Here is a 144,179-nt window from a genome sequence, read left to right as displayed (position 1 = left end):
ACAATTTTTTGTCAAAGTTCTTCTGTGAAGTATTATTAAAAATAGCCCACTTCACTTTAATGGAAGTTGTCTCCATTCATGAGTCTTCAAAGAACACTATTTGCTACCAAAGTAAATCAGTATTTTGAATGTGCTTCTCTTGTTTTTTTTTTCTAGTTCCCATAAGCATTTCCACCAGAACTTGAGGCAGATCATAAACAAGCTGTTTCTTTTAAAATAAAACCCCCACCAAAAATATAAATGTACAGACTGCTTTACATATTTGGCTGGTTTTAATTTTTTAAAAGGTTTAAATGCCAAAAAAAGCCTAACATTGTATGAAGACAGATAAGGCAGTGCACTCTGTGACTTTTGAAGCATTTAAGTTACAAATGTATTAGATCAGATTTTAATTGAACTCACAGATTAATTTGTACAACTCCATGCTTATTTTAAATATATACATGCTGACCAGTGATTTCAAAAGCACACTTTAATGGCAGAAAATGCTTCTTCAAACACATTTTCATTATGAAATCTCACCACATATACTCTTAGAGTTGTGTATTGCAGGGTGTTTGTTTTATATTTTTGTATTGTATATGGGCTTTTTTAATGTGACAGTTAATGCATCTTTAATAGTCACAGACAAAAGAAATAAGATTTACTTGAAAATTACAATGTTAAATTTGGAGGCAGCTTTGGTGAGTTTCATTGGTGGTAATTATTCACTAGGCATTTTTAACATAATAACTTCCAAGAAGCAGCCTTCAGATATTCCTAACACTTTGTTCACTACATTTAGGTTTACTAATAAGCCCCAAGTAAAACAATGGAAATGTATATAGCACTGTTAGTTCTTACATGATTTAAATATATCAAGATACAGAAATTTAACTTTTATGTAGGCAAACTGTTCATTTGTCCATTTTACTTGTTGAAATAACATCACTCCTACATATTCTTTACTTGACTCAAATGACATATTAACTTGAGGTCAAGATGAGGAGAGAGAGAGAGACGACTGAGCTGAATGCCTTTACTAAAATTACAATAAATTTTGTCAAACTTGAAAAAAACTAGGTGTCCATAGGTGTGTGTATTTACATCTGTGTCTTCTCCTTGACTATATTGATGCATCTGTCTGTTTTTATGATGATATCAAGCTGTTTTTGTTACTAAAACTCTGTAGCAGAGCTTGAAATCAGGAACGATGATACTCCAGAAGTTCTTTTATTGTATGGGATTGTTTTAGCTATGTTGGGTTTTTGTTTTTCCATATAAAGTTGAGTGTTGTTCTTTCAAGGTCTGTGAAGAATTGTGTTGGGATTTTGATGGGTGTTGCATTGAATCTGTAGATTGCTTTTGGTAAGATTGCCATTTTTACTATGTTAATTCTACCAATCCATGAGCATGGGAGATATTTTCATCTTCTTATATCTTCTCCAATTTCTTTCTTTCAAGACTTGATGGTCTTGTCATACAGGTCTTTTACTTGCTTGGTTAGAGTCACCCCAAGGTATTTTATATTATTTGTAGCTAATATGAAGGGAGTTGTTTCTTTCTCATCCCATTTATCATTTGTATATATGAGGGTTACTATTTTTTTTTTAGTTAATCTTCTATCCACTTCACTAAAGGTGTTTGTCAGCTGGTGTTTACCCTGCTAGAATTTTTGATATCCTTATGTATATTATCATATCATTTGCAGTTAGTGATAGTTTGACTTCTTCTTTTCCAATTTGTATCCCCTTGATCTCCTTTTGTTGTCTTATTGCTCTAGCTAGAACTTCAAGTACCATATTGAAGAGATATATAGAGAGTGGACAGCCTTGTCTTGTTCCTGATTTTAGTGGAGTCACTTTGTGTTTCTCTCCATTTAATTTGATGCTGGCTTTTGTCTTTCTGTTTATGGCATTTATTATGTTTTGATATGTTCCTTGTTTCCCTGATCTCTCCAAGACCTTTGTCGTGAATGAGTGTTGGATTTGTCAAAGTTTTTTCAGCATCTAATGAGATGATGATGTATTTTTTTCCTTTCAGCTTGTTTTATATGGTAGATTACATTAATGGATATTCATATGCTGTACCACCCCTGCATCTCTGGGATGAAGCATATGTAGTCATGGTTTAGGATCTTTTGATGTGTTCTTGAATTTGATTTGCAAGTATTTTATTGAGTATTTTTGCATTAATGTACATGAGGGAAATTGGTGTGTAATTCTCTATGTTTGGGATGCCAGGCTCATTTTGGCCTCATAAAAAACAATTTGACACAGTTTATTCCTATTTTGTGGAATAATTTGAGTATGGTTATTAAGTCTTATTTGAAATTCTGGTAGAGTTTTATGCTGAAGCTATCTGGCCTTGGGCTTTTTCTGGTTGGGAGACTTTTTTCAAAAAAATTATTTTAGAAGCACTCTTATTTACATATCATTCTCCCCATTCCCTCACCCTTCCATCCTACCATGCTCCCCACTGACCCCCTAAACCCACCCTCACCCACTCCCCAAAGATAGTTAGGCCCTCTATGAGGGACCATCAAAGTCCATCACATCATTTGGGAGAGGGCCCAGGCGCTCCTTCACGTATCTGGGCTGCAGTAGTGTCCCTCCATAGGGAATGGGCTCCCAAAGTCAATTTGTGTTCTAGGGATAAACACTGGCTCCACTTTTAGAGGTCCCATAGACTGCCCTGGCCTCCTAGCTGGCACCCACATTCAGAGGGCTTGGTTCAGTCCAATGCTGGTTCCCCAGCTTTACGACTAGGGTCTCTATGCTCTCACTAGGTCAGGTAAACTATTTCTGCGGTTTTCTCCTGCACCATCTTGGCTTCTTTGCTCATCCCTCCTCCCTCTCTGCAACTGGATTCCAGGAGTATGGCTCAGTGTTTAGCTGTGGGTGCCTGTTTCTGCTTCGATCAGCTACTGGATGAAGGCTCTAGGAATGGCAACCAAGGTAGTCATCAATCTTATTATAGGGGAAGGGCATCAAAGGCAGCCTCTCCACCACTGTTTAGATTCTTAGTTGGGGTCATCCCTGTGGATACCCTAACATTTCCCCTGTGCCAGACTTCTCTCCAAACCTATACTGGCTCCCTCTATCAAGGCATCTCCTTTCTTGCCCTCCCCTATTCCTCCCTTGTCTCAGTCCTCCTGTTCTCCCCAATCCTCTTCTCCTCCTCTCCCTTTCCCACCTCCCTTTTCTCTCCCCCCCCCCAGGCTCCCAATTTGCTCAGGAATTCTTGTTCCCCTCCTTCTTTGGGGAATCATACATTCTTCTCTTGGGGTCCTCCTTGTTTCCTAGTTTCTCTGGTAGTGCGGATTGTAGGCTGGTAGTCCTTTGCTCTATGTCTAAACTCCATATATGAGTGAGTACATACCATGTTTGTCTTTCTGTGATTGGGTTACCTTACTCAGGATGTTTTGTTCCAGTTCCATCCATTTTCCTACGAATTTCAAGATTTCATTGTTTTTTTCCACTGAGTAATACTCCATTGTGTAAATGTAACACATTTTCTCTATCCAGTCTTCAGTTGAAGGGCATCTAGGTTGCTTCCAGGTTCTGGCTATTACAAACAATGCTGCTATGAACATAGCTAAACAGATGTCCTTGTTGTACGAATGTGCATTCTTTGGGTATATGCCCAAGAGAGGAATTGCTGGATCTTGTGGTAGACTGATCCCTATTTTCCTGAGAAACTGCCATACTGATTTCCAAAGTGGTCGTGCAAGTTTGCACTCCCACCAGCAATGGAGGACTGTTCCTCTTTCTCCACATCCTCTCCAGTGACTGCTTCTTTTTCATAAGGGGTTTTAGGCCTATTTAAATTGTTTGTCTGGTCTTTATTTAATTATGGTATGTGGTATCTATCAAGAAATTTGTCCATTTCTTTTAGATTTTCAATTTTAGTGATTTTCTGGATTTCCTTTCTGTTGTTAAGTCCACCTTTTTATTTCTGATTTTGTTAATTTGGATATTATCCCTCTGCCTTTTAGTTAGTTTTGTTAATGGTTTGTCTATCTTGTTGATTTTCCCAAAGAACCAACTTTCTTTCATTGATTCTCTGTATTGTTTTCTTTGTTATATTACTGACTTCAGCTCTTAATTTGATCTCTTGGGTGTGTTTACTTCTTCTTGTTCTAGAGCTTTCAGATGTGCTGTTAGGGGGATAGTGTGATATTTCCCCATGTTCTTTATGCAGGCACATTTTGCTATAAACTTTCCTTTTAGCACTGCTTTCATAATATCCCATATGTTTGGGTATGTTTTGCATTCTTTTCATTTAATACTAGGAAGTTCTTAATTTCTTTATTTCTTCCTTAAACCAGTAGTAATTCAAATGAGTTTGTAGGCTTTCTATAGTTTGTAGTATTGTTGAACTCCAGCTTTAATCCATGATGATCTAATAAGATACAGGGGGTTATTCCAATTTTTTGTTATCTGTTGAGCTTTGTGACTGAGTCTGTGGTCAATTTTGGTGAAGGTTCCATGTGGTGCTGAGAAGAAGGTATATTCTTTTGTGTTTGAGTGAAATGTTCTGTTGATATTATGTTAAGCCTACTTGAGTCACAACATCTGTTAGTTTCATTATTTCTCTGTTTAGTTTTTGTCTGGTAGTCCAATGGTGAGAGTGGGTTGTTGAAGTCTCCCACTATTTATATGTGGGGCTTAATAGTAATGTTTCTTTTACAGATGTGGGTGCCCTTTTATTTGGGGCATAAATGTTCAGAATTGAGACATCATCTTGGTATGTTTTTCCTTTGATGAGTATAAAATGTCCTCCATCTGTTTTGATTAATTTGAAGTCCATTTTGTTAGATATTAGAATAGCTACACCATCTTGCTTCTTAGGTCCATTTGATTGGAAAATCTTTTTCTGACCCTTTACTCTGAGGTAATGTTTATCTTTGATGTTGAGATGTGTTTCTTGTATGTAGCAGAAGGATGGATCTTGTTTTCATATCCATTCTGTTAGCCTGTGTCTTTTTATTGGCTAATTGAGTCCATTGATATTGAGAGCTATTAATGACCAGTGGTTGTTAATTCCTGTTATATTTTTGTTTGTGGTAGTGTGTGTTTGTGTGTGTGTGTGTGTGTGTGTGTGTGTGTGTGTGTGTGTGTGTGTGTGTGTGTGATTCCTTTTGAGTTTTGCTGGTGTGAAATTATCTCTTTCCTGTGTTTTTGTAGGTGTAGCCAACTTCCTTGAGTTGGAGTTTTCCTTCTAATACCTTCTGTAGGGCTGGATTTGTGGATAGACATTGTTTAAATTTTACTTTGTCATGAAATACCTTGTTTTCTCCATCTACGGTGATTGACAGTTTTGCCAGGTATTGCAGTCTGTGCTGGCACCTATTGTTTCTTAGAGTCGGCAAGATGTCTGTCCAGGCTCTTCTGGCATTGAGTCTCCATTGAGAAGTTGGGTTTACTTCTGATATGCCTGTCTTTATCTGTTAGTTGGCCCTTTTCCTTTGCAACTTTTAGTTAGGGGAAAGCGTGCAGTCTATGGTTTGGGGCAGGCTTTTAAGGAGTTTTAGATTGCAATTGGTGGTGTCTTACCTGGATTCCCTAGGAACAGCCTGGCCTCCTGTAAAGCTTCCCGGGCTGTGGATGAAGGGGAGGACCCCAGAATGTGCCCTGGGGATCAGGGTCTGGTCAGTGAGGCAGCTCAGCTGGGATGCAGGTCACTCACCTGTTCTTCCAACTTACCAGGACTATACCTGGACCTTTGCACTTTTCCAGAGTTGTGAGAAAGGTATGGCCTCAGAGAGGATGATGAGGTGAGAGGAGTTGGGTGGCAGGGTGAGTCTTGAGGGAACAGAATCCATGGAGTGGGAGTCCAGCTGGCAGGCAGGACACTTACCTGCTTGTCAACTGGTCTACTTCCTTTTTATGAGTGGAGAAATATTTATCTGAAACAGATAAAGAGAACATGCAAATCATTCAATACTTGTACTACACAAACAAAGGATGAAGAATTTTATTTCTTGGGAAACTAGAAATATTCATACAGGAAAGCAATTTTAATGAGACCATCTGTTTAAAGCATTTGCACAGGACCTAGCTCACAGAAAGCACATGCTAAGTATATACTGGGATTGTGTACTGTGTACCACTATCTTTCTTTTGCTACAGCCAAATGCTTTTTAGATATTGTTGCTTGTTTTTCCAGCGATCTTACTGGTCTCTTGTCCTTTGTAGACAGAAATGCAATTTACACCAGCTCTGTCTGAGGGACAGAAAGTTAATGACATAGGCAGAATTTGCACCCAATTCTCTGATGTCCATTTCCAACATACAGATGGCTTTGAATCTCAAATGCCTTTCTAATTGTGTCAAAATAACTTCTATGAGGCACTTATATTATCTTCCAAATAAATGGATACTGTATCTCCTTATCATTCTAATATTAGACTGGGATAAATTTTATCTGAGAGCTTTATAGTGGTAAATCTTCATTACCTGGAGTAGTTTAATCATTTAAATGTCCTATTCACATTGTGTATTATAAATCTTGATTTCCCACAATAGGTCCCAAATTCTGTGTTTCTTGATCAAGGTACACAATAGAATATTCAAAATAGTGCTGCTGTGGTCTGAATATCTGTGTCCTTCCAAAATTCATGTGTTGAAATAGTTCCCCTTGAGTCCCAGAACTGACAGGATGAAGTGGACGAAGGCTCCCACTCTAAGGTGGGAAGGTTTCGCCAATTGACAGCACTTGCAAAGGAAAAATTAGTTTTCTCCAATGGGGTCTCACTTGACACATAAATCACACTTAATGTAGGCCCCATATCTAGCAGTAGATTGCCAACACAAAACAAACCCTAAAGTAATTTTGTAGACTTTGTCTCATATTTGTTTGGACCTTTCTTATTTTACTGGTAATTTGCTTGTATATTATGATTTCTGGTTTTTAAAGATGTAAATCCGTTAGCCTGAAGACAAAGAAAAGGAATGATTTCTTTATATCACAGTTAACCAGAGCAATTTCCTGGGTATATGAGCCGTACATTTACACAGGGCTCCAAACTTAGAAATGCCTCATGTTGATTCAAAGCTTTATTGTTGGAGGTCTTCACATTATCAATGATTTTAAAGAAGGGATCTCCAAGTTTTCATTTTGATCTAGGTCTTCAGAATTTACAGGTGCTTTTTCATAATGAAGAAATCATTAGTCCCATTACATGTTGATACTACAGTTTAAAAAAATAAAGTTTAGAAACATGTAGATCCACCTCCCCTCAAATTAAAATACAGATCATCCCTGACTTAATGTGGTTAAACTTTCGATTCTTCTACTTTGTAATTGGTGAAAAGTGATATGAATTCAGCAGATTCTTTTGGTCAGAAAAGAGAAGGAAGGAAAAGAAAGAGAGAGAAGAAGAACTACAAATGCTACATGACATTTTAAAATAGTATAAAGCCCTTAAAATTGAAGCCATATACTAGTTAAGAAAATAAAATCTTGTGTTGTAAGCACTTGACGAAAAGCAAACCATAAAGAATAGCAAGTTCAGAGAAATATGCAAGCATATATAAAAATTTAGTGTACACACAAACCATTTCAAGTTACTCGTGCAAAACTGTTTTAGTAAATGATGTTCAGACTGAATGGAGGCGGGGGTGGACAAAGATAGATCCATTTTCCACACCATACAGGATTGACCTAGTATTATGTTTTGTTTTAATGTCATCTTACCACAAATTAGCATCACCTGATTAGGGAGCCACACCTGAAGAATTGTCCTGATTATGTGGGAAGGCCCACCTGGATTAAGGCCAGCACCTTCTTCTAGGAGGTCAGATAAAAAGATTATAGTCATAAGGAAGTTTATGTTCACCTTTTGCTCATTTGGCCTTCTATCTTCCTCTGAGTTGATGTGTCTAGTTGCTGCCACTGCTGATTCCTTCAATGACAGCAGAATCAATTCCAAGCTTTCATCCTGGAATAGGGACCAACAGCTTCCCACGTTCCTGGCGACATATTGGTACTACTGTGGCTTCCCACCTTGTGAACTGGTGACTACCCTAAGTCATCACCTCTCCAACCCCCAGTTGCTGGGTGATACTCGATTACACTGTGAACCCTGAGTTTGCATTTGCATTAATTAAATAAAATTAACCTTGTGTCAGAGGGCATCTGGAAGAGATAGACAGATGCACCGGAAGGGAGGGACTTGGAGTGGTGAGGATTTCTTTTGTTTGGTGGACTGGAAGATGCTGTCTTGGGAAGATGCCAGCAAGGAAAGAAGGTTAGCTAGGTGTTACTCAGCCTCTCTGAGCTAGCAAGTTTTCACCCCAGCCTTTGAATCTCAAGTTTTATTCATAAATAGAATGATAGGGATTTGGTGAAAGCTACCTTTAGTGGCAGCAGCAAAGCCAGTGCCTACAGGAACAGAAAGCAGTAGACTAAGGTGCAGCCCCTATGCCAAACTTAAAACAACATCCAGTGAGAGATAGCTGTTCAGTTATGCCCACAGAATAATCTGATGGAGGTGATTCCTCAATTGAGATTCTCTCTTCTCAGTTGACTCTAGTTTGTGTCAAGTGGAAAACTAACTGGAACAAGGGTAAATCCCAAAGAGATTGAAGTGTGAATAGAAACCACATGTCTTGGGCTGGTGAGATGGCACAATGGGTAATGCCTGGCACTGAGTTTGATGACATGGGTTTGATCCCCAGGACTCACATGATAGAAGTAGAGAACTGATTTCCATAGTTTCCCTTCTTCTAACAGGCCCTGAGACTTTAGCACATTTGATGTGTCATTGGAGGCCACATTCTGACCTTAGAATCCAGCACATAGACCACAACACCTTCTGAAACAGGAGCAAAGACCAAACCCATCAAAGACCTGGTACATAGTTCCAGTTTCCGGGAAAGTCCCTAAATGTAATAACATTACATTGCTTTATAACTTCTGTACATTTGCTTCTTGCTAGCTGTTCTTGCTAACTGAAGTGTGTCAACCATAATGTGGATTTTGTGCATAAAAGACAATGAAGCATCCAGGCAATGGTGGAGAGGATAACCTAAAAACCCTCCCCCTAAAATGAGATTGATGACTTCTCTTTATGCCATCCTAGAGCCCTCACCCAGTGGCTGATGGAAACAGAGACAGACATCCACAGATATACAATGAGCCGAAATCGGGAATTTAGTTGAAGAGAGGGAGGAATGAAGAACGAAGGGGTCTGTACTAGGATGGAGAAACCCACAGGAACTGTTGGCCTGAACAAAGGAGAGCACATCGACCCCAGATGCTGTCCAGGAGGCCTGTACAAGACTGATCCAGACCCCTGAACATGGATGTCAATAAGGAGGCCTCTGTACTTCAGGGAGCCTCTGGTAGTGGATTAGTATTTTTCCCTGGTGCAAGAAGGGACTTTGAGAGCCCATCCCACGTGAAGGGTTACACTCTGGCCCTGGACACATGGGGAAGGGCCCAGGACCAGCACAGGAAGATTTGGTGGACTTTGCAGAGCCCCCGTTGAGGGCCCTACCCTGCCTGGGGAGTGGTTGGGTGGATGGGGTGGGAGGTAGGTTGGGGGTGGGGGAGGAGGGAAAGGGGTGAGGGGAGGGAGAGGGAGAAGGGACTTGAAATAAGCTTGTTCCCTAACTAGAACTAATAAAATAAAATAAAATTTAAACAACAACAACAAAAAAGACAATGAAGCTCAGGGCTGCATGATTTCAGCAAGTTCCTCATGCAGCTGCTGGTCAGCAATACAGACTTTCTATTAGGCTTTAAGAGTGTCCAGCGGAATTACCTCAAAACATTTGCCATACTTGTGCCATGGTGTGTGTGTGTGTGTGTGTGTGTGTGTGTGTGTGTGTGTGTGTGTGTGTGTGTGCCAGGTCTCTTGGCTCTTTCTTCCTTCTGCCCGGGGATCCTGATGTAGAACTCTCAACTACTCAACTATTGCTTCAGGGACTGCCTGTGTGACACTATGCTTCTGCCAGGATGACAATGGATTAAACCTGTGAAACTATAAGCCAGCCCCAATAAAATGCTTTCTTTTTTAAGAGTTGCCTTGGTCATGATGTCTCTTCACAGCAATAGAACATTGACTAAGACACACACACACACACACACACACACACACACACACACACACACACACACACACACACACACACACACACACACGAAAGAGAGGGGAGAGGAGGGGAGGGAGGATTGTGTTAGTTTTCTGGTATCTCATTTTGTTAGGCCTGTGATTGTATTAAATGGAGACCCTCTTATGATAGAATTTACATGAGGCTTCCTTTGTTGGGGGACACAAACAATTTTCATTTGATTATGCAAATAGATTCAAGTTCTGCTGCAGTATCACATAAGAAATGCTGTGTTCTCAGTGCATTTTCAAAAGGAACACTTTTGTCCCACTAGTAACTTAAATTGCTTTGTTAATGTATCTGCTTGCTTCCTCCATTCTAAGCTGCAATTTTCAACATTGTAAGTATCTTTTGGGAAGTTGTTTGAATATATAAAATCTTGTTGCTCATCAACTTTTTTCTTGTTTTTTGTTTGTTTGTTTGTTTTTTGTTTTGTTTTTCGAGACAGGGTTTCTCTGTGATTTTGAAGGCTTTCCTGGAACTAGCTCTTGTAGACCAGGCTGGTCTCGAACTCACAGAGATCCACCTGCCTCTGCCTCCCAAGTGCTGGGATTAAAGGCATGCACCACCAATGCCTGGATTTTCTTGCTTTTTTTAGGTTTTTTTTTTGAGACAGGATTTATCTGTGTAACGGCCCTGGCTGTCCTGGAATTCCCTCAGTAAACCACACTGGCCTTGAACTCTTGCCTCTGCTTCCAGAGTGCTGGGATTAAAGGTGTGTGTCACCACTGTCGGAAGTTCAACTTTTCATCTACTCATTTTAGTATCCACTGATAATCCATAAGATCCTGATGGGTTACAAACAGTGATTTTAGAATTTCACTATTAGTCTACATTTATCAATCAACAGTTTACTAAAGCAAAAAAAGGTTTCCCTTAGCCTGTATTTATTTACTCACTTGTTTAGCTTATCAGCATAGGTTCATAGATTTTCATTTTGTTTTATACTTCTACCTTTCACTTAATTCCCTGGCATATGTATGCATTCACGTTTGTAACTATGACTCTTATCTGGAAACACATGAGTTTATAACAATATATCTGTCCTGGGCTGAATATTTGTGTCCCCTAAAATTTCTATGTTAGAATCCTAATTCCCAACATGCCAATTTAGGTGAAGTCTTTGGGAGGTGATTAGCTCATAAGCATGGGGCCTTCATGAATGGGATTTGCTCCCTTATAAACAATACACAAAGAAATTCTCCTTGCCCTTTTTACAGTGTAAGGATACAGCAAAAAGATGGCCAGCTACAAACCAGTAAGCATGTCGTTACTAGATACCCAATTTTCCAGTACCTTCCTATCAGGATTTCCAGTCACTGGAATTGTGAAAAGCACATTCCTGTTATTTACAAGCTTTGTCTCATTTTATTATAATATCAAAGTAGTTTCAAAATTTAGCAGAATTATTTATGTCTAGTAAGAGAACAGTGTGGCCTTAGAGCCAGAACAGTTTCTGGATGTCAGTAGCTGCTCTCTTCCTTCTGGCTTGCTGCCACTTTCATTGAAGGACAAAGTCAGACCATAGGACATTAATCTAAGGTATCCATATTTTAGCATTTCTAAGATTTGGCTAATTACAATCAGAAAGATATCCCCTGAATGTCACCTGTAGTTGATTCAAGGTTAGTCTTTCCTGTTCCTGCTATTCAGGATCATTTGTTGGCTACTCTGACATGACAGTGGATGTGTGTGTGTAGCATTTAAGACTTTGGACAAGGGTAAGTCATCCAACTGCAGCACAGGTAATTATTAGAAATAAATTTATTTTTAAATTATTGTTTGTATGGATTAGTATACAAAACAATCAGTTTTATTATGACAATTTTATACCTGCTTTGGGTTTTGATTGTTTGTTTTGTCCTCCTCTCTCAGTCCCCTGACCTCTCCTTAGTGGCAATCTTTCTGCATTTGCTTTGTCTGAATGATAGTGTCTTTTGCCATGCAGAAGCTTTTAAGTATCTTTACGTCCCATTTATTAATTGCTGATTAGTGCCAGTGCCAATGGTGTTCTATACAGAAGCCTTTTCCAGTGCCAATGAGTTCAAGGCTATTCCTCACTTCCTCTTCTATTAGATTCAGTTTACCTGGTTTTATGATTGGGTTTTCATCCAACAAGAATGGAGTTGTGTGCAAGGTGATACCTATGAGTATATTTGTATTATTCTACATGTAGCCATCCAGTTTGACCAGCACAAGTTGTTGAAGATACTGTCTTTTCCCATTGTCTATTTCTTGTCTCTTTATATAAAAAAATCAGGTGCCCATTGATGAGTGGATGTATGTCTATATCTTCAATTTGATTCAATTTATAAACCTGTCTATTTTATGTCAGTACAATACTGTTTTAATTACAGTAGCTCTGTAGTTCAACTTGAAATCAGATAGTGATATCTCCAGCAATTCTTTTATTATTAAGGAATGTTTTAGTTATCCTAGGTTTTTTTTTTTCTGTTTCTACATGAAGTTAAGAATTGCCCTTTTCCTGGGCCCTCCCCCAAAGGATATGACAGACTTTGAAGGTCCCTGGTGGAGGGCTTCAATGTCCCTGGGGAGGAGTTGGGGATGGCCTGGGGGGGTTGGTGGGGAAAATGGGATGATGGGAAGGCAAGGGAATGGGGGGTGGATATGTAAATAGGAGTGGTAATTAAAGAACTTAAATAAAAAGAATTGACCTTTTAAGATTTGTGAAGAATTCTGTTGAGATTTTGATAGGGATTGTGTTGAGTCTATACATTGCTTTTGCTAGGATGGCCATCTTTGGTTTAACTTTGGCAAGTGGTATACATTGAGAAAATCATCCAGATGGTCTAATTTGGTGGAGTACAGGCTTCTAAAGTATGTAATTATAATTTTCTGGAATTACTTTTTGCTATTTTTGTTATGTTACCCCTTTTCATTTCTAATTTTGTTAATTTGGATATTCTCTCTCCACCCGTTAGTTGATGTGGACAAGGGTTTATCAATCTTACTGATTTTCTCTTTTGTTGTTTTTTTGTATTTTATTGATTTTCAGTCCTGAGTTTGATTATTTCTCGCCAACTACTCCTTTTGGATGTAGTTTCTTCTTTTTGTTCTAGAGCATTCAGGTGTGGTGTTAAGTTGCCAGTATGCGATCTCTCAAATTATTTTCTATTTTTTATTTAAATTAGAAACAATCTTGTTTTACGTGTCAATCCCAGTTCCCTCTCCCTCCCCTCCTCCCCCCCACTAGGCCCCAATCCCATCCCCTTTCTACTTCCTAGGGAGGGTGAGGCCTTCCATGGGGATCTTTAAAGTCTGTCATATCATTTATGTCAGGGCCTAAGCCCTCGCCCTTGTGTCTAGGTAGAAAGAGTATCCCTCTGTGTGGAATGGGCTCCTAAAGTCCATTCATATGCTAGGGATAAATACTGATCTACTAACAGAGGCCCTATAAATTGCCAAGGCCTCCTCACTGACACCCATGTTCAGGGCGTCTGGATCAGTCCTATGCTGGTTTCCCAGCTATCAATCTGTGGTCTATGAGCTCTCCTTGTTCAGATCAGCTGTTTCTGTGGGGATCTCTTGACCCCTTTGCTCATCATTCCTCCCTCTCTGCAACTGGATTCCAGCTCAGTTCAGTGTTTAGCTGTGGGCATCTGCTTCTACTTCCATCAGCTGCTGGATGAAGGTTCTAGGATGGCATATAAGGTAGTCATCAATCTTATTATCAGGGAAGGGCATTTAAGGTAGCCTCTCCAACATTGCTTAGGTTGTTAGATGGTGTCATCCTTGTAGATCTCTGGACATTTCCCTAGTGCCAGATTTCTCTTTAAACCTATAATGGCTCCCTCTATCATGGTATCTCTTATCTTGCTCTCTTCTATTCTTCCCCCAACTCAACCTTCCTACTGCCTCCAGTCCTCCTCTCCCCTTCTCTTTCTCCTAACTCCCTCTCCCCTCCCCCAATGCTTCCAATTTGCTCAGGAGATCCTGTCCCTTTCCCCTTCTCTAAGGGACCATGTATGTCTCTCTTAGGGTCCTCCTTGTTTCCTAGCTTCTCTGGTGGTGTGTATTGTAGACTGCTAATCCTTTGCTCTATGTCGAAACTCCATATATGAGTGAGTACATACCATGTTTGTCTTTTTGTGACTGCATTTCCTCACTCAGGATGGTTTCTTCTAGTTCCATCCATTTGCCTGCGAATTTCAAGATTCCATTGTTTTTTTTTTTTTCTGCCGAGTAGTACTCCACTGTGTAAATGTACCACATTTTCTCTATCCATTCTTCAGTTGAGGGACATCTAGGTTGCTTCCAGGTTCTGGATATTACAAACAATGTTGCTATGAACATCGTTGAACAGATTACTTGTTGTACGAATGTGCATCTTTTGGGCATATGCCCAAGAGTGGAATTGCTGGATCTTGTGGTAGACTGATTCCCATTTTCCTGAGGAATCTCCATACTGATTTCCAAAGTGGCTGTCCGAGTTTGCACTCCCACCAGCAGTGGAAGAGTATTCCCCTTTCTGCAATCCTCTCCAGCATAAATTGTAGGCAGTGTTATGAACTTGCCTCCTCTAACATCCTTCATTGTGTCCCATAAGTTTGAGTACATTGTCTATTCATTTCCACTTAATTCTAGAAAGTCTTTAATTTCTGTCTTGACCCATTTTCCATTCAGTAGAGTTGCTTAGTTTCCATGAGTTGTATAAGTTTATAAGTTCTGTTGTTGATGTTCAGTTTTAATCTCTGTTGGTCTGATTGGATGCAGGTAGTTATTTCAGTTTTCTTATATCTTTTGAGACTTGTTTTGTGACAGAGTATGTGGTCAGTTTTGGAGAAAGTTCCATGAAGTGGTGAGTAGAAGGTAAATTCTTTTGCGTTTGGTTGAAATATTCTGTAAATATCTGTTAGGACCATTTGGTTTATAACAGCATTTTGCTTCAGCATTTCTCCATTTAGTTTTTGTCTGTGTGGCCTGTCCATTGGCAATAGCAGGGTATTAAATCTCCCATTATCATTGCGTGAGGGTCAATATGTGATTTAAGCTATAGTAGTTTCTTTTATAAATTTGGCTGCCCTTATGGACATAGATGTTAAGAATTGCAGTGTCTTCTCGGTGAATTTTTCCTTTGATGAGTATGTAGTGTTCTTCTCGGTCTCTTCTGATTAGTTTTGGTTTGAAGTCTGTTTTGTCAGATAATAAAATGGCTCCACCATCTTGTTCCCCAGGTCTATTTGTTTGAAATACTTTTTTCAATCCTTGACACTGAGGTGATGTCTATCCTTGAGGTTAAGGTGTCTTTCTTGGATTCAACAGAATTATGGATCCTGTTTTCCCATCCATTCTGTTAATCTGTGTCTTTTTATTGGAAAATTGAGATGATTGATATCAATGAACATTGTTCTTTTGATTTCTGTTATTTTGGTGATGGTGGTATTGCTAGTGGTGGTGGTGGTTTGTGTGTGTGTGTATTCTCTTTTAATTTGCTGGTCTGGAGTTACTTATTCCTTGTGTTTTCTTGGATGTGGTTATATTCTTAAGATTGGATTTTTCTTCTATTGCCTTCTGTAGGGCTGGATTTTGTAGATAAATATTGTTTAAAGTTGTTTTTTTCCATCTACTGTAATTGAAATGTTTTCTGGACATAGTAGTCTTGGCTGGCATCTGTGGTCTCTTAGAGTATGGAACAGGTCCTGCTGCCTTTCAGATTCTCCACTGAGAAGTCAGGTGTAATCTAATAGGTCAGCCTTTATGTGTTGGTCTTTTTCCTTTGCAAATTTCAATATTCTTTCTTTGTTATGTCCATTTCATGCTTTGATTATTATGTGCTGAGGGAACTTTTTGTTACCTCCTTCTTTAAGTTAGGAAAATTTTCTTTTATGATTTTGTTGAAAATTTTTTCTGGGCCTTTAACCTGGGTTTCTTCTCCTTCTACCATTCCTATTATTCTTAAATTTGGTCTTTTCATAGAATCCCAGATTTCCTGGATGTTTCCCCCCAATTTTTCTATAAAGAATATTTTCTTTAACTAAAGTATCCATATCTTCTATCATGTCTTCAGTGCCTGAGATTCTCTCTGCCATCTCTTGTATTCTGCTGGTGAAGCTTACCTCTGTGGTTCCTCCTGTTCAATTTCCTAATTTTTTCATTTCCAGATTTCCATCAGTTTAGATTTTATTTGTTGGGTCTATTTCCACTTTCAGATCTTGAACAGTTTTATTCATTTTCTCCCAGTGTTTGTTTGTATTTTTATAGATTTATTTAAGGGGTTCATTCATTTCATCTTTAAGGACCTCTATAATATTCATAAAGAGTATTTTATTTTTTTGAAGTTCTCAATTTTTATCATTTTTTATTTGAATTAGAAACAAGATTGAATTACTGACAATACCAGTTCTCTTCTCCCTCCCATCCTCCCAACCAAAACCCCACCTATCACATACCCTTTCTTCTATTCTTCACCTGACTCAACCTTTCTGCTCCCTCATGACCTCTGCATCCTTCCTCTTCTTCCCTTCTCATTTTCGTGGCTCCCTCCCTCCTCTTCCCATGCTCTCAATTTGTTCAGGGGATCGTGACCCTTTCCCTTTCTCCAGGGGACAGTGTTCGTCTTTTTTGGGGTCCTCCTTGTTTACTAGTTGCTCTGGCAGTGTGGATTGTAGGCTGGTAACCCTTTACTGTATGTCTAAAAAACCACATTTGAGTGAGTACATATCATGTTTGCCTTTTTGTGATTGGGTTACCTCTCTCAGAATGGTTTCTTCGAGTTCCATCCATTTTCCTGCAAATTTCAAGGTTCCATTGTTTTTTTTTTCTTCTGCTGAGTAGTACACCACTGTGTAAATGTTCCACATTTTCTCTATCCATTCTTCGGTTAAGGGGCATCTAGGCTGCTTCCAGTTTCTGGCTATTACAAATAGTGCTGTTATGAACATTGTTGAACAGATGTCCTTGTTGTATGAATGTGCTTCATAAAGAGTATTTTAATGTCTTTGTCTCATGCTTCAGCTATGTTGGAATACTCAGAGACTGCTGAGGTAGGGTTTCTAGGCTCTAGTAGAGACATTGTCCCCAAATGGTATTGATTGTGCTTATATATCAGCATCTAGGAATCTGGGTTTGGGAAGATTGTGATTCTAGGTGCTGATATCTGGTCTTGTATTTATTAGGTGGATGTTTTGTTCCTTGGTTTATGTTTCCTCTCTTGTTCTTAGGAGTGTGTGGTGGCTGTGTGTTTCCTGGCAGGGAATTCATCTGGGATCCTGATAGGCATGGCTACTGGGGGTTCCTGGTAAAATGTGTTTCTAGGTTTTAAGAACTGACACTTAGAAATGGGGATAGGCTTTGAGGGGATGGTTGAGGGAGTCCATAGGAAGGAGTAAAGCAGGGTGCTCCACCAGTATCTGCTTCGTCCCCTGGTAATGGGAACAGACTCTGAGGAGAAGGAACAACAGGTAGTCTGCTGCAGAACTTGGGATAATTCTGGAGGGTTGGGTATGGAGGAGAGGAGGAAAAATGGAGATCTGAAGCTTGTCTATCTACTTCACTGGCCTACTTGCTTCTCTGGCAGGCTTGGCTGGAGGGTTCCTAGAGAATGCCCGGTGGAGATGTAAGGATAAAGCAATAAGTGGGGCAAAGTATATTGGGAAGGAAAGATCTATATTATTCACTGGAGGTGGAGGCAGGGGAGGGAAGAGAGGATACTCTAGGTTTTCTGCTACAAAGCTGGGGATAGGATTGGGGGATTGTATTTGGAGGAGCAGAAGGAGAGGTGAAGATCTGCAATTAGCCTACCTTACCTACTTCCCTGGCTGGAGTGGCCTATGGGTTCCCAGGGAGTGCCATGCCTATATCTTGAAGTGTTTCCCTGTATAACTTGTTTTAATCTAGCAGTTTCAGTGTTTGGGTTTTTATTTTAAGGTCTTTGATTCCATTTTAGCAGGCTGAGCAAGCCATGATAAGTAAGCCAGTAAATAGCAACCCTCCATGGCTTCTTCATTGGCTCCTACCTCCAGGTTCCTGCCCTGTTTGGGTTTCTGTCTTGACTTCCTTTGAAGATGAATTGTGATGTGAAAACATAAGCTGAATTAACCACCCCCATTTTCTTTAGTCATGCTGTTTTATCACAGCAGTAGAATCCTAATTAAGACAACACCTTTATCAAAAATTAGAAAGCTGTAGTTGTGTCCATTTATTTCTAGGTCTTCTGTTTCTATTTAACCTGACTATGTATTCTTGTGCCAGTACCACGGTGTTGTTGTTTTTATGGATCTGTAGTTTAGTTTGAACTTAGATATTGTGATACCTCCGGCATTGTTCTTTCTGCTTAGGATTACTTTGGGTATTTGTGGTCTTTGGTGTTTACATATGAATTTAAAATATTTCTCTTATTCTGAAAGTATGTCACTGGAATTTTGTAAGGATTGTATCAAATCTGTAGGCTGCTATTATTGGTCTTTGTAATTGGTTTCTCAATTCTGTACCTAAATTAAAAAACATAGACAATGAAAATTGTTACAGAATTCATCTGTAATTTAGAGACCCCATTTTATTTTCATTTCACCTACTCACAGATTTCCTACTTTACTAGGAATTTTTATACACATATAATAAAAATTATTTGATACACACCAAATTCCTTTTTGGCTGCTTAAGTTAAATAAAGAGCTATATGACAATATACTTATGTTAGTTTGTTGAGCTTCAAAAGCAGACATAGTATTATTTATATATTACATTACAGTTAGAAGCAAGTGTTGAGCCCCCTCTTCTAGTTGTATTAGTTCAATGTTGTAATTACAGTTTGTACAGTATACAGTAGAGAATCAGTCATGAATCCTAGAAGTTCTCCTAAATAATATGTGCTAATTTTGCTCTGGAAGCTTTTAAACATCCTTTTGAAGATTATATAATCTACTAGACAGACGATGTGTTTAGATACTTAAAAGAATCTACACTCCTCTTAATATGGAAAGTAAGTTAGGGTTCATAGACAAGTATATGTTTGTATTCCTACATAATAAATAGTATCTCCATGTCTATGAAGATAAAAAGAAGTTTACAGAACACCAAATAGACTGGACCAGGAAAAAAGATCTCTCACTACATAATAGTCACAACACTAGACATACAGAAAGGATACTAAGAGCTTCAAAGGAAAAAGGCCAAGTAACATATAAAGACAGACCTCTCAGAATCGCACCCAACTTCTCAATGGAGATTATGAAATCCGGAAGGTCCTGGGCAGACATTTTGCAGACACTAAGAGATCATGGATGCCAGCCCAGACTACTATGTCCAGCAAAACTTTCAATCAGCATAGATGGAGAGAACAAGATATTTGATGATAAAACCAGATTTAAACAATACCTATCCACAAGAAGGAAAATTATAGCCCAAGGAAATTAGCTACACTCATGAAAACACGGGCAATAGATAATCCCACACCAGCAAATCCTAAAGAAGGGAAGTACACAAAAACTACTACCACCACCACCAAATTCAAAACAAACTAGAATCAAAAATCAATGGTCATTAATACCCCTCAGTATCAATGTCTTAACTTGTCAATAAAGACACAGGCTAACAGAATGGATAAGAAAACAGAATCCACCCTTCTTCTGCATACAAGAAACACACTTCAACTTCAAAGACAGACATTACCTCAGAGTAAAGGATTGGGAAAAGATATTCTAATTAAATGGACCTTAGAAACAAGCTGGTGTAGCTATCCTAATATCTAACAAAATAAACTTCAAACTAAAATCAATCAAAAGAGATGGAGGCCATTTCATATTCATCAAAGGAAAAACATACCAAGATGATGTCTCAATTCTGAACATTTATGCCCCAAATACAAGGGCACCCACATTTGCAAAAGAAACATCACTAAAATGTAAATCACATAAACCACACAGACCACTAATAGTGGGATACTTCAACACCCCACTCTCACCAATGGACATGTCTGCCAGACCAAAAAAAAAAAAAAAAAACCATAGAAATAATGGAACTAACAGATGCTATGACTCAATTGAATTTAACAAACCCAAACACAAAACAATATACCTTCTTTTCAGCAACTTTGGAACCTTCTATAAAACTGACCACATATTTGGTCACAAAGCAAATTTCAACGGATACAAAAAACAAAACAAAACAAACAACAACAACAACAACAACAACAAAAACAGACTAAACCCCTGTATGTTATCAGATCACCATAGCTTAAAGTTAGAATTCAACAACAGCACAAACTATAGAAAGTGTACAAACTCATGGAAACTGAACAATTCTCATTTGAATTACCACTGGTTCAAGGAAGAAAGAAAGAAAGAAAGAAAGAAAGAAAGAAAGAAAGAAAGAAAGAAAGAAACTAAATGAATTAAATGAAAATGAACACACAACATATCCAAACTTATGGGATGCTATGAAAGCAGTGCTAAGAGGAAAGTTCATAGCTCTAAGTAGCTACATAAGAACCTGGAGAAATCTCACGATAGCAACATAACAGCACACTTAGAAGCTCTAGAACAACAGCAACAACAAAAAAGAAAATTCATCCAGGAGGAGTAGATGGCAGGAAATAATCAAACTTGGGGCTGAAATCAATAAAATAGGGGTGAAAAGAACAATACAGAGAATCAATGAAACAAAGAGTTGGTTCTTTGAGAAAATCAACAAGATTGACAAACCTTTATCCAAACTAACCAAAAGGCAGAGAGATAATATCCAAGTTAACAAAATCAGAAATGAAAAGGGGGACATAACAACACACACTGAAGAAATCAAAGAATTATCAGGTCATACTTCAAAAACCTATACTCCACAAAATTGGAAAATCTAAAAAAAAATGGACAATCTTCTGGATAGGTACCACATACCAAAATTAAATTAAGACCAAATAAACAATCCAAATAGACCTATTACCCCTAAGGAAATAGAAGCAGTCATTAAAAGTCTCCCAACCAAAAACAGTCCAGGACCAGATGGCTTCAGCACAGAATACTACCATAATTTCAAAGATCTAACTCCAATACTCCTCAAATTCTTCCACACAATAGAAACAGAAGAAACATTACCAAACTCTTTTTATGAGGCTATAGTAACCTTTATACCCAAACCACACAAAGATGCAACAAGAAAAGAGAATTACAGACTAATTTCCCTCATGAACATTGATAGAAAAATACTGAATAAAATGCTGGCAAACCAAATCCAAGAACATGTAAAAGAAAATTATCCACCATGCTCAAGTAGGCTTCATCCCAGAGATGCAGGGTTAGTTCAGCATACGAAAATCTATGGATGTAATCCACCACATAAACAAATTGAAAGAAAAAACCCACATGATCATCTCATTACATGCTGAAAAAGCCTTTGACAAAATCCAACACCCCTTCATGATAAAGGTCTTGGAGAGATCAGGGATACAAGGAACATATCTAAACATAAAAAAGCAATATACAGCAAGTCGACAACCAACATCAAATTAAATGGAGAGAAACTCAAAGTGATTCCACTAAAATCAGGAACAAGACAAGGCTATCCACTCTCTCCATATCTATTCAATATAGTAGTCGAAGTTCTAGCTAGAATGATAAGACAACAAAAGGAGATGGGAGGGGGTACAAATTGGAAAGGAAGAAGTCAAACTTTCGCTATTTGCCTATGATATAATAGTATACATAAGTAACCCAAAAAATCTACCTGGGAACTCCTACAGCTTGTTAACACCTTCAGTAATGTGGCAAGATACAAGATTAACTTAAAATATTAGTAGCCCTCCTATATATAGAGGATAAATGGGCTCAGAAAGAAATCAGAGAAACAACACTCTTTACAATAGCTACAAATAATATAAAATACCTTGTGGTAACTCTAACTAAACAAGTGAAATACCTGCATGATAAGAACTTTAATTCTTTAAAGAAAGAAATTCAAGAAGATATGAAAGATGGAAAGATCTCCCATGCTCATGGATTGATTGGTAGGATTAACATAGTAAAAATGGCCATCTTACCAAAAGCAATCTACAGATTCATGGCAATCCTCATCAAAATTCCAAAACAATTCTTCACAGACTTTGAAAGAACATTACTCAACTTCATATCGAAAAACAAAAAACCCAGGATAGCTAAAACAATCCTGTACAATAAAGGATCTTCTGGAGGCATCACCATCCCTGACTTCAAGCTCTACTATTGAGCTATAGTGATAAAAACAGCTTGGTATTGGCATAAAAACAGACATGTGGATCAATGGAATTGAATCAAGGACCCTGGCATAAATCCACACACCTATGAACACCTGATTTTTGACAAAGAAGCCAAAATTATACAATGGGAAAATAGAAAGCATTTTCAACAAATGATGCTGAAATACCTGGATGTCTGTTGACATGTAAAATGCAAATTGACCCATATCTATCCCCATGCACAAAACTCAAGTCCAAGTGGATCAAATACCTCAACATAAATCCAGCTGCACTGATCCTGATAGAAGAGAGAGTGGAAAATAGCCTTGAACGAATTGGCACAAGAGACTACTTCCTAAATATAACAGCAGTAGCACAGACACTGAGATCGACAATTATAAATTGGACCTCCTGAAACTGTAATGTAAAGGACACAGTCAAGAAGACAAAATGACAGCCTACAGCATGAGAAAAGATCTTCACCAACCTCACATCTGACAGAGGGCTGATCTCCAAAATATATAAAGAACTCAAGAAAGTAAACATCAAAATACCAAATAATCCAATTTCAAAATGGGATATACACACATAAAGCAAAAGACACCCAGCCTACAATCCACAATCCCAGAGAAGCTAGAACCCTCTTCCTGAAACTGATGGAAGCAGATGCAGAAATCCACCAATGGGCCAGGCTCCTGGAGTACAGTTGAAGTAAGAGAGGAGTGATAATATGAACAAAGGAGTCAAGACCGTGAAACCCACAGAGGCAGCTGGCCTGAGCTAGTGAGAGGTCACTGACTCAGGTCTGACAAATGGGGAACCTGCATAAGACCAAACTAGACTCCCTTAATATAGGTGACAATGGTGTGACTGAGACAATATATGAGGCCACTGGCAATAGGTTCAAGATCTAACACTAATGCACAAACTGACTTAGTAGAGCCCATTTTATATGGAGAGATACCTTGCCCAGCCTAGACACAGGGGTGTGGGGGTGGAGAGGTGCCTTGGTCCTGCCTCAACAAGATAATGGGACAGACTTAGTAGACTTCCTAGGGGAGGCCTTACCCTTTCCATGGAGCAGATGGGAGATGGGGGGAAAGTGGGAGGAGCCGGAGGAGAGGAGGGAGGGGGCACTGGGATTGGAATGTAAAAGATAAATTAATAAAAAAGGAGAAAACAAAATGGTGTATAGATCCAAACAGCATTTACAATCTCAAATACCCAAAAGGCCCTTAAAGAATTGCACAACATCCTTAGTCCTCAGGGAAATACTAATTAAAATGACTCCGAGATGCTTGCTATCTTACACCTATTGGAATGGCTAAGATAAAAAAAAAAAAACACTTATGCTGGAGAGGATGTGGTGTAAAAGGAACACTCCTCCACTGCTCGTGGGAGTGCAAACTTGTTCAGCCACTTTGGAAATCAGTATGGCAGTTTCTCAGAAAACTGGGAATCAACCTACGTCAAGACCCAGTGATATTACTCTTGGGCATATACCCAAAGGATGCTTAATCATACCACAAGTACACTTGCTCAGCTATGTTCATAGCAGTATTATTTGTAATAACCAGAACCTGGAAACAAACTAGATGCCCCTCAACCAAAGAATGAATAAGGAAAATGTGGTACATTTATACAATGGCATACTACTCAGCTGTAAAAAGCAACAACCTCATGAAATGTGCAGGTAAATGGATGTAACCAGAAAAACAATCATTCCGAGTGAGGTAACTCAGACACAGATAGACAAACATGGTATGTACTCACTCATAGGTAGTTATTAGGAGTAAAGTATAGGATAACCAACCTACATTCCACAGCCCCAGAGAAGCTAGATAACAAGGAGGACTCAAAGAGGGATGCATGGATTTCCCTGGGAAGGGGAAGTAGAAAGATGTCCTGTGTAAACTGAGGGCGGGGGTTGGGGGAGTGGAAGGATGGGAAGTAGAGAGAGCTGGTTGTGTGCAGGCTGGTTGCGGGAGGTGAGTTGGAGGCAGGATGGAGGGGGAAGTAACAAAAGAGACATCCCAACAAGGAACTCCCAAGGATTACCCCAATTAAGACTCCTAGCAATAGTGGAGAGGGACCCTGAACTGGCCATCTACTGCAAGCAGATCGGTGACTTCCCCAATTGCCATCAGAGATACTTTACTCAGTAACTGATGGAAGCAGTGGCAGAGATCCACAGACAAGCACTGTGCTGAGCTCTGAGAGAGTATTGCAGAAGAAAGGGAGGAGGGACTGTACCCTCCAGGGGGGTCATGATGGGGGAACCCACAGAGACAGCTAACCAGAGCTCAGGGGATCTCATGGATGCTGGACCAACAGTCAGGAAGCCTTCATGGAGACTAACCTGGGCCTTCTGCATGTGAATGACATCGTGTAACTTTTCTCTTAGTAAGGCTCTTAGCAGTGCAATCAGGATCTGCCCCTGGTGCTTTGTTGGCTTTTGATAACTTGCTCCCCATGCTGGATTACCTGGCCCAGCCTCGACATAAGGGGAGGAGCTAGATCCTGCCTCAACTTGATGTTCCATGATTTGTGCAAGCCTATGGGAGGCCTGTCCCTTTCTGAATGGAGACTGAGGAGGGGTGGATGGGGAAGGGTGGTAGATGGGAAACAGTGGGGATCGGGAGCAGAGCAGGGAGTGGAAATTGGTTGTTATGTAAAATAAATGGAAAAAGTTATTTAAATAAAATTTTTAAAAAGAAATAAATTCAATGCCAAAAAGAATTCAATGATAATAAAGACTGAATAATAGAGATTAGAAAAAATAGTATTTCAGTGTAGCATAAATTGCATAGGGAATATAAGTATAACTCGTTATCATAGTCACAAGCCATCTATACATATAGATTACTTGATAAGAATTAAATAGTTCCTTGCAACAGTATAAATTCTCTGAAGAGACCGAAGTAACTATCATAGATCTGTAATTGGAAGATTTTATTTGAGAACCAAAACCAGAGGAAAAATATGTTCTTAAGCTATACTGTAAAAAAAACCTTACCAATCACTTTTGACAATTTCCTTAGCAATAAAAAGCAAAAATACATTGATTCTGGGATCCATGTTTACCACACCCTGAAGAAGAAAAAATTACATTAACTAAACTATCATGTCATTGGGAGTTATTATAGATTTTTAAATTAAAAATGTTATTTGCATTCATTTATATGCATATGTATATGTCTGTACATACATGTACACATGCATGGGCTACAGCACACATGTGGAGGGTAGAGGATCGTTCTTTGGAATTGGTTCTTTCCTTCCACCATGTGGTTTCTGGGGATCAAATTTGGATCTTGAGGCTTGGGCTTATAAGTGCCTTCACCCAATGAGAAATCTCACTGTCTCTATTGTAGATTTTAAAAACACACAGAATCAATATTAGATATTTTCCCATTTTTAACATTATAAAATACCATCAAACACTACAAAAGATCAATGTATAAGAAGAGAATCAGGGCTGGAGATATGGGATAAAGATATAACAACAACAAAGCTATAAGCAAATTTAATTTATGAACATGAATTCAACAAAAATCTCAATAAAATGCCAGCAAATCAAATTAACAGCACATCTAAAAGATTACCCTCTCCAGGTCAGAGACCACAACCCCACAAATCCCCAGCTTTCCAACCCAACCTCAGAGCAAGCACAGATCCTATGAAGTGCTACCCATTCTCTAGATCAGAGACTTCACAATTTCAGTGACACCTAGGACCAAGCAAAGCACTTGTCTGCTCCCCGGATCAGAACCACACCCTTGATGGCCCATGGCACTTCAATCTCTGTGACTATAAGCAAAATAACCCACTGGAACTCATGCCTACTTCTCAGGCCAGAAGCCACACTTCACTGACCCTGAACATCTCACATGGAATGTCCGCTAGTGAAGTCAGAGATTGTACACCCACTAGGTGAACAGGGACCAATGCAGTAACCCCACTCATAAATCAGTACTGAGTGTTTTCGTGACTAAACTTGAAGCATTTACCTAGCTGATCCAAAACTAGGCAAGCTGAGGTAACACATACCAAATAGTCAATGTAGGTGGGCCAGAAATATTCTAAGAAAGTTGTTATGCAAATGAGGACTAAGAAAATATCACACATTAAACAATCAACAATATGGCAGGAACAATATGACACACCTTTCTATAATAAGTATGAATATCAATGGTCTCAATTACCCTATCAAAACACACAGACTAGTTGATTGGATCAGATAACAGAATCCATTTCTTCCATGCCCTACAAGCCATAAACTTCAGCGCCAGCTTCAGGATACCTCTTTCTGAGTTCTAAGTCAGGAGCCCCAGTGGCTCCCAAAACAATACAGCTATGTAATCTGCTACGAGGGAAAATGCATCAATGGTTTGATCCAGATGAGAATCCTGTGGACTATAATACAGACCTACCAGGCAAGGTGTGCCCATTGGTGCAATAGTGACATGACTGTAAAGGAGACAATCAAGTACTCTCTGATTGGTTTTGAGGTTAAATTCACAAAAGGCCATTCCTGCATGGTATGGTAAACTTGACTAAAATCCCATGACTAGGAGGTCTTATGTCCTAGGAGGTACTTAAAATTATAATTTAGAGATAAATTGATAAACCAAGCTGTCTTCTATATACTTATGTTTAACATAGACAAATTGTGCTTTTATTCTTAATAAGAGAAACTTCCTTATGCAAGAAAAGCTGTGGCCAGGTGTTGGTGGCACACACTTTTAATCCCAGCATGCAGGAGGCAGACGCAGGCGGATCTCTGTGAGTTTGAGGCCAACCTGGTATCCAGAGAGAGTGCCAGGATAGGCTCCAAAGCTACACAAAGAAACCCTGTCTCAATAAACCAGAAGATAAAAAGAAAAAAGAAAAAAGGAAAAGCTGTGAATGCAGAGACAGATAGTGCTCAAGATACTGAGAATAACCCAGAACCAAGCTTGTCCTCACCATTCTCACATTCTCATCTACTTCTGATCACACAGTTCTTGCAATGGCCCAGCCTGGGGCAGTCTAGATTCTCACATGAAATGCATACCAAGGAAAAAAGTCCACATACCCAGATCACACTGCAAAAACACAAACATCATGAAAAAAACAAGGCAATATGCTGCTCCTGCCAACCAACTACTTCTATAGAAATATTCTCCAATGAGAATTACCTAGATGAACTCCAGGACACAGACTTTAAACAAACATAAACTTAACCAAAGAATTCAAGGAATTTAGAGAAGGCATGACCAATCATCTCAGTGAATATAGAGAGAATAAAAATAAATGCTTGTATGAGGGCCAAGAAAACTTTCCCTCTCTGTCTCTGTCTGTCTCTGTCTCTGTCTCTGTCTCTCTCTGTCTCTCTCTGTCTCTCTGTGTGTGAAGGAAATGACAAAAAATTGAGGATTTAAAACTGAATTCAATGAAGAGTTAAAATATTGGATAGAATTAAAGTTGAAATGAAGGTGGAACCCCCCCAAAAAAAACCAATAATCAAATTAGAAAACTCTGGGAAAATCCATGCCAGTAGAATGGATCAAGTAGATGCTAGAATACCAAGACTTGAAGATAAAGTAGAGGAATTGGACCACTCAAGAAAAGGATATGAAAAACAAATTAAACACATAAACTTGTAGAAACTATGGGATACCCTGAGAAGACCAAATCTTCAGATTGTATATGTGGAAGAAAAATAATAATCCCAAGTTAATGGTATAGACCAGATCTTCAACTGGGTTTATAACAGAAAACTTCCCCAAATTAAGGAAAGACTCATACATACTGATACAAGAAGCACACAGAACACTAAACAAACAGGAACAGAAAAAGAAACTCCCCATACTCAGTTTGTGGTGATGCATTATGATAAAAAAAAATCTCTTACATTCTAAGAGACTAGAATTTTGCTGGACCTCACAGCCAAAGTTAATAATACACCTTGAGGTCACCTAAGACTTAAGACTGCTGTCCTGTTGTGTACTCAAACTGTTTGTTTAACCTGCCTTTGAGAGAGCAATGTAACAACCAACCTTATTTGCCTTGGATTTCCTATGTAATCAACTTTTACAATCTAATGCAATATATAGCTCCAATCTTAAGTTATGTACTTACTTTTCCATGCCCCTGACCTAGATAATTCATGTGTATCATTTACTGAAAGCAGCAAATACAGAAGTTGAAAACAACTTCCTAAAATCTACCATAAAGGTTGAAAGTCACCATTTGTGGATGTTGGTTGATAAACAATGATGTTTGTTGTCTGGATCAGTTGGGATTAGTTGGAGCCAGTGATTTAATCCCTTGTTAAACTCTTAAAGACTTCTGTAAAGTATTCCATTCCTTCTCCCCATATGATACTTTCTGTGCTGTTCAATATAGACTGAAACCCCTTGTTAGGGACAGACACACATAAACAGAAGACACAGACTCAATTCACAAGACAGCCTTCTTCAGGCAGGCACAGACCCAGTCTCACAGACAGAAGATGGAAGGCAAAGAGCATGAAGTAGAGAATTCAAATCTGGTCTCACTCTTAAGGATTCCAAGGAGAAGTGCTTTCATTTCTTTCCTTAATCTGACACCAATACATTTTTCATAACTCGGAGTTAATCACTGATGTGTATAATCCATACAACGGTTAAAACACAAGATATTTATACAGTACATGGATTGTTTTGAGTAAAATCATGTTGTCTGCAAATAAACATAATATGAATTCATATTCTTTAATTATTTGGTGTAGATACTTGTCTTAGTTAGGGTTTCTATTACTGTGAAGAGATACCATGACCATGGAAACTTTTAATTGAAACTGGCTTACTGCTCCAAGATTTAGTTTATTATTATCATGACAGGAAGCATGGCAGCATGCAGGTAGACAGGGTGCTGGAGAGCTCACTGTGAGTTCTATATCCAGATTGGCAAGCAGAAGGAAGAGAGAGGGAGCCAGTGGGCCTGACTTGAGCTTCTGAAACTTCAAAGCCCACCCCCAGTGACACACTTCCTCCAACAAGGTCACACCTAACCCAACAAGGACATACTTCCTAATAGTGCCACTCCCTAATGACCAAGCATTCAAGTCTATGAGCTTCTGGGAACCATTTCTATTTGACCTACCACATTCCACTCCCTGGCCCACATAGGCTTTTAGACATCTCATAACGCAGAAATGCATTCATTCCAACTTCAGAAGTCCTCGTAGTCTGTAACAGTCTTTAAAAAATCCAAAGTTAAAAGTCTTGTCATAGACTATGACAGTGTCTTAACTGTAACCCTCTGTAAAATCAAAATGAAGCAGATCACATACTTCCAACATACAATAGTACAGAATATACATTACAATTCCAAAACATAGGAAAGCAAACACAGTGAGGAAATATTAGACCAAAGCAAGACTGAAAACCAGCTGGGCAAACTCCACACTCTGCATCTCCATGTCTGATATCAAAGCATTTTTAATATCTCTAACTCCTTTCAGCTTTGTTGGCTGTCCAGAAATTTACTTTGTAGATCAGAGAGAGAAGTTATGCTACTAGAGCTGTCAGTTCTCCCCACAAGAAACATACACTAACTAAAACTCCAGTACCCAGCATGAGAAACCTCCTTCAGAATAGTTTGTCAGGATACAAGTGACTCACAAACAATATAGACTGTGGCTGTTGCTTTTGGTTGTCTTTCAGAGGTAGACTCTAAGTCCCTGTTGCTGAAAATGCTTCACACTTAGGACACAGGACTCAGATTCGAGCTGGCTCTAATGTGAAAGCCTCCTCCCTGCTTCTAATGTCAAAACCTCATTCCTGAGGTCTGGCTTCCATGGTACCAGAAAGTACTATGCAAGCTGCCATGGGAGGGAGTCCATTAACAGTCTACCCAACTGTGACTCCTATGAACCACAACAATGAGCAGCATAGAAGATATCTAGCTATAAAGGTGCAACGGTGGTACTCACATGTTGGTGAGTACCAACTGCTGTCTAATTGGACTTAAGGCCCACTGAACAGGATGGAAACCATGCATGGTACTAGACCCTAACAATCTTCCCAGGGCTAGTGAGTTCATGGATCTTAGAAGAGAACCTACTACTTCCACTTTGCTAGATCAGCATATTTCTTATCCTTATACCCACTGATGAATGTAGCTACCACCCCTCTTCAAAGAAGCCTTTTATTTTATATTTTTACAGATAGTGGAGGCCATCATAGAAAATCCTAACTGGACAGGAGACACAGATGAATGAAATGTGGGAACCCCAAACCCAATAGATACATCTGAGCCCTAGCTCCTGCATACATGACTTAGAATATTGTGGAAAAGGGGGTAAAAGATTGAAAAGAAGTGGAATACCAGGAAGTCTGCTGTGAAACAGCCTCTCCTAGAAATGGCTACCCAAACAAGAAGAAACAATAGCCATATCAATAGACATGCTAACACTAAAGAGAAAAATCTTACTGAGTTCTACCCTAGACAAAGAAATACAGGCAACTAATGACGACTGAGAGAGGGAGCATTAGCCTCTCTTACGGATGGGCCCCCTAATTGGTTATCCAATACAAAGTGGTCATCCTGAAACATATACATACAAGCAACAACAGCAAAAAGATCAAACTCAGCAGGATGTGTTCATATATTTGTGGGTACTTATACATGTATGTTTTTATGAATTGTTACCAACATACATGTAATGATAAAGAAAAATAGGCTATGAATCTGAGAGTGAGGCAGGCGACATGGAAGGATTTGGAAGGAGGGACTTGGGAGGAGCTGCAAGGAGGAAAGGAAAGGAGGAAAGTGATGGAATTCTATTTTCAAGTTAGCTATAATTATATTTATAAGATAGCTATGAATGCTAATAATATTTAAATGTGTTGGTGAATTTATATGTCTGAATATACTGAGTAATTGACTTACAAACAATAAATGACATAACACCCCAAATACAATAAAATTCTAGCTATGACAGAGTAGACAAAGGTTATAAACTGATAATAATACTTCCATGTGGATCAGAAATGTTTTTGGTTCCTTTCATAAGAATATAGGAGATGAAAATAAATTATTGTTCTGAAAATCCCAAGCTCTTTCGCTTTTTGGAGAATGCTGATATTGCTACATTTATCTCTTCATATTGCAGAGCTTTTCTTATTCCTTTCAGCATGCCTTCATAATTTTACACTGAAAGCAAACTTAAGGTATCAGGTCAAAGGAAGTGTGGAAAACAGACTTTTTAATGTGAGGCTATGTCTATCTTTGGCTAGGAGTTGTAAGGGTCAAAAGCTAAAACTTATTTCAGTGTCCGTTGGTTTGCATCCACCTTTGATTTTGCCCTTCTCTAATGACAGATGCCTTTAAAACACTTTTTTATGTAATTGATGTGTACTTGTGTACGGATGTGTATGGGCATGTGTATGTGGGTGCAGCACCAGGAAAGAGTGCTGGATCTCCTGGAACTGGAAGAATGGACAGTTACGAGCTGCCCTACATGGATGTTGGGAACAGAACGCCAACCTTTTGCAAGGCCAGCAAGCACTCTGAACTATTCCGTCTTTCCAGCCCTAGGATTGTTTCTTAAATGAGGCCCAAAGACTAGAACTCTTTTAGCTAGTCACAGGAGCCCAGCTGTTGTGCTGTATCAGCTTGTGGTGACAGGAAGTAATTCTGTGGTTAGGGCTCAGCCTTTCAGGGACTTAGTAACCCTGAGATAAGAACTTCAGTAAGCTTCAGACCCCTAAACCTTCCAAGTAGGAAAAGGAGGGTGGAAAGGGTTTGAGTTGGGCATGTGCCTTCCTGTACTATGATACTTCCTTCCCAAGGCTTGGTTGAGTCTGCCAAGAAAAAAAAAACTCTGTATATCTCAAGGACTCTAGATCCCAAAATTTTAAGGTACCAAGGATCTATGTCTCAGGATACTTGAAATTTCTATCTAGGGATACAAGCATTATGGTTTGAAATGCCACTTCAGGAACACTACAAAAAGGAGGCATTAGAATGCAGTTTTCTTTGATCTGTGGTCTACTGTACTAACTCAATGGTGGCAGGTACAATAGCAAATATATGAAAATTTATGGTTTTTAGCACAATAATGGTAGCATAACAAACCATTAGATCTGGATATTAGAAAAAAATTAAAGACACCAAAACCCGTGACCTGAAGAAGAATCATAGTCTCCATGGCTAAGGTTGCGCTAGAGGAAAAACCTGTGATGGCAGGACATGGCATTCAAGCTTGGGTGATTTGTGAATTGAGGACATACTGACACTGGACCAAGATGGATGAGGTTCTGCACAGGGTCAGGCCTAGACATCACATTCCAGGATTTTAGGATACTGAACTATATGGTTCCTATCATGTAAAGTATCAGGCTTAAGACGGGAAACATAAAACTCAGGATGGGGAGAAAGGAGAATGTCAGGATCAGGGTATCATTGTCCTAGCCAGGTCTGTTTCTGAGCCCTCAAATGCATGAATTCAGAAACATGAACAAGATCCTCATCACCTGCATTAACATAGTTCTGAAAATGGAGTCACTCACATCTATAACAAACACCACATTCTCCTCCACTGGCTGGAGGCCTCTAAGGGCAAGGTAGTGAACAAAATAGCCCTATATTCAATCGCAGTTACACATAAACTGGGCATGGTTGTGCATACCTATCATTCCAGAATTTAGAATGTGCAGGCAAGAGGATCAAATTTCAATGTCATCCTCAGCTACATACTGACATTGAGGGCAGCCTGGGCTATTACACGAAACCTTGATTCCGAAAAAGAGCAGCAGGTGTTAAAAACAGAAGATGAATAACAACCGTTTTATGCTTTCAGAAGGAAAGACAGACACAGATTTCAGAGGCCACAGGAAAAGTCCTTGTTACCTGTTGCAATTTAGTTCCAAACATGGAGCCGCTCACAGCTATAACAAATACCACATTCTTCTCAACTGGCGGGAGGCCTCTGGGGGCAAAGTAGTGAATAAAATAGCCACCATAGATCTGGACAAAGAGAAGGGAGCCAAGAAGAAGGGTGAGAGCCAATAGGAATGAGGCCCCTCTCACTCTCCTGCATAACAGCCTGCTGCTCTTTCCCTCCCAGGCCAGCTCACTCTCCCTAGCCCTGTCAGCTGGCTCAGCCTTTGTCTGCACAGCAGAAGTGAAGCTCTGCTCTTGAGACCTTCATCGCAGGCCTTGCCCAGAGCAACAGAGGGGAGAAGACAAGCTTGGGGCCCAGGCCCACAAGGGTCAGCATCTCTGTACTGTATGAGTTCCTGTCCGTGAGACAGCCGGACTTGCACAGGCTTGAGGGTCCCCGGGGACGTTTGTCTGGGCTCCAGGAACGGAAAGTATTGTTTTAACCTCCCTCAACAGAGGGAGCCTGGGGCCCAGCTCATTGCTGCCAAGGGCTGGGAGCTTGCAGGGCCTCCTTCTCCTCCTAAACACTCCTTTCTGCTGTTGCTGGGCAGAGCAGGGAGGGGAGGAGGAAGCAGAGGCTCACAGAGCTGTCTGTGCAGAGGGGATTGGTTAGCACCAGGTACAGATGCCTTGGGCTGTCCTGATGCGATTGGCTGCCAGCCCCCTGCCCCCACACTCCATCTTTCCCTCTGCAGAGCCTGAGGGCTGGGTCAGTGGAGGGAAGGGAAGGAGATGGGCCTGGAGGCCCCTCAGGACCAGTGTCCTCTCCAGCCAGGGAGGCCTGGGCTGCCTAGGGGTCTGGGCTGTCCTGGAGCCCACAGCTTGAGGCCTAAGGCCCAAGGGCTGCCCAAGAAGAGCAGAATTGGATCCTGTCTGCCCTAGTCACCCCATGAGCTCCCTTCTTTTCCAGAGGAGAGGGGGGAGGGAAGAGGAAATGCTTTCCCCCTCCATCCCTGCCTCTGATTTAATTCACATGGAATGGGAGGGTTGTTCCACACAATCCTGGCTCTCTGTCCCACTTCTCCAAGGCTTCTATCACTCACCCATCCTGTCACTGTCCAACCATGGGCAGAATTACTGGGGATTCCCGAGTACCAGGCATACATGGTGGGGGAAAGCATGCCCACCAATCCTAGGCTGCATTCTAACCAGATCTCCTGTGGCTAGCTTACAGCCTGGTGCAAGAAAATGCCCAGCAACCTGCTGCAGCACTTTTATTTTTGGTTGTGAGCCTAGCCTTTAATGGCTGAGTCATCTCTCCAGCCCGCCACAGCCCTTTTAGTCAATCATGCCATGCTCTCAGCCCCTCAGCACCCTGAAGGGCACCAAGTCATATGCACTTGCACAGCCCACCTTGATTTGGGGAGGGGTTCACGGGCCTCCTGCTGAGGGCCATTCCTCTTGCCATTGACCCTGTATGAGGCCCAGCACCTTACTTCTGTGTCAAGTGCTCTCCCAGCATGCACCATGCTAGGTCTTCCTTAGAGGGTAGGCAAGTATGGGCTTTCCACCCACTGGCATGACCCCTTCCTCCCAGTTGCCCTCGGGCTCCCATGCAGCTTCTAAACCACTGGGAGCATCTCAAGCTAAAGACATGAGCAGCCCTGTGAGTGCCCTGAAATAGTTCATTCCTGGTGAACGCACAGCACATGCTACTCCCACCCCAGACTCATGCTTCTAGAGGCATGTAGGACAAGCTTCTTTCCAAAGCCAGTAGATGCCTTTGAACTCTCAGCAGACCCCACCTCACTGACGCCTTTCCCACTTGTAACCTCTGGTATTCTGAGACCCTGAGCTCTGCTTCTGCCACCAAAGGTCACCTCTTTAGAGCTCTTTCTCTGGGTCACTTTGCCCCCCCCCATCCCCAGCCAGCCAGACATCGTGTCCAAGGTTTTCCAGGTCATTGCCTGCACAGGGAAAGCTCAAGAGAATATCACTCAGTGAAGGAAGCTGGTGGGGATATGTGGCTCTGAGCAGACCCTTGGAACTTGGGTCCTACTACCCCAGGTCATATTTACAGTGTGATTCCCCATCTTATTGCAGTCCTTCCATCCCTGCCTCTTTGCAACAGCCATAACTGCCATTAGTCTCTATATGTGTCCCTGCCATAACTTTGCATAGGCTGTCATGCCCGCAACCCCTCACCAGCCTGCCATTTCCTTCATTCCAGCCAAGATCTACTAACTTTTGCCATAGGACCTTAACAGTTAGCTCTTTCAGGCACACTGCCCTGACACCTCCTTCCCTGGTAACACACACACAAACACACACACACACACACACACACACACACACACACACACACACGCATACACACACACACACACACACACACACACACACAAACACACACGCACGTACGCACACACGCACGCACGCACGCACACACACACACACCTTAGCACAGCACCCACAGTGTATTTGATCTGTGATATGAACATGATCTGTCTACATCACAACCCAATGGAGAGATTGGGCATTCAGTCCAATCCCTTCTGAGATTCCAGCATCAATGAGTTGAGTCCTAGGCTGGAATAGTTGTGCTTTGGGTGTGTATGTGTCAAGTTAGGGATAAAAGAGCAGGCTTGTCCCCAGCACTGTATGGTGGGGGGTAGATAGAGCAACTGTAGGTGGATGTGGAGGAGATGAGGATGGGTGAGATGTGGAGGGGATGTAGATGGTGAGATGTGGAGGGGATGTAGATGGTGAGGTGTGGAGGGGATGTAGATGGTGAGGTGTGGAGGGGATGTAGATGGTGAGGTGTGGAGGGGATGTAGATGGTGAGGTGTGGAGGGGATGTAGATGGTGAGGTGTGGAGGGGATGTAGATGGTGAGGTGTGGAGGGGATGTAGATGGTGAGGTGTGGAGGGGATGTAGATGGTGAGGTGTGGAGGGGATGTAGATGGTGAGATGTGTGGAGGGGATGTAGATGGTGAGATGTGGAGGGGATGTGATGGTGAGATGTAGATGGTGAGGTGTGGAGGGGATGTAGATGGTGAGGTGTGGAGGGGATGTAGATGGTGAGGTGGAGGGGATGTGGATGGTGAGGTGTGGAGGGGATGTAGATGGTGAGATGTGGAGGGGATGTGAGATGTGGAGGGGATGTAGATGGTGAGATGTGGAGGGGATGTAGATGGTGAGATGTGTGGAGGGGATGTAGATGGTGAGGTGTGGAGGGGATGTAGATGGTGAGATGTGGAGGGGATGTAGATGGTGAGATGTGGAGGGGATGTAGATGGTGAGGTGTGGAGGGGATGTAGATGGTGAGGTGTGGAGGGGATGTAGATGGTGAGATGTGGAGGGGATGTGGATGGTGAGATGTGGAGGGGATGTAGATGGTGAGATGTGGAGGGGATGTAGATGGTGAGGTGTGGAGGGGATGTAGATGGTGAGGTGTGGAGGGGATGTAGATGGTGAGGTGTGGAGGGGATGTAGATGGTGAGATGTGGAGGGGATGTGGATGGTGAGGTGTGGAGGGGATGTAGATGGTGAGATGTGGAGGGGATGTGGATGGTGAGATGTGGAGGGGATGTAGATGGTGAGGTGTGGAGGGGATGTAGATGGTGAGGTGTGGAGGGGATGTAGATGGTGAGGTGTGGAGGGGATGTAGATGGTGAGATGTGGAGGGGATGTAGATGGTGAGGTGTGGAGGGGATGTAGATGGTGAGATGTGGAGGGGATGTAGATGGTGAGATGTGGAGGGGATGTAGATGGTGAGATGTGGAGGGGATGTAGATGGTGAGGTGTGGAGGGGATGTAGATGGTGAGGTGTGGAGGGGATGTAGATGGTGAGGTGTGGAGGGGATGTGGATGGTGAGATGTGGAGGGGATGTAGATGGTGAGGTGTGGAGGGCCTACAAATAGGAAGGAATTCAGAAGGCATTCACAGTGGAGAGGTAGATGGTAAACAGTGGAGGAAGTGGAGGAGGACATACCCAGGGCAACAGTGAACCTGAGTAAATCATCGCTCCTGTGCTTAGTGGGACTGGCCCAGTTGGTGATGGATAAAGGTGCTCTGTGGCCTGAGGCCTTTCAGCAGGATGGCTTGTGTCCTAGGCAGCAGGGAGGAGGTGGGGAAAGCCTTCTGGGAAGTGACTTCCCAGTCTCTGGCCAACCTCACCAGCAAGCCCTGGGTGGGGGTGGGGGGTCAGGTCTCCCGGCTCAGCTGGAGCACAGGAGCTCCCCTCTCTCCAGGGGTGTTGAGGATCACAGTGGACACACTTCCTGTCCAGGAAAGGGCCTCATGATGGGGAACAAGTGTTCACAAGCCAACCCCAGCAAGACAGCCAAGGACAACAGGACAGTCAGAGCGCTGCAGAAACATTCGGCAATGCCTTGCCTTGCAAAAGGGCTGCTTCAGAGCTGGCTAGGCGCTGACACAACTAGGTGGGTCCATCCAGGCCCTGCTTCAAGTCCTCCGGTGTCTCTGTGAGGTGCGTACATGATTCCAAAGGAGGAAAGCCACTTACCTTGTCCCTGATGGCTAGCTCTCACACATCCCTGGAACACTCAGAGGGACAGCTCCTATAGCCTGGAGCATGGCCCGGGCCAGAGTGACCCTGTACCAAGAACTCTGCATCTGCGGGTCCAGGTACCTGCACGTCTCCAATGACGTCCTCCATGACCACATCATAGTGGACGGTGAAGTCGGCCATGATGCCCGAGCTGGAGAAGGCAGACTGGTCTTGCAGTGTTGGGGAGAAGGTGATGTGGACACAGGTCTCTCTCCCCTCTGTATCCTGGTGGATGGGGGCAAGTCACCCTCACCTGCAAGGGCATTGAGGTGGCAGGAGGGCTCAGCAGAGAGAAAAGCCATGGATGGGGACAGTGAGGGCGGCGATTGTGGGGAGGGTGAGAAGTGTCATCCCTCATCTCCCAGTTGCTCCTCTTGCCTGGCATAACCTTCCAGCTGCTCCATTGCCACTCTCTACAAGCCCCGTGGCCATCTCTGCCCTGCCCCACCCATCACACCCTGCCTGCCAGACCCAGCCCTCCCTCAACTCCCAGCCCTGGAGGTAGAGGGTCTGTCCTTCACTCATAACCTCCCCCTGCCTCACTTCCCACCCAACCCAGGGCCTGTCTCTGGAGGACTCTCATGCCCCCAGCTCCACCGGGAGTCTCACTGTCCTTCTCCAAGGGGTCAGTGTAGTGTGTGGTGAGGACAGAGACAGACACAGTGGCAGGGATGGACTCCTCTCCTGTCTTTCCTGCTGTGAGACAGGGCAGGCTAGCAGTGCTCCCCTCTGGCACACAACTGTGTGGCTCCTCTTCTCCCTCTTCCCCTTGTCACTCAGAGTCATGCCCGTGAAGGAGCCTTTTAGAGCCTTGTGAAGTCACTCATGCCTTTTGCTCCTGGACATTTGCTGAGCCGGCTGCAAGATCAAGTCCTCTGGAATGTCAGTTCAAGACCAGTGTCCATTTAGAAATGTCTTAGTGCCTCCTTTTCTCCAGAAAATGGAGACTTGGGAACTCTGCTCCCCCTCCTTCCTGCTACAGCTGTCAGGAAGCTTAGGGGCAAATCGAGCCCCCATGCTCTGAGGCGCCTGCTCACATACATTCCCTGGGCTTCCTTCCTTCCAGGGCTCTTTGTTTTGTTTTATCCCCACAGGACTACTTCTATCCTCTGTTTTAACCTTTAAGGAGAAGGGGGAGGGAGCTGCCATTTATAGCTTGGGGCTTAAGCATGCAGGCTGCTAGATTCAGCTGGCCTGTGGGCCCAGGTCCCTGATGGTATCCTGTGTGCCTGGGACACTTGTCCTTTGCTGTGACCTCCAGTCTCCATAGGAACAGCACAGGGGTGACAGCAGTTCCTGGATCATAGAAGTTTGTTTTAGGCGTCAAATGTGAGCTTATGGGAAAAGACATTTGGAAGCACACCTGTACCTCATCAAATGAAGGGAACTGATAGCATCGCCATTGGTATTCCTTATGATGTTTTAAGTCTCATGGAAGGAGGGGATGGCCTCCTTTGTTGCAGTGTGTCCTAGGGTGTATGTCTGTCAGAGAATGTTCATCTGACATGAACAAGGCCCTAGAAGCCATCATTAGCTCTGTAACTAATACCATAGCTCTTTTTTCCTCAATTTGAGAAATTAGCAAATGGAAACATTGTCCTGGGTTGACTCACTCATTATCACCCCACCATATGGTAAAGTCCTTCTGCCTTTGCAACCCAGCTTTTGGGTATGTGTCTTTCTAGACCCTGCACCATGCTGTCTTTCTTGGTGGCAGGTTCCCATCAACCAGACCCTCTAGTGCTGAAAATCTCTGCAAGTGTAGCCATTTGAGCTACGTAGTTTCCATGTTTCTGTCTATCAACTCTCATGAAAGTCTTTAAATTGGCTCATTGTTCCCCCTCTTTGGCTGGAAGCCAAGTTACTTGGAACTGATTAATCATGGAAATTCCTAAGAAAGGTGCCTCCATGGTGTTGTAAAAGCAGTTCATGATCATTGGTCTTTACAGTGCCAGCCACAGTGTTGGGATAGTCAATGCTGTCTCCTATATGCCTACTGCGAGACCAATTGCATGGTGCTCCAGGGCTGCCCATATCTGGCTATTTCTCAAGCTGCATCCCAGTTTCCACCCTTCCCTTACCTGATGACTTCCCATATCTTCACCACTCTGTCCTTTGCTCATGCCCACCTTATTGTATTCTTTGGTCCCTCTGTCAGCTGGAAACTGTCAAGTACATAGATATGTGACCTGAGGGTCTCAGCCTGAATCCCTCTTCTTCACAACTCAGTGTTGATGTTGTCCCCTACCCCATTTGAGAAATTACACTGTCTCCCCCCCACTGCCTCTTGGTCACTCCATTTCCTTCTAATACCTAGCTCCTGCTCCAAGATTTAGTCCTCCAGGAAGCCCTCCCTATTTGTTCCTTATCTCAGGGGTCCCTGACCTTTAGGGAGGAACATCTCTTCCTTTTCTGGTCTGTTTCTGATTCTCTTGTGTTATGAGTCTCTGTATCCCCCAACTCAGTTAGTAACTTGTAAATTTTAGGTACTAGTTTCATTCCTCAGCATCTGATCCTTTGCCTGGGCTTGTTAGCATACATATTGTGTGGAAAAAAACTCTGTGTGGCACAGGTTGGAAGTGACTTGCCGGAAAGGCATTTGTTGTCCTTACTTATTGTCTTTTATGAGACACCCATGCACAGCCACATGTGAGATCCCACTTGATTCACAATGGTTATGCGAACTGGGCATAACCATCAGTTTATGGATGAGAAAGCTGAGCCACAGAGGAGCAGAGAGCAGCCTCAGGTCACATGACCATGGCAACAGATTCAGGACTGAAAACCAAGCCTTGTTGCTTGATTACTTCTGTTGGACAGGTGGGAGATGTCTCAGACTTGGACTGCCCTCTGAAGTCCTGTCCATGCTAGCCTTCTGTGTCTTCCACACTGAAATTCTCTCCTGGAGTTATCCGCTAACATGATTCTCAGCTCTCCCACCCTCCAAAGCAGAGAAAGAAACCACTTGATGTATCAGCCTGCACCATGACACTGCCTTCCTCTCCCGTCTCTACACTGGAGCTGACTCTGCCCTGCCTATCCATGCAGCTCAGAACTCTATTTGATGGCTGGCCATGCCCATTTGAGTCTCTCCTGTACAAGCCAATATGTGTATGTATGTATACCCTAGACCTAAACCTTCACACTCCTCAACACAGAGTACCAGGCCTGTCCTGTGTGTGTGTGTGGGGTGTGTGTGTGTGTGTGTGTGTGTGTGTGTGTGTGTGTGTGTGTGTGTGTAATGTGCATACAGCTCTATTCATATGTGTGGGGGTGCATGTGTAGGGGCCAGAGGTTGATGCCAGGTGTAGTCCTCAATTGCTTTCCACTTCATTTACTGATCCAGGGTCTCGTTAAACCCAATGTTTATCGATTCAGCTAGATAGCCAGCTTGTCCAGAGGATCTTCTGTGTCTACCTCTTAAAGCATCAGGATTACAGATGGGTTATCATACCCATTAGGCGTTTTGTGTGGGTGTTAAGGATCGTCACTGCAGATCTCACACCTACACAGCAAGCATTTTATCCATACAGCCATCTCCACTGCCCCAGTTGCAAAGGCCTATCATCTTCATCTGTATAGCTCTCAGTTAAGCAGCACTGACTGTGTATCTATTACACAAAGCTGTGACTGTGTGTATTTATGTAGATGTACCCAGCAATGCCACCTTTGTTAAATAATACCCTGTACAAAAGAGAGCAGATCCCCCCTCCTTTGAGTTCCCACACTTCATGCTCTCTTCATCATATAAGTGTTCTTCTGTTTGAATTTAACTTGAAATTTACCTAACCAATTTAAATTACTGGATCCTAGTATATTTCAAATGCCTAATGCAGGAGCCCCCAAGTGACAATGCACTATAGAACACATACTAATTTTGTTCTCTACTGCACCAAACATAAATTTGCCAGGCAGTGACCATTAACAGAGAGTAGTGGTACATATGGGACTGGACTGGAGTAGGCCCAAACCGTGCTTGTGCATTACACTAGACTCATGCTCCCTGTAACACCTACCTGTACATTGCATTGTGTAGCTCGGCCCTAGGGACTAGCCCAGAACTCCTGATCACCAGCTTCTAGGAGAAAAGAAGCTTGGAACATGGTTTGTAGAAGAAATGTGATAGGGAGGAAGTAGCTGGAGGTTGAGCTGTTACAGCCCTGCTCAGAGATGACCCTACTAGGAAGCACAGAGGAGCGATCCCTCTGAGGGTCATGCATTGCTTGATCTCCTTATCTGGAAAGCACCCTGTCATCCCAGGTGGAGAGTGTCAGAGGCAAAAGCATCAGAATTTAAGGCCAGTTGAAGCTACATATAGGAGTGTTTGAGGCCGGCCTGTGCTATGTGAGACTGTCTCAAAAAACTAACACAAAACAAATAGAAAGCAACCTGGTCCAAAGCCCTAGTCAGTGTTAATTGAGTCATGCTAGAAGGCCAGGAAATAGGGAGAACACTGGAAGAACTGATTGTGATACCAATATTGGAATAAAATACTTCAAAGGCAGACATTATGTACCAGGCTCAGTTCTAATTGCTTTGCCTGTACCTGTTTTGAATAGTAAGTAAACACTTAACCAACAGATTTCTTCAGTCAACTCAGTGCTTGTTCAATGAACTGGTGTACAAGTTGCCCCAGTGCAGCAAAAGTTGTTTTGTATAATTTCTATATGGGTTGCCTTTCACATTTAACTTTTAGCTTAAAAAAATTTATCTAGTCATTATTAACCTTGTGGTGGCTGTTTTAAAAAAATGATGCTGGGGATTCAAGCAAGGACCTTGTGCATGATAGTTAAGCACTCTACCATGGAGCTACATTCTTTACTGTCTTTTTACTTCTCATTTAAGACAGGTTCCCCGTAATTTGCACAGGCTGGCCATGAACTCCCTCTGTAAATCAGGCAGTCCTTGAATTTACAGTCTTCCTACCTCAGCCTCCTAAGTAGCTGGGACTTCAGACCATGCTTACGTTTTCTTTATGCAGGAATCATAACTATGTCACACTATTACAGTCCATTTATGGAAAACAAATTTCAAGGGAACAATTAGGACCAAAAAACCCGTATGTACAGGCTTTTTAGAAGGTGAAATTGTTCAAAGGGCTCTTCCTACTCCTAGCTAAGGAGAAGATGTATGATCTAATGCAAAATTATTTGGATTAACTAATGATATCCTAAAGGAGGGACTAGAGTCTGCAGTGTTCATTTGTTCCAATAATGGCCTCTAGGCTGAAAAGGTGGCAGAAACAAGGTTTTCCATGATGTTCTCTGCCACACCCTCTTCCATGCTGTAACCTCACTTGCCAGGGATGACTTTTTCTCCCTATCCCACATGCCTGCAAGGCCTGACATTTGGAAAATAGCCAACCCCTAAGTTTCCTGAGAAGTGAGGACACACAGCAAGGGCAGAGTTCTTCATGACTGATTCATTCTTAACTCTATTGAGCACTTTAAACTCTAGTTTTATCAGGCCTACAGTCCTCGAGTTCTTCAGTACCCTCCATTATATCCTAGTCCCCATTTTTACATAGGCATCACCTGGCAATGAGGTAACCATTGACACAGTATTCACTGACTCCTTCCTAGGATGCCAAAGCTGACTCGTAACTGCATATCATAGATACCATCCAGCCTCCTGAGACCATGGCTTGTCCCCCAATAGAAGGACCTGCTTTTAGTGAAGACCTCCCCGGGAGTGAAATTAGATTTGAATCGATGGCCATAGTTAAGAGCGGTTCCTGTCTGGCTGGTGTTTTGTGGTCATTTTCCCCCAATTATTTTTCTTAAGAAAGAAATGTTGCTTTAATTGACTATAGAGTGAAAGAGGTGGACATTACAAGGGCCTCATTACCCACAAGATTTTCTCAGTGACTAGGAATCTATTAGCATAGGAATTAGAGATGGCAAGTCTCCCCACAAAGGAAAGGGCAAGACTCTTCCTGCATACACTCAAGTCAATCTCCAGTAGCCTTTAGTCCAATCTGCCACATCACTTAGTGAGCAATGGCAGAAACCGCCTTTAACCACTGGAGAGGACTTTGGGTTTTCTGGCTTATAGTGGTCCACTTCCATCCCCATTCTTGCTTCTGTACAAGTGAATTTGATGCTCATGTGGATAGCTCAACTAATGCCCTGACCTCCAAGCCATCATCTTCTTACATTCAAATACCCTACTGTGTGACTAAAACTTAAGTTCCCCTAGACACCTGGAACACCATCAGACATACAGCAGCCACCAACGATATTTAGCTTGGTGCCCCATTCTTGGACTTTAGACTCCTATTCAGATCCCCCCACACTGGTCCTTAATCTACCTCATATACTCATCTTTCTCCACATCTGTCTAGGTTCCATTGCCCAGTCTCTTCTGTCAGTCTTTGTAAGTACTGTTTTAAGTCAGGCACCAGACACTATAGCTAAGACCTAGATTCACACTCACTCCCCTTGATCCTGTGTTCTTATTCTAAACCCAAATGACAAAACCCAATCCTTGGAGTAAACCGATACTTGTTTTCTTGGTTGTTATACCTGGAATGCCAGTCACACTATCATGTCTCCACCCCTTCCCTGCCCTAATCATGAGCTCTATGCATTGTTAGGATCTTCCCACTACTTACATCTCCTCTCTAAGTCCTGTCTGGACAGTGCAATCTCCCAGGATTTCCCGAAATTCATACCTTTCATCTCCTCAGGGACTGGGACACATGGATCAGTGTTCAACTTCTCCCTCTCCACTGGCTTCTAACCCACTATATTATACTCTTCTTCCCTGAAAAGCATGTTCTTTTGTTTGGATCTTTCTAACCACCTTTCTCTACACTTTTCACTCACATTTCTCAAAAGGAGAGTCAGGCCTCTTTTTGAAACAGTGTCTTCTGAAACTACAATCCCCATGACTCTGCCCCCCCAGAAAGCCTACCTACTCTAGAGGACAGAGATGCCTGACCAATCCAGAGAGATGTGCTAATTGTCATTCTCAGGAATCCAACCAGTGTGATGGAAACTTTGTCAATTGTTTTTAGAATTGGTGACAGTCTACCAAAAAAGGCAATAAACTCAGAAATGGCAAATAGATTTAATATATAGTGTCAGCTTCAATTGATTGATAGTGGCTGCCTAGAGTGCTGTGTTGAGTACGTTTCCGAAAGCACACCCTGGCTTGAGAAGAAGATGCTGTGAATATAGCAATATCTGCAAACACAAGTACGGGAAAATCAGTCAGTATCTTGCAAACAGGACACAGGAAAATCACAGCAGAGTCTTTGCACATGCTTCATGCTTATCTCCAACCCAGGACTCAGCTCCCCATCCCAACCCCATGGGCCCTAGCTACCTCACTACCACCATGACAGATACCTGAATCTCACTTGTAGGAGAAACCACAGGCACCAGAGCTGCTGCTGGAACTGGCCCCAGCTCCACTAAGGCCAGCGAAGAGCCCAAAAGTGAGAGTGGCAGTCAGGTTGGAGCTGGTACTGAAGCCACCACTGGCACCAGCACTGGCACTGGCACTGGCACTAGCACCAGTACCAACACTGGTACCGGTACTGGCACCGGCACTGGCACCACCACTTTCTTGGGCTTTGGCTTTAGTTTCAGCTCCTGCCTGGATCCGGGCCTTTGCCCAGGGTCCAATATCAGCTTCGTCCCAGTTGCAGGGCCCAGCGGCATTCTCAGAGCCGAGCCCAATGCCCATCTGAGCTCTAATCTCAGCCCTCGCCTTGGCTTCAGCAGCAGCTTCAGCTGCAGCCTTCAAGTCTGCTTCCATCGCCTCTCGGTACTGAGCTGCCCATTCCTTGGGATCCTTCTTTTGCACCTGAAATGGAAATAATCACCCTTAGGAAACTCAAAATCAGAATTTAACATCTACTGTTGCCAAGGCACCATACTTTATACACTGTATGTCATTTAACAATACAATCATGACAAGTAATTCTGCACCAACCATTCCATCCCTTCATCGACACTTAACTGACTCTACGATTTGGATACATCACCCACCAACTTCTCTGAGGCTGTTTTCACATGTGCAATACAACAAACCTGTACCAGTTATAAGGATTAAATGATCTAGATACAGTGCTTGTCACAGAGTTTGATAACATAGAAGCTTTAAAATGTCCAGATATAAACATCAGGACACTCTGCATATAGAACGCCCCATCCCAGGGTTCCCCATTACCTTCATATGCCAAGTACAAATGGCTCTCCAATTACCTTACAAGCAAACTTGAGAACTTTCATCTTGCTGGTTTCATAGTAAGAGCGCAGGCCCCAGAAGAACTCATATTCAGGAGGATTGCTATTGGGTACTCTGGCATAGTCCAGGTACCTATGAAAGAGAGATTCAAAGTCTATTTCTAGGGTCAAATGTGGACCATGCATGAATGGACGAGATAGGTCATAGACGCAACTAGATACTTCAGTCCTTCCCCCAATATTGAGCCTTATCCTATAGGTAATGCCCAGAAACCATGTGGAAGAACTGGGGAGAAACATGTAGGGCACTTGCTCACAGGAGGACACAAGTATTGTGCTCCTTATTGCAGTGCCCCCAGATTACTGTTGGGTGTGTTGTAAACAGAGAGTCCATTCTTCAGGATCCCTGCTCTGAGCACACCACACTGCAAGGATTTGGAAGGAGAGCTGACCAAGACCTGGAAAGATACACTATTAAAAAAAAAGACTGGCCAGGCATGGTAGCACATGCCTTAAATTCCAGCTCTCGGGAGGCTGAAGCAGGATGATCAGGAATTAACCGTCATCCCTAACCATATAAGTTTGAGGCCAGAATGGAGTACGTGGCAGGGGAGACAGAGGAAGAGAGGAAGAGGAGAGAGAGAGAGAGAGAGAGAGAGAGAGAGAGAGAGAGAGAGAGAGAGAGATCATATTCCTAAACACAACTGTTTCTCTATGTGAGTGCATGCATATTCTTCTCTGACACCCAATAATACAAGGTAGACTCCTAGTTACAAAGTCAACAGGTTAGGATTCCAGACCCAACTGAGCCTTTTTTAAAATTACCTGTGGGCCATGCTCAAACATCCCCTCTTAGGGATCATATCATATCATATCATTTACCTAAATGAATGGTACACAGTTATATAAATGATACTAAATCCACAAGTCAGTACCCAGCAGCACTATCCTGGGTTGCCTAAGGGTACCACTTGAGGCCATCTTAATGGAAATTAAGTTTTTTAAAGTGCTACTTAGCCAAGTAAAAAGAGCCATGTTCTAAACACAATTTTTATTTGCTATCTGTGTAACCCTGAGCAAATGACTTAAATTCCTTAAGACTGTCTTCAACTCCCTCACAGAGTTGTTCTGAAGCTGTGACTGCTCCCAGAAATAACCTGCCAACAGCATACACACATGCACACCTTAGACCACAAACACACGCACATGAGACATAGGCACTTACTTCTGCTTCACAAACTCATCAGTAATGAGCTTCTTCACATCCCCAAAGAGTGAGTGATGTATCCTGAGAACACAGAAAGCTGAATAAGCAAATAAATATAATCAGATCTGTTACACTTCCCAAGTGCTGGCAGAGGCATTTCCATGACAAAACAGATTTACAGTATAGAGAAAGCTCCATGGAAGTTGAAGAGATGGTGAGAAGGTGAGCAGAGATGGGAGGCATTTCCCCATCCAGTAGGTCAGAACCCTGGGCCCACTACCCAGCCCAGTTTTCCCCACCCCCACCCCACACATGCTCCATCAGACCACCAGGCTGATGCAATCCTGGGACCATCCTCTCTTGCCAAAAGACAACATGGACAGCAAGCGCTGAGAGAGCCCAATCATACCCAGGGCGCAGCCCCAACTTGCGCAGCACCTCCCAGATGACAGCTGCAAGAGGAGGCAAGAAGGAGACAAAGACAGAAAATGAGCGCCTGGAATTCAGACAACAGCCACCTATTCAACTGCATGTCCAGCCACTCACCCTCACTGGATCGATTTCCATTCATGAAGATGATGCTAAGAAGCACCATGAGGAGACCCAGCTTAGGTGAGTCCTTGGTCCTAAGAGAATAACAGGACAGAGAGAAAATTTATGTTCATGAGCCACCATCTATACAGCACAGCTCAATAGACCAGCCTCACCTAGATTCCTCAGATACAGAAAATTTGGCCTACTCTATGGTCCCAGCTATCCATGACCTAAGGCAAGCTGCTTTCACTCTTGAGCCAAGGTCTCCAGTAAAATGGGAAACCACATACTATCTCTACCCAGGGTTAGCGGGACATGGAGGAATCCCTGTCCACCACATGGACACTCAGTCATTGGGAGGCTTTTCTTTATCTCCCGAAGTCCCCTGGCACTGAGAAGTACTAGATGGAACACTAGTGACACTCCTGCTCTCAAGCATCATGGTGCACAACAGAAATCCCTCCCTCTTTTAAAAGCCACCCTTCCACAGCCAGGCCAGGCACTCAGTAGAAGAGACAAGTGACAGCAATCCAATTTCCTGGGAGCTTGTTAGAACAAGCAAACCTGACAGCAGGAATGCCCCAGTCCAGGCTCTGAAACCCTTCTGTCAGTTATAATCTGGCACCCTATTGCTCATAGGGATCCAGCCATGTGTGGGAGCTGGGACACAGGTGTTTAGACCCTCTCTCCTGAGCTTCTAAGAGGAAGCAAGAAGCCCCTTCACACCCTAGCACTTCCCCAGCTTACGTTCCCAGTATGCCTGCATCAGTGGGCTCTAAGGTACTGAGAAGAATATATAAGTGGTCACTCTTGTCGATTTCTTTCAGCTGAATTCCAAATACCTGTGGATGAGGAGAATAGCTTATAAATTCATAAAATCCAGCTTCCCAGGCATCCTGTGGCTCCTCATAATAGCCAAAGGTTTTTTGTGTATGTGAGAGAGAAATTGATGGAATATTGTATATAAAGCACATAGCTAAGTGCGCATTATACATGTAACAAACAGGGTGGTCATCCATAGCATCTTTGTGATCAGTGGGAATTTAGGTAGATGGCGAGGTGAGCATCTGCAATACATAAGACAGTGTAGCCAGCAGCCGACAGAAGCTAGGACTAAGCTGTGCAGCTTTAGTACTCTCTGTGTTTCCGCCACTGACTTGCTGTGTGATCAGTGGCTGCCCCTCCCTACGCCCGTGTGTGCTCATCTGTAGGTGTTGGGAATGTATTCAGTCTCTGTACTTCCCACCAGGAGGGTGATCCTATATTTTTCTTCTATTTAAGGTTTCCCCAGTGCACCCATCCCCCAGGGCTGCCCCATCACCTTCTCCAAGGAATAGCCTGCTCGTTCTATGATTTCAGGGTATACATCAGTATATTCTTTTATGATGTCCTTCAGCATATCTGCAAAAGGAGAGTGTTGTAAACATTGGGGCTGTAGAGATACCAGGTGACCCTCATGTCCAACCTACAGACCCTTTGTTGTCCATGCCATGGGTGTCATAATCAGGTTTTGGGCTTATTGATAATGATGGCACTACTCCGAGAACTTTGGGAGAAGAGATAGGAACAGGAGAGGGAAGGATGTCCCCAGCACACTGGAGAGAAGGCAGACCTCAGGAGAGGGAACTTGTTTATAGGACTCTACCTGAGCGCCTGATGGGAATCTTCGTCTGATCTTTAGCCAACAGGTACTTCACCAATTCATTTGCCTAAGAGAGAAGGAAACAGTGAAAAGACTAAAAAGTCGGGCAAGGCCGTGGAAAAGGTGGGATGTACAGGATGAAGTTCATACCCTTCCTTGTAAAAGGGCCACATCTCTAGGTGGGGGTGCTTCAGGTTCTTGGGATGCAGACTGCAGCTTGGCAGCTCTTCTTCGGGCCTTGCCTCTCCGAGCTCTAGGTGACCTCAGAGAAAGCAAAGCTCTGCGAGCCCAAGCAGCCAACCGAGTCCTTGATGCCCTGCGGGCCCAAAAGGCTATGGGTCCCCTTGAAGCTCTGCGGGCCATGGAGGCCATTAGGGCCTTTGAGACCCTCCGACCACCTGTGGTTTCCGAAGCCTGACTCTGATCACTGTTGCCACTGTTGCCACTGTTGCCACTGTTGCCACTGTTGCCACTGTTGCCACTGTTGCCACTGTTGCCATCTTCTTCCCCATCCAAGTGTTTCACCTGCATCGACAGAGAAGAGGACCAACATCAGCAAGTGAAGCAGATGGTTCTTTCTCCTAACTCAGTCTCCTCTGGAAAGCACGCCCTAACCCTGTCTCTTCTTGGATGTACCCCTAACTCTGACCTTGTCGTAATAGTCTGCCTCACTGTACACTAGCCATCCTGAGTCATGGGCTTATCACTGAGTACCAGTTGGGAATTTCCTCCCTGAGTGGATCAGGAACAACTCAGAAATACGGCATGGGGATTCTCTTCTTCCTATGTCCACCACTGACTCTGCTTATGCCAACCTGGACTAGCCCTCTCTCTGGACATCATTTTCCTTCTCTACAGAACGAAACCATAGGAGTTACTTTCAGATAAGTGTACAGCTACTGCATAAATATAAAGTGCATCACAGATTGCAGCTATGTATATTCCTGTCATATCTCCCCACCAGCCTGTGAGCTCTGTGGATACAAGAACTGTAACACATTCCTCTGTGTCTTTCATGAGGACAAGAGATTTTTTAATGTTTGCAGAACAAACAAACCAAATGACATGATGAATGTGGAGGAGCAAGGGCAGCTGTGGCAGAGGTCTTACCTTTTGGGTATTCTTGGCTTTGACCTTGGGCCGAGTATCCTGATTCTCCTGGACCTGGACAGCTGCACCCTCAGGCTCTGGTTCATCTGCTCCAGCCTGAGAGTCAGCAGCCTCAGTCTCAGGGGCCTTTGTACTGACCTTCGGATCAGTAACACAGCTGACCTTTTTGGTCTGGGTTGCAGGCATTGTCATAGCCTGCAGGTCAGCCTTCTGCGTCTTGGTGTCAGCTGCTGGGCTCTTGTTTTCAGCTGCCAGAACCTGGGTATCAGTCAGCTGTGTGGTAGTTGAAGGCTGGGTGGCAGCTGCCTCAGAATCCTCTGGGGCCTTCGAGACCTCTGTGGCTTTCGGGTTCCCAGAGGCTTTGGGGACCTTTGCAGCCTCTGAGACCTCTGGTGCCTTTTCAGCCTTCGGTGTCTCTGAGACCTCCAAGTTCTGGGTCGCGGGCAACAGGTCCTGCATCATGGAGCCGCTGTCCTTTTCTGAAGCTTTGCCCTGCAAGGGGAAGCAGCGAAGTTCGCCGACCTTCTCCCCACCCTCAACTATAGAAATGGTCCCCAAATTCCGAGGCACCACTTCTCTGACCTGTAAAGACTTCTACCTGCAGTGTGCTCTGATCACCTCCCCATAAAAAGGTCTCCCCTTCCCCTTAGTAGAAAGTAGTGACAGTACAAGGGCCCTCCCACCCTCTCCCCCTTCCTCCTGGCCTCCCCTCTACTGGGGAGAGGGGATGCACCCCGGCAAAGAAGTGGGTGGAGAATGACAAGGATGGGAGGAGAAGCTCCAAAGATTTGGAGCAGCAAAGGGGGCTGGAAAGGCAAAGCAGTAAGAAAGAGAGGGCAAAAATTGGTCTTACCTGAAAGCGAGTTGGACCTGCACCACTCTCACTTGTTTCAGACATGTCTCAAGTTCACCCGACAAAGCTGAGTCTGAAGAGAAGGCCTGGGTCAAGTGGAGAACCCGCTGAATGTCGTATCCCTTCTTCTGCCTAGAAGCTGATCCTCACCTTTTCTAGGGCCCCACAGCCCAGCCCCTCCCCGAGCCCCAACCAGTAGGTTCTCAGATACAGAAATTCAGTCTTTAGGTCTCAGTTCTCTGCAGCCGCACCCTCCCCTCCTCCAGGAAGATGTGCCAGCGCGGCAGCTCTAAGGACCCCGCCCCCTTTTCCCAGCGCACCCCCCCCAGCCGCAGGCCTGGAATGCGCATGCGCTTATGCTGCAGCGCCCTTTCAACCCCGCCTGCTTTCCCAGTACAAACCCGTTCTTTGAAGTCCACCGTGCACATGCGCATTCAGCAGCTGGCCCTGTCTCCGTGCGAGCCCTTCTCTACACGCCCCTTTCTAGCTATACATAAAGCGCATGCGCAATGGCCACGGTCTCAGTCCAGCACCCAGCCCCTACACACGCCCCTTTCTAGGTCCGCAATGCTGTTCGGCCCCGCCCCCTCCCCACCAAGCCTTCCTTCCAAATTGTCGCAGTGTCTGGTGGTCCCAGCCCCTCCCCTACTCACATCCACCCTATCAATTTCACAGAGCCTCCAAGTCCCGCCCTTTATCCTAACACGCCCCCCTCCAAACGGCAAAACCCAAATTGGTTTGGCTCCTTCCCTGTAACACCCCCTCCTCAACTCAGGACTGAACTAGTGATTCCATCTTGGGCCCAGCCAAACGGGGTCCAGTCCCCTCCCTTCCTAGCTGGATGGATTCGGTAAGATTTGGCTTTTAAGGCAGGTTTTCTCCAAATCCCAGAGGGTGGGGCCGACCCCTAGCAGGCTCTCATCCAAAGCTGGGGCCCATGGCTCACCTCCTCCTCCTACAATTCCCGAATGCGTCCACTCTCTCCAAGCCCCTCCGAAACTCAAGATACTGCCCTCCCCACTAAAGGCCGGAAGTGGTCCCGCCCCTTTCCGCCTCCCTTGGGGGCCTCCGTCCCAGCCCGTCTGCCCTTCCCCCCTCATCACTCCTTATCCCCCCCCTCCTTATTCCCTCTGCCTGACTCCGGACTCCCTATTTCCCATCGCATATCCTATTTACCCTAAGAAATCTCTTCCCATTCCTTACATCCTCCTCTGTATTACCTATGCACAACCCCCCCAATGTTCCTTAACCCTTCTCTGCATACCCCTATTCTCCTCTCTGGATCTTGTCTCCCCCTCCACATCCCCCCCCGTATTCCTCCTTCTCCTCCCAACATGCACAGTTCCCCTTTTTCTCTCCTTCACCTCCGACAGTCTCAGCTGTCCAGTCCATATACAGCCTACTACTTTCTTGGTTGTTCTCTTTCCCACACCGCATTAAAAGCAGCACCTCTGCTCCAGCTACAGTAGTGAAATAAGAATTGTCCACCTGCCCAGCTGTAGGTTTCGGGAGTTAGAACCACTGTCTCGTCGCCAGGAAAGCCCAGTCTTGTCCTCTCACCTTGTCCTCTAGCGAGTCTGGGATGCGTGTGCCTGCTCTCAGTCCCTCTCGAAGTCTCAGCCTCCTGGACTAGAGCTGCAGACAGCCCAGCCCAGCCCAGCCCAGCCCCTTTCCGCAGCCCCCTGCCCTCCGCCCCCCTCCTCGGGGGTGGGGCAATGGGGCCCTGCTCAATGCTGTCTGACGCCAAAGCCCATGTTTATGCCACTGTACCAGGCTCGGTCTGAAGCCCTTCCAACCCAAACTGCCCCACGAAAACGGTTCATTCATTTAATTTATTTATTTTATATCATAATTTTCTCTTACTATAAAGGTAGTGTGTTGTCGTGTGAAAATCAGAAAATGCAGAAATATGTAACGGACAATGAAAGGCTATCTTTAATCTCATTCCCCCAAAATAGTCATGATTAACATTTTGATAGACATTCCTCCATATTTTTCTATTCATAGTCTGATTATTTGTGCTTTCTCTCCACACAGGCTATATAGTATACCTACTGTTCTGTAACTGCTTTTTTCAGTTATGTATTCAAACGTCTTTTCCTTAGTGGGTATTTTTCTTAGTAGCGCATAATGGTTTCTTGTATAGATGTCCTTTAATTTATTTGCTTGGTTTCAGCTTGCATGTACTTTTGGATTGTATCCCCTTTTTTTGAACTATTACAAAAAATGCTACAAGGAACATTCTGGTGTCTATATTGGACTCTTTTGTGTTTTAGAATGTTTTTCTGATTCAAATAGTTTGAAAAAGACTTCCATTTTCAGTGTATGTTAATTGTACAAAGTAATGAGTTTTATTATGGCATTTACAGACTCATCCACATTAACAAATCTCACTATTTTGAGATGGCACTTATGTCACCTAATGAATTCACATAAAGAATTGGGTCTCTTCAAGAGAACAAGATAAAATATAAAAACAAGGAGAAGTAGACAAAACCATTATTAGCAATAGAGCACATGAATGCAGACCCAGAAAAGTTTATTAGAAACTATAATGTACTACATAACAGTTACAGAAATAAAATTCAAGACCTTTCTTACACACGAATGATCACTAGTCTACTTCATGAAGTTACCTTTCCCTTTACTAAACAAATGAAATATACTGAATCCCTGTGCTCTGCAGACATTTGATCCACATACATTTCACACATCATCAAGGGGGGTTATATACTCCCGTTTCATCTTCTGTGAACTGTTACTTCTCCAAAGTTTGTAATGTCACACTAGCACTTTCTTACCTCCTAGACTTTCTGTGCTGATCACATTAGACCAGCCTCTCATTTTCTTCCAATTCTGGCACCCTGAATTCCTCTCCCTTCGAAGTTATAATAAACATTCGATAGCAAGATAATAAGTTCCCAAACCTGAGGGTACTGAAAGTCTATTAAAGAGCCCTACAGCTGGAGACAGCATGAATGTTGTAGGTGTGTATTTTATCGAAGAAGGACTTAGGTGTTGTGTGGAGATTGAGTGTCTTCTTGGAAATAGAGAGCATAACTGTGACCTTGGTAGCCATCCAAGCAAGCAGTGCTTGTCGTTTGTCCTAGAGTATTAGCTGCAGAGATAGTGAGGAGATGGGCGGGGGTGGGGTGGGGTGCACATTAGGACTTGAGTTATTGGACTGTGTGCGGATGAATTTGAAAGAGGAACATATTCAAATCTTGGGATCTTTATTTAACTGATAGTGTAGATGGTGACCCTTCCACTGAGACATGGAGGAATGGATTTAAGAGGAAATGAATGTTGGTTTTGAAGCACCTGTGGTTCATCCAGGTGGAAATACTGTATTGGCAGTTGAATGAGCATGTCTGAAACTCAAGAAAAAGGCCCAAGTAAAGACTGTCAATCTAGAAACTGTCATTATATAAATGGGTCTTTAATTCACAGGAAAGTGCACCCAGGAGGAAGGAATGCATCAAACTGGAAGATACTGAACCCAGAAATGAGCCCCAGAGGTCAGAAACATGTATGGATGGTATGGCTGAAATAAATGAAAAGAAGTCGTAAGGTGTGACCAAAGAAAAGACAGGATTTGAAAGGCATTTTTAAGAAGTGGTTCTCAAACTGTGGGTTGAGAGGGTCAAATGACTCTTTCCCAGGGATCACACATCAGATATCCTGCATAGCAGATATTTATATTACGATTAATAACAGTAGCAAAATTACAGTTATGAAGTCGCAACAAAAATAATTTTATGGTTTGGGATCCACTCAACACAACATGAGCCTGGGTTTGATCTCTGTCACTGGTTTTAAAAATACACATATTGCTGGTTTTTTTTTTTTCAGCTTTATGTGGTAGCATACAACGGCAATTCCCACATTTAGGAACCAAAGACATCAGGATTAACTAACCTGTGTTACATAGGGGGAGAGGAGCAGAAGGGGAGAAGGAGAGAGGGAGGGGAGGAATACATGTGTTTAAGATGTTAAATATTGGGGAAGTCTAGGAAAGCAAAGCATAAGAAAAAGTCCAGGCATATTTACAGGTAAATCTCTGGTGAGCTTGGAAAGAATATCTTCAGTGCAGACATTTGCAGAGTCAATTGCTAATTACTTAACCTGATATCCTCTCTCTTCATTTTCTCTAGTCATGGAAGATCTCATTTTTAGGATACAGAAGCTCTGCCCTGGATAAAGACAGAGAAGACTACAGTTACACTTAAGGACAGCATCGCAGTAAGTGAAAAGAACCCAATTCTAGACAACTCTGTGGGATAGATTGCCTACCCCTGGCTTTCTTTTAATAAGATAAATAAGTGTATGTCTCATTTAGCCATTATTTTGTATGTCTCATTTAGCCATTGTTGTTTCAGAGTCTATTCTGTGCAACACTTTACTGGTGGTTCTGAATGTCATATGTGGTATTCGTGACAGTGAGTAGATTTTCAAGAAATACCTGAGCTTGCCATCTGTGCCTATTTGCCAGCCATTTTTTCTGCTGTTTTTTCTTCTGAAAAGTATATGTAATTGTCTATATTCCAGTTAAGCAGAGCACTTCACTGTGAGCTGACACTTTCTCTTGCCTAGAAACTTCTTCTCATACATCAGCTTCCCCTGTCCTCTCTCGTTCCATTTCCAACATTTAGAGTTCCACATTGTCTTGCTAGTGGTCTCTCGGGAGGAACGGAATTAGAACCTTGAATATTATCGAATTTAATGAAGTAAACTAAATCTCAGTCCAAGTTCATCAGAGAGGTAATGCCCTTCCTTAATTTTACTGCCTTCCTAACACAATGCCATAAATATCCTTATCTTAGGACATAGAGATGGGGGGCTACGACCTTATCTAAAAAGGAAAAAACCAATTAGCTCAAAGTCTTTACCTTTTGACTAGAGAAATTTCCTTCCATTTTCTTCTTATGTTCTGTAGAGTCTTTTGATCATCAGCATTAATCTGCACAATCTGTAGAGCCTAAGTCGTTATGCTCAAGGCCTGTTTCCAATAACCATAGGCCATCAGAAAATACCTGAGATTGTGGTCAGCAGGCGCATGCACTTGCCCTAGAGCCTGATGGCCTGAGCTTGATCCCAGGGTCCCATATGGTGGAAAGAGAGAATTGACTCCAGCAAGTTGTTCTTTGACCTCCACATGAGCGCCATGGAACGCACGCACGCACGCACACACACACACACACACACACACACACACACACACACACACACACCATCAGGCTCTATGGCTGCTCTCTCTTTTGATCTACTGGTGGAATCCTGTTGTAAGGCAATTTAACTCACTCTCTGTTACTCTAAACTCCGAGGACTATCTATGCAAAAGGAGACAGACAGACAAACAGACAGACAGACAGACAGACAGACTACCTTTTGTTAAATAAAAGATAGATTCCCCATATATATGAAATCCTGATATTCTGGACTAATACCACTTCTCCCAGGTTCTTTGTACACAGAAGCCTCCTAAAAACAAACCTGTGAGAAAGGATTTCTCACATCGAAAAGAAAATGGGGACCAACTATCTACTAGGCACCATCACAAAGGTGACCCTTCCTCATAAAAGGTTTAGATTTGAGCAAGTCATTTTCAAGTCCTCTTCTGGCTACAGGAAGCTGTTCCTTTACTCCAATAAAATTTTCAAAAGCATAAAGGCTTACATTTCTACAGTGTGAGCGCCAGCCTTATTGGATAGAGGACAACATTAGGGGATAAGAAAGATAGCTTACCAGAGGCAAGCTTTCATCTAAATGGGTATGCAGCACAGAGGGGTTTTGAGCCCAACTCAATGGATATCAAATACCAGTGTTTTAACCATGATATTACATTGCTGGTGGTTTTAAGTCCCGTATGCTTTCCAAGTGCTGTGGTTTGGTTTGGATGTTGTTTCTCTCCCAAGGGTTCGTGTGCTGAAAGCTTGAGACTTGGTGGAATGATTTGAATTAGTGGAATCTTTCAGAAATGCAGCCTACTGAAAAGAGACGAGGTCACTGGGCTAATCACTGTTGGGAGAGGTTGATGTCATTCTCTTGGGACTCAGGTGAGTTTCTATAGTTGTGAATTATTATTAAAAGATTCATACACACCTCAGCATTTGAGCTCTCCTTGTATGTGCTTCCACCATGATGCTATTCATCTTGTTGAAATTCAGGCAGGGCTGCAGGAGATGGAACCAACTAATCTTGGACTTTGAACATGCAGCCTTGGGCACTTTACTATAGTAATAAAAAACAAAATAAAAATAAAAAACCAGCACTCTTCCTAAATATGTTAAGGGCATTACAGTATGATTTCCATCTGAAGAGTCAAGTCTAACTGGATATTTCCATTTAGAACATGTCATAAGACATACACATTTCGAGACAGGTTTGGTGGTGTAAACCTGTAATCACCTTGCTTGGGAGGAAGAGGCATGATTCTCCCACATTCCAGGCCAGCCTGTGTTACATAGTGAGTTCTAGACCAGCTAAGGGCTACAGTGCAAGACCCATATTCGTGGAGGGAAACATTTTATTACAGTTGTGAGGTCGACATAATATTTTAAATATTTTTATTAAATTCTGAAGTGTACATAGTAACAACTCAAACGAAATATTATAAAATATTATAAAAATGATCCCATGCAACCAGTATTTATCCCTAGTGCACCAATGGGCTTTGGGTGCCCATTCCCTATGGAGGGATACTCTCTCAGTCTAGATACACAGGGGAGGGCCTAGGCCCTGTCCCAAATGATGTGACAGACTTTTATGATCCCCCATGGAAGGCCTCACCCTCCCTGAGGAGTGCATGGGGGTAGGATGGGGAGGTCAGTGGGGGGGCAAAGGAGGGTAGGAGGGGGAGGGAACTGGGATTGATATGTAAAATAAAATTGTTTTTAGTTTGAATAAAAATTAATTAAAAAGAAGATAAGAAAAATTAATGTAAGTATATGCTAGTTTACATTAAATATTCATTGAAATGATCATCTTTCCCTTAATAAAAATACTTAAGAAAAAATGATCCTGTGTCTCAACTCTCCACGTCTCCATCCTACACTTGTGAAACCACCTTTTGAAATGTTTTTAAGTTGTCATGCAAGTGTATATTGTATTGTTGGCCATATTTCCCCCTCCCCTTTTTCTTCTCCTTCTTCCCCTTAGCCCTCTTTGTTCCCCTAGGCACTTTCACTTCTGCTTTCATATACATGATTTTATGTATCTATAGATGGTCTAAGAACCACAAATAAGAGAAAACATTTATGTCTTTCTGAGACAAGCTTAATTTGCTTAATAAAATTATCATCTCCAGTTGGATCTGTTTTTCAAGAAACAATGTAAGTTTGTTCTCAAAGCCCCTCTTTTTTTGGTTTTACATCCACCATTGGGTCTCTCTACAACACTTGATAATGCTACTTCTTAGCTTACAAAATTGAGACAATGTCACATTAAGTCCCCAAGATAAGGATGAAGATGCTCTTCATGCCCAGAGTTTCTGTGTTTTTCTCTCCACTCACCCCATCAGTACTTTTTTGTTATTGCTTAATTTGTAGCCTGAAAAAGAGAGACCTCTATTTCCTATTTTGTCTATTTTTAAAATGATTTCAACTGCCTGCTTTTTATTTTATTTTCAAGTATATTTTTATTTTTTTGAGATTGTAGTTACATCCCTCTCCTCTTCCCTTTCCTTCCTCCAATCCTTGTACCCCTCACTCACTTCCCTGTCAAATGCATTGACTCTTTTTTTAAAATTATGGCTACAGTTTTTCTATGAATATATATGTGTGCGTACATACATATCCCCAAATATATAAATACAACCTGTTTGGTCATATTTATATGTTTTCAGGGATGACCATTGGTATGGAATAATCAATCAGTGTGTTCTTCTTGGTCAAGACTATTTCTCCCACTCTCAGCATTGCTTAATTGTCTGTAGTTCTTTAGCTAGGGTTAAGGTCTCATGGCCTTTCCACCTTCTATGTTAGCATGTGTATTGGGATTTTCCTTGTTCAGATAGTGTTTAGTCAGCCATGTTGTTAAGAGACTTTATGGGTCTAGCTTCTCTGACATTTCAAGGAGACAAAATCTCACAACAAACTTCCTGCTTTTCTGGTTCTTACACTCTTTCTGCTCCCTCTTCTGCAATGATCCTTGAGACGTAGCTGAAGGAGTTGTGTTGTAGGTATGTCAGTTGGGATTGGGCTCCACATCTCTGCAGTTTGATTGGTTGTGATTTTCTGTAATGGTCTTTCAGTTGCAAGGAGAAGTTTCCTTGAGGAGGGGTGAGAACCATGCTTATCTAAGTATAAATAGCAGAAGGTACATTGCCAGCTTCAAAGGGAGGGAAGCAACTTCACAGCCATGATGTCTATGAACACAACAACTGGCATGGTGCTATAACGCTGAGGTTACAATAGTAGAATGAATACATGGGAAGAAACCATCATCTCTCTGGGGATATTATGCCTGGTACGGAAACCTAGCCAACTGCCAGGGTCTAGGGAATTCATAGATCTTGGAGGAGAATGTACAACCGCCATTTTACAAAGCCAGTATTATTCCTAACTGCCTGCTTTTAAAAACAAAGATATTAGCTGCACATTGCCCATCACTGTCCTACATTATCTCTTTGATCTTTCCTTTTACGTTATACATATTACTGACATTTATGTTCTGTTCTGCAGTATTAACGAGATCTTCCTCTCTTTGTCTTTCCAGGGTAGCTCTTAAACCTAAAAACCAATAAACAGTATTTACATTGTCTTGACTATGTAAATATTTTTTTCCAAAATCCAGCTAAGTAGTGAGCCAAGAATACACTTCCTTCTTTACAAGTCCAATGCCATTAACCTTGGAACTCTTAAAGGAGACTTTTTCTTTCTCAAATCAAGTTCTGTTTCATACTCCATTAGTTGCTTATAACCATATTTTATTTTGTTTTATATTTGAACCACTACTTTCTTGTATATATGTAGACTTTGTAACAGGTTTTATTCTTCCATAAATTATATGCTTTTATTATGTCAACTCATTAAACAAATATTTATTGTCTGCTAGGTATTAGATGCTGTTCTGGGAGCTGAAGACATAACTGTGGAGAAGACAGAAAGCAATGCCTGATTCCCATGGAGTTGATTCTAGTAAGGGGAAGAGAGGAAACAATTGGATAAAGAAGTAAGATCTGTAACAACTTAAATAAAGTGCTATGGAGAAAACAAAAGCCAGGTGTGATGGTGCATTCTTTACTCCCAGCACTCAGAAGCCTAGGGAAGGAGGATCTGGAGTATGAGACCAGTCTGAGTTACATAGTAAAGCTCTGTCTCATAGAATCAAGGGGCAGGGGGACAGGCAGAACTAATAAACTGGGTAAAAGAGAGAGAGAATAGCAATTAAGAAAGGAGGTTATTTCCGTTTTAAATATGCTGGTTAAATATCACCAAAGGAACTAGTAAACAAGGAGAAGCCCATGAGAAGAATGCATGGTACCCCAGAGAAGGGGAAGGGGACAGGATCTCCTGAGTGGATTGGGAGCATGGGGGTAGGGGAGAGGGAGATGGGAGAAAGAGAGGGGGAGAAGAGGAGGGGAGAGTAGGAAATGGGGGATCAGGAAGGTTGAGTTGGGGGAAGAAAGAAGGAGAGCAGGATGAGAGATACCATAATAGAGGGAGCCATTATAGGTCTGAGGAGAAATCTGGCACTAGGGAAATTGCCAGAGATCTACAAGGATGACACCAACTGGCAATCTAAGCAATAGTGGAGAGGCTACCCTAAATGCCCTTCCCCTATAATGAGACCATAGAGCCTTCATCCAGTGGCTGATGGAAGCAGTGGCAGAAGCCCACATCTGAACACTGAACTGAACTCGAACCCAGTTGTAGAGAGGGAAGAGTGATGAGCAATGAGGTCATCTGTGTAAGCCACAGAAACAGCTGACCTGAACAAGGGGGTCTCATGGACCCCAGACTGATGTCTGGGAGGCCAGCATGGGACTGATCCAGACCCCTGAATGTGGATGTCAGTGAGGAAACCTCAGCACTCTATGGGGCCTCTGGTAGTAGACCAGTATTTATCCCTGGCATAAGAAAGGACTTTGGGAACCCATCCCATGTGGAAGGATGCTCTGTCAACCTAGACACATGGGAGAGGGCCTAGGCCCTGACCATAATGATATGACAGACTCTGGGGATCTCCCATGGAGGGCCTCACCCTTCCTGGGGAGCAGAGGGGGCATGGGGAGGCTAGTAGGGGTGGGGAGGAGGGGAGGGAGAGGGAGAGGGAGCAGGGATTGACATGTGAAGCAGGCTTGTTTCTAATTTGAACTAATAAAAATAATTTGGGGGGAAAGCATGCTGGTTAAGAAGTAACTCACAGAAATGGTGGAATAAAATAAGGTGAGAGAGCTAAGTGGATATCTGAGAAAAGATTTTCCAAGTGGAAAGGTAAGAACCTACTCATAGCATTGTTCCCATCCCTGGCATTTTGGAAGAACATGGAAGTCCAGGGTTGCTAGAGCAGTAGAAGGAGAAGGGAGAGGAGTAATGGGCTGTGTGATGAGAATGGTAATGAAGGCTTGCCTCACTAGCTCCTCTCACATAAGGTTCAGTAAATGAACCTTGGTGGATTCCACCATTTGAACAGGGAGATGAAAGAATGTGGATTGGGTTTTAAAGGGACCTGGAAATATACTGATGGAAGACAGATGGTGTGGGAGCTTCGGCAGTGACTGAGGTGGTGGTCCCAGGCTTAATTTTGGGCTTTGGATACAGTTTTGGTTTTTGGATACAGTTTCTTGACACTCAGTATGTAGACCAGGCTGGCCTCTGGGTTGCAGCAATCCTCCTGCCCCAGCCTTGCCAGTACTCGGATGACAGGTATGCACCATCATGCCCAGCTCCTGATACACTCAAAAAACTTTTCTTTAAAACCTTTTCCCTTCCCTATTTCTCCTACTGAGTTGCCTCATCCAGCCTTAATATGAGGGAGGTGCCTAGTTTACTGCAACTTGATATGCCATGTTTGGTTGATATCCATGGGAGGCCTGCCCTTTGGGAGCAGAGAGGAAGCAGGGAGACTGGGAGGAGAGAAGGGAGGGGAAACAACGGTCAGGGCATAAAAATAATAATTAAAAAACATTTTCCATACAATATGTTTTGATCATATTCTTTTCCTTCCCCAAACTCCTCCCAGATCATCCCCATTCTGCTACCCACCCAATTTCATGCTCTCTCCCTCCTTCCCTCCCTCACAAAACTCTGAAAAAACAATTTTTTAAAAAACTCATTTTAAAAAGGGAAGTAACAATATGACAAATATACCGAGACAAAATGTTTCATTATTTTTCTTTTAGTCTGTAACTCATTTCTCTAAATGTTGTGTCTGCTATGTTGATCTGTATCTTTGGCATTTTTCTTTCATATTTCCTGTTTGGTTTTTTTTGTTTGTTTGTTTCACCTTACATTCCAAGAGATTTCCTCTATGTTATTTTCCAATCTTTCTGTTGACATTTTTATTTCCAGCAACTTCTTTTCCATTTCTGAGGTGTCTTTCTTTTCTCTGATTGTTCTTGTTTTGTAGCATCTAATTCTTGCTTCATGCATGTCACATTTTCTTGAATGATTGACAAGTATAATTTTCTCCTGAAGTTCTCTTTTGTTACTCAAATTTCCAACTTGCTCTGGGTTCGTTTGTTCTATTTGCTTGTTTTGGCTTCTTGCTTTCATAGTACAGGCTTTCTTAATTTCCCTTGGTTATCTGTTTGTCTTTAAGAGAGAGTGGGCACCTGCTGAAGTTTTCTCTGTTGCTATATAAACAAAGCTTCTCCGCAGCTAGGACTGTCTTCTATGAGGAAATTTCTTCCTCTTCTTTTTTAAAAACATGTTCTCACATATTCTAGGCTGTCCTTATACTCCCTGTGTGGCTGAGGATGACCTTGAACTTCTGATCCTCCAGCCTCTCCCTCCCTAGTGCTGAGATTACAGACAAGCTACACCACATCCCTTTTACACAGCGCTGAAGACCCAACCCAGCACTTCATGAATATCCCTAAAGGCCAGAATGAGACTTTGTTGTGCAGTGCTGAATGCCATAAAACAAATCCAGGTGTCTTTGTGATCTTCATGCCAATTTATAAAAAGTCTTCAGAGAGTTTTGATGTTGGAAATCTTGTGAATGTAATCTATGTTCATGTAAGTTCGTTAAAGGTTCTGATACATGCTAATGGCCCCTGTGCAGGCACAATCCTCAATTTATCTTCCACAGGACCTTCAGATACTGGGCTCAGAGCATCTCAACCCTGCATCTTTCTGCCCCTTTCATGTCTCCAGTAGGACAGGGGGCTCCCCATGCTCTTTTGTTGACGTTTTGAGGCAGGATCTCACTGCAGAGGCCAACTTGGCATAGTACTCACCATATAATGTAGGCTACCATCAAATTCATAGTTCTGCACCAGTCTTCCAAATGCTGGGATTATACATGTATAGCACTATGCTAGGCCACCATACTTTGATTTTTGCCATACCTCATCCCACCATGCATTTACTGAACATCTACCAGATATCAAGAATTTCAAAAGTACAGGCTCAGTGTTGACACTTTTAGGAAATATCACTGTTATCCCCATTTTACAGATGAGGGAACTGAGGCTGCAGAGTGGTAAGTTTTCTCGCTGAATACCATGCAGCCAGTAAGCAGCCGAACTGCAATTCCAACCCAGATGTTCTCAGTCCTGAGCCTGTGTTTTAAATGGCCAAATTATATACTCTTTCTCATCTCTACTGCAGCCCATCTTGTCCTCTGGCTATTCTTGAGATTGGAAACCTCATTTCTGTGGAACCTCTACACTGTTATAGTCCCTCCCATGTCAAGACTAAAGAGAGCAACAGAAAAGACCAATGCTGGGTATTTGCTTCTCCAACTCTCTTAAAGGCTGCTACCTTTTTAAGATGATCAGTGCTCAGTGACCTTTCTCTGGCTCCAGTTATTGAGCTCCAGTGGATGTTTATAGGAAAGAAAAACCCCACCCTGAGCCAACATAGCAAACAGACAGACCCAGCACTCTGGTATGTTTAGTTTCCATTCATCTTACAGCTGGATGAAGGGGAAAAAGGAGGCACAGAACTGGCCCTTCTCCAGGCAAGATGCCAGCCCCATTTCTTGGACAATCCTGGTTTGTGTAGGCCTCAATGCCACATTCAGAGACATCCCCACCCTTCAGCATGGTCCCTCCCTCTCAAGAGAAGGAATACCTGGAAGTTTAAAAGAGGAAGGCCTTGGAGATCAGGGCCAGACATTCTGGATGAGAACAGCAGGCCCAGGCCAGAAGTGGCACCATGTCTGAATGGAGGTGCCTCAGCTGTGTCAGTGTTTTGCTGACCATTCTCCTAGACCCAACACACCAGGGACCCCATGGCTCTGCTTCATCAAACAGCAAGGTCAGTTCTAGCATAAGAAGACAGTGCTCTGCAAGTGGTGAGAAAAGTAGCTTCTTGGGGTGGGAGGAGCAGAAGTTTCTCAGTCTGTTTCTCCTGGGCTGAGAAGCAAGGGCCAGAGAAAAGAGTTACTCATTGCTATGTTCAAGTCAGGTGATGTGCCAATAGTCTCCGTTATTGTTTAAGTTAGTCCTTACAGCATCCCTGTAAACCACACTCTCTTCTTATCCACATTAGAGAGAGGAGGAAACACAGGCTCAGAGGTTAAGACATAGGAAGCAGCAGAGCCAGAACTTAAACCTACGCCCAACTGATTCCAGATTCCCTCTATGACCCACTTCCCCATACTAAGAACCAACGAGATGTATGTGATCTGGGGGAGATGGAGGGATCATAACTTCAGGGAAGGTATGGAAGAAGATAGCTATCTTCTGCTGGGTGACCTCAGTGTCTGAGCGTCTGCTAACAAATCTTTAAGATGTGGGAGATACTAGAACTTAACTCCTCAGACTGTGAGAATTAAATAGGATCATGAGTGCTGAACACTTACCATCATTACAGTATATTACTGTACTTATCAGACTCAATCTTTATAGCTGAAATCATAAAAAACTAAGTATCATATTGCCTTGTAATAATGTAGGGCCTGATGAATACATCTATTCTGTTACATTCTAAAGCTTTGCTAAAATGTTACATTCATTCTAAAGTGAAATCTGTGGACCACCACCAGCAGTAGCAGCAGCTTCAGTGGATTCAGAAGCAAGGAGGACATCAGCCTCTTCCTGCCCAAGGATTGCTATATTAGAACCCATATTTGGCAAGATCTTGAGTTTCATTAAAATCAGAGAAGTGCTTGTCCAGAGGTACTTTGATTTGGGATTGTCTGGAAACCTTTAGTTCTGAGATTTGCTTACTGCACTCTCAGGCAGGTCCATGTATGACAGAGGTAATTTTTCCTTCAGGTGCTTCAGCTTCTCCTCCTCCATCCTGAAACCAGTTCAGGAACCTTGAGCTCAAAACCTTGAGCTCGCATCTTGGCCAATAAAGGACTCTCTCTAACCCACCTCTTTTGCATTCTCAGTTGTTGATGACGAGCTATTCCATACGTTCCACCGTGGTGTCTCGTTATGCACACACTTTGGTCACCTCTGTCCTCGCCAATCCACATGATGAAGCCCATGAAGCCATCTTTGACCTGGATCTACCTCGCCTCGCCTTTATCTCTAATTTCACAATGTAAGTCGGCTTCCAAACTCACTGCCCCATTCATCTGTGCATACATTCTTTCAGTCTGTTTGCTCCTTTACTAGTGTAAAGCAGTGAAGAGGGTGAATTTAAAAATCAGATTCCTTGAGTTTGAATCCTTCCTCTGGCAACTGTGGGACTCAGGACAGGCTACCTAACTTTTGAATAATTTTTGAATCTTATTTTACACATCTGTAAACTACAGATAAAATTAGAAACCACTTGCAAGGATTAAATGAATTAAAACATGTGGAAATCTAGGCTAACATTAGTGCCCAGTGTGTGACCAATACTTGATAAAATTAGCTTTTGCGGAGGGGGGGGGACCTTTTCCTAATACTGAAGGCATGGCTTACATGGTTCTGACTAGATATGATGGAAAGATGGACTGGAAATAGTCTCTAATCTCAGTCTACTGTCTAATGGAGGACACAAAAAAGAGGACGATCAGGACTTAAATAAGATACTCTAGGAGAAATCTGAATGAAAAATGGTGGGAACCCCAAGGCCCAGCATGAGACAGTGATCAGTTTTGAACTCCCATCAGTGGAAGAAAGTCTTGGATAAATGATGCTTAAATTATGAGATGTTCACTAGCCCAGCACTATGGAAGCAAGCCTGGAAAATTAAGACAAAGAACAAAGACTCAAATGTTCTCCCATTGAGGAGAAAGTGCATGTACTTCTATGTACTGAAGTGTAGATAGCAGGCAGAGGGTAGAAAAGTGGTCAGAAATGAGAACTGAGAGGTAGGAAAAGACTAGGCTTTTAGGGGCTTCCAATGTGAAGGCAAGAGCATGGAACCCACACATATTAAATACACTATAGAACAAATATATATTACAAGGGTTATACATATCAGTCATCAAAGAGTAATGGAAAGCTCCATAAATAGAGTATTAATATTCTTCCATTCCCCTTTATTTGTTCCCAGAATACCCAGGGACCTGTATATCCCATTTTAGAGATAGCTGGGCCCCTTAGAGAAGAGATATGGCAATTGTGGTAAGCAAGTATTGACAATATAGAAGCAAGACTAAGCTGGAAGAGCCAGCCAAGAAGCTTGGAAGCTGAGAAGAGCCCTGTAGTAGAACATGGAAGGAGAACATGATGGTGGAATTTGAGAGACCACTGGAGAGAGAAACAACCTGTTTATGGTGGGAGTATGAATGGTGATTGCCTATTTCTATGTTTTGTTGTGTTAGATGGAAGGCAGTGGGTGAGATGAAGCCCGAGGGAAGAGTAGATGAATGGAAAGCTTAGTGCGGTTGCCTCAGTCCACAGCCACCATAGCGTGAGTTGTGCAAAGGTTTCTGGAGTTGGGGATGTAGCTAGGTCAGATGTTTTCCTAGTATGCCCAAAACCTTGGATCCAGTTCCCATCACCAGATAAAACTGCCATGGTGGCACACACAGTCATACAAGCACTTGGGAGATGGAAGAAGGAAGATCTGAAGTTCGAGGTTATCATCCTCAGCTGTGTATAGTTTGTTCAAGTTCAGTGCCAGCCTTAGCTACGTGAGATCTTGCTTCAAAAGGACAAAAGGGAAGGGGACTCCTGTCTTTGAGTGGAGAATCTCTCAGAGTTAGTAGATTAGGAAGTCCAAGTCAAACAGAATTTCTGCCCTTGCTTGGTCACTCTCTCCCCATGAGTCAGGAGAAGGCTCTTGTGCTATCAACAATATTTATGGCCCTAAGCCCATGTTGTGCCATCAAGAACCTCCAGCTGCACGTTGGAGAGTGGCTAGGTTGGAAGAGATGATTGGTGTGAAGTCAGTATAGGGGAGAAGAACTGAAATAACGAGAGGGGACTTCCCTGTAGCAGGATTTCCAAGTGGGTAAGACTTGAAGCAACCGAGATCATTGCAAGTAGAGGACCAAATGAACCAAATACAAGAAGAAATGCAGTCCCCCCAAACAAACAAACAAACCACTGGCAAGTTATGAAGTGTGGGGGCCAACCTGAGAGTTTGCAAGTCAGTTGATGTAAAGACTGAGCATTAGGCAGAATGGGGGTTCGTTTCAATAGGGGAAAAAAAAAAACACCGAAAGGATTTTTAAAAAATTTAGCAAAGCAAGCTGGAGAAATAAATGTTCCTGGGCAGACTCTGTGGAAAGTATGCTGGCTGGAGGCAGCACACACACAGAGGCCCCAGTGTGCTACTGCCAGAGTCGCTCCACCCTACCACCCCAGCCCCCAGGAGACCTTGAGGCCCAGCCAGCTCTGTCCACCCCCACACTAGCCCAGCCTCAGCAATACTGTTTCAGCTGCCTTGAAACACTCCTTGCCTAAGTAGTCTCCTCTGCCAGCTGCATATCTTCCCTTAGCATTCCTGGAAGCTGCTACTATCTGTGCCCTAGTTACTCCATTTGTGAAATGGAGACAGCTGTTCTTGCCTCCCACAGAGGTATATTAATGTTCTCTAGGACACCAAATTGTCACAGCTCAAAGGTAGCTCTGACCCCATCCATTTCTTCCCAGTTTGAGACTGATCCAACACTTCACATTCCTTGCTGCAATATGAGCTCGTTGAGTCTTGAGTTCAAAGCCTTGGATTCTCTAGCCTTCTTTCTATAGCTCCCTTCTCTTTGATCCACTATTCCATGAAACACAGCCTGACTTTTCTTCCTGTCATCCTGGGATGCTTGTTATGAAATGATGGCATGATTACTGCAGGCCAGGCATAAGCAGAAAAGCAGGCAGACATTTTTTTGCCCTCAAGGAGCTTATAGTCTCCTAGAGAAGGTAAGACATGGAAAACATAAACTAATATGCATCAGTTTGTCTATGAGAAGGGCTACTAAAGAAGAGTAGCAAGTAGAGCAAGGGAGACAGACACTGAGTAAAGGTACCAGTCTAGAATGATCAAAGACCAAGTGACATTAAACAGAGACCTGAAGAGCGTAGTGTGAAGACTTACAAGGATCTGGAAGAGGAACATTCTAGGCAAAAGGAAGAATAATTACAAAGGTTCTGAGACAAGAATTGCTGACCAAGTTCAAAAAGGGGCCAAGGAACACACTATACACAACACCTAAAACTACAGACATCATAAGGGTCTAATTTGATGAGTGGATACCTAAATGCACCATAAAAAGAAATGACATCTGCTACTTGTGACAACATAATTGGGCTAGGCATGGTAATCTATGTCTCTAATCGCAGCATAGAAAAGGCTGTAGCTAGAATATTGGATGTTCAAAACAGCTTAGACCACATACCAAAACCCTGTTTCAAACAGTTGTTTCGTTTTCTGGTTTGTTTTTCTTCTGTTTGTTTGTTTTTAATCTCGTTTTGATCTTGATGTAGTTGCTCAAGACCAGCCTAAGGTAGAACAAAAACAACAACAAAACAGCCCCCTCAAATTTTGGTTAGAGAGATGACTTGGCAGCTAAGAGCACTGTCTGCTCTTTCAGAAGTCCTGGGTCCCATTGCCAGCACCCACATGGCAGATCACAAGAATCTGTAACTCTAGTTCCAGGGGATTCAACACCCTCCCTGGCTTCTTTAGGTACCAAGCCTGTACATAGTATGCAGTCATATACGCAAGCAAAACATCCATGCACATAAAATAAAATAATAAATTTATTTTTTGCAAACTCTCAAACCCTGTCAATTGGATGGAAGGGGAGGTCATTATGCTAAATGAGTTATGTCAGGCACAGAAAGGCAAATGCCCCATGATATCACTCACATATGGAATCTAGATGGTTAATTTCATAGAATTTGAGGATGGAATAATGATTTCTCAAGGCTGGTAGGAGTAAGGGGTCAGGAAAGGTGGGGAAATCTTATCACTGTTAGGCAGGGCCAGCAAGCTCTAAGGCACTGTTGTACAGTGTAGTTTAAAAGAAGGGTTTTGAAAGTTTCACCACAAGTGATAAATGTTTGAGGATATACAAATGATTTAAACATTACACAAGGTATATATGTATCATGGCTATCAAACATTAAATACAATGAGTATTTAATGCAACTTTTTTTAAAAGTACATGCAACTTTTATGGGATACTGGAGTCCAGTATCTGGAGTCCAGAGGTTAGCTTCAGGTGTCTCTAAGGCACCATCTACTGTTTTATGAGACAAGCTCTCCCACTGACCTGGAACCTACTAGTAAGCTAGGCTGGCTAGCCAGTGAGCCCCAAGAACCTGTTTCTCTTTATCTCCCCAATGCTGGTAATCCAAGAATGGCCCACTATACATACTCTATCTTTTTTGCCTGGGTTTTGGGGATTAAACTCAGGTTTTGTACTTACAAAGTAAGCATTTTATTGGCTAAGCTATCTCCTGGGCACCACCTTATATTCTTTTAAGTGTAAGTTAAAAATAATTTTAACTTTAATTTTTGAAATTATCAAGAAACAGATAAAAATATTAAGTTGAAGGCCTTTAGAGGTGCAGAGTGAGCCTTGTTCAAACAAAACAAAAAAGCAAAGAAAGTGAAGGATAAAAAGGCAGGATCATGCTGCATAGTGAGTTCAAGGCTAGCCTAAGCTACATGGTGAAGCACTGTCTCAAAAAGCTGATGACATAGTTTGGTCTCATAGAGCTTACCTAGCATGTGCAATGCCCTAAGTTCCACCCCCAGCTTTGCCAAAATAGAGGGGGGAGGGAGGAGGAGAAGAAGTAAGATGGAGAAAGGAAGAGAGGGAGAAGGAAGGAGAAGGAAGGGAGGGAGGGAGGGAGGGAGGGAGAAAGGGAATGAAGGAAGGAGGGAGGGAGGGAGGAAAAGAAACAGCATGACTAGAGCAGGATGAATGGCAGAAAGAATGGGAAGTCATGGGGTTTAAGGGATGATAGTCAGCCATAATGTGTAGACTACAAAGTGCCTAGTGAAGGGTTTTGCTTTTATTCTTAGTTGAGATGAAAGCTACAGAGAATTTGAGCAGTAGAAATGAAGTTACTTGATTTAAGATTAACGTGATATGCCTGGCATCATTGCAAATGCCTTTAATCTCAGCACTCTGGATGCAGACACTGGTGAATTTCTGTTGCTCTAGTTCAGGCCAGCCAGTAATATGTGTCAAATACACAAAAGATTAATAGATGTTTCTACTGCCTTGAGATCAATCTATAAAGAGCAAGGGTTTAAAAGGGAAACTAGTTAGTAGGTGTGATGAATAGTTTTTTTGTCAACTTGACATAAACTAGACTCATCTGGGAAGAGGGATGCCTCCATCAGATTGGCCTATAAGGAAGTATGTGGGTCATTTTCTTGATTCATGAGTGCTATGGAAGGACCTAGCCCTCTGTTGGATGGTCCCACCCCTAGGCTGGTGGTCCTGGGTTGTATTAAAGAAGCAGGCTGAGCAAGCCATGGTAGCAAGACAGTAAGTAGCACTCCTTCATTTTGTCTGAATCAGATCTTGCCTCCGCGTTTCTGCCTCGAGTTCCTGTCCTAACTTCCCTTCATAGCGAATTGTAAGGTTTAAGCTGAAAAAAAACCTTATTGTTCCTAAGTTGTTTTGGTCATAGTGTTTATCACAAAATCAGAAAGCAAACTAGAGCAGAAATTGGTACTACGTTCATGGAGTATTGCTGTGACAGACCTGCCATGTTGTTTTGGGGAGGACAGGGGAAGATTTCAAAACTTTGGGCTGGAAAAGCTGGTGTGTGATTAGATGGGCTGTTCTGTGCAGGCATGAAAGATATGAATGCTGAGAGTAATGTAGATGATAGATACCTGGACTGTCAAGTTTCCTAGGGAAGCAAAGACTGTATCAGGCTGTTCTTACAATATTTTGAATTGGAAATCTTCGATTTCTGGTCAGCTAGGGCTGAAAAATCAGTTGTGATTAACAAGAGGCCAATATCACTAAAATGAAAACTTTGCTTTCCTAGAACAATCAATGCTTGTTAGCCAGGGCTAAGGAATCAGCTGTGATTAATAGGAGACCAGAATCATTGAGATGAAATCTTGTGGGAAGTATTTCCTTGGGGTTAGCGCAGAAGCTGTGGTTCAGAACGCCAAGACTGCATCTCAAGCTGGCAGCTGAACTTGGTAATGTGTAAATGTCCCCGATAGAGTGCTGGTTTTGAAATTGTGAAAGGGTCGTGGAGAACAGCTAAGGTTTGGCACTGTGAGAGGTCAGGAGAGGCCATTGTTGAAGGTGCAACCTCAGTTGCAGTGCTCATCCAGCATTCGGGTGCCAGGACTATAGGATGACAACCAAAGACAGTGGCAAGTGGGCAAGTGTAGTGTAGAGATGGGCTGAGCCTCAGAGACCAGCTGTGTGTACTGTAGATGGCAGAGCTGGAGAAGGGGAGCTGCCCAAGCACTTTGGAGCCCAAGAGATTGTCAGTAAGTCCCCGACATTGGACTTTTACACTGTTGGAGTTTGGTTTTGCTTTGATTGTAGCTGTGCCCTGGTTCTTCCCTCTTGGGATAAGAAATATGTAACTTATTTTTTTTTTCATTTTACAAGAGCTCATAGTTAGGGGCTTTGGATTTTCAGAGAGATTTGGGATATCTTAAAGAGGCTAAGCTTTTTAAAGTCTTTGGGTTTTTTATTTTTAAGACTGAGACTTGTTTTATATAGTGATATTAATATGAGATCTTGGAGATAAACAAGAAAGGCTACAGTTTAATAGTGATGTATTTGTGCATCATGTTGACAAAGAATCACTTGTGCTGGTTAGTTTTTTGTTAACTTGACACAAGTCATAGTCATCTGGGAATAGGGAATCTCTATTGAGAAAATGCCCCCGTCAGATTGGCCTGTAGGCAAACCTATAAGGGCATTTTCTTAATTAGTGATTGACAAGGGAATGCCCAGTCCATGGTGGGTAGTGTCATTATGGGCTGGTGGTCCTGGGTTCTATAAGAAAGCAGATTGAACAGGCCATGAGGACCAAACCAGTAAGCAGCACCCTTCATGGCTTCTGCATCAGTTATTGCCTCCAGGATCCTGCCCTTCTTGAATTCCTGCCATGAGTTCACTCATTTGATAGAGTATGACCTGGGAGTTGTAAGTTGAAATAAACCCTTTACATTTCTTCCACTTTCAGCATTCCTTAGTTGTGTGTAGTTCTTTGTATATGGTTGAGGCTTTATGACCTTACCTCCCATGTTAAAATACCTACTGGTGTCTTCCTTGTTCAGGTCATGTTTAGGCAGCCATATTGTTGAGACTTCATGGGTGTATTCTCTCTGACATTCTAGAAGACACAGTCTTACAGCAAACTTTATGTCCCTCTGGTTCTTACAATCCTTCCATCTCCTTTTCTGTAGTGATCCCTGAGCTTTAGGCACAGGAGTTGTATTGTAGATGTACCAGCTGGGGATGGGCTACACAACTCTGCATTTTGATTCATATGGTTTTCTGTAATCTCTGTTACACAGAGAAGTTTCCTTGATTTAGGTGTTAGAACTACACTTATATGAGAGTATAAAAATAAATATTTAGAATGTAGCTAAGGATTACACTGGTTTAGTAAAGTGACATTGAAGGTTCTCCTCCTTCATTAGCCCTGGTAGTTGGCTAGGTCTCCAGTAGGATTTCTCTCTGGTTGAGAGGATCATAAGTCCAGCTAGAGAGATGTTAGTTAACAACAAGGTATATTCATGCCACTACTGCACCATTAGGGTTATTGTTCCATGCTGGTCATTGTTATGGCTCATAGGAATTATAGGTGGGTAGGGGTGTTAGTTGCTTCCCTACTTTGGAAGTTTGTAAGGTGCATTATGGTACTATGAACACTAATCCTCAGGTCAGATCCAGCTCAGGGCCTTTAGGGCCTGTATAACTGACAATTATTTTTACCACTTACACAATTCACAATATTATTTACCTAATGTGTTTTCTTTAAAAAGACACACTTTTTTATTTTGTCATTCCTATCCCAAGCAGCAGTGCCTGTGAGTTACTGAATTAAAACGTGTGTGTGTGTGTGTGTGTGTGTGTGTGTGTGTGTGTGTGTGTGTGTGTGTAAGAGAGAGAGACAGACAGACACAGAGACAGAGAGGGAGACAGACAGAGAGAAAGACAGAGACAGAGACAGAGACAGAGACAGAGACAGAGACAGACAGACAGACAGACAGACAGACAGACAGACAGACACTTGAGATGCAGCCTCACTAAATACCATCTTGTGGCCTTAAATTTGTGATTCTCCTGCCTCAGATTCCTGAATGCTGGGATTATAACTCTATACCACCATGTTCACCTTGATGTGTTTATTTAAAATAAATGTTTTAGCAAATATTCAACAATTATAATGAAAGTGTTCAGCTATGTTACACCTAAAAATATTATTGTGTGTTAAAAAGCAACCATTATTCAACACTTTGAGAAAACAAAACTCCAACAGGTTTATCATATGTTGTGTGCTCTCTTTCCCCAGTAGATAGATAGATTTCAAGAGAATATTTTCCTCTCCCTCTCTTTCTCTCTCATGTGTTCTTCCCACTCAATCTTGAGCTTAATGACAGTTTTGCTCTTTCTTTTTTCCCATCCCTTCTCCCTTTTATTTATATGTATGTTTTTGGCCATCTTTTTTTGTTTCTCTGTCTCTGCTATCCTTTCTATTTTTCTGCCCCACCAGGACCATCGACAATAAAGTCTATGTTGCAGAAATCAAGGAAAAACACCAGGCAAAGAAAATCTATGAGAAAGCCTTTCAGCAAGGAAACACAGCTGCTCATGTAGGCATGAGGTAAGGCTCCATCTGGTCTGAAATGTGCTTAAACCATCTTAACTGTGGAACCGGAAAGATTCCTTCTCTCTCAACCTCATTCTCTACTTCTGTAAAATGAAGACAATGATTTCTACTTCATATGATTACATTAAGATTATGTGAGTCAGTAAATATCAATGCCTATAATGGTAGATGTGTAATAAGTGGGAGTTTACTTCCCTAATTCCAGCTTTCTTCTCCTAGCAAGAAATAGCTTATTTAATAATTGGTACTTTGGGGGAAGATTATGTACAAGTGAGTTTTTCTCTCCTTTTATTATTTTTATTTTTAATGTAGTATTTTATTTATTCTTCAAAGATTTTATGTATGTAGACAATGTGTTTTGATAATATCCAGCTCTCATCCTCTATCCAAGTCCTCATATACCCCTTCTCCCCAACTTCATATACTCTTGTTCTGTTCTTTATAATGCTCTGAGTCCAGTTAGTGCTGCCCATATGCAAATGGGTGTGGACCATTCACTGGAGCATGGGCAACTACACCTTCCAAATAAGATGACTTTCCCTCCTTCACAGAAGCCACCAACTAACTTATGGGCTCTTCCCCCATTCATGTTAGGATTTTCATTGGCTTCATCTTGTGCACGTCTTGTGCAGGTAATTACAGCTGCTGTGAGTTCATGAACACAAAAGCCATATCATATGCAGAAGACATTGTTTCATAGTATTTCTTCAAATTCTTTAGCTTTTGAATTCTTTTTGCCCCCTATTCCATGGTGTTACCTGGACATCACAGGGGATGATATAGATGTCTGAGTCACTTATTCTCAGCATTTTGATGAATTATGAGTCTCTTAACTAATCACTATTTAGTGCAAGAAGACGTTTTTTCTGATCAAGGTGGAGAGAATTTTATATGACCATTTAGTAAAACAGCAATAGTGGGTTCTTTCTTTGATCCTGTGACCTCTTCAGTCATAGACTTTTGACTAGGTTTTTAGTAGCAGGCATGAAATTCTTCTTGGGAAGCATGCCTCAAATCCAATCAAAGAGTAGTTGGTTACCCCTGTAACAGTCATACTACTATTACATATCTTGCCTGGTAATCTGACACTGTAGTATGCTAGATAGAGCACTTGGAAAGAACACAAAAGCAGACTACATAAAACCTTCCAGAAACTAGGGAAGCTAGCTAGCAGGAAGTTTCCTGGTCAATTCAAGATTGGTTTATCTATTCCCTGCAACCAAAGTTTATGGTATCTTCAGTAATAAGGCTTTACTATCTTTCTATAGTGAAAAACCCGGAAAAATGGCAATGGCTTATATTATTGCAGGGCTTTGGGAGCCTCTTTGAACAATAACTCATCAGGAGATATCCCACACCTCACATTAGGAGTAGCATTTCCACCTATGCTCTTATGGAGGTAATATGCTCCTATGTACCTCTATTAAAACCACCTCTTAAAACGTTATTTTAAATTAGCTGACAAAGTTGTAGGTTTCCATAAGTTTTTTCATACACTTTTAATTTTGGTTAACATGCATCCCATATCTTCATCTCCCCAATACCTCGACTCTCATCAGTGTTTAAAACTTTAGACTCCCAGCACACGTATTATGATCCCTGTCCATCTCTCCTTCCTTCAATGGGTCCTGACCATGAGCAAATTTTACTTCAGCTGTTCTCTTAATTGGGCCCTCTGTTCTCTAGGTTCCATTTCCCATTAACTTTGCTTCCTATCAAAGTCATATTCAATGTGCCTAAATGCCACAGGGGTTTCCTCAGCTCCCCCTGGGGCTTTCCCACTATAAACCCGTGTTCTGAGGGTCACCTTAGCATCTTCTCATATTCAGATGATGTCCTTTCTTCATAAACAAGATCAACAATCATCTCTCCTGTGAAACATTCTTCTATCCCATCTACAAACAAAGAAAACTTTAGACTCAGATATTCCCCCTTCCTTCATACTTCATATGTCCTACACATCCTGTTAAGGCCTCTGACCCCTCTCCCACATTCATGGGACCTTTTTGGCTTCCTGACTTATACAGACACACCAAGTTAAACATAGATATCTAAAAGTTTGATGTTAGGATCCACATGTGAGAGATAAAATGCAGTATTTGTCTTTCCAGTCTGGGTTTACAAGTGAGACTTGACTAGATTGACCCTTATTTCTTAAATGAGTCCCACTCTTCTGGTATAATATTATATTTTTTATGGATTCCTCTCAGCTTCCAAGAGAGTTTCATCTTACAGGAATGCTTTAGATTTTGCTACTAAAAACTGAGTTGTTGCCATACAAAAAAGCTCCATTGAACACAAGGATCAAGGCAGGTTTGAGAGACTATTTAGAGACAGGCATTGTTTGTGTAAATTGTAAACTCTTTTTGCTAAACGAAGCATTAGCCCCGAATTGTTCTGTCTCGATTCAGATTTTTATCAACCATAGCCCTGTAGGAAAGAGAGCTAGCTACCTTTGAGATCATTTTCCAGATAGAGTGGGAGGGGGATGAGGGAGGAAAACGAGATTGGTGAGTAGATGCCTGGATGATTGACTATGGCCCAAGGACTTAATTGAGACAGAAGCCTGATCAGGTCCACTTGGCTAAAGATGAGGCTTAGCAGAAGCATGCCATCTGATAATTCCCCTGTGCCACAGGAATTCCAAAATCCAACAACAGTCCCATTCTTTTCTACCTCTTGCCCAGGGACCGGGAATCAGAAAAATTTCGAATCTCCACTAGGCTGGCAGCAGGCACAGAGGTAACATTTGCCCTGACCTATGAGGAACTTCTACAACGACATCAGGGCCGGTACCAGTTGGTGGTAAGCCTGAGGCCCGGAAAGTTGGTGAGGAAGCTGAATGTAGAAATCACTGTGTCTGAAAGGACAGGCATTGCCTATGTGCACATACCTCCACTGAGGACCAGCCGAGTGTGCACCAACAACCAAACAAGTATGTGGGCAGTACTATGAGATACTAAATATATTGCCATTCTTTGAATGGAAACCTTGAACATTCCATGGAACAATCTTCCAGTAATGGCCCTATACCAATTTCCTTCCCAAATCAGAGAGAAGGGAGTTTCCTTAGAGTTCAAGATATTTGAAGTCCAATACCTGCCCAATTCTTGCAGTATGAACTTGGCATGAAATAGAAGCTTCTGGAAGTGTAGATTAAATTACCAAAAATAATTAATGACCAGGCTTGGTGGCACATGTCTTTAATCCTAGCTATCAGAAGGCAGAAGCAGGTACCTCTGGGAGTTCAAGACCAGCTTAGTCTACATAGTGACTTCCATGTCTAAACAGTGAGACCCTATCTCAAAAAAAAAAAGAACTAATGTTTGACAAGCTGATATATAGTGGATCATGAAGTACTGTTTAACAATGTTGATGCTGTACAAATCACGGGGGATGAGTCCTGCTTTCCTCTAAATGACTGCAAGAAGGAAAGCAGAAAGGCAGGACATGTGATTCTAGGGCACTGAGTAGGGCAAAGAAGGATCTTGAATAATAAGCTTACAGCCAAGTCCATCTGTAGGATTATGATAGGAGAAGTAGCTACAATGCAATCACAATATAACCTTAAGGAAACACAGAATCCAGGACCTCGTCTTACTAGAGCCTGGTGCAGTAGGCTTGAGTTGGGCCCACAAATCTCCATGTTTGAATAAACTCAAGTGAACTTGATATCCAGCAAAGCAGGGGACCAGTAAACCAATTTAAACACTTCCAAGAAAGTTGAGTAGACAGAAACAAAGAAATTACATATCACAAGTGGCTACACTTGGAGAGATTTCCAGCACTAGAGGGTCTGGTTGATGGGAACCTGCCCAGCCAGAAAGAGTGCATGATGCACGTGGTACAAGCTAGGATCCAAGGCAAAATGGACTTTGCCATACTATGGGGCCATATGCAAAGGGTGGGCAATGGCTATGCTTCCCTTTAATGAACTGTCAAATGAAAGAGAGAACAAGTATGACCAAAGACAACAAGGAAAGGGCTTTTTACACAAAGCTGATGATGGCTACTAGGGCCTTGTTCATGTCAGATGAACATTCTCTAACAGACATACACCTTAGGACCCAGTGCAACAAAGGAGGCCATCCCCTCCTTCCATGAGACTTAAAACATCATAAGGAATACCAATGGCGACGCTATCAGTTCCCTTCATTTGATGAGGTACAGGTGTGCTTCCAAATGTCTTTTCCCATAAGTTCATATTTGACCCCTGAAACAACCTCCTATGATCCAGGATCTGCTGTCACCTCTGTGCTGTTCCTATGGAAACTGGAGGTCACAGAAAGGGACAAGTGTCCCAGGCACACAGGGCACCATCAGGGACATGGGCCCACAGGCCAGCTGAATCTAGCAGCCTGCATGCTTAAGCCCCAAGCTATAAATGGCAGCTCCCTCCCCCTTCTCCTTAAAGGTTAAAACAGAGGATAGAAGTAGTCCTGTGGGGATAAAACAAAACAAAGAGCCCTGGAAGGAAGGAAGCCCAGGGAATGTATGTGAGCAGGCGCCTCAGAGCATGGGGGCTCGATTTGCCCCTAAGCTTCCTGACAGCTGTAGCAGGAAGGAGGGGGAGCAGAGTTCCCAAGTCTCCATTTTCTGGAGAAAAGGAGGCACTAAGACATTTCTAAATGGACACTGGTCTTGAACTGACATTCCAGAGGACTTGATCTTGCAGCCGGCTCAGCAAATGTCCAGGAGCAAAAGGCATGAGTGACTTCACAAGGCTCTAAAAGGCTCCTTCACGGGCATGACTCTGAGTGACAAGGGGAAGAGGGAGAAGAGGAGCCACACAGTTGTGTGCCAGAGGGGAGCACTGCTAGCCTGCCCTGTCTCACAGCAGGAAAGACAGGAGAGGAGTCCATCCCTGCCACTGTGTCTGTCTCTGTCCTCACCACACATTACACTGACCCCTTGGAGAAGGACAGTGAGACTCCCGGTGGAGCTGGGGGCATGAGAGTCCTCCAGAGACAGGCCCTGGGTTGGGTGGGAAGTGAGGCAGGGGGAGGTTATGAGTGAAGGACAGACCCTCTACCTCCAGGGCTGGGAGTTGAGGGAGGGCTGGGTCTGGCAGGCAGGGTGTGATGGGTGGGGCAGGGCAGAGATGGCCACGGGGCTTGTAGAGAGTGGCAATGGAGCAGGTGGAAGGTTATGCCAGGCAAGAGGAGCAACTGGGAGATGAGGGATGACACTTCTCACCCTCCCCACAATCGCCGCCCTCACTGTCCCTATCCATGGCTTTTCTCTCTGCTGAGCCCTCCTGCCACCTCAATGCCCTTGCAGGTGAGGGTGACTTGCCCCCATCCACCAGGATACAGAGGGGAGAGACCTGTGTCCACATCACCTTCTCCCCAACACTGCAAGACCAGTCTGCCTTCTCCAGCTCGGGCATCATGGCCGACTTCACCGTCCACTATGATGTGGTCATGGAGGACGTCATTGGAGACGTGCAGGTACCTGGACCCGCAGATGCAGAGTTCTTGGTACAGGGTCACTCTGGCCCGGGCCATGCTCCAGGCTATAGGAGCTGTCCCTCTGAGTGTTCCAGGGATGTGTGAGAGCTAGCCATCAGGGACAAGGTAAGTGGCTTTCCTCCTTTGGAATCATGTACGCACCTCACAGAGACACCGGAGGACTTGAAGCAAGGCCTGAATGGACCCACCTAGTTGTGTCAGCGCCTAGCCAGCTCTGAAGCAGCCCTTTTGCAAGGCAAGGCATTGCCGAATGTTTCTGCAGCGCTCTGACTGTCCTGTTGTCCTTGGCTGTCTTGCTGGGGTTGGCTTGTGAACACTTGTTCCCCATCATGAGGCCCTTTCCTGGACAGGAAGTGTGTCCACTGTGATCCTCAACACCCCTGGAGAGAGGGGAGCTCCTGTGCTCCAGCTGAGCTGGGAGACCTGACCCCCCACCCCCACCCAGGGCTTGCTGGTGAGGTTGGCCAGAGACTGGGAAGTCACTTCCCAGAAGGCTTTCCCCACCTCCTCCCTGCTGCCTAGGACACAAGCCATCCTGCTGAAAGGACTCAGGCCACAGAGCACCTTTATCCATCACCAACTGGGCCAGTCCCACTAAGCACAGGAGCGATGATTTACTCAGGTTCACCGTTGCCCTGGGTATGTCCTCCTCCACTTCCTCCACTGTTTACCATCTACCTCTCCACCTGAATGCCTTCTGAATTCCTTCCTATTTGTAGGCCCTCCACACCTCACCATCCACATCCCCTCCACACCTCACCATCCACATCCCCTCCACACCTCACCATCTACATCCCCTCCACACCTCACCATCTACATCCCCTCCACACCTCACCATCTACATCCCCTCCACACCTCATCCCCTCCATCTACATCCCCTCCACACCTCCACACATCTACATCCCATCTACATCCCCTCCACATCTCACCATCCACATCCCCTCCACATCTCACCATCTACATCCCCTCCACATCTCACCATCTACATCCCCTCCACATCTCACCATCTACATCCCCTCCACATCTCACCATCTACATCCCCTCCACATCTCACCCATCCTCATCTCCTCCACATCCACCTACAGTTGCTCTATCTACCCCCCACCATACAGTGCTGGGGACAAGCCTGCTCTTTTATCCCTAACTTGACACATACACACCCAAAGCACAACTATTCCAGCCTAGGACTCAACTCATTGATGCTGGAATCTCAGAAGGGATTGGACTGAATGCCCAATCTCTCCCTTGGGTTGTGATGTAGACAGATCATGTTCATATCACAGATCAAATACACTGTGGGTGCTGTGCTAAGGTGTGTGTGTGTGCGTGCGTGCGTGCGTGCGTGCGTGTGTGCGTGCGTGCGTGTGTGTTTGTGTGTGTGTGTGTGTGTATGCATGTGTGTGTGTGTGTGTGTGTGTGTGTGTGTGTGTGTGTGTGTGTGTGTGTGTGTGTGTTACCAGGGAAGGAGGTGTCAGGGCAGTGTGCCTGAAAGAGCTAACAGTTAAGGTCCTATGGCAAAAGTTAGTAGATCTTGGCTGGAATGAAGGAAATGGCAGGCTGGTGAGGGGTTGCGGGCATGACAGCCTATGCAAAGTTATGGCAGGGACACATATAGAGACTAATGGCAGTTATGGCTGTTGCAAAGAGGAAGGGATGGAAGGACTGCAATAAGATGGGGAATCACACTGTAAATATGACCTGGGGTAGTAGGACCCAAGTTCCAAGGGTCTGCTCAGAGCCACATATCCCCACCAGCTTCCTTCACTGAGTGATATTCTCTTGAGCTTTCCCTGTGCAGGCAATGACCTGGAAAACCTTGGACACGATGTCTGGCTGGCTGGGGATGGGGGGGGGCAAAGTGACCCAGAGAAAGAGCTCTAAAGAGGTGACCTTTGGTGGCAGAAGCAGAGCTCAGGGTCTCAGAATACCAGAGGTTACAAGTGGGAAAGGCGTCAGTGAGGTGGGGTCTGCTGAGAGTTCAAAGGCGTCTACTGGCTTTGGAAAGAAGCTTGTCCTACATGCCTCTAGAAGCATGAGTCTGGGGTGGGAGTAGCATGTGCTGTGCGTTCACCAGGAATGAACTATTTCAGGGCACTCACAGGGCTGCTCATGTCTTTAGCTTGAGATGCTCCCAGTGGTTTAGAAGCTGCATGGGAGCCCGAGGGCAACTGGGAGGAAGGGGTCATGCCAGTGGGTGGAAAGCCCATACTTGCCTACCCTCTAAGGAAGACCTAGCATGGTGCATGCTGGGAGAGCACTTGACACAGAAGTAAGGTGCTGGGCCTCATACAGGGTCAATGGCAAGAGGAATGGCCCTCAGCAGGAGGCCCGTGAACCCCTCCTCAAATCAAGGTGGGCTGTGCAAGTGCATATGACTTGGTGCCCTTCAGGGTGCTGAGGGGCTGAGAGCATGGCATGATTGACTAAAAGGGCTGTGGCGGGCTGGAGAGATGACTCAGCCATTAAAGGCTAGGCTCACAACCAAAAATAAAAGTGCTGCGGCAGGTTGCTGGGCATTTTCTTGCACCAGGCTGTAAGCTAGCCACAGGAGATCTGGTTAGAATGCAGCCTAGGATTGGTGGGCATGCTTTCCCCCACCATGTATGCCTGGTACTCGGGAATCCCCAGTAATTCTGCCCATGGTTGGACAGTGACAGGATGGGTGAGTGATAGAAGCCTTGGAGAAGTGGGACAGAGAGCCAGGATTGTGTGGAATAACCCTCCCATTCCATGTGAATTAAATCAGAGGCAGGGATGGAGGGGGAAAGCATTTCCTCTTCCCTCCCCCCTCTCCTCTGGAAAAGAAGGGAGCTCATAGGGTGACTAGGGCAGACAGGATCCAATTCTGCTCTTCTTGGGCAGCCCTTGGGCCTTAGGCCTCAAGCTGTGGGCTCCAGGACAGCCCAGACCCCTAGGCAGCCCAGGCCTCCCTGGCTGGAGAGGACACTGGTCCTGAGGGGCCTCCAGGCCCATCTCCTTCCCTTCCCTCCACTGACCCAGCCCTCAGGCTCTGCAGAGGGAAAGATGGAGTGTGGGGGCAGGGGGCTGGCAGCCAATCGCATCAGGACAGCCCAAGGCATCTGTACCTGGTGCTAACCAATCCCCTCTGCACAGACAGCTCTGTGAGCCTCTGCTTCCTCCTCCCCTCCCTGCTCTGCCCAGCAACAGCAGAAAGGAGTGTTTAGGAGGAGAAGGAGGCCCTGCAAGCTCCCAGCCCTTGGCAGCAATGAGCTGGGCCCCAGGCTCCCTCTGTTGAGGGAGGTTAAAACAATACTTTCCGTTCCTGGAGCCCAGACAAACGTCCCCGGGGACCCTCAAGCCTGTGCAAGTCCGGCTGTCTCACGGACAGGAACTCATACAGTACAGAGATGCTGACCCTTGTGGGCCTGGGCCCCAAGCTTGTCTTCTCCCCTCTGTTGCTCTGGGCAAGGCCTGTGATGAAGGTCTCAAGAGCAGAGCTTCACTTCTGCTGTGCAGACAAAGGCTGAGCCAGCTGACAGGGCTAGGGAGAGTGAGCTGGCCTGGGAGGGAAAGAGCAGCAGGCTGTTATGCAGGAGAGTGAGAGGGGCCTCATTCCTATTGGCTCTCACGCTTCTTCTTGGCTCCCTTCTCTTTGTCCAGATCTATGGTGGCTATTTTATTCACTACTTTGCCCCCAGAGGCCTCCCGCCAGTTGAGAAGAATGTGGTATTTGTTATAGATGTGAGCGGCTCCATGTTTGGAACTAAATTGCAACAGGTAACAAGGACTTTTCCTGTGGCCTCTGAAATCTGTGTCTGTCTTTCCTTCTGAAAGCATAAAACGGTTGTTATTCATCTTCCGTTTTTAACACCTGCTGCTCTTTTTCGGAATCAAGTTTTCGTGTAATAGCCCAGGCTGCCCTCAATGTCAGTATGTAGCTGAGGATGACCTTGAAATTTGATCCTCTTGCCTGCACATTCTTAGTGCTGGAATGATAGGTATGCACAACCATTCCCAGTTTACGTGTAGCATGCTTTATGCATGCTGAGCTGTATTGCCAGCCCTTGACACTTCTCAGTGTTTGATTTGTGTCTCTGTTCCATAAACTAATTGTGTGACCCTGAGTCAATGACTTTTTCTACCTTGTGAGCCTTAGTGCCGTTATCTGGAATGGGGATAATATTAGTGCCTTTTCCCCTATGTTTCTGTTAAGTTTATTTGAACTGATTCAGCTAAAGTATTCAACAATGTCTAGAACATAGGCAGTGTCCTATAAATCGTACCTAATGCTAGAATCTACTTTCTATGGAACCCTCTATATGCCTACCTCTAATTTAAGTATTGTCCTGGGGAAAAGAGAGAGGAAAAGAAATATTCTGTGACTTGTTCTCAGAGTATTGGATATATAAGTGGAGAATGAAAATAGTCCATGTAAGAGTGTTAGTGAACAGTCTCAGCCAGAGACTTTCTAGGTGAGGAGAAGGAGAGAAGCAGATAGCTCAAGACAGTACTTTCCAGAGAAGGGCCCAAGTGAAAGATCTCTGAGATGTGAATAAATAAAGGAGAGATGGTATGCTATCTAAAGAGCACAAGGCCATAGTTATGCATTTGAAATGGAATCTGGGTTATCTGGATCTGATAAGAAAGTAAACGTGGAGGAAACAGAGGGGGCTGAGGATCAGAAGCAGATCTGAGTGGAAGTAAATCATGCCAAAGCCCAACCGCCAGCCATACAGCTCTGTAATCTTACGGTCCTCCTCCCAGAAAGGACTGACAATATTCAGCCCAGGCTCTCAAGCTCAGAAACCGTTGGCCACACAGATTAGAGAGCTCTGGGAAGACCAGAACTGGGAACCTTGAGCGTGACGTTGTCTGCTTATTCATTTTGTTTTGTTTTTGAGATAGTCTATCTCTAACGGGCTCTTAGAACTTGCAGTCCTTTCAACTGCAGTATCCTGAGTGCTGTTTACAGCCATGCACCACCATATGTGGCTCCATTGGAACTTTCTTGGTGATGATCTCAAATGCTGTACTATCTAATGCAATAGCCACTGGCCACATATGTTCTTTGAACAGTTGCGATGTGACTCTTTGAAGTTAAGAACTGAACTTTGTTTTTCTCTGTTGAACAGTGAACCTCTAAGCCTACCATAAATCCTGACAAACATTTTGCCCTGATATCCTCAACTCACAGAAAGGAGAGGTCAAATAGGGTTAAAACCATAAAGCAGTCAGAGCAAAGTATCTTGTGAGGAGAGCCTGTCAAGTTGTCCAAGAGCTCCAATTCTTTTGTCTCCTTCGTCCTGTTCCCACAGACTAAAAAGGCCATGAACACCATCCTCAGTGACATGCAAGCCAGTGATTACTTCAACATCATTTCCTTTTCTGACAAAGTTAACATCTGGAAAGCTGAAGGCTCAATCCAGGCCACTGTCCAGAATATCCATAGTGCCAAAAACTACCTGAGTCTAATGGAAGCCGGTGGCTGTAAGTGTGGTACCCGCCTACCCAAATGCACAGGCTGTGGTGTTATAGGGCATTTCTGAGCCCTTGTCTTCATTCTGCCATGCCTCTCATTTGTCACACTGCCAGAAACATCACTTTCACATTTAGCATAAGTAACCATACCTTTTCACCCAGTGATTCCCCTCCTATCTCCCTCTCCTGATAGAAAGAACATGGTTGATTTCCCCTGTATCTTAGCAAATTTCTTTTTGGATCTCGGTTTCCTCTTCCTCAAAGCAAACACAGAAAAATTGCTAAGACTTTAAAAAGCAATATTATACATTTTATTTCCAAGCATTTTCCCTGGTTCCGACTTTTGTTAAATCCTGTCTCAAATAATTCATTCTCCCAGATCTACTGCCTCTGTCATCTAAGCCATCTTTTCCCCTGTGGCAAGAAGGTGGTGGTGCTGTCTTTGAGTGGCTGTCATCTGACTAGAGAATGAGAAACGATCCTGCCCCCCCACACACACACCCTGGGAAATAATCAAAGAATGGTCTGAGACAGGGAGTGATAAAAGACAAGGACACATGGGCTCCACTATCAGGCCATGAGAGTGAAGGAGTTAGGAAGGATAGGCAGTTGGAACAGCGTGAGAAAAGATAAAGTGGGGAGGATGAGCCTGGGAACATGATGCAGGAGGAGTGGGGAGGATGAGCCTGGGAACATGATGCAGGAGGAGTGGGGAGGATGAGCCTGGGAGCATGGTGCAGTAGGAGTGGGGAGCATGAGCCTGGGAGCATGGTGCAGTAGGAGTGTGTCTGCAGTGGGGGTAAGAAATGGCCTGAGAAAGTGATCTCACAGTCTGCTCCCCAATTAGGGACCGACATCAACGCAGCTCTGCTGGCAGCTGCTTCAGTGCTGAACCATAGCAACCAGGAGCCTGGAAAGGGTCGTGGTGTGGGGCAGATTCCTCTTGTCGTGTTCCTGACAGATGGGGAGCCCACAGCCGGCGTGACGACTCCCAGTGTGATCCTTTCCAACATCCGTCAGGCGTTGGGACACAGGGTATCTCTTTTCAGCTTGGCCTTTGGGGACGATGCTGATTTCTCACTGCTGCGCCGTTTGTCCCTGGAAAACCGGGGAGAAGCAAGACGCATCTACGAGGACACTGATGCAGCTCTGCAGCTAGAGGGTCTCTATGAGGAGATTTCCAAGCCTCTGCTTGCAGATGTGCACCTGGACTATCTGGGTGGCTTGGTTGGTGCCTCCCCTGGGGCCTATTTCCCTAACTATTTTTGTGGCTCTGAGCTGGTGGTGGCTGGCAAGGTGCAACCAGGTGAGCAGGAACTGGGCATCCACCTAGCAGCCCGTGGCCCCAATGGTCAACTTCTTGTGGCCCGCCATAGTGAAGAAGCCACCAACAACAGTCAGAAAGCCTTTGGTTGCCTGGGGAAACCTGCCCTCAATGTGGCCCACTTTATCCGCCGCTTGTGGGCCTATGTCACTATTGGGAAGCTGCTGGAGGCACGCTTCCAAGCCCGAGACACTACTACTCGCCGTCTGCTGAGTGCCAAAGCCCTCAACCTATCCCTTGAATACAACTTTGTCACACCTCTGACCTCACTGGTTGTCGTGCACCTAGAGAATACCAATGAGAAATCCATGAGCCAGTTATCCACTACAGCAAAGACAAGCACAGTCACACCCTCAACCAGCAAAAGCCATGGCCTAGGAGCAGGCGCAGCTCAACCAGCCTCGGTACTCAGGGTCTCTTCCAAATCAAGGCCCATGAAACCAACCCCAACTATTACTGCCCCTAAAAAGAAGGTGCCCAGCTCCAAGGAACTGGGGACACTGGGTCAGTGTTCCAATACCCTACCAATTTCAGTACAACCAAAGCCCCAAATTTCATCACAAGACTCCAGTACCTTGGCATTGCCAACTTTGAAGATGAAACCTCTTGCCCCTGTGCCTCCAAGTTCTAATGTCCCGTTGCCTCTGAAACCTACCACTTCATCACACCAGAATCCTGGTGTTATATCACTTGTTAATTATAGGACACAGGTCCTACCTCTAAATCCTGTCAGCCCTGCCCAGCCCAAAGGTGGCACTATGAAACATTTTAATCCGTTTACTCCTTCCAAACTTCCAGCTTCATCAGATGCCCAACCTCCCCCAGATGCCCCATCATACCCTCAACCTGGGGAACCCGTATCACAGTCACTCCAAAGCCTGCCACAGCCCAAATCCAGCTCCACAATTCAGACACCCAAACACCCATTGCACCTCAGCTCCGAGACTCTTGCTCCCAAGACTCCCCCAAATTTACCACACCCTAGATCAGGGATTGACTTGTCCAAATCTCCTAAAATTCCTTCATCTCTTAAACCTAGTGTCTCATCTCACCAAACTTCTACTAGCTTACTACTTTCCAAGTCCAGAATTCCAGCTCCCTATCATGCCCAAATCCCACTACCTTCCAGGCCCAGGCCACTAGTTCCTGAGAGCCTTGGCACATTTTCAAACACTCTCTCGAGTTCCACAAGTCCCAGCAGTACTGTGCCCACCTCTATTCCTGGGGAACCTCTCCCTTCTTCCATTACCCCTACTCTGATTTCTCCGCTGCCCACTGAAAGACTCTGGCATCAGCAAGACCCACTGCTAGGACCCAAGACCACCAGGCAAGTTCTGGGACCATCCCTGCCAGGGATTCTAATAATGGCCCTAACCAACAACTCTGGTCCTATGCCAGGAGGCATCTCCCCGAAATCTCCCAATCTTGCTGCCTTCCAGCACTCTCCCTGAGACCGTCAGTCTTCATCTTCTCCCAGAGAAGCTCCAGCTGCTGCCAGAGTCTCTGGTAGAGTCCAAGTTTGTGGAGTCCTTGAACCCACCAGTCTTCTATACCTTCCTCACTCCTGACAAAGATGGTGAGTGCTGGTGGCAGGAGGCCAAGGCAGAGCAGGGGAGGTGTGAGCAGAGAGAGCTGAGAGTGGAGGAGGTATGTAATGCTCCAGAAGCTTCCTTGGTTGCTTTGGGACTTTGGACTAGCTAACATTTCTAGACCTCAGTACATAGGCACGGAATCAGAGACCTTGGTAGATAAGACTGGAAAGGCTAAACAGAAGCAAACTGGCTAAACTGGAGTTGACATTTGTCTTGTTAAAAAAAAAAAAATAGAATGGTTGCAGACTCCCAAGCAGGGAAGGAATGTGGCAGTATAAATTGGAACATCACTAAGTAGGGCAGGTCTGCTTGGTTGTTGTGTGCTCTGTGAACAGTGCTACTGAATAAGGGATATAAATATTACAGAAAATAATTGCAATTGCCATTACATTTCCCAAAGACTATAAAATAGTAATTTCCAGCTCTCTCTATGTACAGGTACTTCCATTCATATTGTGTTTATAATCTAGCATTTAATTCCCCATAAGAAACTACTGATATATGCATTGTATACACAGGGAAACTGAAGCACAGAGAACTTAAACTTGTTTAATGTCACACAGCTAGTTGGAGACTAGAACCCATACATTCTGGTCCCCAAAGAAATGTGTTTCACCACTCCACTATCCAGCTTTTTTATTTTTTTAATTTATTTATTAGTTCTAGTTAGGGAACAAGCTTGTTTCACATGTAAGTCCCTTCTCCCTCTCCCTCCCCACCCCCCCCCAGCCTACCCCCACCCCATCCACCCACCACTCCCCAGGCAGGGTAGGGACCTCAACAGGGGCTCTGCAAAGTCCACCAAATCTTCCTGTGCTGGTCCTGGGCCCTTCCCCATGTGTCCAGGGCCAGAGCGTAACTCTTCACGTGGGATGAGCTCTCAAAGTCCCTTCTTGCACCAGGGAAAAATACTAATCCACCACCAGACACTATTCAGCTTTTTAAGAAGAATTTCTTGACTTACATTATAGGAGAGGGTTAGAAAGGGTTAGGAGGTAGCAATAATTCACAGGAACACAAATTTGGGCAACTTCTTTGACATACCATGTCCCTCACTTCCCCCAATATCCCACCCACCTCTACATCCTGGTGATGTCACTTCTAATCCATTTTCCAAATCCATTGACTTCCCACGATCCCAACTGCTACTATCACAAATCAGACAAACTCTATCATCTCATCTAAAACAGTTCATCTTGCCTCCTTACCAGTCTCCTCTTGCCCTCTTACAGGCCAAGAAATTTTTCAAAGGAACGAATCAATTAATGTCTCTTTCCTATATAATGTTCCTCGAAGATTTCCCATCACACCTGGAATAAAGTTCAGAGTCTTCTTTATGGCCTGCATGGTGTATGCCCACACCACACCGACTTCACCTTCTCCCACTCTCCCATTTATCCTCTGAACTCTAGACCCCTGCTTTCTTCCCTGATCCTGTCATTGGTCCCTCTCCAGTCATCACTCAGGTACTTTTTTCTGGCTACTGCTTCTCCTTGATTCAACTGGTCCTGCCTTTTCCTACAGTCCTTATCCCTCCCATGCCCCTAAAACTTCAGCTGGTGCCTTGGATCTCGGATCATCTTCTCACCCACCTTCCTCCACAGGCCGTTTTAGGCCTTTCCTTCCTTGATCGGCCCAAGGAAATAAAGCATTTTTTTTGTATAGCATCCACCACCATTGATAATCTTGACTGTGATATATTTCAACAGATGAGAAACCACACATGTCTTTCTCACCATCATATCCTCATGCCTAAACAGTACCTGGAAAAATAAGGGAGTGAATAAACAGAAGAATGTATAGATGCTATGGGAAAGAAATTTGAGTGTATCTGAGATTGAAAGGGCCTGTGAAGAGTATAGACACAAGCAGGTTAGTTTGGGTAGCCAGTGAGGACTCTCCTAGTAAGAAGGAAGGAGCAGACATGGAGGTCACATAGAATCCTGGCACCTGGGAGACTGCAGCATTATGATCAGTGGTTGGAGGCAAGCCTGGACTGCACAGTGAAGACCCTGTCTTCTCTTTAACCCAGCCATGGGAAAGATTCCTTGTATTTCTTTGTGTTTGGCAGGAAGTCCACACTGGGATGGCAATTCTGAGAGGATCCTTGGAGGAGCTGAACGTGATATGAACTCTAAGGAAAGTTCCGTGGAGCTAGTAAAAGGTAAGCAAGGGGCTCCTCTAACCCTTGTTTATATTCAGTGCCATTTGGAGCTCTCACTGACAGTGTGGGAGCCCAGAACAGAAGCAATGTATTCATTTTCCATCAATGTGTAGCAAGTTCCCATAAATTGAACAGTTTAAAATAACACTTACAGGAGAATTAGTTTTCTCCAATGGAATGTCACTGAATGTATCAGCCACACACCAGGGCAGGTCCTATGTCCATGTTAGTCAGCACAGAATGAATTCAATGTTTTTTTGTAGACTTTTTGTCTCATAATTCTTCGTTTGGACAGTTTTTTTTTTATCTTACTGGTCTTTTGCTTTTTTCTTAATTTTTATTTTTGTGTTTTCTGTTTCTTCTTGCTTTTGTTTCTTGTTTGTTTTGAAAGAGAAAATATAAAGTTGGGTATGTAGGGAGGTGAGGAGGATCTGGAAGGAATTGGGGAGACGGGAATATGATCAAAGTGTATTATGTGAAAATTTTTTCCAATAGAAAACAAGACAGCCCCCATCCCCTTCATTCATGTTCTCCTGCTGTAACAGAATGCTACAGCATGGGTAATTTATAAGAAGAGACATTTATTCACCTTCAGATGAGTGGCTTCATCTCCTGAGAATCTCCTTGGTGGTAGGAACTCTACACAATCTCAAAGCAGTCCAAGTCATCACTCAGCAAGACAGAGCAAGCCATCCCAAAGAGGTAGCTTTTAGAGCAATCAGTTTCTAATAATCCATTAATCCATCAATTGGTCTGGCCTTGAGGGATAACTAGAAATTGACATTGAGTAAGAAAAGAAAAGGAAAACATTCCAAATGGTAAGAAAAACAGGAAGCAGCAGCAAAAAAGGCAAAGCACTCATAACAACAGTCAGTTCAGGGTCAAGTGTGATGGTCATGTGTGATTCCAGCACTCTGGAGACTGAAGGAAGGAGGATCAAGAGTTCAAGTCCTGCCTGGGCTATACAGTGAGACCCTGACTCTGGAAAAAAAAACAAGCAATAACAAATGAGTCAATTTGACTAGTATAGGATAAAGCATAAAGAGAAGATTACAGAAATAAATTCCAGAAAATGTTGCAATACTGAGTTCAGGAATGCGGCCCTTACCAAGGATTCAGAAGCCAACAGGTTCCAGGGATGTTTGGGATGTGTTACATGAGTTCCTTATCAATGTATGTCCTCTATCTTTTGCAGGCACATTGCCAGGCATCTTCACCTTCTCGTCCTCTGGTAATCCACTCACACCCCCACCACTTTGTATACTTCGACTGACACTGGGCTCTCTTCCCCCCTCTTCTCCCACCTCTCCCACTCTTTCTTCTTTTCCCTCTCCCTCTTCTTGTTCCTCTCTCTTAGGAAATAGACATTCTTCCATTCTCCTCTTCTCCTTGCCTTTCCTCTCTCCCATTCCTTCAAGACTCATAACTTCAGAGTTTCATTTCCTGCCTTACAGTGGATGGGGACCCCCACTTCGTGGTCCACATTCCTCACTCAGGGGAGAAGATCTGCTTCACCCTGGATGGGCGCCCAGGGGACCTACTGCAGCTCATAGAGGACCCTAAGGCAGGTGAGAACCCAAGGATTCTATTCCCACACAAGACCACAGCTGAATGTTCTCATGTTAAGAACCCTAGATATTTAGCACTTTATTATATATACCTTATAGTACAGTATATAAAATAATGACATTTTATATTCATATTTTATATTATGTCTCAAAACTCAATAAATCAACATTTAAATAAATTAATAAATAAATAAATTTAAAAGTACAAAAAATTAAAACAAGCCCATTTGTAAAAATGCTAAGATAGTCAGAGATATATACCACAGCATATGGTAAATTATTTTGACGTTCATTTACCCATAAATATACAAATATGGACCATACAGTAACCCATACACATCAGCACATTAAGCCATAGAAGCCCTGATGCTTCCAGATTCATCCCAATCCCCAGGAATCAAATACACTGAAGTAATACATATTCTCTGCCACATCAGACACATGAAGTAGACTAGTGCACAGAAATAGTCACCTGTTACACACTGATATGCATCTAGGTATATGCATACTGACACTATACACACCGGCATACCTTACAAACAACCAAGACATATAACACCAACATATCCAGAGGCACATATAATCGTACAACCAAAAATGCACATTGTAACATGTCATCTTCTTCAAACATGTAGATGCACTGATATTCCCAGAGACACTCATCAGAATATAACCAGATACACAGATTTATACAGCAGTGGACAAATATTCACATATACATGCAAATAACCACATTAGGGTAAGCATGTGTACATGCTGCCTTTACACACAGCTCAGGGTGGACCATGGTGGAAGCATTTCCACATGAGAGATAGCATTCTAGCCACAAATCTGAAGTATGTCATCTGAACCCTGGGACCTGAGACCTCAGACCTGCCTGTGCATGTCTGAGGTCACCATGTGAATGCTGGGGTCGAAGCCTGTGCTTTATGCCTGCATTTCCTCCCCCTTACAGGGTTGCATGTGAGTGGGAAGTTGCTTGGAGCACCACCAAGACCAGGCCATGAGGACCAGACCCGTACATACTTCCAGATCATCACAATCACTTCAGATAAACCCTGGGCCTACACTGTTACAATAGGCCTCAGTTCCATATCGGTGCAAGGTGAGGGCACCTTGAACTTACCCTGGGACCAGCCTGCCCTGGTGAAGAAGCCCCAGCTCGAGCTCCATGTGGCTTCTGCAGCCCATCTCACCCTCCAACTTGGGCCCCACCTCAACTTCCTCATCCTTCGTCACCAGTACAGACACCCCAGCACACTACAGCTACCCCATTTGGGCTTCTATGTGGCCAGTGACTCAGGCCTCAGCCCCTCAGCCCGTGGTCTAATGGGTAAGTGCTGCTGAGGCTGAGAGAAACCACTGTGTACCAGTCCTAACAGAAATCTCTTTCTTTTCCTTTTTCTCTCTTTCTTTTTATTTTTATGTATATGAATGTCTTCCTTGCACATATGTGTGTGCACCATGTGTATGCTGGATATCCCAGAGGCTGAAAGAGAGCCTCAGATTCCCTGGAACTAGAGTTAAAGAACTTTGTGAGCCCATGTGGGTACTGGCAACCAAACTCAGGACTTCTGCAAGGACAGCAAGTGCTGTTACCCTCGGAGCCTTCTCTCCAGCCCAGAAACCTTCTTTAGGATGAAGGTCTATTACACCCCTCATATTCAGTGCTCTCAACTGTAAAGAGAAATGGAGGCCAAACTCTGCCTTTAGGAAGCTCCTGATAGGGGAAAAGGAAAGAGTCAGCTATCGACTAGTGATCACAAGGAGGGCTGAGTGTGAAGTGAGTGGCATAGGAAGCTACAGTAACCGATGGGGAAATTTCCCCAGCCTCTACACTCAAGAAAGACCTCTCTAAAGAGGGTGGAGAGGAATGGAGACTGGTGGAGCTAGTGCCGACATGGTCAAACTGAATGTCAACATGAGGAATTTGACTTTATCTCAGAGGCATGGGGCGGGGAGAAGCCATGAAAGGTTCTAAATAGAGAACGACGTAACAAGTTCTTAGTATTCTAGAGCACCATCTGCATGTTTAACCTTCTGTGAAGGTGGGCTGTAGGTAGCCAGACTGTAAGAAGTCAGAAGAACCTGGAAGCACCTGAGGCCAGCGATGACAGGTCAGACAGATGTCTTCACTACGCCGCGCCTCCTTGAGCCTCTATATCTTCTTGTCTTCTCCAAGCCCAGCTGCTCCCTTTATCTCTGCTATCTTGACTTTCCACTTCTATGCCACAGCCCTGTCCCATCTGGCTCTTCCATGCTTTCCACAGTGTCTAGCCTCTCCCCTCCAGATGCTCCACCCCACCACTTTGCTCCTAGATTCCCTGCTTTCCGGCCTCCTCTGAGTTCTAATTGCTGCTATATCTTCTCTCCCTCAGGACAGTTTCAGCACACAGACATCCGGCTGGTAACAGGACCTACTGGGTCTTACTTACAGAAGCACCGTGGGCCAGGTGTGCCAGTGGTACTAGGCAAGAAGCTGCTGAAAGAGTCACCAAGGCTTCATCCCCGCTGGACTTCATGCTGGCTGGTGAAACGCTCTCATGTGGAAGAGCTGCTGGGTCAGCCCTACCTTGCCTATGTTCTGTGATGGCTCCTGGACCTAGAGCCAGGAGGTCTGAAATTTGGAGACCCAGAGGCCAGAGCATGGAGTCAACTAGGACACAGGCCTGGGTACATGGAGGTGTGCATAAAGGCCACATATACATGTGTTAAGAGACAAATACATCAGGAAACACAAAGATAGAGCTAAGAAGAACTTTAGGCCTAAAAGCTTCAGTACTCTCACCTCGTGGTTCTTGTTTACACTCTGCTCCCTCCAAATTCACACTAGCCCTGGAAGTGACTTTCTTCTTTATTCATTCTTTGAGAATTTGCACATGTATACAATGGACTTTGATCTCCTCAACCCCCTCCCCCATGCCCTCATATATTCCTCCCAGAACCCTACCTCACCTTCCCAACTTTATTTTCTCTTTTCATGGCCCACAGACTGTATTTCTTAAAACCAAAGCCTCACTGAGTCACGAGTCAGTCCTGCACATAGCATTCCCTTATTCCTATGGTGTGCCCATAGCTCTTAGAATTCCCATAATAAGCTATGATGGTCCCCACCATTAGACTTCTTTATGTATTCACCCTTCTGTGTGGGACACTCTTCCTTTATCTAGGTAAACTTAGTTCATCTTTCAAGTCTTAGTTGTCCCCTCTCTTAGAAGGCGCTCCCTGGGCCTTCCATGAGGTTAAGTTTGGCACCTACTTTATGTCCTGTCGAAACTCATAACACTTTTCATACTGTGTAATAATCATTTATTTACTCATCTGGATCCTGGCTAAGCCTGTAAGCTCTCCGAGAGCAAGAATCTGTTCTGAATCTTTTTGTGTAGCCACAGTTCACAGCATGTGGTAAGTGCTTAATAAATATTTATAGAATAAATGAGTGAAGAAGAATAACCATTAAATAGCAGTAGGCATGCAACCAAAGACATAGGTCACTTGCAGAAAACAGCCAAAAAGACACGAATGTGGAAATACAGTGACAGAGGAGACATAGCAGCACAATGTACAGGGAACTCAGAATAATGAAACATGGATGTGGGGCCATATGCCTGTTATCTCAGCATTTAGAAGGCTGAGGCAAGAAGATGGCTACAATTTCAAGACCAGTCAGTCTGAGTTACATAGTGAGTTTGAGGCCAGCCTAAGCTATCAGACAAGGACCTATCTCAACAACAGCAGCAATAAAAAGAAAAAACCTGAACATATGGACACAACAACATAAAGAATGGAGTACCAAAGCAACTATATCAGAGATAGAAACATGTTTTCTTGCTGGGGTTCAGTGTTCCCATGACTTTAAGGTACTGTCCCTTCACAGGAATGCAAAGAGATAAAAACAAGATGACTTCGGGCCAAACACACAATAGCAAATGTGAAGAATGAGACATAACAACATACAAACTAATAGACACAGAGCTTCAGAGTGGAGCAGAGGTATTAAGATCACAGAGACATAAAGATACAAGGCTAACCAGGAAGATACTGGTCAGGATCACAGTCCAATAAAAAACAACCAAAGATGAAAAAGTAGAAACATGGAAATATGCCGACACTCTGATTTGTAGACATAGGTGATGAGATGATAATGAGAGACACACGGCCAGAGACATGCAAGGTGTGGAAACAGAAATTGCTGAGCCACAGATGCAATGGCAAAGATTCAGTGATATCAGCACATGCAGAAGAAGAACGAGTCAACATCAGAGCTCCACATACTCCAAGATCTATAAACAGAGAAGGAAAACCCTGTACAATGAAAACCACCAAAAGAGATAGAAATCAAGCCAGACATACCAGACATAAGAAAACACAGGTACCATGGGGAACTGTGATGCAGTAACAGCAAGAGAGCGGAATAAGAACTCAGAGACAGAGAAGTAGTAGACATAGGAATGTGAACCCACAAATGTAGTCACACGAACATAGGGTAGATTTTGAGATAGAAATAGACAGATATGCCTGGAAATGTAGCGTTAGGAAGAAGGAAAACTAGACATAGAATATAGATCAGAAGTCAAGAGATGATGAGAAAGGTAGCGATGCAAAGACATTGAATCTTGATACCCTAAGGACACCTGTAGCAGTGACACACGTCAGGCAACAAACCAAAGCTACAAATGAAGATATATGAACAGTGATTTCAACCTAAGGACATAAGGGAGTGGGTTATGTTTAAAAAGTGTGGCTCCAGACCCCAGACAAAACAGGGAGGACAGTGAGTCAGAAAGAAACAGATGCCGAGAAATACTCGGACAAATAAATTCACAGAAACAGGAATACCATCATGTGGAGCCAAGGCAAAGACTCAGGGACTGGGAGAGTACAGGTTCACACAGAGACACTGACAGAATGTGGAAGAGAAAGACAAAGAGAGCTATATCAAAACCCAGGGATTTAGACATGAGAAAGGAAGTTCTGGAGATGCACAGGCCTGGGGACTCTTCCATATCAGGCACATGGAAGGCAGCATACGAAGACCATGAGCATGTGACACTGTCTGCAACAAAGGAACTCAGGGACACACAGACACAGAATACAGAACCACATGTGCTGGATCACAGAGTGTCCAATATATGCAAAGAGTTAGGGTCACACAGAAATAAGAACAAATTGAAGTGGAATACAGAGGCTAGAGGGTACCCAGTCACCTTGTGTAGCCAGTAGGTAGCATGCAAGCACACTCAAAGTCATGTAAAGTTTCTGCATATACAGACTCGGGGATGCACAAAGATTCAAAGACATATGAAGAATTGTGAATATACAAAAATTGAGAAACATGTAAAGAATCACTGGTAGATAATAAGGAGTACATAAAAACTAAATGCTACCCCGGAAAAGGACACACATGCGTGCACTCAAACAATAGCAACTCACTAGATAAGCAGGTAGTGAGACACAGAGCTTTATGGGCACACAGAGACAGGAAGATACAGATACTAGACTAGAAAAGAAGCTTGGGACATACTGAATCTTGGGTACATTCAAGGGTAAGGATACATAAGCATTTAAACATATAGCCAAGGCACATGGAAAAGAGGTCAGAAGTAAATAATACAGTTTCATAGGAATACCCAGAGATAGTGCTATGTTGATACTGAAACACAGAGACTGATAGAATATATAGCATAGAGAAGTACTAAGAGTTGGAAACAGACACTCACAGACTTACTGACAACCAAAGACATACAGATACTAGATCACAGCATACCATAGGAACCACAGACACCAAGACACAAAAGCCTTGGTATACATAAACCTTGGGAAACTAAGTTATGTAGATGTAATCCAAATGTTTGTCATACAGATATTATGATTCATACAAACAAAGAAAAACATACAGAGCCACTAAAACACACAGACACACTGGCATGAATAAATATTTAACACACACACGTAAGTTCTATGACAGGTGTCAGATAACACAGAAATACAGAGGCAATAGTACCAAATACTGGTACACAGAGACACTGGTATATACACACAAAGGAACACACAGACCGTGAGATACTAGAACACAAAGAACTGGCACAGAAAATGAAGCATATGGAAAACGAATCTCAGAAACAAAACAAAGTACTAACACTAATGCATAAGTGCTGATGTGTACAGACAGGAGGCTACAAGATACCACTGAGACACAAGGATACAGAGACTGACAAATATTGGAAAGAGTAAACACTGGAATACACATATGCCAAGCTAAGCTGGCAAGGAGACACAAGAAAACACTCACAAATGCTCTGGGGAATAGAGTCAATGACGAGGCATGCACATTCAGGCATAGAATTATGTAGAACTGGTGTTTACGGATACACAGATACAGATAAGTTAAAAACTAAGAGACACACTCTGGTCAGGAAACATGTAAGCTAATCTCTCCCTCTGCTCCTCCAAGTCCAATCCCCCAGTCTCATCCCCAAATCTGTAGAAGAAGACCAGTGGCAGCCTCTCTGCTGCACTCATGTCCAGGGGATCACACATAAACTTCCTTACCTCCATTCATTGCTTTGTCCCTGGTTCCAACTTCAGCAAGAACTCCCTGGGAAACCAGAGGCCACTCTAAATAGGGAGGCAAGTAGGCTAATTGCGGATCTTCAGCATTCCCTCCATTCCTCCCAGTGTCATGTTGTGGTCTCATCCCCAGCTCTGTAGCAGACCTTCTGCCACGACCTCTCCACACTCAGCACTCACTTCCCAGGGACTAACTAAGCAGATCCTGGTGGAACACCCTGCTTTCCCCTCTCTTGAGAAGACCCTCTACCACCTCAGCCCATGGCCATTCCTAAGTCTTACGTACCAACACCCAGAAACACGTTTTAATTGGAACCCTCAGTGCCAACACCTATCAGGACCTGGGAAGATTTTCTTACGGGAAACACACAGCCACACACTCTCCTAAGAACCAGAGAGGAAACAGAAACCAAGGAACAAAACACTCACCAACAAGGACAAGACCAAATATCAGCACCTAAAATTATAATCTTCTAAGCCCAGATGTATATGCATAAAATAAAAATACAATCAGCATAAAAATTACAACCAAGAACAGTCAAGACAATGTGTCTCCACTAGAGATCAGCAACCCTAACATAGCAGTCCCTGAGTGTTCCAACATAGCTGAAGTACAAAAAAGACCTTAAAACAGCCTTTATGCATATGATAAAGGTCCTTAAAGAGGACATGAATAACTCACTTAAAGAAATCTATAAAAACACAAAAACAGGGTCAGGAAATTAATAAAAACATTTAAGACCAAAAGTGGAAGTAGAATCAGTACTGAAAACCCAAACTGAGGGAAAATTTTAGGTACCCAAACAGGAACCTTAAAATCAAGCTTCACCAACATAATACAACAGATCAGAGAGAGAATCTCATATATTGATGAAACAATATAAGAAATGGATATCTTTCCGGGCAGTGGTGGCGCACGCCAATTTAATCCCAGCACTCAGGAGGCAGAGGCAGGCGGATCTCTGTGAGTTCGAGGCCACCCTGGTCTACAAGAGCTAGTTCCAGGACAGCCTCCAAAGCCACAGGGAAACCCTGCCTCAAAAAACCAAAAAAAAAAAAGAAAAGAAAAGAAATGGATGTCTTCATCAAATAAAATATTAAATCTATAAGATTTCTAGCACAAAACACCCAGGAAATCTGGGACACTATGAAAAGACCCAACCTAAGAATAATAAGGATAGATGAAGGAGAAGAAACTCAGGTCAAAGTCACAGAAAATGTTTTCAACAAAATCATAGAAGAAATTTTCCATAGCCTAAAGAAGGATATGCCTAACAAGGTACTAGAAGCATACAGAACACCAAATAGACTGGATCAGAAAAGAAAGTCTTCCATAAGGGAGCAGAAAGGTTGTGTAGGGGAAGAATAGAGGAGAGCAAAATAAGAGATACCACCAAAGAGGGAGCCAGTATAGGTTTAAAGCGAAATCAGGCACTAGGGAAATGTCCAGAGATCTACAAGGATGGTACCAACTAACCATTAAGCAACAGTAGAGAGGCTACCTTAAATGCCTTCCCCTGCCAACAAGATTGACAACTAACTTATATACCATCCCAGGGCCTTCGTCCAGCAGCTGATGGAAGTAGAAACAGATACCCACAGCTAAAAACCGAACTGAATTGGAATCCAGTTGCAGAGAAGGAGGAGTGATGAGCAAAGTGAACAAGACCAGGCTGGGGAAACCCACAGAAACAGCTGACCTAAACAAGGGGAAGCTCTTGGACCCAAGATTGATCACTGGGAAACCAGCATGGAATTGATCCAGACCCCATAAATGTGGGCATCAGTGAGGAGGCCTCGGAAATATATGGGGCCTCTTGTAGTAAATCAGTACTTATCCCTAGTGTAGGAATGGACTTTGGGAGCCTATTCCACATAGATGAATACTCCTTCAGCCTAGACACATGGGGGAGGGCCTAGACCCTATCGAAAAGAATATGACAGACTCTGAAGACCTCCCATGGAAGGCTTTACTCTCCCTGAAGGGCAGAAAGGGTATTGGATAGGTAGGGTGTTAGTGGGGGGCAGGGGAGGAGGGGAGGGAGAGGGAACGGGATTGAGATGTAAAACAATCTCGTTTCTAATATAAATTAAAAAAGAAAAGAAAGTCCTCCCAGTATATAATAATCAAAGCATGCAATGTATACAACAAAGAAAAAATATTAAAAGCTGCAAGGGAGGGCTGGAGATATGGCTCAAAGGTTAAGAGCGCCGACTACTCTTCCAGAGGTCCTGAGTTCAATTCCCAGCAACCACATGGTGGCTCACAAACCATCCATTATGAGATCTGGTGCCCTCTTCTGGTGTGCAGATATACATGGAAGCAGAATGTTGTGTACATAATAAATAAATAAAATTTTAAAAAAGCTGCAAGGGAAGAAGACCAGGTAACATATAGAGGCAGACCTATGAGAATTACACCCAACTCCTCAATGGAGACGATAACAGCCCAAAGGGCCTAGACAGATGTGTTGCAGACTCCAAGAGACCACAGGTACCAGCCCAAACTAACATACCCAGAGAAACATTCAAACACCATAGAGAAATTAAGACATTCCATGATAACACCAAATTTAAGCAATATCTATCTACAAATCCAACCCTACAGAAGGTGGTAGAAGGAAAACTCCAACCTAAGAAAACACAGAAAATAAATAATCCCAGATAAGCAAAGTCAAAGAAGAGAAGCATACAGACACCACCAACAACAACAATGACAAACAAAATAATAGAAATCAACAATCATTGGTCATTGATATCTCTCAACATCAGTGGCCTCAATTCCCCAATAAAAAGACACAGACTGCCATTTTGGATTATAGAACAGGATCCATCCTGCTGCAAGAAACACACCTTAACATCAAGGATAGACATCATCTCAGGGTGTAAGAATGGGAAAAAATATTACAAGAAAATAGACCTAAGAAGTAAGCTGCTGTAGCCATTTTAATATCTGTGTAAATAGACTTCAAACCAAAACTAATCAGAAGAGACAGGGAAGAACACTACATACTCATCAAAGGAAAAATCCACCAAGAGGACATTACAATTCTTTTTTTGTTTTTGTTTTTCACTTTTATTGCAAATAGATTCTTTTCTCATACAATATATCCTGGTTGCAGTTTCTTCTCCCAGTTCTTCCCTACCTCCCCTTCCATCCAGTTTCACTCCCTTTCTGTCTCTCATTGGAAAAGAATAGGCTTCTTTGCAACATAGCAAAATAAATTATAAGAAAAACAAAAACCATCACATTGAAATTGGACAAGACAAACAAACAGAAGGAGGGAAAGGCCAAAGAGAAGGCAAAAAGAATCAGAGACCCATGAGTTCACACACTTAGGAGTCTCATAACAACACTAAACTGAAAGCTAATATATATACAGAGGACCTTGTGCAGACCTGTGCAGGCCCTAAGCTTGCTGCTTTAGTTTCTATGAGTTTATGTGAGCTTTGATCATGTTGATTACTGGGCCTTGTTCTCCTAGTGTCCTCCATCTCCTCTGGCTATTACACTCTTTCTGCCTCCTCTTGCCTGAGGATCCTTAGCTCTGAGGGAAGGGTTATGATGGAGACATCCCATTTAGAGCTGTGTGTATTCCAAGGTCCAAGGTGCCTCTCTCTCTCCTTCCTCCCTGCACATCCCATCCCATTCCCCCATCTCTCTCTCTCTCTCTCTCTCTCTCTCTCTCTCTCTTCTCTTCTCTCTCTCTCTCTCTCTCTCTCTCTCGTGTGTGTGTGTGTGTGTGTGTGTGTATGTGTGTAATGTCTGGCAGAGGGTCTCTGCATCTGTTCCCATCTGCTGCAGGAGGAAGCTTCTCTGATGATGGCTGAATAAGGCACTGATCCGTGAGTATAGCAGATCATCATTAGGAGTCATTTTATTGCTACTTGGTTTTAAAAGTCTGATAGCATTGGATTGGATCATAATACTCTGGGTTATCTAGTCTCTGGCTCTTGGTGACCCAAGCAGTGTGACGTATGGATTCCATCTCTGGGAGTGGGCCTTAAGTCAGATGACATTAAATTTTTAATATTTATGCCCCCAAAACAAGTGCCCCTAAGCTTGTAAAAGAAACACTGCTACAAGTTAGATCACATTTTGCCCTTCACACATTGATAGTGGGAAAGTTCATTACCCTACTCTCACCATAAAAGGTCATCCAGACAAAAACTAAACAGAGAAATGCTAGAGCTAACTGATGTTATAAATCAAATGGACCTAACAAATTTACAGAACATTTCACCAAAACACAAACGAATATACTTTCTTCTCAGCACCTCATAGAACTTTCTCCAAAACTGACCACGTCTCAATGGATACAAAAAAATTGAAATAACACTGTGGTTGTCTGAAAGAAAATGGCACTATTAGGAGGTATGCCCTTGTAGAATATATGTGGTCTTGTTGGAGGAAGCATGCCACTGTGGAGGCAGGTTTGAGGTCTCATAGACACTCAAGACACTGCCCAGTGTCCCAGATCAGTTCCTGTTTCCAACAAGATGTAGGACTCTCAGCTCCAGCACCATGTCTGCCTGCATACTGCCATGTGCCACCATGATGATAATGAAGTGAATGTTTTCCTTTAGAAGAGTTGCTGAGATCATGGTGTCTCTTCACAGCAATAGAAAACCTAACTAAGACAAACACCCTGCATCATATCTCATCATCAATGATTTAAGGTGGATATCAACAAGAGAAACATTACAAACTCCTGGAAACTGAACAACTAATTACTGAATGCAAAAATGGGTCAAGACATAAAGAAATTAAAGACTTTCTAGAAATGTATGAAAATGAATACACAGCATACCCAAACTTAGGGACACAATGAAAGCAGTGTTAAGACAGAAGTTCATAGCAATATGTGCCTACATTTAAAAAATGGAGAGATCACATACTAGCAACGCCTGAAAGCTCTAGAATGAAAAAAGTAAGCACAGCCAAGAGGAGTAGATGGCAAGAAATAGTCAAACTGAGGGCTGAAACCAATAAAAAAAGAAACAAAGAGAATACAAAAAAATCAATGAAACAAACAGTTGGTTCTTTGAGAAAATCAACAAGACAGACAACCCTTTATCCAAATTAATTGAAAGGCAGAGAATATCCAAATAGACAAAATCAGAAATGAAAAGGGTGACAGACCAACAGACACTGAGGGAATCCAGAGAATCATAAGAACATACTTTAAGCTCTTTACGCCGCTCTCTCTCTCTGCTCACTCCTCCTCTGCTCTTCTCTTCTCCCACCTACACTCTCTCTCTGCCTCTCTATGGCGACCGGCCATGGCAGTCAGCCATTACCCTTGTTCCTCTTCTCTCTTAGTCTCCCTACTCTGCCGGGTCATATAATAAACTAGTTAACATGTAAAAAAATAAAGAACATACTTTAAAATCTTATACTTCGCAAAATAGGAAAATTAAAAAGAATTGGATACTTTTCTTGATAGATACCACTTACCAAATTAAATGAAGGTCAGATAAGCAACTTAAATAGACCTATAACCACTAATGAAATAGAAGCTGTCAATAAAATTTTTCCAACCCAAAAAAAGCACAAGGCGAGATAGTTTAACGGCAAAATTCTATCGTAATTTCAAAGAAGAGTTAATGTCAATACTCTTCAAATTATACCACAAAATAAAAACAGAAGGAATATTGCCCAATTCATTGTATAAGGCCACAGTTACCCTGATACCTAAACCACATAAAGCCCCAACAAAGAAAGGAAATTACAGAACAATTTCCCTCATGAACATAGATGCAAAAATATTCAATGAAATACTTGCAAGCATAATCCAAGAACACATAAAAAGATTATCCACAATGATCAAATAGGCTTTATCCCAGAGATTCAGGATGGTTGAACATATGTACACTGATAAGTATAATCCACCATATAAACAAACTGAAAGACACGATTCACATGATCATCTCATTAGATGCAGAAAAGTCCATTGACAAAATCCAACACTCTTGGATAGATTAGGGATACAAGGGACATACCTAAACATAATAAAGGCATTTTACAGCAAGCCCATAGCCAACATCAGCTTAAAGGGAGAGACACTCAAAGCAATTCCACTAAAATCAGGAGCAAATCATGGCTGTCCACACTCTTCATACCTAGTCAATATACTACTTAAAGTCTTAGCTAGAGAAATAAGACAACTGAAGGCAATCAAGGGGATACAACCCAGAAAGGAAGACGCCAAAGCACCTTTATTTGCAGATGATATGATAGTATACATAAGTGACCCTAAAAGTCCTGTCAGCAACTCCTACAGCTGTTAAACACTTTCAGTAAAGTAGCCAGATACAAAAATTAGTAGCCCTCCTATATACTAATGACATAGGGACTGAGAAGGAAATCAGAGAAACAACACCTTTCACAACAACCTTGAACAATATAAACTATCTTGACGTAACTCTAACTAAGCAAATGGAAGACTTATATGAAAAACTTCAAGACAATGAAGAAAATATTAGAAGATGGGAAAATATCCTATGCACATGGGAGATTAATTTGCAAAGATGATCATCCTACCAAAAAAATTCTACAGACTCAGTGAGATCCCCATCAAAATTTCAACACAATTCTTCACAGAACTTAAAAGGACAATTTTTAGCTTCACATGGAAACACAGACACACACACACACACACACACACACACACACACACACACACACACACACAACAAAAAAAAAAAAAAAAAAAAAACAGAATAGCTAAAAACAATCCTGAATAAAAGAAGAACTGCTGGAGGTTTCATCATCCTTGATTTCAAGTTGTACTACAGAGCTATACTAATAAAAGAAAACAGCATGGAATTGGCACAAAAACAGATGTGTTAATCAGTGGAATATAATTGAAAGTCCAGACACCTGATTTTTGATAAATAGGCCAGAAACACACACTGGATAAAAGACAGTATCCTCAACAAATGGTGCTAATCAAATTAGATGGCTGTATGTAGAAGAATCAAGATAGATCCATATGTATCACCCTGCACAAAACTCAAATTCAAATGGATAGATCCATATGTATCACCCTGCACAAAACTCAAATTCAAATGGATCAAAGACCTCAACATTAAACAATATACACTGAACATGATAGAAAAGAAAATGGATAATAGCCTTGAACTCACTGGAACTGGAAAATCCAGGCTTCTGTACAGAACACCATTAGCACTGGAACTTAAACTAGCAATTAATAAATGGGACTTCATGAAACTAAGAAGCTTCTGCATGGCAAAGACAAAGTAGCAACCTACAGAACGGGAAAATATTTTTACCAAATATACATCCAATAGAGGGCTATTGGACTTAAGGTCCCACTCCACAAGATGGAACCCATACCCAACACTTCTTGGGTGACCAAGAACCAGAGGATAGCCCAGGGACCTAGGGTAAAACCAAATAATATTTATCTAAAAGAAGAAAAATTTTATAGTGATAAAATTACTTTAGTGATATTCTGTTATACTCACAGATCAGTGCCTTGTTCAACTATCATCAGAAAAGCTTCCTCCTGAAGCAGATGGAAACAAATACAGAGACATTATGCAGAGAGTGAGAGACCTTGGAACACTCAGCCCTAAATGGAACATCTCCATCATATCCCTCCCCCTCAGAGCTCAGGGAACACTCTAGTAGAAGAGGCAGAAAGAGTGTAAGAGCCAGGGGGGATGAGGAACACCAGGAGAACAAGGCCCTCTGAGTCAACTGAGCGAGGCTCATATGAACACATAGAAACTGAAGCAGCATGCACGAGGCCTGCAAGGGTCTGCACCAGGTCCTCTGTGTATATATTATGGCACCCACTGTAGTTTTTTTATGGAACTCTTAAGTGTGTAAACACATGGGTCTCTGATTCTTTTGCCTTCTTTTGAGCTTTTATTTCCCTTCTGTTTGTTTGCCTTGTAAAACTTTGATGTGATGGTTTTTATTTTATCTTACTATATTTTATTTTGTTATTTTTAAGTGAATAAATCAATTAACCAATGAATCAGTGAATGAATGAATGAATGAATGAATGAATGAATGAATGAATGAATGCCTAGCCCACTGGGGTAAAGGTTAGCAGTTAAACTCTCATTTTTACCTGCTGGGAGAGGGAAAATCAGTTTTCTCCAATAGAGTGACAGTGTTATGTCAACCCGACCAGGACAGGCCTCATGTTCAGGAATAATTCTCTACACAGGAGTGTATGGGGGTGTTTTGTTTTGAGGAGGTGTGGTTTTATTTTGTTCTCTTGTTTTGGGGGAGATTTTTGTTATCATGTTGGGTTTCTGTTTGATTTTTGAGAAAAAACTTAAAGTTGGGTGGATAGAGAGGGGAGAGGATTTGGAAGGGCTTGGGGGAGAGGAACAACATGATGAAAATGTATTTAAATTTAAAAATTCTTTTAAATAATAAAATACAATAAAAGGAAAATATATGCCACCTTATGAGGTATAAATACAGAGTTATTTTCTGCATTAATTAGGTAACCTATGAAGGGCATTTCATTAATTTATTGCTTAATATTAAATAAAAAAGTCATAGAACACAACTTTCCCACCCTCCCAGGATCTATTTAAAATATTTATTTTATTTTTAATTTTGTGTCACTGTGTGTGTCAGTGAATGTGAATGAAAGTGCCCTTGGAGGGCAGAAGATGTCAGGTTCCCTGTAACTAGAGTTACAGATGGTTGTGAGCCATCTGACATAAGTGCTAGGAATAGAATTCAGGTTCCTCATAAGAGCAAAATGATGGTTTGAATGAGAATGGCCCACATAGGCTTAGATGTGTGAATACTTAGTACCCAGTTAGTGGAACTGTTTGTAGGATTGGGGGAAGGTCCATCACTGGAAGCAGGCAAGGAGGTTTCAAAAAACTGGTACCATTCCCAGTATACCCTCTCTCTGCATCCTGCTTGTAGATAGACATGTAAACTCTCAGCTTCTGCTTCAATCACCTGCTTCTCCATCATTATGGCTCTAGCCCTATGAAACTATAAGACCCAAATAAACTCTTTCTTTTATGTAAAAAAAAAAAGAAAAAACCAACTGGGAGATGTCACAATGCAACATGCAAGTTGTCACCAGAGTATACAGACATTAATCTACACAGACTCTGGAACATATTGTCATTAGAACAGAAATAATTAGAGTCATATAGACATTACAATAAAGAGAGACTCTAATCTATAGGTGATGGGACACAGACACTGTGCCACACAATCTTTGGGATAAATAGACACTGAGAACAGATTCTGTAACACCCAGAGACACTGGGACACATAGACATTGGCTCATCGTCAGAGACAAAGACAGAAATTTGAACTTAGGGACATTTGGATACAGAAAGGTTGTGATTCATAAATATCAATATATATTCCTGATGTAGACACTTGAATGTGCAGACATTCTAAGGAATGTAATCAATAGACTACTCAGACAGTATGAAACAGACACTAGCAGACAGAAATAGAAACCAACAAATGCTGGGGCACACAGGTACCAAGATACAAATGCTGAAATACAGATATTGTAGCCCTCAGATACAGGAACACACAAACTGAGTGCTCAGAAACTGAAACATACCATACAGACACTGGGATATATAGTCATTAAAACACACAAACATGGCAACATATAGAAATTATGACATGTAGAAACAAGCACAAATAAACAAAGGCACACCAAAAAACCAAAAGCTGATTCTGGAACACGTGAACAATTGGGGCATATAGACACTAAAGTAAATAGTAAAGGGATGTGCAAAATCTGACATAAAGATAAACATATCTGGTACTCCATACACTGAGACGTGCAGACATGCTGGCTTAAAACTTGTTTAAGTAGATACTGGGGCCTACAGACATTTGGACACTGATTCACATATGCATACAACACAGACACAAGAGACACAGAGATGTAGGAAAAGGGACAGAAAGCTACTAAAATTTGAGACACAGTGCAACATTCTGACAAAACAAACAGTGGAACACACGAATGCTGAAAACCATGGAAACATACACAAATTCAAAGATACACAGACTCTGAGACATAAAAAAGACAATCTTAAACATGGACACTGGGGTACATAGACACTGACATATAGAGACACTGGTATACAAATATAATAGGTCTAATCCCAGCACTTGGGAGACAGAGGCAGGTGGATCTCTGAGTTCGAGGCCTACTGCTCTATATCATTCCAGGACAGCCAGGGCTGCACAAAGAAACTCTATTTCTAAAAGCCTAGTCACACAGACAGTGAGCATTATCAACACTGACACATTTGAAGACATTGTGACACAGAATCACTGGGGATAGACAATGCTACTTAAAGATGCACCGTCAAATCAATATTGAGAGATATGTATCCGAGGCATGTTAGGTACTGAGATACATAGCTATCAGGATGCTTGGGATAGAGGGATGAAGGTACACAGAGACTGAAGCTAGAAACAAGGCAACATGTCACTACAGGAACATGTTGGTAATGAAAAACACAGATATATGACACAAAGGTATAAATGCTCAGTGTTGTTCTAAGCCAATAGTACACCCAGTTGATGAGACATAGAATCTGAGGAAGACACACCTTGACATAAATACACCAAGAAATGTAGGCACAGGGACATATATTCATTAATACACACACACACACACACACACACACACACACACCATGGGCCATAAATACACTTTCATATTCACACATTCATCAAGAGACTATTGAACATAGATATGCCAGACACACCGACACTAGAGTCAATAGGCAATGGGTTATACTGTTACTGAGCACTAAAACTGAAACACACATATGGAGACACACACTTGCATCCATAAAGACGTCAAAACACAGAGACACTGGGCAATCAATACACAGCTCTGGGACAGATAGACCATACAATGACATAAAGACACTGGGAAACAGGCATTGGGCTATATAGACAATGAAACACATTGACTGAGACACAAATTCAAGCATTTGTAGTTAATAGACACATAGAGTCTCCCGCAACACACAAACACTAGGACTCACAGATTGAGGCAAATAGACATTGGCTTGTACACAGACCATGTGACATACAGACTCTAGAAAACATCATTGAGATACTGCCCAATATATTACTAAGACAGGTACAGACACTGGGATATAGAGAGACTAGTGCCTGCACATAAAGATAAATACCAGTGCAAGAAATGATAGATGTCAGAATGTGCAAACACAGAGTAGAAGATTCCCAGATACTTGGATATAGAGGCCAACAGAACATATAATCACTGGAACACTAAGACACTGACATAAATACAAAGTCATTGGGATGTAAAGACAGCAAGACTCTGAGAAGCTGAGTCATATAATCCTTAGCTGTGCGGTCACTGGTGTATACATAAGCATTGTTACACTCAAGACACTGCAGCAGCCACAAACAATGGGGCACACAAGTAGTAGGGTGTGAAGACAATGGAACACAAAGAACACGACCTGTTCCCAATTCTACACACTGAAGAACCCGAGGAAGAAATGAGTGAATTATGGAGGAAGGGGCCTCCTGATGGCTCCAGAGAAAGGGGGGGGGGGTGTCCCAACACTCTGTGTGTGAAAACATGACTAATATCACAGCAGGGGAAAGGAAGTGATGAAAAGTAGAGAGTGCAGCTGGGAATTGTAAGTTTTCTCCTAAAGCCAATAGAGTCACTGTAGCCTGGGATGGGGAATAGAAGTGCTTGAAACCAGATGACAGAAAGGAGTGGGGAGGGCTGAAAAGAGTGGGTCTTTCTGAGGTATCAGAAGATGGCAATAAACAACACAAAGGTTCAGTCTTTGGCTCACATATATATCTTGCATTCATTCATACATGCATGCATTCATTCATTCAACACACATTCATCACTGGCTTTCTCTCTGCTGGGCCTTAGGAATAAGACATTGATGCAGCATGGGTCCCTTGGCCCAGTGATGCTGATCACACTTGAGGATATGGACGCAGAAACAGATAATGATGACACAGTATAAGCAATAAGGCAGCCTTTCCAGAAGAGACAAGATCAAGGTCTAGTTTAAAAGGGTAAAGAAGAATTAGTCAAGGAACATGGGGACATTCAATGCAGAGCTTGTCTGGAGAACAGGCTGAAAGCATCCTTCTTTTAGTTAGTCATTCATTTTACTAACAGTAGTGGCTGTGTGTTACATGCTGAGAATTTGGAAGTGAAGCACTATGTATGACCGTGTACTTATGGAGTTTATATTTCTGCAAGGGAATGGATGAAGCTATCACTTTTTGTATAGATAATGGTTCATTGTGACAGGAACAGAGAAAGCAAGGGTGAAAGGGGAGGGTGAACAGATGGAAGAGGAGAGAGAGTCAAGTCAGGATGCTCTTGTGACCCATGGTATTTGGAGTAGGGCAGAGACTATAGGTTTGAGAGATGAGGAATAACTGCAGAGATAATAAGAAAAAGCTATCATGGTGGAGGATTTGATTGGCAGGCAGGAAGAAAAAGAAGTCCAGTGTGATTGCCGTAGTTATTTGTAGCTTAGATGAATGGACAATGTTGGAGACATTTTCGGGGATGCAGGAGCTAGGAGATGTAGACCTTAATGAAGAGAGCACATTACAGTATCTGGGGGCTTTCCACCTCTTCCCTTAAGTCTTCTGAGATTTCATAGCTCTCTTTGATAGAGTTACTATTGTCATGAATGGCAGAAAATCCTATTTAAACTGTTTTAATAAAGGGAATTTATTAGTCCTATAACTGGAAAGGAATCCAAAAGTACAGGGATTCTAAGTGAATGCTGAGTGTCACCAAGGATCTAGCAACTTTCTATCATCTCTCCCTTCTGCCTTGCACAGAGCTCTATCCTATGTTCAGCTCTTCTGACCTAGTGATGACTGTCATTGGAAACAACCACTGATCAGAGGCCCTGAGCTGCACTGTCACTGTAGCACCCCCATCATAGAAATCAATCCTTGTTTTCTGAAATATGACTAATTGTACCGATTAGCCTACAGCAAATCTGGGACCATTTTTGGACGGATCTAAGGACTGTGTAATTTTAATCTTGCTGTTTCTTTTTGAAAACCAATGACAGTTGTAGTAGTTACACCCCCAACCTTTATATAAATTATGTGGAATCTGTGATTAGGCCATTTGCTGTTAACAGATGATAAAAGTCTATAGCAGAACCAGGACTAGACTCCTCTGTGTGTCAATTCTTGAAGCAATTGAAACAACTTCTAACTGGTTTCAGCTAGAAGAACCTTGCTTAAGAAGTTACTAACTTAGGAACCTCCCAGAATCTGAAAACACTGGATAATAATTGAGAAGGGAATATTACAAAACACAATGTTCCAAAATCCCACCTCAGAGATTTCCCAGAAGAAACACTGCTCATGGTGCCACTAGCAACTAGACAGCATCATTTTTAATTCCCACACCATTGACACTTCTGCAACCTCTGTGAACTAGATGAGGAGTCTGCAGCCTATTACTGAAAAAGATTCCAGACTCCTCATTTTCCCTAAGCATCAACTCTTTAACATTTTAATAATATAATATTTCTATTAGTTCTTTGATAATTTTAAACAACATATCTTGATTATATTCACTCCAACTACTCCTAGATCTGCCCTTCCTCCCAGCTTTTTGGTCTCTTTTTTGTTGTTTGTTCCTTTTAGAAGAGACTATCTCACAGAATATGTCCTGGTCCTCTGGCTCTTACATTTTTTCTAGTCCCTCTTCCCCGATGATCCCTGAGCCTTACTTGGGTGTAGAGGTCATGTTGTAAATGTATTAATTGGACATGGACACAGCATAAGTTTTTCTCTGCATTTTGACCAGTTGTAGCTTTCTATAACCATGTCCATCTGCTGCCAAAGTAGTTTCTTTGGTATAGTGTGAGAGTTACACTTACCTGTGGGTATAAGAAGAAATATTTAGAATACAGTTAGAAATTATACCGGTCTAGGAAAGGGGCCATAGTAGGTTCTCCTCTAGGATCATTGACCTCACCAGCTATGAATAATTGGATAAGACCAGGCATGAATTCCATCCCACTGAGTGGGTCCAATTAGGTGGCTGTTGGTTACTCCTGGGATATAAGTGACCGATTGCACTTTTGGGAATGTCTTTCCATGTTGTGGTTCATAGGCTTTATAGCTAATGCTGCAGTTTTAAAGGAGACTGGGTAAATGGGTAGCGTTTTCAGTGTTAGTGCTTGCAAGTGGAATCTACCTCATAAAATTATGGATTATCAAGCATATTAAAGGGGTTGTCAAGGAAAAAGAGTAGTGAGTATCCACTACATCTGGCTTACCATCCATCATCCCTGGACTTCTACAATGGGGCCATCCACTCTCAATGCAAGCTAACAAAAAATAAGAAGGAAATGGGATTTTTTTAAGGGGGGGGTATCTTCCCTTTCCTTTTCTGAGGCTGCAATGCTCTACCTACATAGGAGCTTTTTGGAAACTAGCACTGAATGCTCTAAAGCAAAGTTTCAGACTGGGAGGGCTTTCAGCAGAAAACAAGAGAAGAGGAAGAAAGCATTGCATTACATTCATCTCTCCTAGTTCACTTTCCTGACCCCTCTTTCTCTCCCCCTACACCTTTCTCATCTTTTTCTTTTAGTTCTTTGAGAATGCCATGCTAAGTGGTGGTGGTGTGTGCCTTTAATTCCAGCACTTGGGAGGCAGAGGCAGGCAGATCTCTGTGAGTTCTAGGCCAGCCTGGTCTACATAGTGAATTACAGGACAACAAAGGCTACACAGAGAAACCCTGTCTCAAAAAATCCAAGAAAAGACCTGAAAAAAGAGAATGTCATACATATAACATATATTGATTGTATTCACCTTCCACTAATCCCTCCACCTCTTCCCAGATCCAACCTCTCCCCCACTTCATGTCCTCTTTTTGTTGCCATTAGAAGAGATGGAATTGCTGTAAATGTCCTGGTTCTGGTCCCTTAAATCTCCCCACCCCCTGTCTGGAAAGTTCCCCAAGCATAATCCCATAAAATAAATTTTGATCACATCTACCCTGCCCCTCCCTTAATGCCTCCTAGCTCCATCCCTATGTCCTATCCATTCAACTTTGTGTCCTCATTTTTAAATGAACAAACAAAAAACCTCACGACCAATTTGTGCACTCTTGGATATGTGACCAAGCACTGGAGCATGGTGACCTACTGACTTAAAGAAAACTGTCTCTCCCTCCCCTACCAAGTATCAAATGCCAATAGCTCCTCAGCTAGAGGTGGAGATTCATTCCCACCCCTCTTTCCATGTTGGGATTCCAGCTTGAGCTTGTTCAAGTCACACTCTCACCACTGCTGTGAGTTCATATGCTCTTCTGTCCTACTTTGTCAGGAACAGACTGTTTCCTTGCAGTCATACAGTGCCTCTGGCTCTTGTGATCTTTCTGACCCATCTTTCATAATGATTCTTGAACCTTAGGGCATGAGTCTGGGATATGTATGTCCCATTTGGGGCTGAGCATTCCAGTCCCTTAATCTCTGCACTTTGACTAGTGGGTCTCTGTGTTCCTCACACTGCTGTGAGAAGAAACTTTCCTCATAAGGATTTAGAATGCACTCATCTATGGGTATAACAATAAGTCATTAGGAATCAGTTTAATGCTGTGTCCATTTAGCAGAGTAATAAAATGACAGTTCTCCCCTAGAGTCTATGACCTGTCTAACCACAGTCTCTTGGCCCCAATTGGGGATCAATCTTGAATTTCATCTTGTGAAGCAGGTTTGACATCCTAGTTAGCATTTTCAACTTGACATATTCTACAGTTATCTGAGAGGAGATCCTTAATTGAAGGATTACCTACATTAGATTGTCTTGTGGGAGCATCTGGGGGTTACTGTGTTGACCACTATGGTCAGCACCATCTCTAGGCAAGTAGTCCTAGGATATTTAAGAGAACTGGGATTGACATGTAAAACAATATTGTTTCTAATTCAAATAAAAAAACATGAAAAATTGCTGTGTGAGCCAGTCAGTTAGTGAACTGGCAAGCAGTGTTCCTCCCAATCCAGGTTCCTGCTTGAGTTCCTGTCCTGACTTTTCATCAGTGATGGATTGTGTCCTGGAAACATAAACCAAATAAACCCATTCCTCACTTACTTGCTTTTAGTCAGACTATTTTATCACAGCAATACAAAGCAAAGTAGAACATTATCCTTAATTCTTTTCTTCCTAATATGGCCCATACCTGGTCACCGGCTTCTGAGAATATATTCTAGTTGGAGCCACAAAACTCTGGGGATACCTACAGCATAGTTAAACTCGTGTCATCAAGTTCCTGAATGAGACACCAGAAGCTACTCTGGGACCAACAGCAAACATACCCATAGTTTTTTCTAGGGCTATAGGATACAAAGCAGCATCATACAGACATGGTCTCTTCCACCACCACCATCACCACTTGGGCGGGTGGACACACACAACACGTCCTTTTATTCTTATTTAATTTTTTACTTTTATTCTTCTAATTTTATTTTATGTGTATAGGTGTTTTGCCTGCATGTGTGTCTATATACCACCTGTTTTGCCTGCTGCCCACAGAGACCAGAAGAAGGCATTTCTACTGGAAATGCGGTTACTGACAGTTGTGAGGCACCATGTGGGTGCTGAGGATCAAACCTAGGTCTCTGAAATAACAACCAGAGCTCTTAACCACTGAGCCATCTCTCTGGATCCCCATTTTCTTCTTCTCTGTGTAACTTGTCATTCCCTTCCTCTGAGTTCTACTCTCTACACTCTAAAATGTAGAAAATCTATACTATTTCACAAGTTTATAATATGGTGAAATACATATATTTGTGGTGCCTACCTTAAGGTTTAGAATACATGTGATATCTGATATTATTGCTCCTTCCAGAAAATCAGAGCTAGGAAGACCTTATACTATTGACTAACAATTCACATTCAGTTGTTAGTTCCAGAAAGGGGGAACTCTTTCCTTGACATGCCAAAGAATGTTAATGGAGGAGAAAGAACTAGAATCCATTATTGACACTTCCTTCTCCAAGACTGATTTTCACTTTGTCTATTCATGTCAGGGACAATTCACAGTGAAAGAAAAGTCAATAGGTCCCCTGTGTATTGACCAATCTTCTGTAGTTGTTAGAATCATTACACTTAGCAGAAACTTCTCTGTGCTAAGTATAGTGACACACAGCTTTAATCTCAGAGACAGGCAAATCTCTGCGAGTTTGAGGCCAGCCTGGTCTACAGAGTGAGTTCCAGGATACAAGGGATTTGTAAAAAGGCCGTCTCAAAAAAAATCAAACCTCCCCCACATAACTTCTCTTTGCCAAGCTACTGCTGGACAAATTTGGAAACCAGAGAACACTGCAACCAGACCCATATAAGCACAACTAAAATTTCAAAGCAGAGATGGACTGACCAACTCTACAACCACCCTAGCCCAGAACCAGGGTTATGTGTTGGCCCACCCCAACATCCATCCCATCTGTGGTCTCCTAGAGAATGGGGTGGGGCAGGGGAGTGTGAGGGGATGGTCCTGAGGGCTGTAGGATCTTTATGACACAGAGCAGCAACTGTATGTACAGGAAAAGTCCCAGTGAAGACCCAGCATCAATGGTGTAGCACAGATCAAGGCCTCAAAGCAGACCAATGTTTCTTTGGGATGAACATCTGCATGTAAAAATATATGGATAAAGGGGGTTACTGCATGACTCACTGTATCACACTGCAGCTTCCATCACAAGATTCTCCTTTTCTACTTTTTCCCCTTTCTTCTCTTCAATTTTATTGTGTTTTATTTCGGGGTTGGGAGGGAGATGGGTGTGATGTGGAGACATGATGTGAAAGACACAAAGAATAAAGAAAAAGAAAGTTAAAAAGGTTCAAAACAGAAATGCTTTGTGTGTGTGGCAAGCAGTGGTGGTGATTAAGGCAGCTTTAGGAGGGTGTTAACCTACCCAGTATAAACTCCATCAACCCCTCTATCTACCCCCTGTGAGTTGAATGTAAATCTTGTTTTTATTTGTATGAATAACTAGATTCTTGATTTTATGTAAAGTGTGACAATATTCTTGAGAGATTTCCAGCTAGGACTAAATAAAGAGATCACCAAGTCTTCCCACCAACAGTAACTACAAAACTGGCTATAACTGGTTTTTACTTTTTAAAAAATGAAGTTTTTTCAGCCAGGCAGTGGTGATGCATGACTTTAATCCCAGCATTTGGGAGGCAGAGACAGGCAGATCTTTGTGGGTTTGAGGACAGCCTGGTCTACAAAGTGAGTTCCAAGAAAGCCAGAGCTGTTACACAGAGAAATCCTGCCTCAAAAGAGAGAGGGAAAGAGAGAATATACAACATAAATATGATTTTTTTCTGCAGATTTTTTATTTGAATTAGAAACAAGATTGTTTTACATGACAATCCCAGTTCCCTCTCCTTCCCCTCCTCCCCCACCCCCCCAACTAAAACCCTACCTATCACATATCCTTTCTGCTCCCCCTGGATGGTGAGGCCTTCGGTAGGGTGTCATCAGGGTCTATCATATCCTTTGGGATAGGGCCTAGGCCCAACCCATGCTCAGGGAGTATTCCTCTATGTGGAATGGGCTCCCAAAGTCCACACCTATTCTAGGGATAAGTACTGAACTACTACAGGAGGTCCCGTAGATTTCTGAGGTTTCCTCACTGAAACCCATGTTCCTGGGAGCTGGATCAGTACCATGCTAGTATCCCATCTATCAGTCAGTCATCAATCTCATTATCAGAGGAGGGTATTAAGGTAGCCTCTCCTCTGATGCTTAGATTGTGAGCTGGTGTCATCTTTGTAAACCTAAAATGTCTCCCTCTATTATGGTATCTCCATTCTTGTTTTCTCCTATTCTTCCCCTGACTCAACCTTTCTGCTCACTCATGTCCTCCCCACCCCTCCTCTTTTCCCTTTCTCAATCTCCTAGCTCCCTCCCCCTCTTCCCCTGCTCCCAATTTGTTCAGGAGATCTTGACTCTCTCCTCTTCTCCAGGGGACCATGTATGTCTCTCTTAGGGTCCTCCCTGTTTACTAGCTTCTCTGGCAGTGTGGATTGTAGGCTGGTAATCCTTTACTCTATGTCTAAAATCCACATATGAGCAAGTACATACCACGTTTGTCTTTTTGTGATTGGGTTACCTCGCTCAGAATGGTTTCTTCTAGTTCCATCCATGCAAATTTCAAGATTCCATTGTTTTTTTTTTTTATTTTCTGGTGAGTAGTACTCCATTGTGTAAATGTACCACATTTTCTCTATCCATTCTTCAATTGAGGGGCATCTAGGCTACTTCCAGTTTCTGGCTATTACAAATAGTGCTGCTATGAACATCATTGAACATCATTGAACAGATGTCCTTGTTGTATGAATGTGCTTCTTTTGGGTGTATTCTAATAGTGGAATTGCTGGATCTTGTGGTAGACTGATTCCCATTTTCTTGAGGAGTCGCCATACTGATTTCCAAAGCGTCTGTACAAGTTGGCACTCCCACCAGCAATGAAAGAGTGTTCCCCTTTCTCCACATCCTCTCCAGCATAAACTGTAATTGGTGTTTTTTATTTTAGCCATTCTGACAGGATTAAGATGGTATCTCAGAGTTGTTTTGATTTGTGTTTCCCTGATGGCTAAGGATTTGAGCGTTTTCTTAAGTGTCTTTCAGCCATTTTAAGTTCCTCTAGTGAGAATTGTCTATTTAGTTCTGTACCCCACTTTTTAATTGGATTGTTTGATGTTTTGGAGACTAGTTTCTTGAGTTCTTTGTATATTTTGGAGATCAGCCCTCTGTCAGATGTGGGGTTGGTGAGTATTTTTTCCCAGTCTGTGGACTGCCATTTTGTCTTGCTGACTGTGTCCTTTGCCTTACAGAAGCTTCTTAGTTTCAGGAGGTCCTCATTTATCAATTATTGATCTCAGTGTCTGAGCTACTGGTGTAATGTTGAGGAAGCAGTCTCCTGTACAAATTAATTCATGGGTATTTACCACTTTGTCTTCTAATAGGTTCAGTGTGGTTGGATTCATGTTGAGGTCTTTGATCCTTTTTGACTTAAGTTTTGTGCATGGCGATAGACTTGGATTTATTTGCAGTCATCTACCTGCCTGCATCCAGTTATGCCAGCACCATTTGTTAAAGTTGTTCTCTTTATTACATCGTATAAATTTAGATTGTTTGTCAAAATCAGGTGTTCTTAGGTGTGTGGGTTAATATCAGGGTTTTCAACTGTATTCCATTGGTCTACCTATCTATTTTTGTGCCAATACCAAGCTGTTTTCAGTACTATAGCTCTGTAATAGAGCTTGAATTCAGGGTTGGTGATGCCTCCAGAAGTTCCTTTATTGTACATGGTTGTTTTGGCTATCCTGGGTCTTTTGTTTCTCCATATAAAGTTAAGAATCGTTCTTTAAAGGTCTGTGAAGAACTGTGTTGGGATTTTGATGGGGACTGCATTGAATCTGTAGATTGCTTTTGGCAAGATTGCCATTTTTACTATGTTGATCCTACCTATCCAAGAGCATGGGAGATAGTTCCATTTTCTGGTATCTTCTTTAATTTCTTTCTTTAGAGACTCAAAATTCTTTCGGTACAGGTCTTTCACTTTTGTGGTTAGTGTTACCCCAAGGTATTTTATGCTGTTTGTGGCGATTGTAAAGAGTGATGTTTCTCTGATTTCTTTCTCCACCAGTGTGTCATCAGTATATAGTGTTGCTACAGATTTTTTTGAGTTAATCTTGTATCCTGCCACTTTGCTGAAGGTGTTTATCAGCTGAAGGAGTTCCCTGATAGAGTTCATAAACATGATTTTTAAATATTGATTTTTTTAATTATGTGTACTTGTGGGACAGGTATTGCACATGAATATAGGTGCCTCAAGAGGGCAGATCCATGGGATCCACCTGGAGCCAGAGTTTCAGGCAGTTATGTGCTGGGAACTCTATAAGAGCAGTGAGTACCTTTAACCACAAAGCAAATCTCTTCAGCCCTTAATGAAATAACAGCAAAACAATGACTAAAGGTGTAGGCCAGTTGGATGGAGTTATTGCCTAGGATGTATAAAGCCCTGAGTTCAGTCATTACCCCTGCATAACCAGATGTGGTGGCACATGTCAGTAACCACAGAACTTGAGAGGTTGGGGCAGGATGATCAGGGTCATCCCATTTAGCTATATAAGGATTTAAGGCCAGCCTGGATTATGTGAGACCTTGTCTCAAAAAACTTTATTTAAGAAAGTACTAGATGCTTAAGTAGCCATGAACCTGAGACTAGATAGATCATGAGCCTAAAGGAAAACCAAATACTTTGTTCTGCTAAAGCAGCTGTTCTCAACTTGTGGGCCACAACCCTCTTGAGAGTCGAATGACCCTTTCACAAGGGTCAACTAAGACCATCAGGAAGCACAGATAAATTTACATTATGATTTGAAATGGTAGCAAAACTACAATTATGAAGTAGCAAGTAAAATAATTTTATGGTTGAGGGACACTACAACATGAAGAACTGTATTAAAGGGTGACAGCATTAGGAAGGCTGAGAACCATGCTAAAGGAACATAGCAATAAAACAACATTCTTCTACACCAATAGATCAATGTCTCACACAACCATCATTGGAGAAGTTTCCTCCTACAGTAAATGGGAACTAATACAGAACTAATCCACAGCTGGAGAATCTGCAGAGAATGAGATCAAATCCTTCCCCTCAGGGTTCAGGGAGCTACGCAGAAGAGGAGCTGGAAAGGTTGTAAAAGCCAGAGGGTATGGATGACACTAAGGAAACAGTATCTTCCAGATGCAACAGAATTGACGCATGTATGAACTCATAGAGTCTGTACAGGGCCTGTACAGTATCAAGCAAGACAAGTTCCAGAACTGAGGAAGGGAAGTGGACATGGGCTCTCACCTTAGGTAAAGACCTAAGAAGCTACCTCCAATTGCTACCTGTTTGCAAAGAAAAATTAAGTTTTCTCCAATGTAGTCTCCCTGGGTATTTAACCCACATTTAAGGTTAGGCCCCATGCCCAGCAGTAGATAGCTAACACAAAACAAATGAAACGATATTTTTGTGGATTTTTTTATTTCATATTGCTTTGGTTGGGTTTTTTTTTACATTAGTGGTCGTGTGTGTGTGTGTGTGTGTGTGTGTGTGTGTGTGTGTGTGTGTGTGTGCTCTCGAGCGTGCATGTGCCTGTCTATCTGTCTGTGTCTGTATTTTATTTATTATTTTTCTTTTATTCTATTTTTTTATTTTTCTGTTTTCTAAAGAGAGAGAAAAGAGGCATGGAGTTGAATGGTTGGGGTAGCGGGGAGTACCTGGGAACAAATAAGGGAGGGGAAATCTCGATCAGAAGATTATATTGTATAAAGAAAATGTTTTCAGCAAAAAGGTGGGAAAATACAATAGGGTAAAGAAAGTAGCTTGTATAACTTCCATAGATAGATAGATAGATAGATAGATAGATAGATAGATAGATAGATTCAGGAAAGTCACCCTGAGAAGGTGACATTTCAGCTGAGATTAGACTATAATTGAGGGTCCAACCACATGCATACCTGGAGTAAGAATGTTCTAGGCAAGAGAGAAAGATTAAAGCATAACTCCAACCTGGAAACATATTGAAGTATGACAAGTTTGATGTGTTGGAAGAGACAGAGTCAGCACTCAGTCAGTGCCAACTGGTCAACACAGTGAGTTCCAGGACAGCCAGGGCTGTTACACAGAGAAACCCTGTCTTGAAAACCAAAACAAACAAAAAAGAAGACAGAAAGAAAAAAGAATCAATGCTGCAATGTGATAAAGGCTGATTTAGGGTGAGAACAATGGGTGTTGAGGAAGAAATCAATCCGAAGATTTTTAAAGATGAACAATGGATCCAAAACAATGCAACAAACTCTAAGTCAGTTGTAACTAAGGAATAGATCATAGTCTACCTGGAAGAGTAAGTGGATTGCAAGTGACCCTGATAGGGAATAAGTTTTGTCCTTGGAGTTCAGAGATGAAATAAAATAACTTCAAACATTCTAGAAGCAACACACATGAATGCTATGCAAAAACAAGTATCAATACAATAGTAACAAATAACAAAATATCTGGGGGTAACTCTAGCCAAACAAATGAAAGACCTGTGTGACAAGAACTTTAAGTCTTTAAAGAAATAAATTGAAGAAGGTATCAGAAAATGGAAAGATCTCCCATGCTCTTGGATAGGTAGGATCAACATGGTAAAAATGGCAATCTTGCCAAAAGCAATCTACACATTCAGTGCAGTCTCCATCAAAATCCCAGCACAATTCTCCACAGACCTTGAAAGAACAATACTCAACTTCATATTGAAAAACAAAAAACCTGGGATAGCCAAAACAACGCTGTACAATAAAGGATCATCTGGGGGCATCACCATCCCTGACTTCAAGCTCTACTCTAGAGCTATATCAATGAAAACAGCTTGGTATTGGCATAAAAACAGACAGGTGGACCAACGGAATCAAATCGAAGATCCCGATATAAATCCACACACCTATGAACACCTAATTTTTGACAAAGAAGATAAAAACATAAAATGGAAAAAAAGAAAGCATCTTCAACAAATGGATGAAAGACTTCAATATAAATCCATCCACCACTGAACCTCATAGAAGAGAAAATGGGAACTACATTTGAACACATAGGCACAGGAGATTACTTCCTAAATAAGACACCAGTGTCACAGACACTGAAAGCAACAATTAATAAATGGAACCTCCTGAAACTGAGAAGCTTCTGTAAAGCAAAGAACTTGGTCAACAAGACAAAATGACTCCCAACAGAATGGGGAAAAGGTCTTCATCAATCCTACATCTGACAGAAGGCTGGTCTCCAAAATATACAAAGAACTCAAGAAGCTAGACATCAAAATACCAAATAATCCAATTTAAAAGTGGGATACAGATCTAAACAGAGAATTCACAACAAAACAATTTCAAATGGCAGAAAGACACTTAAGAAAATGCCCAACATCCTTATTCATCAGGGAAACACAAATCAAACCCACTCTAAGATTCCATCTTACACCAAACAGAATAGCTAAGATCAAAAACACTGATTATAGCTTATGCTGGAGAGGATGTGGAGAAAGGGGAACACTCCTCCATTGCTGGTGGGAGTGCAAACTTGTACAGCCACTGTGGAAATCAGTATGATGATTCCTCAGAAATTTAGGGGTCAACCTACCTCAAGACACTGCAATACCACTTTTGGGCATATACCCAAAAGAGGCACATTCACACCACAAGGACATTTGCTCAACTATGTTCAAAGCAACATTATTCATAGTAGCCAGATCTTGGAAACAACCTAGATGCCCCTCAACTGAAGAAAGGATAAAGAAAATGTGGTACATTTACAAAATGAAGTACTACTCAGTGGTAAGAAATGATGACATCCTAAAATTTGCAGGCAAATGGACAGAACTAGAAAAATCCACAACTAACCATTGAGCCAAGCTCCTGGCGTACAATCTAAGTGAAGGAGGAGCAACAATATGAACAAAGGAGTCAAGATCAGGATGGGGAAACCCACAGAATCAGCTGACCCGAGCTAGTAAGAGATCACTGACTCAGGTCTGACAAATGGGGAACCTGCATAAGACCAAACTAGACTCCCTTAATATAGGTGACAATGGTGTGACTGGGACAATATATGAGGCCACTGGCAGTGGGTCCAAGACCTAACACTAATGTACAAACTGACTTACTGGAGCCCATTCTATATGGAGAGATACCTTGCCCAGCCTAGACACAGGGGTGTGGGGGTGGAGAGGTACCTTGGTCCTGCCTTAAGGAGATGATGGGACAGACTTAGTAGACTTCCTAGGGGAGCCTTACCCTCTCCAAGAAGCAGATGGGAGGCAGGGTGGGGGAGTGGGAAAAGAGAAGGGAGGAGAACTGGGAATGGAATCTAAAACATAAATTAATAAAAATAAGTATTGTTTGCTTTACATATGCCAGGTACTGTCCTACATGTTGGATTGCAACAGCAGTACCAAAATCCTCTCAAAAGAAATGCCATCCCTAAAAAGCAGGTATTTGCAATCAAAACCTGCTGGAAAGGGAAATACCTGTTTTCTCCAGTCGAGTGTCGCTAGAGATATCGACTGCAAATTTGTGTCCATAGAGCTACTTCTTCACTTTGCTATTGTCAATGAGTCATTGCTGAACAGTTCTGAGCAGAGGCAGGCTACGGTGTCAGAGTAGGGTTTTAGGAAATCAGGTAGCATTATAGAGGACAGCAAAGAGGAAGTTAAGGCTTGGAGAGGACGAATCAACTCTGAAGACCTATGGGAAGGAGCTCTCTGTTCACAGATTGGATTCTGAAAACTAAGTCCCTGTCAACTTGGGGCTTTACACCCTAGAATGATGGAACTTGAAAACAGAGTCTCCAGACAGAGGAAACCAAGCTTAAGTTCAATAAGTGCCTTTGCCTTCTATCCATAATTTGGCCTAGTGCCCTCTCACTCCTTTCTCCTGGAGAAGAATCGTTTGAGAAACTCAGCTCACTAGGGGGCTGATGAGTCTTGGTTGTGCTGTGTCCATGAGAGGTTGGTCTCCTGACCAGGGAAATGCCACTCACAAATGGTGATATTTTAGGCACCAAGAAAAAGGACGGTGAGAGAAAGTTTTATTTGGGGTTAGAGTTTTGTTTGTCAGCCCAGTAAATTAGAATGCATTTTCCAAACATGGAGTTGTCCAAAGTATGGATTCTTCCTTGATAAACATTTTGACAGAGAGTGGGAAGTGGTGTTTCATGGAGTGAACAATTGATTTCAGATGGATTCCAGTGTCTTTCCCAGTCCTGACGTACTAGGTTAAGGATGATAGTAATGAGTCTTCCCTCCTGGCTACCTCCAAACATCTTTGGAATTTCTACTCTTTATCTTGATGGCATCTATGAACCTACAGCAGCTGACTCAAGCTTGTTACTCCCCCTGAGCAATATCCTACCTAGGTCCCCGAATCATCTTACAACACTATCTGCTACCATTTTAGCTTTTGATGCTGCTCATCTGCCTTGAGCAGAGCCTAGAGAAAGTGAAGAATGTCACAATATGGTTGTTGGATGCCCAGAAAAGCTGCTATGACGCACCACTGGAGCACTGGAACTGGGAAGGATGGACCAGGGATTGAGAACTGGTCTGCTTGGAACTTGCTTTACCTGCCACCTGACCTAGAATAAAACCTCCCAAAGGTAGCTAAATATTGCTGTCTTCTCCAGTCAAGACATGGAATCAACTGGAGCCTAAGAAATGGTAGGCTGTTTACATCTAAGGTCAATTAAAGATTAGATAAAGTTACATAATACATCTGTGTGCTAAAGATGAGGTGATTCTCAGCTCAAACAAGAATCAGTATAAGAGATGCATAATTCACTGGGCCTATCTATCACTACAATAACCTACTTACAGTATTCACAGAATCTGCAGTTAGTCAACTGTCATACACTCCCTTAGGTCTTCTACACCCAAGGTGTCATACACACTCCTTCAGCTCTCTCTCTCTCTCTCTCTCTCTCTCTCTCTCTCTCTCTCTCTCTCTCTCTCTCTCTCACACACACACACACACACACACACACACACACACACACACACACACTTAAATGCTACCCACGCTTATTGAAATGTCACACACATTCATTCAGATTTAGTCATCAAGTTTCATGTCTCCCTTATCCAGCTGTCAGCTCTGATCACCTAAATGTCACACATTCATGCTTACTCAGAGGTCACGAGACCTTCAGACAATGCTATTGCACATACTGCACGTACTATCCATACTCCTTGGGACATTATGCATGTAGGTAGGCATTCTCAGATAACTTGCTATCCAAAGTGTGCTCCCTACATCAGCAGCATGAAAATTACTTGGGAGACTGAAAAACTGCAGAATCTCATGTCCCACTCAGCTACGATGAACTAAAATCTGCATTTCAACACTACTCCTAGGTCCTTCATATGCACATTAGCAGTAAAAAGCACTAACATCAGGACTAAATCTCATTAACTGTCATATTTCAAGTGCCTATCAGGTGCTCGATAAATAGCTTTTAAATGAATTAGTGACACATTCTTATGTCAACCATGCTCATCAAAATGTGCTTTCTTAAAATTATACTCTGAAGTGCATTTCTGAAAGAAATTATTGCTTATTTGTGTATAGAGAGAGATGAAAATGAATGATCACTTGGAAAAATAAGAAACCAGAGCAATGACAAATAAAGTATTCATTATCTGTTCCATGGTAGAAAAGGATAGGCACTATTATAGATGAAAGTATAATCTTGATTGAAAAACAATGAAGTTATAAAATGACAAATTTACATGATGCTATTTGTACTTAACTGGAGAACAATACACAGTAATACCTATGGGTACATTAATATGCAATGAAAATATAAAACTCATAAGAAAATAAAAAACAAGTTCAGAGTACTGAATTTCACAGGTATGAAAGAAAAGAATTAGGAGCACCAGGGGTTTAACATGTTATTTCCTAAAAAGGAAGGTATCATAAGCAACTTAAGCAGTGGTGGCAAATATTTTTAATCCCATTCCTTCAGAGACAGAGTCAAGCAGATCTCTGTGAGTTGGAGACTAGCCTGGTCTACATAGTGATTTCCACGACAGCCAGGGTTGTTACACAGAGAAACTCTGTCTTGAAAAAACAAAAAGAAAAAGTTGGTGAATCTGAAGGTAGGAGTGGGTGCAGTACCATTCTTTGTTTTGTGAATATTTAACTGAACAAGGCAAAGACATGGATGAGAAGCAAAGAAGACATTCTGATAATCTTTGATGTTTCATATCCTCAAAGATCCAGCATTTCTTCTTCCACTGTATTGCCCAGAAAATTTTCATTTTCTCAAGCCAGTTGGTTGGTCACTCTTCATTCACAGGTCAATACCTGCTCCCACAAATCCTTGATTCATGAGGCTTTGAACTTAACCCCTGGAAGGGCTTTTAATGAGCCCCTTTGCTTCCTAGTGGCCCCTTGTGGGCTAGCATCAACCAGGACACTTAATAATGACTACATGAAAGAGACTCCAGAGGATGCTCCTTCCCAGATACTCTTACATCAGTAATAATTCATACTCACACTCTAGTTTCATGCTCATTTAGAAGACAACGCACAAATGTTTTGAATGAACTCCTCTCTAATTCATGTTCATCAAGTCATAGGCCTGTTCAACACTACTTTCTCCTGGTAATTGTCTCATAGTGTCACAATGCTCTGTGCTTCTTCCACAGTGGTATACCACAGGCCTCCAATCAAACATCTTTATCCCCCACATATGTTTACATGTTTTTCATCAAACAAGCAGCTTACACTTGTCCTTAAAAATTGTTGGAGTAAGTGTCCACCCATCTGTGACCTGCTGGTTCGTGGGGGTGGGGGTGGGGGTGGAGGGTAGTCCTGTGGACCAAGGGCTGCAAGAACTCCATGACACAGGGCAGCAATGTGTCCAGGAAGATTCCTAGTAAGGGTCCAGCATCGATGGCACAGCAGAGACAAGGGGCCTCGAACCACACCAATGATTCCAATAAACACCTGTATGTAAAAATATATGGATAAAGGGGCTTACTGTGTGACTCACCATGTCACAGTGCAGCGTCCATCACAAGATTCTCCCTTCATTTTTTCTTCTTTTCTTTCTTTTTTCCCTCTTTTTCTCTTAGATTTTATTTTGTTTTATTTTGGGGTTCGGAGGTGGATGGGTGGGATCAGGAGGCATGATATGAAAGACACAAAGAATAAATAAAAAATAAAAATAAATTGTTGGAGTGGCGAGATGGTTCAGTGGTTGAGCGTTTGCTGCTCCCCATGTAGACAGCCCATGTTCAATTCCTATATGATGGTTCACAATTACCTGTAACTCCAGTCCCAGGGTATCTGAATGGCATCCCCAGGCTCTGCAAACATAGTGTACAGACATACATGCAAGCAAAACATCCATCACATAGCATGAAAATGAAAAGAAATAATTTCTTTGTATCATACTCATAGTTGTTAATACATCTTTAAGCCAATACGTCTTATTTTCATGCCTCCTGAATTTAACTTCTTCATGTTAGTCAACTTCATAGTATTTAGTATTTGTAGAATATCAGAAAAAGTGAAGTTTTCTACCCAGCGTCTTTGCTTTCATTTGATAGGTTTTAGATTTTTGACCCGAAGGCTCATATATAGCTAACTCTTTATCAGAAATACGTAAACTTTTACACAATGGCCAAGATATTAAATTGAGTGTGGCACCTGTCAACAGATGAATGGATAAAAAATAGTATATGTATATGTGTATATATGTAATGGAGTATTACTTAGCTATAAAGAAAGAGTGAAATCCTGTCATTTGTAGTCAAATGTATAGAGCTAGTAAGCATCACATAATGTGAAGTAAGTCAGACTTAGAAAGACACACATGCATATTTTGTTTCATATGTGGAAAATAAAAGTGGAAAAAATGACCTGAAACAAGAGGAAAGACTAGTAAGGACAGGGATAGATTCAAGAGGTAGAAAGAAATTCAAGGATAACATAGAATGAAGGATGGACTTTCAATTTATGAATATGTGCATGAAAAGGACACAGTGGAAGCCATTAATTTGTAAAATGCACGTGTCAAATAATAAAATGAAAACATACATATAACTTTCAATTAACATCTTTTATAGTTTCACATAGCTTAAACAGCATGTCAACATCATTCTAGAGACTAGACCTTGGATTGTCTCCAAAGCTCTTGTTGTATTCTTGGTAAAGCAGTGTATCAAGGACAAGTTGGAACATAGTTGTCTCTGGACCTTTGATTGCTCTAATCATGCATTTCCATCTTGAATTTGTACTTCTTTGATGTTCCACATTTGTAGCATTCAATTCCCTTACCTTATATATTCTCTCCTACTTGGGCCAATTGATCAATCTTATACTGAAAATTAGTAGGATGTGATCACTGTGAACGGGAATACTAAACTGGGGTGGGGCTTGGGGGGCTCTCCTGGAACTGCTGGATCAAGCCTGAAATGCTGCCACTGCTGCTACTTCTCCCCTTTTCTGTCATCTGCTCACTAATTAATACAGAAAGGTTTGGTATGATTTTTTAATGCTAAATGTATCCACAAAGGGAATCTGCAGAACAAAGAGCCAACTTATGAGTTAATCTAATTAAACAACAAAACTACAACAACAACAACAAAAAAAAAACACCTGAAATCCTAACTCCTCCAGATTTCTCAGAGGCAGTGTTATACATGCCTTGATATCCAGTTGTGCACCATTACATTTGAATCATACTGTGGGCATTATATCATGATGAAAATCTAGGTATCCCCCATACAGTGCAGAAACAGAAGCGATGTTTAAACTTTCTGAAATTTTTTTATGCTAAAGATTTAAAAAGCCATTTTTCTGGGCAACTTACTTTGAGTTATGTCATGTTTCTGCTATTTTAAACTGTTAAGTCACTGGTTATCACAGACAGTTAACTAGCTTCATATCCTTAAAAAAAAGAGTAGCAACTAGCAACCACTTAGGTGACAACTAAATTGCCCTTCCCTTAAAAAAAGTAATCCATAGTGCCCCTCAGTTTGCATTTCTGTAGGATAAGAACAGCAGCAGCAATGAGTTCAACTGATAATTAGCAATTGTGCTAATATTTCATTAATCCAAAAGCACTTTGTGAAAATTTGCAAGTATGGCTTCCAACAGACATGTGCTTCCTGGTCTAGGTACCAAGCTGAGAGATTTGAGTTTGCAAAGAAAAACAGGCTTTCGAGTTAAATCCCTTGCAACCAGAACTTTAATCCCAAAGATTCTTTCAAACATTACAAATGACAGCATGGAGGAAGGTAGGGGAAACTTGTACCCTACCTAACAAAATCAGCTCCATGATGACCTTCAAATTGGCATTTGAATGAAATGTCTCCCATAGGTTCTTGTATTTGAATACTTGGACCCTAGTTGGTGCTGCTTTGGAGGGAGGTTTAGGAGGATTGACCTTGCTGGGTGAAATACCTTGACTTGGGGCAGACTTTCAGAGGAAAAATCCTCCTGCCACTTCCGATTTATTCCCTCTGCTTATGCTTGCCCTTCAAGATGTGAGCTCTCAGCTTCCTGCTCCAGCAGTCATGGCTGCTGCTTCCCCACCATGATCAGCTATCATCCTTTTGAAACCGAGTCTTAATCAGGGTTCTTTTGCTGTGAAGAGACAACTTGACCACAGCAACTCATAAAAAAGAAAACATTTAATTGGGGCTTGCTTATAGTTTCAGAGGTTTGGTCCCTCGTTGCAAGGCAGGGAGCACAGTGGCATGCAGACAGGCCTCAGAGCTTCATCCTGACCCACAGGCAGAGAGAGAGACTCTGTGCTTGACAGGAGCTTTTGAAACCTCAAAGCCTACACCCAGTGTAGTGGCTGGTTTTGTGTGTCAACTTGACACAAGCTAGAGTCATCAGAGAAGGAGCCTCAGTTGAGGAAATGCCTCAATGAGATCCAACTGTAAGGCATTTTCTTAATTAGTGATCAACGGAAGAGGGCCCAGCCCATGATTGGTGGTGCCATCCCTGGGCTGGTGGTCCTGGGTTCTATAAAAAAGCAGACTGAGCAAGCCAGAGGAAGCCAGCCAGCAAGCAGCATTCATGGCCTCTGCATCAGCTCCTGCTTCCAGGTTCCTGTCCTGTTTGAGTTCCTGTCTTGACTTCCTTCATTTATGAACAGCAATGTGGAAGTGTAAACTGAATAAATCCTTTTCCCCACAACTTGCTTTGTGGTCATGATGTTTCATCACAGCAATAGAAACTAAGACACCCAGTGACACACTTACTCCAACAAAGGCCACACCTCATAAGCCTTTCAAATAGAGCCACTCCCTGGTGACCAAGCATTCAAATCGATAAGCCTATGGGGGCCATTCTTTTTCAAACCTCCACAACTGTAAGTCATAATAAATTCTCTCTTCTATAAATTGTCTTAGTCATGGTATTTTATCACAGCAAAGTAACTAATACATTGATCTTCTGAAGTCTCCAATTTTCAAATAATATTGTAAACAGTTATAGGAACTTAGGACCTAAGTAAGCAAAGGTAAAATGTTTTGAAATTTGTCAGACAGAATACAAAGTAGGCAACCTCTGTCTAGGGGAGACTAGTTGGGCCTTTTATCTTTACTTGTTGCCTTGTGTTACAGCAGCTACTACAAGGTGCTTACTCATCCACAGCTGCATGCTGGAACCCAGCTAAGGAAGAAACAAAATCTCAGTTCAACATCTGCCAGTTTGTTTCTATAACAAAATACTAGCACATCACAATTTCACAAGGAAAAATTATATCATTAGGCATGTCCCAAGAGACAAACTCAAACAAATAAAACATCTCCCTTCCCTCCTTTCTTCCTACCCTTTTCTTTGTTTCTTTTTTCTTTCTATTGTTCTGCTGTAATATTAATTGTGAATGGTACTGGTTAAATAAGGTCACTTCTGTGCAAGTGTATAACGTACTTTGAGCATATTACCCCTTCCACTGCACTACCCTCCACTTTCTCACCTTGATCACTCTGGTTGGTTCCCTTTGTTCCCCTGAGGTGCTTTCTCTTCTGCTTTCAGATTTTCTGCACATTTGAAGTTTAGTGTATCTATGTAAAATCCAAGTCACAAACAACAGGAGAACGTTCAATATTTGTCATTCTGAGACCGGTACAATTTGCCTGATATGATTGGGTCCAGTTGCACCCATCTGCCTGCAAACAATATAATTATATTCTTCATGACTGAAAAATTCAAAAATATACTCTCACACTTTCTTTATCCATTTCTCTATTAACAAACGCCTGTGTTGATTCCACAATTTAGCTATTGTAAGTACCGCTGAGATAGGCACTGATATTCAAGTATCTCTGTGATGTGTTGACTTGGAGTCCTTTAGGTAAGTACCCAGGAATGCTCTAGCTGGGTCATATGATGGTCTACTTTTAGAATTTTTGTAGCTCATTTTCTTTATAAAAAATTTTAACTTATTTTTTGTGCATGCACACAGACACACATACACACATACACACATGTGTGTGTCTGGAGGTCATAAGAGGGCACCAGATCACCCAGAACTGGAGCCGCAGATGAGTGTGAGCTGCCATTCAGGTGCTGAGTATCGAATCCCAGTCTTCTGCAACAGCAGTAAGCAGTCTTAGCTGCCGAGCCATCTCTTCAAGCCGCTATACTTAGTTTTATGTGGAAAGTCCACACCGATTTCCGTAGTGGATGTATTAGTTTACATTCCAACAGGGTTTTCCTTTGTTACATCCTCACCATCATTTGTTGTTTTCTTAATGACTAATATTGTGAATGGGGTGGGAGAATTTCAATGCCCTTTGTTGTTGTTTTGGTTTGGTTTGAAACAGTCTTATTGTGTAAACCTGGCTGGCTGGCCTCAAACTCACAGAGATCCATCTACCTCTATCGACTCCAGCGACTCTGGCCTCTATCGCCTCTGCCTCTGCCTCCATTGCAAGTTCTGGGATTAAAGTTGTGTGCCACCATGACCAGCTCTCAATGCAATTTTTGTTTTAATTTTTCTAATGTCTCAAAGTTGATCATGTTTTCATGTTTATTAGCCATTTGCAGTTCTTCTTTTGAAAACTATCTATTCATTACCCCATTAATTGATTGAATTGTTTGGTTTCTTGTTTCACAGTTTATGATTGTATGCATATTCTAGATATTAATCCTCTTTCAGATGTATAGTTAGCAAACATTTTCTCCTGTTCTCTTGGCTGTCTCTTCACTTGATTCAGCTATTTCATTTACTATGTGAAAGTTTTTTTTTAATTTCATGAAATCTCATTCATGACTTGCTGGCATTATTTCTTAAGCAACTGGAGTCCTACTTAGAGAGTCCTTGCCTATGCCTATGTCTTTTTAAATTGTATTGTAATTTAATTGTATGAATATTTTGCTTGCATGTGTGTATGTGCACCACAAGAGTGCGTGGTGTCCATGGAGGTCAGAATTGGGTATCAAATTCTCTGGAACTGGAATTATGGACAGTTATAAGCAACCATGTAGGTGCTAGGAATTGATCCTGGGTCCTCTGAAAGAACAACAAATGCTCTTAACCACTGAGCCAATTTTCAAAACCACCTGTATCTTTTTGTTTTGGTTTGGAGCTCAAATTCAGGCTTTCCAGGCTTGGCAGCAAGTGCCCTTACCCAGAGAAGCATTTCACCAGCCCACATATTATTTGAATCATTCACTATTATGGTATACATAGATATTGGGTATAAGTGTCACAGAATGTGTGTGAAGTTCAGAGAACAACCATCAGGACTCATTATCCTTCCACTGTGGGCTCCAGGGATAGACTTAAACTCGAACTTGCATAGCATGCATTTTTATTCATTGAGCCATCTCTCTGACCCTCTACGTCTATATCTTGAATTGTTCGTCTTTTTCCTATAGCAGCTTCAGAGTTACAGATATTCACTATGATCTTTGAAATTGAGTTTTGTATAAGGAAAGAAAAAAGGAATCTAGTTTCATGCTTCCACTTATGGACTTTCTGCTTTTTCAGCATTATTTGTGGAAGTCTGTCTTTTCTTTTATGTATATTGTGTAGCTTTATAAAAAAAAGCAGGTGGCTGTATCTTCAAGGGTTTTCATCTGGATTGTCTATTCTTTCTATTTCACTGGGCTGGTTTTGTGTCAGTGGTGATACCACAAAATTGTATTTTTTTTCTCAGGATTGCTTTGGCTATCCATGGCCTTTTACAATTGCATCTGAATTTTAAGATATCCCTTTTGCATTTCTCTGAAGAATGAGGCTGAAATTTTAATGGGATTGTACTGTATCTGTAGAATGTTTATGGCAAAATACCTATTTCCATAATGTTATTTCTTCCGATTAATAAGCATATGACTTATTTTCATCTTCTTGTGTCTTCTTCCATTTGTTCAGTGTGTTAAAATTTTCATTGTAGAGGCCTTTCACTTTTATTATGAGGCTTATTACAAGGTAATTTTTTGAGGCAATTCTGAAACGTTTTTCTGATTTCTTTCTCAGTATATTTATTATTTGTATATGTCTTAGTCAATGAAGAGACAACATGACCACAGCAACTCTTATACAGAAAAACATTTAATTGGGCTGGCTTACAGTTCAGAGGTTTAGTCCATTATCATCATGGCAGGCATCATGAAGACACACAGACAGACATGGTACTGGAGAGGTAGCTGAGAGTTCTACATCTGGATCCACAAGCAGCAGGTAGAAAGAGTGAGCCACTGAGCCTGGCTTAAGCTTCTGAAACATCAAAGCATTCCCCCCAGTGACACACTTCCTCCAACAAGGCCACACCTCCTAATATTGCTACTCCCTAATGACCAACCATTCAGATCTATGAGCCTATGAGGTCCATTCCTATTCAAACTGCCACAGTATATAAAAAGGCTACTGACTTTTGTGTGTTAATTGTGTATTTGTCACTTTGCAGAGGGCATTCATTGGATCTAAGAGTTTTCTGGTGAAATCTTAAATTCTCTTATGTATAGGCTCATCTCATCTGCAAATGGGGATACTTTAACAACTACCTTTCTTATTTGTATCCATTTTCTTTCTTTCTCCGATCTTTCTCCTATCTTATTACTTTAGCTAGGACCTCAAGCACCGTTAACTAAGAGTACAGAAAGTTGTCAGGCGGTGGTGGCACATGCCTTTAATCCCAGCACTTGGCAGAGGCAGAGGCAGAGGCAGAGGCAGGTGGATCTCTCTGAGTTCAGGGCCAGATTGGTGTACAAAATGAGTTCCAGGACAGTCAAAGCTACACAGAGAAACCCTGTTGGGGGGAATATACAGAAAGTATACCCCCTTGTCTTATTTCTGATTTTATTTGAAATGCTTTGATTATTTCCCTATTTAATATAATGTTGTATATTATTTCATTTTCCTATATGTGTTAAGGCTTATTTTGTGTCTATTTTAGAGAAGTTTCCATGGCCTCTGAGATGGGAAGAATGCTCTGTAGCTTGTGTATTAAGTCCATTTGATCTATTATGTCATTTAACTCGGGTTTTTTTTATTTTTATTTTTTGTCCTGAAGACCATTCCATTGATGAAAGAAAGGTATTGAAGTTGCCTGCTATTATTGTGTTGGGGTTAATTTTTTTTAAAACACACTGCTGTTTGCTTTATGAAATTGAGTACACCAATGCATATACTTTTAGAATTATAAGTTGTTCCTTTAATCAGTATGAAGTGACCTTCATCATTTATTCCAGGTAATTTTGGTTCAAAGTTTATTTTGTCAAATATTAGAGGAGGAACCTTTGCTTGCTTTCTATTTCCATTTTCTTGGATTGTCTTTTTCATCTTTTCACCATTTGGTTATATTTGTCTTTGTTAATAGAATATTTTTCTTGGAGCAACAAATGGATTCTATTTTTTAATCAATCTTCTAGTCTGTGTCTTTTTTACGAGAATTTAGTTAATGATTATTCAAAGTTATTATTAGTAAGTGTACATTAATTCCTGTCACTGTGTTGATTTTGTAGTGTTTGGTGTCTTCCTATTCTTCAATTGTTCAGTTCTTATAATGTGGTTTATTCTATCCTGATGTCTTCTGGATGTGTTTATCTTTGTCTTCAATCTGAAGTATTTCTCTAAGTATATACTTTACTGCTGGTTTTGTGATCATGAATTGTCTTAGTTTATTTTACTGGTGAAAAAAGTCTTTCTCCTTCAATTATTTTGTTTTTTGTTTTTAGAGACAGGGTTTCTCTGTGTAGTTTAGGAGCCAGACTTGCAACTAGCTCTTGTAGACCAGGTTGGTCTCGAACTGACATAGATCCGCCTGCCTCTGCTTCCCAAGTGACGGATTTAAAGGCGTGTGCCACCATGGCCCAGCCCCCTTCAATTATAATCAATAGTTTTGCCCAATATAGTAACCTGAGTTGGCAATTATTCTCTCTCAATACTTGAAATGCATCATTCCATGTTCTATTAGCTTTGGGGGTTCTGTTGAGGAGCCTACTATGATTTTAATAGGCTTGTCTTTATATGTGACTTGGTGCTTCTTTCTTTTAACCTTCAATGTTTTTCTTTGTTCTCTGTGCTTGGTGTTTTAGTTATGATATGATATGGGGAGGTTCTTTTCTAGTCTTGTGTACTTGGTGTTCTAAATTCCTCCTCAATCTGGACTGTCATCTCTTGCTTTAAATTTAGGAAATTTTACATAAATTTTGATTTAAATTATAACAATCTTATTTTACATGTCAATCCCAGTTCCCTCTCCCTCCCATCCTCCCACATCCCCCACCTACCCCTAGATTTAGAAATGTTTCAGCTATTATTTTGTTTAATATATTGTTTAAGCATTTAGCCTGAAGTTCTTCACCTTTTTTTCTTCATCTTCTTTTATTCCTAAGATTCTTATATTTGGATTTTTTATGGTGCCCCATAAGATATCATCTATTGCATCCATATTATATTAACAATAATCTTTGTTAATGTTTGAATGTTCAACCTTGTCTGACCTTGATGATATATCTTCCACTTGATCCATTCCATAAGTGAGGTTTTTTAAATGAGTTTTTTACTTAAGTACTAAGCTTTTCATTTTTAAACTGTCAATTTGATATTTTGTTATTTTGTCTCTTTGTTGAATTCTTGTTTCATATCCTGTATTTATTTACTCATCTACTTGTTTATATTCTATTTTAACTCATTTGGGAGTTTAATTGTATCCTATTTGACTTTGCCAAATATTCTTTTTTCCTCCATTTTTATTTAAATTAAAACAAGATTGTTTTACTTGTCAATCCAAGTTCCCTCTCCCTCAACTCCTCCCCTACCCCCCACTAACACCCTAAATATCCCATACCATTTCTGCTCCCCAGGGAGAGCGAGATCTTCCATGGGGGGTCTTCAGAGTCTGTCATATCTTTTGGGATAGGGTCTAGGCCCTCCCCAATGTGTCTAGGCTGAGGGAGTATCCCTTTATGTGAAATGGGCTCCCAAAGTCCATTCCTATGCTAGGGATAAGTACTAATCTACTACCAGAGGCACCATACATTTCTGAGGTCTCCTCACTGGCACCTACATTTATGGGGTCTGGATCAGTCCCATGCTGGTTTCCCAGTGATCAATCTGGGAGCCAAGAGCTTCCCCTTGTTCAGGTCAGCTGTTTATGTGGGTTTCCCCAGCCTGGTCTTGTTCACTTTGCTCATCACTCCTCCTTCTCTGCAACTGGATTCCAGTTCAGTTCAGTGTTTAGCTGTGGGTATCTGCTTCTACTTCCATCAGCTGCTGGATGAAGGCTCTAGAATGGCATACAACTTAATCATCAATCCCATTATCAGGAGAAGGCATTTAAGGTAGCCTCTCCACTGTTGCTTGGATGGTTAGTTGGTGTCATCCTTGTAGATCTCTGGACATTTCCCTAGTGCCTGATTTCTCTTTAAACCTATCCTGGCTCCCTCTCTAATGGTATCTCTTATTTTGCTCTCCTCTATTCTTCCCCCTACACAACCTTCCTGCTTTTTTATGTCCTCCTCACTCCTCCTCTTCTCCCCTCCCCCATGCTCCCAATTTGCTCAGGAGATCATCATTCACTTAAATTCTTTGTCTAATTCATTCTCATTGGGCTTCATTACTGTGAGATTGGTACTTTTAGGGATAGTCATGTTGCTTTGGCTTTTTTAGTGTTTCTTATATTTTGGCATTTGAGTCATTTCACTGACTAGAATTTTTTACCATCTGCCTTTTTTCAGTTGAAGGCAGTTTTCACATAGTGCTAAGTTGTGGAAGGTTGTCAGTATGTATTTCAATTAGGCTGAGTAAGATAGGGGTTAGCATTAAATCAACTGACAACAAAATTAAGGATGGAAATACCTGGGAGGGGAGAAGTTGGGATATGATTAGGGTCTACCGAGTTTAGAGAGTATTAAAGCTATGGAATATTATAATTAAGAAGTAAAAAGGTAGATGAGGAAGATGGAGAGATGTAATGAAGTACAAATGAGAGGGAAAGCATATGGATTCAGTGTAGGAAGAATAGTAGTAAGTATACAACAGAATGGGTACAGAAACATACAGAAAAATCCAAAACAGCTGAACAAAATAAAGACTAAAACAAGATTATTGTGAGATATTTATAAAAGAGTGAAGACTAAATTTTTTAAGTAAAAAATCGACAATATCAGAAAAATAAGGTTTACTAAAAGAACAGTAGACTTTAAAATCACATCAGTCCACATCTATGGTGATTGATAAAGCAAAGTGTGCAGATGAGGAGGGTGAAATTTTCAATCCCAGTTCAAACCTATGAAACTAGTTTTGGAGAAGGTGTTGCCACAGTGAAGTTTACACACATTGCTCTTTAGATTTGGTTTGTAGTACAACTGTGCTAAGTTGAGTAATGTAGTTCTTCGTTCCTTTGTTGATGCTTTCCATGGGTTGGCAGCAGCACTGGTATTGGGAAGGGAAGGAGAACCTTGCTGAGGTTCCTGCTGACCTAAGCTGGGAGAATGGATATCACACTTCAGCTCCAGGCCCATGCCAAGACTGAACCTCGGGCTCTCTGACAATGGAGATGTATTGGACTGTTGATTTATCCCAGCCTCTGCAGCATCACTGGTATCTGGCTGCCATAGGAGTGTTGGAGGATGCACTGGCTGGTTTTGTGTGTCAACTTGACACAAGCTAGAGTCAACAGAGAGGAAGGAGCCTCAGTTGAGGAAATGCCTCCATAAGATGCCCTGTAAGGCATTTTCTTAATTAGTGATTTATGGGGAAGGGCCCAATCCTTCTATAAGAAAGCATGCTGAGCAAGCCAGAGCGAGCAAGCCTGTATGCAGTTCCCCTCCATGGCCTCTGCATCAGCTCCTGCCTCCAGGTTCCTACCCTGTTTGAGTTCCTGTCCTGACTTCCTTCAGTGATGAACAGAAATGTGGAAGTGTAAGCTGAATAAACCCTTTCCTCCCCAACTTGCTTTGTGGTCATGGTGTTTTACCACAGTAATAGAAACCTTAACTAAGACAACAGAAGAGGGATGAAAACCATTGTCTTGCTATTGTCATTGACTTCTGAGAGAACCCTACATGCTGAGGCTGAACCCAGTGGTTCAGCATCTTCGGTTCTGAGAGATAATCATCAAAAAATGTGTTCAGTCCTTGGTTATCAGTGACTTGCTCCTGCAGTGCCAATGTGTGTTGGACTTCACTTCCCCTGTAGTTTCCATTGCTCTCAACCCACTGCTTGGTATATTGGCACTGCTCCTATGCGCTTCTCCATGGAGACTTCACTTGACTTAATAAATGTATTTGCACCTATTATCTCTTATGGAAATAAATAATAGTGTATGTTCTTCTAACTTGTTTGCTTTTACCAAGTCAAATCAATGGGGCTTTTGATCAACTGTTCTTATCCTTAAGACTCCAGCTAAAGCATCTTAAAATGCACCAAGCTTATAAAGTCTCAGGAAAAAAAGAAACCTTGAATTTTCTGTACTTAGTCCTGTCAAATAAAGCTTTTCTTCCTGTACATCACTTTTCTTGCAAACTAGCCTTCTATTTTCTTTCATCTTTGACTTAGATGCGTGACCAGACCTAAAGAAGGGTGTGGGGACAGTGTTCATGCTCTTCTATCTCTGGCTGCACAAGTTTCCCCTTCTTGGAGTTTTGCACCAAAGTGGAAGACTCTGACTGTGATAATCATCTCTAGAGCAACGACCCCTGGAAGGAAGTGGGCCATGATTTCAGCTTCTTTTTTCATCATTGAAAAGTTATACTCTTGGGCTGCAGCCACAGTGTTTTTCCATCTTGCTCTCAGACAGCATCAGCTGAATCTAGGAGAGATAGCCTCAAATTAAACAAAAGCAAAGCCAGGAGTAACTCACACACTTCAAAGTCATATAAATAGCCCAAAGCCCATTCAGCTCAGTCTTCTTGCTGTTGTTTCCCAAATTACCTACACAACCTACATGAACAGGTAGCATTTAGAAACCTAGAATTGGAAATGTGGCGACTCAAACTCACGGGCACTCTGACACACTACCTACCCCTGTTCCTACTGGCGCAGTTCTCTCAGATGCCCCTGGTTTCCTCATAGCCACAAATGACCTAAATTGGCTAGCTTAAGAAACTATATCTATTGGGAATTTTTATATCTATTGTAATTAGAGATACTTGCCAGTAATTTTTATTACTGTGTTTTTACTTAGTTTTAGTATTAGATTTACATTTGCTTTATTGAAGGAGTTTGAAAATGTTCCTTCTGTTTCTTATTTTTAATAATTTAAGAAGTATTGGTTGTAGTTCTTCTTTGAAAGTCTAATGGGCCTGGAGAGATGACTCAGTGGTTAAGAGCACAGGCCGGTCTTCCAGAAGTCCTGAGTTCAATTCCCAGCAACCACATGGTGGCTCACAACCATCTGTAATGAGATCTGGTGCCCTCTTCTGGCCTGCAGGGATACATGAAGACAGAACACTGTATACATAATAAATAAATATTTTTTACAAGAAAGTCTAATATAATCCTTCTGTAAATCTATCTGGGCCTAGTTTTGTTTTAACCTAAAGGCAGTTATTGCTGTTTTAGTATCCTTATTTATCATGGGTTCATATAAGTTGTTGATCTCTTCTTGTGACTTTGGAGGTGTAGATGGATCTAGAAAATCATACATTTCTTTAAGATTTTCTAACTTAATAGAGTATACGTTTTTAAAGTATTCTCTTATAATATTCTGAATGTCTAGCATCTGTTGTAATGTTTCCCTGTCTCATCCATTTTTTTTGGGGGGGGTGACTGTGCTAAAGGAGGTCTGTCAATCTTGTTCATCTTTGGAAAGAACTAGCTGTTAGATCTTAGTTTGTATTTCATTAATTTCTGGTCTAACTTTTATTATTTCACCCTGTCCACTAGATTTGGATTTGGTTTGTTCTTGCTTTTCTGAATTCTTGAGTTGTATCAATAAGTCATTTCAAATACGAGCATATAAAAAATATCATCCACCAAGAAATTAGCTTTATCACAGTGATGCCAGCATGATGTCAACCAATAAATCATATAAAAATGTAAGCCAATAAATCATATAAAAATCCTAGAAATGGTTAGGACTGGAGGGAACATACCTCAACATGATAAAGGCTATATATGAGCCAGCATTATCCTAAATGGAGAAAAAAGCAACCCCATTAAACACAGGAACAAGGCAGGGCTGCCTAAAGACCTCACTCCCTTTCAATATATTGTTTGAAGAACTAGATATCACAATTATACAAGAGAAGGATTTAAAAGGGGTACTAATAAGAAAAGAAGTCAAATTATCCCTGTTTCCCAATGATGGGATATTGAACATAAGCAATTCCAAAAATTCTATCATAAAACTTCAGAAATGACCGATACTTTGGGCCAATTGGGAGGACATAAAATAATTTACAAAAGTCAGTCTCCTTCTTATATATCATTAACAAGTACGCTGAGAAAGAGATCATGAAAACTCTCCCAATCACAATACCTTCAAAAACACAGAAATAAATGTAACCTAGGAAGTCAAAAACATCCACAAGGAAACCTTTAAATCTCTGAAGAAAGAGATTGAGAAAGACACATAGAAAATGGAACACTATCCCGTGTTTGTGGATTGGTAGAATTAATATGATGAAAATGGCTATCCTACCAAAAGCAATTTACAGATTCCATGTAATACTTATCAAAATCCCATGATACTCTCTGCATAAATAGAAAAGAATCCTAAAATTCAAATTGAAGCACAAAATATCCTGGATAGCCAAAGCAATCCTGAGCAAAAAAGGGGAAAAATAAGAAAACATTTCTGAAGAGACCACCACGCCAGATTTCAAGGTGTATAATATTACTGTAATATTTTTTCAAATGTGGTACTGACAAAAAAATACACATGTAGATCAATGGTAAAAACAACTCATATGTGAGTGCACAAAATTATAGCCATCTAATATTTGACAAAGATTCCAAAATTGCATGCTGGAGGAAAGACTGCATCTTTAACCAGTGGTGCTGGGAAAATGAATGTTCACATGTAAAAGGATGACATTAGACCCGTATCTGTAACCATGCACAAAAAAAAAAAAAAAACACATCCAGGGCTGGAGAAACGGCTCAGAGGTTAAGAGCCCCAGCTGCTCTTCCAGAGGTCCTGAGTTCAATTCCCAGCAACCACATGATGGCTCACAGCCATCTGTATGAGATCCGGTGCCCTCTTCTGGTATGCAGATATACATGGAAGCAGAATGTTGTATACATAATAAATAAATAAAATATTTAAAATGTCCAGATGAACAGAGACCTCAATCTAAAGCCTAAAATGCTGGAACTGCTGAAGGAAAACATTGGCAATACCCTACAACAGGTACGTGCAGGGACAGACTTTCCAAAGAGGACACCATTTACTTGAGAACTAAAGCCAACAATTGACAAATGGAAACTCATAAAACTAAAGGCTTCGGGATAGCGAAGGTAACAATCGACTGGGTGAAGAGTAGACCCACCAAATGGGAGATGATCTTTGCCAGCAATACATCTGGTAGGGGATTAATATCCAGAATCTACAAAGAACTCAAACAACAAAGCATTTAAAAATGGGCTACAGAAGGCCACCAGGAGAACATGGTCCACAGAATCAACTAAGCAAGGCTCATAGAGGCTCACAGAGACTGAAGCGGCAATCAAGGGGCCTGCGTGGACCTGCGCGAAGGCTGTTTCAGTCTTGGTCTGAATCACTCGTGGACAAATGGAGAGCCACAGAGTAGAAGGAGATTGCTTGCATTGAGTAGAATCAGAGGGACTTCCCTTGATTTGGGAAATTCCCACGGGAGCCACCTGTAGAAGCCATGCCTAGGTGCTGCAGTACATGGACAAAGGCTGGAATCCTCACCATGGACTCCCCACGCACCTAACCACAGCATCAAGAAGCCTGTGTGGTCCTCTGCACCATCAGTTCCTCATATCCCATCACCAATCACCAGCCGTGAGGCTGAGGTTTCACAGCCTTTGCTGGCACTGCTGGGAAAGGGCAGCCCTGGGACCCTGCTCCTCTCTACACACTCAGCGCTCCTGACCTTGGTGCCCCGTGAGCACTGTGCTGGTGTGGGAAGAAGTAAACCAGACCTCTGTCTTCAGAGATCCCTCTAATCCCAACACTCTAAGCAGAAGGCCTGGAAATTGAAATGTGGGACACAACCCTCTAGCAAACCAAATACTTTGCGGTTAGAGTAGTTGCTTAGTGCAACATAGTTGCTCATGAGGCTAAACCTTACCCAGCACTAGACAACTCACTTTGCTTTTTTGTTTAGAGCTTCACTATCCAATTCAGTATCTGTGACCTGCTAGAGGACTGGGGGAGGGGAAGTCCTGTCATATATGGCTATGTCAACCTAATTAAAATGAAATTTTTTAAATGAATGGGCTACAAATCTGAGCAGAGTGTTCGCAAAAGAATAAAAATGGTTAACACCCTTAGCAATTAGAAAAGTGTAAATTAAAAGTACTCTGAGATTTCCTCTTTCCCCAGCCAAAATGACTAAGGTCAAAAAAACAACTAACAAATGCTGGAGGGGATGTCCAGAAAAGGGAGTCCTCATTCACTGTAGATGGGGTTATGAATTTTTGCAGCCACTATGGAAATCAGTGTGGAGAATTCTCAAGCTGCTAAAAATAAGTATGACCAAGCTATACCACTCCTTGACATATGCCAAAGGACTCAACATCTTACTGCACAGATACTTGTTCGGCTGTGTTTATTGCTGCTCTGCTCCCAAGAACCAGGAAATTGTAAGCATGCTATTTCAGAAAGTATAGCCAGCAATCTTTTCAAAATGTGTTGTAGGAAGCTTGTGTTTAATGGGATGAGTGGAGGCATTTTTTCTGTTTGAAGAGGTGTGGGACAGTCTCCAAGAGTTAAGAAACCCAGTCTCCTGAAGAGAGCTTCCTATAGACCTGACTTTGACATTTAAGACCCATAAGCCCCAAGCAGGCATGATGTTCTGGAACTTTTCACTTACATATCATCTAAAAGGATTTTGGAAAACTGTGTAATCTTGTGTGTGTTTTAACTGACATCTCAAATTTTTCTTGATGTTTAATCAGTTGCAGATCATGGTAAACATTTCAAAACAACTGCCACATCTTGTAAACACCATCAGACATTTTATACCATTTCTTCTTCAATTTGATTTACATTCCACTTTCCCCAAAGAATTTTATCTTTGCGGATTTCTTTATTGCGATATCATTTCTTACCTCCCTATCATAGTCTCTGCAACAGAAACATATATACTGAAAGGCTCCAAATGACAAGGCTTCATTCAAGATTAAATAATTACCATGATAATTATTGTGTGAAATTGATCAAAACAACAGATTAACAATTTACAGAATGTAGTATAAAACTGTTATTGGAAATGTAATCCTTAATGAGATAAAC

At 42.3% G+C, this 144,179-nt stretch overlaps 2 protein-coding genes, 1 long non-coding RNA gene and 1 other non-coding gene across 5 annotated transcripts; 2 read left to right on the top strand and 2 right to left on the bottom strand.

The window, feature by feature from the left end:
* Positions 1 to 44,743: 44,743 nt before the first annotated feature.
* Maged2 (MAGE family member D2) lies at positions 44,744 to 51,721 on the bottom strand. Of its 2 annotated transcripts, none has more exons than XM_027432012.2 (13): positions 51,634 to 51,721; positions 51,233 to 51,305; positions 50,380 to 50,871; positions 49,420 to 49,794; positions 49,273 to 49,336; positions 48,949 to 49,028; positions 48,375 to 48,469; positions 47,640 to 47,719; positions 47,503 to 47,545; positions 47,112 to 47,174; positions 45,905 to 46,019; positions 45,044 to 45,503; positions 44,744 to 44,878 (listed from the first exon to the last, which is right to left on the bottom strand). In XM_027432012.2, exons 2-12 carry the CDS (start codon positions 51,275 to 51,277, stop codon positions 45,051 to 45,053), a joined length of 1,905 nt encoding a protein of 634 aa, XP_027287813.1. In that variant the 5' UTR covers positions 51,278 to 51,305; positions 51,634 to 51,721; the 3' UTR covers positions 44,744 to 44,878; positions 45,044 to 45,050. The 2 variants fall into 2 exon arrangements, with proteins under 2 accessions (XP_027287813.1, XP_027287814.1); XM_027432013.2 differs by lacking the exon at positions 51,634 to 51,721 and adding an exon at positions 51,383 to 51,531.
* LOC113837567 lies at positions 46,183 to 46,310 on the bottom strand. The gene has a single exon (XR_003488239.1). It is a non-coding gene; the product is annotated as a small nucleolar RNA SNORA11 (small nucleolar RNA).
* A 130-nt stretch (positions 51,722 to 51,851) lies between the features above and the next one.
* LOC103159453 lies at positions 51,852 to 60,449 on the top strand. Its single transcript, XR_003488215.2, has 5 exons — positions 51,852 to 52,082; positions 54,683 to 54,750; positions 55,387 to 55,474; positions 57,148 to 57,288; positions 60,287 to 60,449. It is a non-coding gene; the product is annotated as an uncharacterized LOC103159453 (long non-coding RNA).
* A 4,108-nt stretch (positions 60,450 to 64,557) lies between these two features.
* Positions 64,558 to 94,712, top strand: Itih6 (inter-alpha-trypsin inhibitor heavy chain family member 6). The gene is given in 14 exon segments (XM_027432014.2): positions 64,558 to 64,659; positions 65,741 to 65,895; positions 74,448 to 74,558; positions 77,252 to 77,499; positions 79,845 to 80,014; positions 83,657 to 83,773; positions 85,312 to 85,483; positions 86,322 to 88,195; positions 88,197 to 88,374; positions 90,462 to 90,554; positions 91,750 to 91,785; positions 92,009 to 92,122; positions 93,078 to 93,455; positions 94,501 to 94,712. Coding segments are annotated over 14 exon segments (3,960 nt in total).
* Positions 94,713 to 144,179: the final 49,467 nt, after the last annotated feature.

Source organism: Cricetulus griseus, chromosome X (assembly GCF_003668045.3).
Source record: "Cricetulus griseus strain 17A/GY chromosome X, alternate assembly CriGri-PICRH-1.0, whole genome shotgun sequence".
In the NCBI taxonomy this organism is placed as follows: Eukaryota; Metazoa; Chordata; class Mammalia; order Rodentia; family Cricetidae; genus Cricetulus; species Cricetulus griseus.
The sequence above is the reverse complement of the archived record's forward strand: the minus strand, read 5'-3'. Positions and strand labels throughout refer to the sequence as shown.

Coding starts and splice junctions, on each gene's coding strand:
- Maged2 (XM_027432012.2), bottom strand. CDS start 51,277: ATGTCTGAAACAAGTGAGAGTGGTGCAGGTCCAACTCGCTTTCAG. Junction 48,470..48,948: donor CAGGCTATTCCTTGGAGAAG/GTGATGGGGCAG, acceptor CCTCATCCACAG/GTATTTGGAATTCAGCTGAA. Junction 47,175..47,502: donor AAGTTGGGGCTGCGCCCTGG/GTATGATTGGGC, acceptor CTGTGTTCTCAG/GATACATCACTCACTCTTTG.